The following is a 116,667-nucleotide window of genomic DNA, read 5'->3' on the forward strand; positions in this document are numbered from 1 at the left end:
TAGATGATACAGCTGGTTAACTAACAAAGGGCATCAGCAGTCCAAAATGGATGAAGCAGGTAATAAACAATGTCTTTGGAAGTGAAAACAGCCCTGCACAACGTTGTCCAGCTGTAGGCTGTCACAGTCCATCTTCTCCAAAGCTCGTATGAGCCTGTCTGATCGTCATTGCCACGTGACATGCAAAAACTGGGGCAAAGCAGTACAAATGGTTATTTAAAATACCGTCTCCCTTATGGAACCAAGCGGATTAGCCTGGTGGACTTAATCCCATTTAATGTCTCTGACGGCTGGACTCGAAGCAAAGCTGCAGGGCTGACAGGTGCTGTGCGTCTCTGTGAGCAAGCACCTCGCTTTTAGAGCAGGGGGAGAATTAATAGGACCTACAGCGGGCTTTGGTCAGTGTGAACACAGTGTCTATCCCACAGGGCTTAATTTTGTGAGTCCCTGCCCCGGAGATGACTGCCAGCCTTTCGCCCTCCGTGCTTCCCGGTAGGCGAGGCGCTGGCAGCGCAGATCCCCCCCGTGACAGGACTCGGCGGTGACCGTGACAGGGTCATCACCTGGTGCCTGAGGTCAGTGCGTTCAGCAGCCAGGCATTTATAATGACAGTGTTTCCGTGCTTGGTGCCACGTTCCTCGGCGGGCCTCGCAATGCCACAGCCGTGAGCAATGGGGCGGCTGAACGCCCCGCGGTAAGATGGCGGGGGGGGGGGGCAGGAGCAAGGGGGGGGACAAAATGGCGGGGGGCTCACCCCCCTTCAGTCGGGAGGGCAGGCAAAGCTCGTTAGAGCTCCCTGAGCAGCCATGTGCACACAGAGGGGGCGACACAGCCCTGAGGCGCTGCCCCTTCCCCTGACAGCACCGGGCAGCCCTCTCTACCCCTTGCCTGCCCGCCCTCCCTCCGCTCTGGGGGCGCAGCGGCCCCGGGAGGCGGCGCTCAGCGGGGCGAGCGCGGAGCGAGGCGGCTCTTCCGTAAACACCGCCGGCAGCGCCCATTCTGCACGGCGGGGGGGAGATCCCCGAAGGATCCCTCCCTTCTCACCCCCTGCCGCTCCTCGCCTGCCGCTCGGACCCGGGCACGGCGAGAAAACCGGCTCCGTGTTTATTCGAGAAGAGAAACACTGCCCTAAACCTCCGGGGCTGGCAGCGGCGAGCGGGCAGGACGGCGTGACACAGCCCCGCCAGAGATGGTCGCGCCCGGGGTAAGGCACTCAGCGCCCGGGCCGGCTACATAAGGGCGGGGGGGGGCGTTTAAAGCCCCGGCGAGCGCCGCGCCGGAGGAGGCCGAGCTGCGGTGAGCGGGGGGCACCGGCACCGGGACCGGCACCGCGGGGCCAGCGCGGCTCTGAGGGAGCCGCTCTGAGGGGCGGGGGGCGGGTTAGGGGGCGGTGGGCTCCGCTGCGGGCTGCCCTGAGCTGCCTTGTCCTGTCCTTGCACAGGCAGCCCCGGGGCTTCGCCGGCAGCGCGGAGCCGCGGCTCCCGTCCCCGGGTCCTTCCCCGGGGGTCCCGGCGGCCGGGGTGGCCTCAGCGGGGCAGGCAGAGCTCGGCCCCCCCTTCTCCTTCCTCCCCCCTCGGCCCGGCCCTGGAGACGCTGTTTGTTTGGCTCGGCCGCTGCCGAGGAAGAGGAGGAGGAGCCGGAGCCGGAGCCGGCCGGGGGAGGAGGAGGAGGAGGGCTCCGCGGGGCGCCCCGCCGGCAGCACGGGGAGCGGGGAAACGTCAGGCGATTTTGGGGAGATTGAGGTGTTGTTCGGCGTGTCTACGCTTAAAGTTACGTGTGAGCTCGGCCCTCGGTAACTTCTGAGAAGCTCTGAGCTGCCTGCCAAGGCGTGAGGCAGAGCGCTTTCGGTGTGTGCTGTAAAGAAAGGACGGAGGAACTCGGTGCCCTATTGTTGTAAGTAATTAGAAAAGCCCTTTCTGATTTGTACTTCTTTGATGTTCTCAGTGAATGCTCTTCCCTTTATCCTTTCTAGCTGTTGTGCAGCACGGTTAAACTGTAGATGGCGCATCCAGATGCTGCTTGTGTATTCACCTGTGTTTACTTTGTACTTTCTACCTTCTCTCTTAAACTTAGTTCAGAACATTATTGCTAAATTCTTGCAGAATACACCCATTTTCTTCCTTTACCATTCCGTTTGTGGCACGCTACTAGGAAATATACTCATCGTGGCAAGTATTGTGGTGTTTATTTGGATGTTGCATTGTTAGAACTGATTTAAAGCAAACTTTCTGAAGGCCCCTACTGGCACGTCTGCTGTCTGTGTATGTGCAGGAGCAGGTATGGTCCCAGTACATCAAAGTAGGTAACATCTTTGGAGATGCAAGGACTTGTTGTCAAAATATACTTTGCTAGAAGTGCCATATGAAGACTTAAGGTGGAAATGAAAATCCTGTATACATTAACTGCTTGGTCTTGAGTATGAGACTGATAGAAAATGGCAGTGCTGACTTGCTTCTGTGGCTGGTTCCCTACTTCTGTTAGGAGCACTCTACAAGTCTGAATATTACTAATGTGAATATTTGTTGTTTGAATTATATGGCTAAGTGAAAGGTCTTAAAATGATGTATAAATTATGAGAGATTTTTTCTTTAATCGTAGTTGATCTCTTCCATGTTCTCTTAATACCTAGACCAGAGCCTTAGACACATCTTGAAGCGCTCTTACTAGGCGAGGGATTTACAAGACCTTTTGGGCCAGTACACATCTAACAACGCTAATCACTTTTTCCCATGGACCACATGCAACATTAACTTTTTAAAGGTTAGTTATTTAAAGTATGCATAAAGAGGCTTTTTACATGATGAAAACCTGGAAACAGTGTGTTCTGGTGTTGATCCAGAAGCAATAGATGGGGGTTTAATGTATGTTTTGCAGGCTCTGTAGGGTTACTATAAGTAAGCAGTTCCGTATCAGGAACATGCAGTGTTTCTACACTTTGGTTACTCATCACGAGTAGTTTCTAGTCAGCTTTAGAGGTCTGTAACACAAATTTTACTAGAAGAAATAGCTTGATTCTTGCATAACATGAACATGAGTCATTCATAATTGTAACTTAGACAAATGCAATTTCCAAGTCAAATCTCAGAGCCTCTTAGTTTTCCAGGTTTTCTTGCAACTTGCTGTCTTGTCTAGACAACACTACTTTAAATACCTGTTTGTTTTCAATTTTGTTAAAACGTTGATTTTATCACTTCTAATAAAAGTTAAAAGAAGTATCACAGCTAAAGCTGTAAGTCTAGAACCTATGACCTCCTATACAGTGATTAAAAGTCTCTTACTGGCTTCCCCAGTAAGTTGATAAGCTGTCAGCTGTTCTTGCTGATATAAGTCTCTTGACAAAAACCAGCATAATATTGTAGCAAAAAGGCACTCAAATACATCTTCCTTCCTCCTGGGGAAGGAGGAGGGAGGAAACAAACACCTAACTGTTAATCATCTCAATTAACAGGGAAGTATTCATCAGTGGAATAACTCAACAAGTTCTAAAGGTATGTCCACCGTGAGCTGGTACTCAAGGAACCAAACATGCTAATCTGATCCTGGGAGCCAACATAAAGAAGTCTTCATCCTTATCCCCTTTTATCCACCTCTCAACCCTACAATACATTGACTCACAGCAAGTGAAACAACTTGCTGATAGAAGCATTACTGGCTGTGTCTCTTAATGAAGTCTACTACAGAATACTTTGTGGCCGTAACCAAAGATGGACAGCTACTTTTGGAATCTGGGCCAAATTCCTTTGGGAGTAGTTATGACTTGACTTCCAGTTTCTCATTTTAATATGGTCATTAACATACTACTTGCTTCCTGTGTTAGAACTATTAATCATCTCCATTGAACTATGCAGCCGTCCAAATTTTCTGTAGTTGTGGATTATCTGCCTGGGAGGCAGCTTCCTTATGCAGACAGAAGCACAATGAAGCATGATAGTTCTCATGAGGTTGTCGCATATGCTGAATGTAGTGCTAGAGGCTCAGAGTTGCTGTTTGAATTAAAACACTTCCTCCCTTGAAGGAGTATTTATTGAGTCTATGCCATTGTCAGTATGAGAGAGAGCAAAGAGACACCTAAAGCAGCAGGTCAGGCTTCCTGAGATGCCCTGCCAGAAGCTCAATATTCTGAATTATTTGCCTGTTCTTCCCTAGCAAGCTCTTTGTTTACTTCAGAGTTTGTACTTTCAGTGCAGTCTCTTTGTGGAAAGAAGCTAATTGCTAAAAATTACTTGATGGTGAAGTCACGTGGTGGGATGATGTAACACCGTGAGAAATGGAGTGCCTTTACATTTTAAGACAGAACTTCCAACGTTCTGACAGCAAGCAGCTTTGGGTTTACTGTGGGTGGTCCTTTATGTTTTAAATCTAACCAGTTTACAGAATGGTTATGTTAGAGTCAGTAAGGTATGAAACAGCAGAAAGTAGAGATGTCATTTATTAATAACTGCATGATTCTGCATGTGTAAAGCCAGATCCTTTTTGTAACACTTTTTCAGAAAGGTGACTACTTCTTCCTTGTTCACAGTATAATGGTCAGTGCCCAGCTTTGAGAATCAAAAAACATAGGAAGTGCTGCTTTTGTGAGATGTGTGTTTTGTCTTTCAGGTCTTGTTTACTGTATCAGCTAACGTGAATCACGATGCCTCTCAGCGATGACCAGAACAGTGATTCAGATTCTTCGCGCCTCTCTGAAAGCACAGCTTCTTCGAGTGACTCTGAGTATTCAAGACAGAGCTTTAACAGCGATTCTTCAAGCAAACCCAGTTCCCCAGCTTGTAAGCATATTTGAACCTTACCTGGGCTACGCAGAGACACGGAAGATGAACCTATTCTATTTCTCTTTCACGTAGCGGGTAGAACCACGGAGTCTGATTCTGTGTTTGAGTGTTAAGAGAAAGGCATGGCTTTCTCTTGGCAGTGGAGCAGTGCATCTCTTTGAGTGTAATACCACTAATAGCTGTACCTGTGAGGGCTTCCTGTGTGCTGCTTCCCTTAGCTTAAGGAGAGTGAGCCACCATGGATATCCTAGTCTTAAGCTAATCTTAACGTCGGTATCAGTCTCCCACCTCCCACTCAACCAACTATGTGTGACTTTATATGCAAAGGGTGGATTTCTTCTGTTTGGTCCATACAGTTAAAAATTAAATCTATTATAAAACTAATTTATAGGCTACACAAAGGTACATGAAGTTAATGCAATAGCTTTTATTCTTTGATTAAATACCAGGATCAAACAGAAAACGTGTTTACACAAGAGAAGGTATTTTGAATGAGCACTGATAAATAAAACCCTGCATAAAATGTGCTTAATGCTGATATCTGTAAGCGTTCTTGGATCATACACACAACTCATTTAGCATCTGTATAAGTGAAATCTTATATTAAAATCCGTATGTTAGTGGAGCTGCAATTGGCAGCTGGTTCTTTAAGCTTCCAAAGACTAATGACAGGACAATCACAAAAATCAAGTGAGAGAATTTGGGAGTTTAGAAGCTTGCGTTTTAGAAATTTACTCCTGCTTTAAAGTTTCTGTCACATCCTTGGTACATATTTGTGAAAAGGGAGTATAACTTAATGATGCATCTGCTATGGTACATAAGTGAGGGGTTCTTAAGTCAGTATCTTCAGAACCTTCTTTACAGGCAATAAAAGCATGATGTAGCCATTACCATGTGCTCAGGATTATAATGGAAATCTGGTATCTGTTACTGCCTGTGCTTTTGCTCTGGTGGGTTTTATAGAACAGTCTACAGAAAATCTGTGGAGTATAAGATCTTGTTTTAAATGAAAAAAGCCACTTCAGTTAAGATGTGAAAATATGAAACTGCTTCTCAAAATGTTATGAGGTTTACGTGGTATTACCCACCCGTGTGCACACACCCCCGATAAGCTGGGAGTTTCCTGAGTTAGTGTTTTAAGAAGATATAAAGGTCTGGTAATCCTAGCTTGTTTCTTCTAAAGTACTAGAGTCCAGTTATCAAGGAACAATATTTATTGCCTTATTACTTTCATGCAAGGCTGCTAACTTTTATTAAAGCTTTCAATTGCTTTCATCTACTATAGTGTTTTGACTTGATCATTTGTTCCTTCAGCAAGTCCTCCCAAGATGGTTACTTTTGATGAACTGATGGCAGCTGCAAGAAATCTGACAGACTTGACATTAGCTCATGAAATTGCTGTAAATGCAAATTTCTGCATAAAACATGAAGACCTTCCACAGAACAGGTAGGAACATGAATTTTGCAAAAAAATAAAGCGGGTTTGAGAAGAGAGGAGAAATGCAGGAGCACCTAAAATAAAAAGAAAACAAAAATAACAACAACCTACCCCCAAAAAACAAACAAACAAAAAAAACAAACCTGTTGCATTTCTGAATGCCTATGGATTTTTATAACAACTCTAGGAGTCAGCTCTCTTGCTCGGAACAAATTCTGTAGTCCAGCTGAGTTGATATGCTGTCTTGGAGAATATGATGCTCTGTCTTAAATATAATGTGGAAAGTAAAAGGCTAATGCCATATCAATTCCCATAGTGAAGATGAGGAGTGGTGTTCTGTTCTGTGGAAAAGATGAAATGATGGGCTTCTATGTAGCCTATAGTAGCATCTTTGTCCTATGGTGATAAGAAGGTAAAGCTCATCATAAGCTTATCTCTAATACTACCTCAGAAGAGATGCAAAAGTTCTCCAGAAATGCCCTAGTGTATATATATATTTAAAACTTCCTTGATTGCAGACATTTTTGACTTAAAAAAAACACCTCATCTTTCCTCTGGAAAACATACATGTAAAAAGACAAACAGGTTTTTAATTGTGCAAATCCCTTAAGTGATAATTGGCTATACAAAGGAATAGTTTTTAAGACTTAGCACATAACACACACAGTTAGTGAATCAGTATGTATTTGATAAGGAAAAAGGGAAGGTATGTCTAAATATGAATTGCTAGCACCATTTCCTAAAGTAATGTTTTAGGAAAGACTTCTTGGTGTAAATCATGTTTTAGGAGCTGATGATCCACAGCACAAGAAAGATAGTGTTGCAGGTCGTGACGAGTGTCAGTGAGTTGTGTTTCCCAAAAAGTCATTAGGCTAACCTAAAGTACTTTGACCAAGGATGAAAGCTATTTAGTAGTCTCTTTCTCTGTCTGTAATTGACTTATTCCACAGCTTAGTGGGCACAGTGAAACGAATTGTACATAAGGCATTTTGGGATCATTTGGAATCGGAACTGAATGAAGATCCTCCAGAATATGAACATGCTATCAAACTCTTTGAGGAAATAAAGGAGGTAACTTTTTTTTTTTTTCCTCCCCCTCCAATACTGTTTTTGCAGCTTAGGTCTGAGAGCCTCTTATTTCACTGAGGGGTCTGTTAACTTACAAAAAAGCCAACACCTTCAAGTTCCTACTTCTAAGAAGAAACTTATTCAGAACTACAGTAGCAATAGGAGTCTAAAATAGATTTGTATTAACAGTGAATATGGCTACACACATAGTAGTATGTCCAATCAGCTTTTGTTGCAGGGTGGTTAGCTGCAAATCAGCTCTTTTCTCAAAGCTTTGCACCTCTACTAGTTTGGCTACATTCTGAGTTCAGTGCGTGACCAGGAGTATAAATGTGATTGTACCTGCCCAAATAGATTCTCTCGTGATCAGTGCAAGAAGGAACATAAAAATCTTCAATCCTCTCACAATACTTAGTCTTCCAAAAATGGGGAAGCTGCCCTGTAGAGCGAGCATTTACTAACTTAAGATTTTTGAAAGAGTCTGAACCAGAAAGCATGTCAGCAGACTTCAAGCGTTTTTGCAGAACTGTACTGTGATCCTTTTAATATGGCTTTTTCCTGCTGCTTTAGATGATGTCCAGTCTTAATATATCTTGTTAGTCAGCTAAATACACTTGAAATTAATATTTTAGCATGCTAAGTGCTTTGATTTTATTGATAAGCTTTTCATTTTTTCCCCCTACTTTAGATTCTTCTTTCTTTCCTGACTCCTGGAGCAAACAGGATTCAAAATCAAATTTGTGAAGTTCTAGATACGGATCTTATAAGACAGCAGGCAGAACACAATGCTGTTGATATTCATGGGCTAGCTAACTATATCATCAATACTATGGGGAAGTTATGTGCTCCAATTAGAGACAACGATATAAAACAGTTAAAAGCAACTGACAATATCGTAGAATTGCTGAGGTTGGTATTTAGCTGTTTTTATACGGGGGGCGGGGGGGAAATCTCTAACCTGATAGAGCGTACTGGGCAGTGGAAGAAGGGGGGAAAAAGTCCTAGTCTTCAGTGATGGCAATCTGCATAATACCAGTTTTCAAAGTAGAAGCAGAAGCATTACAGCTGGGGGAGCGGTGCTATGGCATTCTGCGACTGGAATATTACGTTTACCTTAATGAAATGGGTAGAACACCTAGATTAAAACTATGAAATCTGAATAGTTAAGCCACTGAACAACAACAAAAAGCACTCTTACAATAACATACATTTCTGAGACAGCTGGTTTGGTCTTCTTCATCCTTACAAAATTAAAAGGGCATATTCTTACTGTTCCTCCTTGAACTGCTTATTGCATGCATCCTTTGGGTATCTTGGTAAATAAGTAACGTTGTCTGCTACACTGATACCAATGAAGGAGGCTCCTTCTAGAACTGGGCTTACAGTGCTAATGCATATACTGTTTAAAATATATAGTCTATTCTAATTACCTTACTTTAAACTTTCTCTCTTCAGACAAATATTCCATGTTCTGGACCTGATGAAAATGGATATGGCCAATTATACAATTCAGTGCCTTAGACCGTACCTTCAGCGTAACTTGGTGGACTATGAAAGAACAAAATTCCAGGAAATTCTCGAAGAAACACCAAGTAGGTATCATGTTGTATTTTACTTAAACCTTTACTTTTTTTTAAAAAAAAAAAAAAAAAAACTATTTAAAGACATGCTATAAAGTCTCTCAATTACAGCTACTTAGAGGAAAATTCCAATTTCTTCTTTGGAAAAGCAGAAAGTAATACAAAAAGTTCTTTGACAAGCAAGCTACCAATGGTTAATTGCTTAGTCTGTTTTTAAGCATTTTCGTCTGTTACCTGTGGCATTTTCTGCCAAATTTGTATTTGTCTAATTGATTGGTATCTAAAGAAACAACAGTGGCTCTTTTCTGCCTCCAGACAGTAGCCCTACATATTGAAAGGTGAGACTTTCTCTTTTGTAGCCAGGAAATCTGATAGTCTGAGGTAAACAAGGAAAAACAATGTGCCTGGAAGTTGGAAGGGATGGGATCAGTATCTTTTTAATAAACAAAACACAAGCTCTGAAAAGTTTCTTAAGGTCAACTTCATCCACTACTTCAGATTCCGTATACTACTGCTAAGTGGTCTTTAGGAGAATGTTTTGGGGGGGGGGGGGGAAGTAAGCTTACTGACATCTGAAGCAGAGGCTTCTAAAATGGGAACCCTGAGCTACTGATAAAGTCTGCAGTGTTCACATATGCAGGCTGTCAAAGAACTCTTTAAAAACTTTCATTCATTGTTGATATACTTTCTTTCACCTCTTCTTTCCAGCCTTGTGCCCCAACAAATAAATGGCCTCCCTGAAAGAGGAAAAAGTGGTTTGGGGTCTTGGACTTAATTTTTGTTTCCTCCTACAAAATCTTGGTTGAAATCTAACAATTTATTGTTGGGTTTATGCAAACTAGCTAGAATATTAAGGTGATCAGTGGATGGTCAGTGAAAAGTGAAGGAGAAATTGACTTCTATGAAGGCCTAGCATCAACTCTGATTAATTTTTAGAAATACTTTAATCTTATTTATGTATATGTAACTCTTCCTCAAGCTACTGCTTATTTTGATGGAAGCATGCAATAAATCTGCTGATTTGCAATGCATAGGTGCTCTGGATCTCACAACGGAATGGATAAAGGAATCAATAGAAGATGAATTGTCATCCATTTCTGATGAATCTTCATCATCCTCTGGTGCTGATCATAGTTCTAAATCAAATATTAGTCCTACACTGGTGCTAAACAATGGCTACTTGAAACTGTTACAATGGGATTACCACAAAACAATTCCAGAGGTAAGAAGTATGTTTCAGTGTCTTAAGAGTTCTAGCTATAAGAAAATATTCCTGCAGTATAATAATCCTGATATTAATGACAATAAATGAATATTCTCTTGCAGTTCTTAATCTTCTGAATAGTAAACTAGGAAATTGGAGAGTATATGCTAGTCTCATTTTCTGGACTATGAGATAGATAAGTCATCAACTAGAAAAGTTTAGGGTGCTTTCTCTCTGTTTAGTCATAGCTCACCAGCTCTGCCCTAAGAGCAGTCTGAGCCATGGCCAAAGGCTGGGCCTTGTACTGACAGCACTTGGTTTGCTTTCTTTTTGAGGGAACTGTCTGTGGTGTCTTGGTTTTCCTCACAGCAGAAACAGGGATTGGTGGGATCAAGCTGTGAATCGTCCTTACGCTCAATCATTTAAAAACATGAAGCTCTCCCTACGGTAGATACTCACCATTTCTCAATGCATATAAACTACTGCTTCAAGAATCATTGAGTTTTCCCTCCTGCTACCGATTACTGACCTCTGCTGCTTTAAATAAAGTCAGCTTGAAATTGGCTGTCAGTCAGGGTTAAAATTATCAACTGTAGTGAACATCTTAGCTATAGTTAGTGGCTTGGCAGAGAACTTGGAAGCTATGTAGGGATGCTCTTAGCACGCCCTTTGAGTGGAAGAAAGGGACACTACCTTTCTTTTACCTTCCTTTCAACAATTTTGAATAAGAGCTATATACAGATATCCTCTGGATCTAGGTTGTCACATTGTCACAGTATGAAATTACTACAAACAGCTGGATGTTAATTCCCTGCTTCTCAGTGTGTGTGGGGGGTGGGATTTGATAGAATGAGCTCATTCTATAACCTTAAAAAGGAAACAAAAAAACCCACAAAACCAGATCTTGCTGTGGGAATTGCATTTTTGGAATGATCAGCTGGCTTTTTAGTTTGTAGTAGGTTATAGGTGGCTTGCGGAAATTGCTCTGATGGTTAAACTGGTTTGTCATGCACAGCTGTTCATCACTACCCATCAGTTGCAGATTATGGCATTTTTCAAAGGACAGCTGAATCCAGAAGACTATTTTGTCTGTAACTCTGATCACTTCCATGTCCCCTGGATTCCCCAAGCATCTGACATTGTGGGCTGAACTGTTGGCCACAAATTGTTGTCAGTGAGGAAAAATAAAAAGCAGTTTCTTCAGTGTTCTCTGAACTGGAGGCATTACTTTTCTTCCCTACCACAGACTGACTTCTGGTACTCATAATGTCACTTTATGCAGTACTTCATATTCAGAACACTTTGGCTGCTGTTTCTTCTGACTTTGTATGTTTGTTAATTGAAGATGTTAATGTTTCATGACTAAATCCTGTCTCTTTCCTCCATATTCCTAAACCGGTATTATTGTTCTGCTTCTAGACTCTAATAACAGATGAAGTTCGTCTTCAAGAGTTGAGAGAAAAGCTGAATCAGTTAAAAATAATAGCTTGTGTTTGCCTCATAACAAACAATATGGTGGGTGCAGCAATTGTAGATGTGCCGGATTTTGCTGACCAACTGAAAAGGGTCTCCGTTCCTCTTCTTGAAGGCATGAGCAAGAAGTAAGGCCTTGTTTATCACTCCTCGTATTTGTTAACAGGAAATAACCAAGTGGATCTGAGAACTCCTGGGAACAGTTCAAATGTCATAGCCACTGCTTGTTGATAATAGATACAGATGAAAATTTAGTGCCATCTGAAGCCCTGTACAATGGAAGTACACTGCACTTGACACATTTTCAAAGTTGTTTTTTAATGAAGTCTTAGTCTTGATGGTGTAACTTTTGCAGACTTTGGAGCCTAGCCCTAAAGTTCACTTGTATAGTCTTGATAACACAAGCTATGAGTACGTGCTGGGAGCCAAGTGGCTAGTGAGCAGCCCTGCAGAAAAGGATCTGGGGTGCTGGTCAACAGCAGGCTCAATGTGAGCCAGCAGCGTGCCTTTGCAACCAAAAGGGCAACTGCATTTTAGGGTGCATTAAACACAGTACAGCCAGCCAGTCACAGGAGGTGATTCTCTTCCACAATATATTTCGCATTGGTGCAGCTTCACCTTGGATATTTTGTGCAGTTCTGGACTCTACAATATAAAAAGGATGTTAAGGTACTTGAAAGCATCCAGATGAGGGCAACAAGGCTGGTAAGGGAGCTGGAAGGCATGTCCTATAAGGAGAAGAAACTGAGGACACTTGGGTTGGTTAGTCTGGAGAAAAGGAGGCTGAGAGGTGATCTTACTGCTCTACCACTCCCAAGGAAGGGAAATCACAGAAATGTCTAGGTTGGAAGAGACCTCAAGATCATCAAGTCCAACCTCTGACCTAACACTAACAAGTCCTCTACTGAACCATATCCCTAAGCTCTACATCTAAATGTCTTTTAAAGACTTCCAGGGATGGTGACTCCACCACTTCCCTGGGCAGCCCGTTCCAATGTCTCACAACCCTCTCACTAAAGATGTTTTTCCTAATATCCAACCTAAATCACCCCTGGCACAACTTTAGCCTGTTCACCCTCATCTTGTCACCAGGCACATGGGAGAACAGACCAACCCTCACCTCACTCCAGCCTCCTGTAAGGTACCCGTAGTAGAGTGTGATAAGGTCGCCCCTGAGCCTCCTTTTCTCCAGGCTGAACAAGCCCAGCTCCCTCAGCCTCTCCTCATAGGACTTGTTCTCCAGACCCCTCACCAGCTTCGTCACCCTTCTCTGGACTCTGTGCTGATCTGTTCTCTCTGGTAACCAATGACAGAATAAATAAGAATGGTACAAAGCTGCATCAAGAGAGGTTCAGACTAGGTAAAAAGGAAAACTTTCTTTACTGTGAGGGTGATCATATGCTGTAACAGGAGTTGGTTGATTACTTGTGCCTGTCAGTATTCAAGAAGTGTTTGGGTAATGCCTTTAATATACTCTAACTTTTGGTTAGTCCTGAAGTGGTCATCCATTTAGGCTCAATGATCTTTATAGATCCATTCCAACTGGACTGTTCTAATACCTGAGAGGCTGTGGCAGTACATCCACCAAGTCATTTTTGCCAGTTCCTTCAAACTTACTCTAGGTAGTTTAAGCTATCTGTCTGCTGCTAATACTACTGCAACTTGCACTACAAGCAAGTCTCATGGGGGTCTTAGTGTTTCAAATGAAGTTATTTTACTTTTTTCCTCATGAAATGTTATGAATTTGGCTCTGGATAATATGTAAGCATAAGGTCAAAGTGAATTGGTGTCATCGCTGCACACTTAAAATGACTTTTCCCACTTGAATCCCAATTAGTATCCTTATCTTACAGGCAAAGATTTCTCATGTATCTGTAGAAGTACACATCTGCAAGATCAAATGACAACTTCATCTATACTCTCAGCCTGCTCTCCGCAGTGAAAACAAAAGGAAAAAGGAGTAGTGAATTCACCTGAAACTGCTACGGAAGCCATAAAAGTTTCTTTTCTTTTCTTTCTTTCTTCCAGAACTTTTGATTTGAAGGAAGCTCTGAATGCTATTGGTGTCCAGATTTGCAGCAAAGTGAATGGGTCTCTATCTGAAAGAGGTCTTCCTACTCTCAATGCAGAAACGCAGAATAATTTAATGGGTCAAATTGCTAGTATTGTTGAAGAGAATAATCCTGTCTGTTCCTTGATCGGTTAGTAAGAACACATAATTATCTTACTGTATGTGTCTGTATAAGCTGCTAAGTTTAAAACTTACCTCCAGTGATCTCAACCAGCTTTCTAATTATGCTTAAAAGCCACTTTCTTACAGCAGTAAAATACTGTGTCAAAAGAGTAAAGAAATATTGTTTACTGGGGGGCTATGCTGTTGGTATGCTGCGGAGCATGGTTAGTTGTAGCTAGAAAGTTTGTGTCCTTGCAAACAAGCTTAGAGATACTAGATTTCTGGAGGGGAATATAGAAAATGTGTGATACTCATCTCTCTTCTGTCAGTTTGGGTTTAAACCTGAGTGTTTTCCTTTTTTACCTGAAAGGAAGTGGACTTGCTAACTTGTTGAACAGGTCTGCCTTGCAGGAGTCAGCTGTCAAAAACTTTCAGTGTTTCACTCTGCAAGATGGGCTTGGGAAAGGGAGAGGATAGTTATCTAGATTGTTGGATTTCTTGTGCTGAGTTACAGGGTGCTTGTGAAGTGAGTATGGTTTCATCTTGCATTTACGTTTGTTCTGAGCATGCTTTATATTATGTTTCAGATAAACGGATCCAGTTATTCATGAAAAGCTTGCTTGCTCTTCCAAGTTTCCAGAAGTGTATGCCTGCTGTGCCAGGAGGCCTTTCTGTGATTCAGACAGAGATGGAATTTGTTGGATCTCAGTATGCAAGCATTGTAAACTTTAATAAACAAGTGTATGGACCATTCTATGCAAACATACTTAGGAAACTACTTTTTCCTGAGGCACCAATAGGGAAAACAGAAACAGAAGCACCTACCAATTGAAAAATCTATTTCTGTACCCCTTTCTCTTACCTTCAGTTTTCATAATAGAGACATGGTGATCTGACTCCCCAGCTTGAAGAGACCGCTCCAGTGACTGGTAATGAAACATTTTATAAAATGCGGATAGTTTCTGAAATCCACTGGAAAGAAACTAATTTCAACTACATTATATATATATTTTAGACTAAGCCTGCTTAATGGATTGTGCCACTTGTAATAGTGAAATACTACCTTTTAAAGGCAAGCATTTATTACGATTTGCAGTGGGAAAGAGCTGGCGAAATACTTTTTTGCCACCATTAAACCATAATGTTTTTAAAAAATATATATATTTACATATAGCAATGCAATTATGAGATGACAAATTTGTAGATAAAATGTACTATGCTTATGTTGTATTTTTTTAGAGCAAAGTCTAATAAAACTATCATTCTGAAAAGAATTTGAAGAAAAAAGGTTCATATTAGGCCAACTTCTGGTACTCCTGCAATTACTGGAACTAGAACTTAGCCTATGTTACATTAAGGAATGCCAGTATTATAAGCTGTTTTGAGAATAGCAGTTACAGAAGAAGCATTCACTGTTTTAAATAAGAACATTCAATACTTGTCAACTGTAATGGTGAGTTTAAAGATAAACACTTAAGCATAATGTTGGCCATGGGGTTGGGGTGGGGAAGCAAATGTCTGTATATAATATTTATCTAGTGGAGGTCATACAGATCTTAAGTCTAACCTCTAATTTGTGTATATACTGATCTTTGATCTTAATGGGTATTAAGAATTTTTAACTTAGGGCATTCTGACCTTTATTCTCAAAAGCATATTATCATTGGGAGTGATCTTAGAGTACAGCAGAACAATTTCACCTTCTGCTTTCTGTATTCTGTTGGTTGAGGGCCTAAGTTTTTCAAAATGTATTCTGGATATTCTTGTGTCTGCAAAGCAGAAACACAAATTACTCATCATTCTTGAAAATATGATTATATTTATTCTCACTGGGTCTGTGTGAGAAGTACTTCTGGCTTTTGTGCCAAAATTTGTGCAGATTATACTCCAATACTTTGTTCCCGTTTAAGACAAGAATCTTGCATACAGAAGTTGAGTAGGTTTAAAATGGAGAGATATGGGATTAAGTTTCTAAGTTTACAAATTATATTTTGCATATTTCAGATTATTGGTAATAGATACTGCTGGAATACTTAGTATAGACATGTTCTTGTCTATGAAATTGAATCATAATGTACTTGAAAATGATCATTTAATATATAATGGTCCTTTTAAAATGTTATATATAAAATCATGTGATACAAGTTAAATAGCTTGTTTTTAACATTTTATATTAGTCTATTTTTATTGATACAAAACTTGCCCATAGAAGTTCAATGTGCCACACAAATTGTGTACATACACTTAGTAATGTATATCATGTCTATCATAAAGGTCTAAAAAAAAAAAAGGGCATTACCAGCACTGTGGTTTTGTAGTCCATTTTTACAGATTTGTGTACTTTTTTTAGTAAGGGAAATGACTTCTAGTCAGTTGTTCCTCAGTGTCCAAGGACCTTGGCCACAGGTACATGATATGAAAACTTTCTTCAAAATGCCTTGTTAGAAAATAAATTGCTCTAGTGCACTTCTGTTCTATCCCTTGTAAAAACATCGCACAAAATGAAGCAGAGTATGTATTTTGAAGGGAACATTTCCTGAAGCCTGAAAAACCTGAGAAAGGAACTCTTAGAACATAGTAATTGTGCCACTAGGTAAAACAGGTTTGTTCAACTTCATATGAAAATTTGAAATGCAATTCAAAATCAGTAGGAGGAGAATGCTTTTTCCAAAGCAATGGGAGATTACGTCTTAGTGATTTGCTACATCTTTAGAAATAACATCTTGGGAAGAAACTACTTTGAGCTTCAACCAAAACAGGGTCTTAGGAACATTGGAAGAACGCATCTAACGTGACTATGACCATTCTATCATAATACATGCATTGCATTACATGCATTGTTTAATTTTGGGGCATTTTATAGCATGGCCTATGTTTCAAGTGCTTGTTCAATGTATCTTAATTTTTATTTAATGTTTCAAACATGGACATTGCATCTGTTTAAAGTCATGTTTTGCATGCTGTTTATGCTACTGTGGCTGAAATGCACTTGCCTCCACTCTGAAGTTGTCCTTGTGAAACAAGATGCCATTCTGTAGCAGCTTACTTTGTCAAAATGCGAATATTTGAAGTTTTGTATGCATTGTTTGTGATACCCTTGTCCTGAAATGTCATTTATGCAAATTGTTTCTTAAATGTAATGGATTATTTTAAATGCTGAAGATAAAGGACTGCACTAATATGTCGTGGCTCATCTCTTTTTCTGTAACTCTTCAATTACATCAGCAGCTTTAATCTAATTGCACAAATAACTAACTAGTTGTTCCACTAAACCTGGCTCTTTGACAAAGTTCATCTACATCCTCTATCTCTATTCACTCATAGCTATGCCCATGTCCCTGGGCAGCCCATTCCTGTGCCTCACAACCCTTTCAGTGAAGAAGTTCTTCCTAACATCTAACCTAAACCTCCCCTGGCGCAACGTAAGCCCATTCCCCCTCGTCCTGTCACCAGGCACGTGGGAGAACAGGCCAACCCCCACCTCGCTACAGCCTCCCTTGAGGTACCTAAAAAGAGCGATAAGGTCACCCCTGAGCCTCCTCTTCTCCAGGCTGAACAAGCCCAGCTCCCTCAGCCGCTCCTCGTAGGACTTGTTCTCCAGGCCCCTCACCAGCTTCGTCGCCCTTCTCTGCACCCGCTCAAGCACCTCGATGTCCTTCTTGTAGCGAGGGGCCCAAAACTGAACACAGCACTTGAGGAGCAGCCTCACCAGAGCGGAGTACAGGGGGACGATCACTCCCCTAGCCCTGCTGGCCACACTGTTTCTAATGCAAGCCAGGATGCTCTTGGCCTTCTTGGCCACCTGAGCACACTGCTGGCTCATATTCAGCCAACTATCCACCATCACTCCCAGGTCCTTCTCTGCCAGGCAGCTTTCCAACCACTCAGCCATCTTCAAACTTCCAGATCTAGAGGAACGCTCTGGCTGCAGCCTAAAAGCCAGGTGTACGGAAGCTCCCCCAAGCCAGCCAGTCTTCTCCATGTGACCTGCCAGAAAACAGCTGTCCTGGTTTCAGCTAGGATAGAGTTAATTTTCCTCCTAGGAGCTGGTAGGGTGCTATGTTGTGGATTAAGATGAACACGCTGATGTTTTAATTGTTGCAGAGCAGTGCTTACACCAAGCCAAGGATGTCTCAGCTTCTTGCTCTGTCCTGCCAGTGGGCAGGCTGGGGGTGCAGCAGGAGCTGGGAGGGGACAGACCCAGGACAGGTGACCCAAACTGGCCAAAGGGGCATTCGGTACCGTATGGGGTCATGCTGAGCAATATATAGGGGTGCCTAGCCGGGATGGGGATCCGGCTGCTCGGGGTTAGGCTGAGCTTTGGTCAGCGGGTGGTGAGCAATTGCACTATGCATCACTTATTCTGCACACATTAGTAGTAGCAGTACTATTCTCATTATTATTATTTTTTTTTCCTGTCTTAATAAACTGCCTCTGTCTCAACCCACAGGCTTCATTTTCCTATTCTCTCCCCCATCCCAGAGAAGGAGGGGGGAGGGGGAGCAAACGGCTGTGTGGTGCTTAGCTGCCGGCTGGGGGAAACCACGACACCAGCAGTGTAGTCATGTAACCAAATTAAAACCAAAACTTTCAGCCCGGTCCTTGACCTGAATAGGGAGTGAGGATCTGGATTCTGGCATTTATATGTGATAGTTTATATGCAGCCAAAGTAAATACTGCAGTCAGAGGTCATGGCGCTAGATTTTGAAAAGTCCTGCATAAAGAAGAGATCTCAGAAAAGCAAATTTAAACAACATTAATGTCAAGAAAAGTCTTTCTGATTGCTATATTCTTTATCTGTCGTGACTAGACACATGAAAATCTATGACGGCAAGTTTGCCTTTTAGGTCATTTTCTTTTTTCTTTTATTTATTTCTTTTATTTACATGTATTTATCTTAACAGGCTCTGTACTAATTTTCCTCACAGAATGACTAGCTAGCAGAAATATGACCCTTATGTGCCTTTTGTAATTAATTCATTAGGGCAACTCTAACCACTAAGCCCCTTGTCAGGTGATTTCTATTAGCGATAAGGAGCAATTGAACCTAAAACATTGAAGCCAGGTAGATGAGCCTATTCCACAAGGTCTCTTGGCTCCACACATGTGAAGTGAAATCTGCCAGGTGGGGATCGTTTGACCTTTGCTATGCAGGAAGCATGAGGAGTTATGGCAAGAATTGCCACTGCAGAGGAGTTTGAGGTTCAGGTTACTTAAGGTGCTTTTCTACAGTCAGGGTGGAATGAACTCAATGTTCCCAAGTAGGCTGCTTTTTCTTCATGTTTTCTATCATCTCTGTGAAACAGTTTTGGAGACTCTATGAGCTAGTTACATCGGTGGTGACTTCTCAGAACAGGAAAACCCTGTTGGTGCTACTTTCAGTGAATTATCGGTGACTCAAGTTCAGAAGATGGCAGGTAAGTGTTGCTGGGTTTTACAGTTGTTCTGTGTTGGTGACCTTGAGGACTTCCTTCACTTTCTCTGTTTTCAGTGAAGTTACTTACATGGATTCTCAGCTGGTCCCCAAAATATTCTGGGACAGATCCACTTTCCTGGTAGACTCCCAGGTTCTTCCTTGCTGCTTCTAGTCTTGTGTTTAAAGCCATACAATACTGCATATTTATTATTACGATTTTTTGCAGAGGCAGAATATGATATAGAAGAGGATTGATGTCCTGGAATATCTCATAATCAACCAAGAACCAGCTTTATGTCAATGACTACTGTCTACTCAATATAAAATCACTACTTTTTGTGAGCATATATAAATTCTTTTCATTTTTAAAAATAAATACATAGATTTTAGTCTGTATTAGGAGATTTGGGGGCAGTTTTACATATTCTTAATAAGTAGCAGATTGAAAGAGGGAAGATATGAGAAGTGGCAGTTATCTTTAGTATGTAGAAAGACAGCTTCAGAACTAAGAACAACAAACTCTAGGACAAAATAGAAATGTTCCAGAGTACGTTATTCATTCTGAATGACAAACTAACGTTGATAGACTGCAGAAGATCCATTATTTAAATCCAAAGAAATGCATAGTCTCCTTTTTTTTCCCTAACAGCTGTATCTTGTAGTCAATGGAGATTAAGTACTTTCCTAAGTTAAGGGTCACCTGTGTCAAAATCCTTTTAAGCTGGCTCTCAGTTTAATCAAATTGTTTCTTGTTCTTGTGTTATTAGAAAGGGCAAATAAGTCCCAGATATCCCAACTGTTTCTTACCCCTTATTTAGCATAACCCAATAGTTTCCCTTTTTGTTCAACTCTTACAGGTCTGTTCTGAAATCCACAGAGGTGATGAGAGTCTTTATAAGACTGCAGTGGTTTTTGGCTCAAACCTTAAGCAGCTTTTTGAGTACAATACTGACGTATATGTGAATGTTTTCCTCTCCAGTGTCCAAGTTGGAGTGCAACATTTTTCATCGTGCTCTCAGATCGGGATTCTGATTCTAACAATGGTTCCTAGTGCAAATTTCCAGAGAAGAGGGAAGCAAACCAGTCCTGACTGCTTTGAATGAGATGGAGAGAGCAAACAAATGTAAATGAAGAAGATAAACCTGTAGGAAAGTTTTCAGATAATTGCCACTGTCCAAAAGCTTGAAAGTGGTTGAATCCTTGAAAGCTCATTACTGAAAACTCCGGCTGCATCACTGAATTTGAAGGAGTAAGATAGACTTGTACCATCGCAGAGCCTCAGTCGCTGTTTAAATGGGCACTGTCTTTAACTTCACAAGAATGAAAAAGAAAAGGTCATCTTTCTACCTTGTCAGCTACTGGCAGACCTAGAGAAAGAAAAAACAAGAGTTGTTAACATCACGATGTAATGGTTTTTTAGGACATCTCACCAAATGTGGAATATTGAGTAGTAACCAGACAACAAATGAAAGGGAAGACGAAAGAGTAGAAGGTACTTGCATGGCCTTAATTTACGTGGCAATTGACAACAACCACAATCTGCAATGATTTCTAAGTGCCTTACACCATTGACCCTGGAGGCACAAAACCGGGATTGCCTTATTAGCTAAGGGGAGTGCAATCCCTCTCAAAACACGAGAGTCTGGGGTACGCAACTGAGTACTGAAAATCTTAACCCTAGGATGTTCACGTACCAGAAAGAAAACTCACATTTAGCACTAAACAACTATCTTTAGAGACAGGCTGGGAAGCGGTTCTTTTCAACCCAGGGTCCATTTCAGCATCTTCAAAGCTAAAGAAATGGTTGACTGCTCTGTTGAATTGTGTTCCAGGCAGAAAGACTCACGTTCCTGTTAACATAAAGAGCTTAATACCTTGCTTCTGTCCTAAAGATGAGTTTTGGATTCAAACGTACCCCCTCCAAGATGAACAACTACCTGAACTTTGTGGGGTTTATATTCTGCGTAAGAGATTTGTAATGTCAAGCTTCACAGCTTCTCCAGATGAAGGAAGGAGGTTACAGATGCATAAAAGGGCAAGACAACAGCCAAAACTACATTGCATTGCCACAAAACTACTTTAACGTATCCCTGCAAGCACAGAAACTCCTTTGCAAACCACCACAGATTAGACATCAGGGCTAAAGAGTGTGGAAATGATTGTTTAACAACTGTATGCATACTGCCAACTTTATGAGCCAGTCAAACTGAGATGAGAGCTTGAGATCCCAACTGTGGCTTGGATATGCTGTGCACCAAAGAACTTCCTCCACAGAAGATGTCTTGTTTTGAAATTATGAATACTTTTTAACCATAAAGGGGAGAATTCTGGGACAGAGTATTCTGTCCTGGTCCCCGGTCCTGGTCCTGCGTGGCTTCCCAAACAAGCTCCTCCAATAATTCTCCAGGGACAGAGGTGAGCCTTACTGTCCCGTAGTTTCCTGGATCCTTCTTCCTGCCCTTCTTGAAGATCCGAATGACACTGGCTTTCCTCCAGTCTTCAGGCACCTCACCTGTTCTCCAGGACCTTTCAAAGATGATAGAGAGTGGTTCAGCAATCATGTCTGTCAGCTCCCTTAGCACATGCGGATGCATCCCATCGGGACCCATGGGTTTGTGTGTGTTGAGCCCACTCAAACGCTCCCAAACCTCTCTCATGTCCACCGGGGGGAGCCCTCCATTTCCCAGACCCTTTGTCCTATTGCCAGGGGCGAGGAGTCCCAGCGGAGTGTCCTTGAAGCAAAGACTGAAGCAAAGAAAGCATTCAGTATCTCTGCCTTCTCAGCATCTTCCGTGACCAGGACACCCCCCTCATTCAGCAAGGGACCCACTGTATTCCTAGTCTTCCTCTTGCTGTTTACATACTTGATAAAACCCTTCTTATTATCCTTTATCTCTTTTGCAAGCCTCATCTCTAGGTGGGCTTTAGCCTTCCTCGTTGCGTCTCTGGAGGCCCTGACAACACATCTATACTCCTCCCGAGTGGACAGGCCCTTTTTCTGTATTTCATAGACCTTCCTCTTCCTTTTGATCTTATTGATGAGCTCCTTGCTCATCCACACGGGTTTCCTGCCCCCCTTCCCTGATTTCCTATTCCTCGGGATGTACTGATCCTGAGCGTGGAAGAAGTGCTGCTTAAATGTAGCCCAGCTCTCACAAGCACCCTTGCCTTCTGGCAACCTATCCCATGAGATACTCCCAAGCAGGTCCTGGAAGAGGTCAAAGCTGGCTCTTCATATAAGTCCATGGTAGCAATCCTGCTTTTAGCCTTACTTCCTTTGCCTAATTCCATCTGGAACTCCACCTTCTCATGGTCGCTGCATCCCAAGCTGCCCCCAGCCTTCACATCCCTAACAAGCCCATCCCTGTTGGTAAGAACGAGGTCCAGGAGCACCCCCTGCCTCGTCGGCTCCTCCACCACCTGCATCAGAAAATTGTCCTCAACGCATTGTAGGAACTGTTTGGACTGCTCGTCCACCTCTTAATTCACCCTCCCCCAGCTGGAGCTGGGTACACTCTAATTGCTCCCTCACATAAAGGGCAACCCCGTCCCCTCGCTTCCCCAGCCTCTCTTTCCTAAAAAGAGGACATAGCCCTCAGTGACAGCGTTCCAGTCATGCGAGCTGTCCCACCACGTCTCAGTGATCACAACGAAATCGTGGCCCCACGACCGAACACAGATCTCGAGCTCATCCTGTTTATTTCCCGTGCTCCGTGCACTGGTGTACAGGCACTTTAGGGAAGCAGCAGGTGCAGTTACCCCTGGGGGGATGCAAGAAGAAGATGCTGGCTGGGGGATCAGGAATGCTAACTTCTCTGAGGAGCCCTCAATCCTATGGTAGAGCTCAGAAGTTTTTCCCTGTCTTCAACAGTGATGGTAGTGACGACTTCCCCTAATCCTTCTCTGTCACCTTTAGCTCCCCTCCTTTTCCCCATCAAACCTAGTTTAAAGCCCTGGTAATCAGACCAGAGCGCTTGCTCCTCAACACACTTGTGCCCCAGTTGGCATCTGTCCGTAGCCCACATGCCCGGCCTCTCAAAGGACGGACCAAGATCAAAATACCCAAACCCCTGGTCCAGACACCACCCCCTCAGCCAGTCATTTACCTCTCCTGTTCTGCTCCTTCTATCTGCATCCCAGTCACCCAGCGGGAGGGCAGAGGAGAACACTACCTGCACCTACTATCTGTCGCCCTCAGAAAAGTCCCCAGCCCTGGTCCCCAGATGTTTGCGCTAGGGATGTGATTCCACAGAGCCTTCAACCCTTTCTTTAGCTTTAAAGCCACTCACTTTAGGAGTGTGGCATGTCAAGTTTCAAATAGAAGCACAAGAAAACCGTGAATGTAAAATCCATAAACACCTCTCAGGACTTCAGACTGCTTTCAAGCATACAGGAAAGCCGCCTATGAAATGCTCTACTTATTTTACTTCAAATTACTCTAATTACTCTAAATTTTCATATGCATTTTAAGATGCAAGTAAACTACAGACATATAATACCAGCAATTAATTTGAACCACCAAAATTAATAAAAGAACTCTTAAAAATACCTTGTTTTCAGAAGCCTTTATGCTAGCTAAAGAAATTTAGGACTGCAGGTATTAAATCTGAACTGAAAGTGCTGGAAGTTATTTAAAGGGTACCTGTTTGTAAATCTGGCCTTTCTGCAGTTTGTGAATTTTGTCCCAAAACACTCCCCTTTCATTCATCTTCCAAAAAGGTCTTGAACAGAGTTACACTGCTGTAAAAAGTGATGGAATTTCTAGATGAGTATTTACTGTGAAAAATGTTCACCTTTCTAAAGGAAAATGTGCCTTATAGCATCTAAATGTTTTGTGAGAGAGAAAAAGTAAAGGTCCAAAACTCCAGCTTTAGCCAAGTAAATGCAATCTATCTGGGCAGTTTACTGATCAAAACTGTAAGAGAGTTTGAGAACAACCCTTGAGAACTAAGGCAGGGAAGCAGCCTCCACAGACAGAAGGCAAAGAACAGGGACAATGGTCTGCCATTTAGAAGGAGCGAACCCAAAAAGGAATAAAAAATATTCAAAATCTTGCCCAATGCCTCACTTTGTACAAACAACTGAAGGAGGCGGCACAGGACTGGGGACTGGAAGGACAGCAAAGGGTTTTTTGATATTAAATTGACCAGTGGTCAATGGTTCTGTGTCTGGGTGGAGGCGGGTCACAAGTGGTGTCCCGCAGGGGTCGGTCTTGGGACCGGTGCTCTTCAACGTCTTTATCAACAATGTAGATGATGGAATCGAGTGCACCCCCAGTTTGCAGATGACACCAAGCTGAGCGGTACAGCCAATATGATAGAGAGAAGGGATGCCATCCAGAGGGACCTGGACAGGCTGGAAAAGTGGGCCCATGAGAACCTAATGAGGTTCAACAAGGCCAAGTGGAAGGTGTGGCACTTGGACTAGGGCAATCCCATGAATTTATATAGACCGGGCGAAGAAGAACTTAAGAACAGCCCTGTGGAGAAGGACCTGTGGGGTCCTGATGGACGAGAAGCTGGACATGAGCCAGCAGTGCACGCTTAAGCCCAGAAGGCCAACTATGTCCTGGGCTGCATTAAAAAAGGGGTGGCCAGCAAGGAGAGGGAGGTGATTGTCCTCCTCTACTCTGCTCTTTTGAGACCCCACCTGGAATATCTCTGCTCTTGTGAGACCACCAGACCTGCATGCAGGCTTGGGGCTCCCAGCACAAGAAGGACATGGAGCCCTTGGAATTGGTCCAGAGGAGGGCCACTAAGATGATCAGAGGGCTGGAGCACCTCTCCTATGCAGAAAGGTTGAGGGAGCTGGGCTTGTTTAGTTTGGAGAAGAGAAGGCTCTGGGGAGACCTCATTGCGTCCTTCCAGTACGCAATGAAGGGAGTGTATAAACCGGAGGGGCAATGCCTCTTTACATGTGTTGATAGTGATATGACAAGGGGGAATGGTTTCAAACCAAGACAGGGGAGATTTAGGTTAGAAATTAGGAGAAAGTTTTTCACTCCACACAGTTTTTCACCAAAAAAAAGTTTTTCACCAAGAAAGTTTATCACTGGGGTGGTGAGGCACTGGCCCAGGTTGCCCAGGGAGGTTGTGGATGCCCCATCCCTGGAGGCATTCCAGGCCAGGCTGGATGCGGCTCTGGGCAGCCTGCTCTAGTGGTTGGCAACCCTGCCCAGAGCAGGGGGCTTGAAACTACATGATCTTTAAGGTCCTTTTCAACCCAGGCCACTCTATGATTCTATGATAAGCTGCTGAATTAGTCTTTACTGACTAAATGCCCACCTTCGCTTATAATGTCTGATACTGGAATTCTTTGTGAAGCATGATACCGAAATGAACCTGAATGTTCAAGGAATGTACGCTTCAAATAAAAAATGTGAATCAATTAGACTAATTAGGGACAGCGTTCTCAATAGCGTCATATTGCTAAAGGTTAGCTGGCATTATTAGCGTGAATCAGTTTGATAGTTTCCATCTTCATTTAGCTATATTTAGAAATTTCTACTGCTTTTTATTTAAACTACAAGGCTGGTATAACTTTTTTTTTCCCTCTCCCCTGTTCCCAGAGTTAGCTCCTTCAATTATGAGTAACATGCTGAACCCGGATGCTATTTTTTCAAACAACGAAATGAGCCTGTCAGACATTGAAATCTATGGCTTTGATTACAACTACACCTTGGTCTTTTATTCTAAACATCTGCCCATGCTTATCTTCAATGCTGCTTGGGAGCTTCTTATTAATGAGCATCGGGTAAGCAGAAGTATTGGAACTACAATAAATTTATGGATATAGAATATAATGGGTCACTCCTAGCTGAGGGAGATATAACTCATCTGGTCATGTCTCAGTCCTAGCTTGGCTCCTTGGTAACACATTATGAACAACAGCTACGTACGAATCCCAGAAGTCCTGGTTTATTCTCAGCTACAGTATTGAGCAGAGGAGAATCTGGCAACAGTTAGGGATCAGGGTTTATATGTTTATTTATTTATTTAACATAGTGGTGGCAATAGGGTTCTGGTTTTGTTTTTTACCAGATTTTCAATTCTAGTAGTCATCCTAATAATATAAGGAGCTTGAAAGTTGTTTTCACTGTTTTATGCATTGCAGTAAGTTCAGTGACTAATTTTCATGTGGAATATTTTAGCCCAACTCTTATGAAGTCTGCGATTGTGCTGTGTGTCTGTGAGGTGCTCTGTATGATTCCAGCCGTTCAGCTGAGTTACCTAAAGGGGCAGAGCGCGCAGTGACACTGTAATCAGAGGCTGGATCCAAGAGAGATCCAAATAAGTGTTTAGCTCAGCAGTCCCCTAAGAGGGAGCATGGATTTGCTGCTTGGCTGAGCAGCATGTTTGTATTGGTGACCAGTCAACATCCAGGCAGCTTGGAGCTGGTTTGGGGACGGCAGAACTTACTGTGTGTCAGGACTCAAGGAGGGAGATAGGTGATTTTAAAGGTTATGGGGAAAATGGAAGGTTTGCAGGGAAAAGGACTGAAGAAAGTGTGGACTGGAGAAAGTAAAGGTAATTGCAGCATAGGAAGTGCATGAAAATAAAAGACAAAATCCATGGACTAGTTTAATTGACAAAATTGCTTGTATATTTTATGTAACCTAAATGTGAATGTGTGGTGTTACTCTGCATTCATGTTTTAATCCAAAGGTTAGGAGCTATATATAAACATCTGTAAATATATCTGGAAGAACAACCAAAACTTCATGGGCACTACAAGCATACACAACTTGATCCCCCTAAAATTTTGGCATGCCTTGGTATCAATTTCTGTAGAATGCATAAATGTCCTTTATAAAAGCTACTTGGTTCTTGCAGGAACCTTTACAGTAGCAGTAGGAAGACAATAATTTAAACATGGCTCAGTCTTTAGCATTTGAATGAATACAGATAGTAAGACCTATACAGTTTCTTGTTTCAATAAGAATCTCTTGAGCTGTAGTGAATGAAGCTACAATTGCTTTCTGAGACAGCTTGCTGAAACATATAATCTCTTCAAGTTTGAGGAGCATCAGGTTTTGTTAATTACCAATTTCTGGAGCTGGTTAGTAGTTTTCTTGATGTTAATGTTAGAAAAATCTTCTAGATAGCAGTGTCCCTTATGACAGTTACAGTCAGCCTGACAGATTACCAGTTTTGGTCATGGCAGTGTAAGGTATTCATCAGAAATTTTAAAATACCTTGTAGGAAGCAAGGAATTTTTGAAGGGTGTCCAAGAGAAGAAACATTAATTCAATGATAATCTCAGAGGTGGCAGCAGATATTGAATGTAAACTCTTGCTCTTGGGTTTGTGTCTTTCCTAATGTATGGGCCTTGTGCCACCTTGTCTGGATTGCTGTTTCAGTATATATCGCCCTACCAAGAGTGGTGATGGGGGGTAAGCAAACAGTGCAATTTTAATCATTATTTTGTTTGGCTTGGAAGAAAGCTTTGATTTGTGTGCCAGGATAGGCTCAATCTTCTTCTTATATGTACTGGCATGCATGCAAAAAGACAGCTTACCATCAGAATAAATTAAAATAGGAAAATCATGTATGCAGGAATTTGAAAAAGTCAAAAATAATTTTTTCTGTTCATACCTGGTTTAGCCACCTTGAGCAAGTGCAGTGCATTGTAGACTTGGATTGAACACCTTCTGGACCCTCGTTTGACATTTTCCCATGTTCCCTGGCCAAATCTACACATCCTCCCAAACTGTCTTTAGGCTTGCAGTGCTGTTCTTTGTTCAAATCAGGAGCCTCACTCATGTTCTTTGGAACCAACAGTAGGGACGGCAGCTGGCAGCAGGTCCATTTTATTTAAATACGGATGCCTGTGCTTGGTACAGGCGTGATCTGCAGCAGCTGCAGAGCAAGTCCTTTTCAGCCTAGAAACAAACTTTGTGGAAAATTTAGGATTTCTTTATTTTACGAGTAGCTAGAGCCTCCATTGTGAGGCTGCCTAATATACCTACCCTCTCCCCCCAGGCTTGTAAGGTAGCCGTGTACCTATGGAGACTTGCAGAAAAGGGGGAAGATATGCCTGAGGTGCATCAAGTTCTAAGACTGATGCAGACAGTTAATCAAAGAAGAGGACTAGATGATCTTTCAAGGTCCCTTCCAATCCCTAATATTCTGTGATTCCGAGTCTCTGAGAATGGCACCTTTACCGGAGCAATTCCTCCATCTCAGACTGTCCATTGCAGACATCCCCAAACCAAATTGAGGTGCGGGCAGGGGGAAAGGGCAGCGTTCAGCTCCCCCTGCTGACCGATGCAGGAATAAGTGCAGGCAGAGGCTTTGCAGGGTGCAAAAGTCAATTTAATACTGGGGTAATTGTGCCTGCCACCCCCAGCCCATCCCCAGGTTTGGGGCCTGGCCTGACGGCCTGCGTGGTCGCCAGACCCCGGTTTCTCCACCTGGACCCTTCACAGCCAGAGCATGTCCCCGATGTTGTCATCCTCTAGGGACCGTGGCAGTCCGTGCCCATCCTGCCCCGAGTGCCATGAAAAGCTTCGCTGAAGTTGTCGTTCCATGGCGGGGCTGCGCTCCCTGCGCCTGGGCAAGACGCTGCGGGACCGATAGCTGGAGGGGCTCCTCTGCCGCTGCTGCCGCCCCAGCCCCACATTGCACCACAGTCTTCTGTGGGGCCGGCGGGATGAGGCATTGCGCTGGGCGGGCAGCACCACGCGCACGATGGCCGCGATGGGCCCGCGGCACACTGGGCAGCTGAGTCCCTGGCATGGAGATGGTCATCCCCTGTGGTCTTCTGTCCTGGTGCCAGGCGCTTCTCAGCAGCCTGCGGTCCTCAGCACCTCCCTTGGTGGTCAGTGAGGGGACCTCGATGCCTCCTCTCATGTCGCTGGCTGGACCTCGACACGTCGCGTGCCACCAGCAGGACCACTACGGATAGAACCAGGCAGAAAATATTCTATCAGCAACTATACATTAGCTTGATAGGTTCAACCAAGGTGTCTACAGTACTGTAGCAGTAAATATTCTTAGTATGGATTACAAACATTGCTGTTAGAATGGCAAATATGCTGGTGATAGGTTATGCTTCACAAGAATACACTTAGGACAGATGAGGTACATATACGCATATACATTTGATAACATTACCGAAGGACTTTGATGGATGTGTGCAACAAAAAGGGCTTCGCGTGTGCTTCCTGCAACGCCTCCGCCTCTCGCCTTCCAGCAATGGGACCTCGAGCTCTTGAGTACCAACAGCCGGACTGGACTCAGGCGCAACGCTCAGGGCACTTATGGCCAGCCACCTTTTGTGAGGCTGTAGGGTGACAGCGACTCTGTGGTGGCATCGCAAGGGTCTCGGGGTGCCCCTGATGGCAGCACTGACAGAGGTCACCTGCCTGTGGTGAGGAAGTGCTGAGGTGAGATGGCTGCTCCACGCTGACAGGAGCAATGTCTGCCAGGCTGGGTCCAGGCCAGGAGGTTGGTCTGCAGCCTGGGAGCTGCCCCTGGGAGCCAGGGATGTCCTGGTGTTATCCCCCACATACCCAGCACTGTTAATAAAGAATACCTGCTTTCTAATTCTCCAAAATGAGTCTTGGAAAGTTACTTTGCTTTTTGCGTTGTCCCATTGATAAGGACACAAGAAGCTGAGGAACAACTTCTCACCTGGGAAGGTGGAAATGTAAATTACTTTGTTTTTGAAAAATAAATTAAGAGGTTTTATCAGTGTGGTGGTTTTACTGTGCTAGACAGGTGAACACCACCACAATCGCTCCCTCACTTCCCCTTCTCTTCTGAGGAGGGGAAGAAATAAAGGAAAGAACAACTCATGGGTTCAGATAAGGATAATTTAATTAAAGGGAAAACTAATTATTAAGGAAAGATTGTTGTACTTGAAATGTTTTTGTGAAAAAGTAGATATGAAGATGAACATACCTTGTCATTTCATGGCCGCATTCAGATTTTCAGGTCTGAAAGGAGCAGAAGCTGTCTGTATCTACACATACCACAATTGTGCCAAGCACATTAATGTTGCCTTTCAAGCAATGCACAGCAATAGCAGCTCTCTGCACCTTACTATTAAATGTCAATCAGACCCTACTTTGATTGCTAGAAACCACAAAACAGCAAGAGAAGAAAGATTTTATTGCTGGCAGCAGCAATGCTCAGCTACAACATACCTCCTGGTGTTTTCTGCATGGGGGAGTGGGAGAGAAGATGGCACTGCAGGAGAGCATCCATCGCCTCTGAGAACATCCCCAGGATGCCTCACATCAGAGCAAGGTATACGGGCCAACCCAGGGTTGACAATGCAACTATCAAGGACAGACAAGGTAATCTAATGTGTAAATATGACTGAATGAAAGCCACAGATGGAAGTCATTCCCCTAACTCTCTTCATGCCCCGACACATTCCTTCTTGATTTTCTCTAGAGACAGTAAAATAAAATTTTAGAAGGGACAGGCACCCTTACATACACACATGTTTGGGGGAGCTTTCCCCACAGTTTTGCAACAATTCCATTCCTGTTCCTTCCTTCTCCCATGTCACCCAAAAAATTAAGGTTCATAGGGAACAGAAAACAGAGTCTGAGCTTTTATTTTTGTAATAATCATTAAATATTTTTTAATCACAAAAAAAAAGTTTCCACAGTTCATTAAACTCTTCTTTTACTGACAGACTATTCTTCTCTCAGTTTTTGACAGAACAGAAAAAAAATTTCTTCTTACTTTGGTGTTCAAATGAGCTACACTTCCAAAATGAACATAACCAGACATTGCCCTTTCAACATGCTCAAAAATCTCTTGGAAGTCAGTAACATAAGATTAAAATAAATTATGCAGAGAGCACTGAGATATACAGCTCGAGTTTTTTGAAATAATTACAAAAACCCAATACATTTTTAAAAGAATAATATTCTAGCACTGAAAAATAAATAATACATTTTAAAATTCTCACTTAAATTCATATTGTAAAAATAAATCATTTTTTAAAAAAGAACATAACGCTTCCATATTTTTTTTTTCATGCAATGTTGTTTCAAGGAGTCATGCAACATAAAAAAGATTCTGCTTCAGCTGCCTGCTGTCACATAGCTTTGTACAGAAGCTTGATAGGTTTGTAAGTTGAGAGGGAGGAAAAATCACCTTGAAGGCAAATTGGGGATATTTCCATCCCCAAATTTCAGCTGACAGAACAGCCTGCATCATTGAGTTATCACAGAATCACAGAATCATTTAGGTTGGAAGAGACCTTGAAGATCACCTAGTCCAACCTCTAACGTAACACTAACCAGTCCTCCACTAAACCATATCCCTAAGCTCTACATCTAAACGTCTTTTGAAGACTTCCAGGGATGGTGACTCCACCACTTCCCTGGGCAGCCTGTTCCAATACCTAACAACCCTTTCGGTAACAAAGTTCTTCCTAACATCCAACCTAAAACTCCCCTGGCGCAACTTAAGCCCATTCCCCCTTGTCCTGTCACCAGGCACGTGGGAGAACAGGCCAACCCCCACCTCGCTACAGCCTCCCTTGAGGTACCCATAGAGAGCGATAAGGTCGCCCCTGAGCCTCCTCTTCTCCGGGCTGAACAAGCCCAGCTCCCTCCCGTGTTATTCAGAGTACCTCTGTGTTTCAGCAGGTTGTGAAGTGCTAGAGGTACAGCACGTGCACAGATACAATGGGGCTGGGGACATGCTGAAAGCCTGAAGTGTCTTGGATACATTAATTATGCCTAAGATAGCAACAACCACTCTGCCACGAATGGAGTTCTGAAACGGTTCCTTTTTGGAGCTTTTTGCAATGCCTGATTCTAACCCCTCTGAACAATTTACAATAGCACCAAGACAGAGTTATGCTGAAGAGCAATCCCCGAAGAGGCCGCGGTGTGGAAATTTGCAGATCTGTACAACCAGGTTTATTTGCCGCTTGTGCGGTAGGAAGGAGCACGTCAGAGTAAGCTTCGCTCTGGGAAGCTTGTGCTGACGAAACACCAGTTTCCCCTGACTGAAAACGGCGGATTTTACACAGAATAAAAACCACGGGGGGTGGGGGTCAAAAAAATTAAGAAACCAAACGCCTGACGGAGTTTGGACGGCTGTGAGGGCTGAGGGAACGGCGGAACCCTGCGGCCGCCCGCCGGGGCAGGAGGACGCCTTTGGCTGAGGCACCGCCGGTCCCTGCCGCTGGCATGGAGGCGCTGGCGGCCGAGCTGGGCGCCCTCAGCGCGGAGCAGGCGGCGGCCCCGGTGAACACGGTGGAGGTGAGCGGGGGACAAGCAGGGGCTGCCCGCCTCATCCCCTCATCCAGGGTACCCCCTGGGTTGGTTTTGCATCTCTGGGTTGATCCGAGGGCGGTTTCCAAAGGGATCTGGCTTTAAATAACTCCGCTGCCAAAAGCAAACCAACCCGCCATGCTAAAAAATCTTAACGGGTGTGGCCCCTCTGTGGAAAGCTGCTTTAAACTGTGTGTTTTTCTTGGTTTCAGGAAAAATGGAGACTTCTTCCAGCGTTTCTAAAGGTTAGTGCTCCACGCCCACCTCGAGGCATCCGGGCCCGGCTCTGCAGCCCCCTCTCACGGCCTCAGGTTTCACAGAGTGCCTGTCTGCTGCGTACAATTTGCAATTTTATTTTTTTCAGCTTCTGCTTCCGTCAAATTGCGGGTAAACCGGTTACAGGGATTGATTTCCTGAGGGTTTTAAGTATTACAAAGTCACAAAATCATCTAGGTTGGAGGAGACCTCGAAATCACCTAGTCCAGCCTCTGAGATAACACTAAACCCTATCACTAAGATTAGTTTGCGGAGGCATCCTTTTAGAGGTCACTGGTTTTGTGTGGCCATTCAGAATAAATGCTGTGTATGGCATAGTGCTTCCAGACATTTTGCTGTTTCACTGTATGCAGAGGTCCCATTTGTGGTCTTTCTGTAAGCTCGGTACTGACACTGGTTTGCAACCAACATCAGAGCTTGTTTGAGCTCAAAGATTAGCATTAGCTTAACGTCAGTGCTGCTCTCCTAATCTGGTATTAGGTGAAGGCACAGTTCTCTTTAAAATGCAATTGGATGTAGTAACAGGACTCAGAAACTCTTGGAAGTGAGGAGGGAAAGACAGCAGGAAATATTGTATCGTGAAGGTGGCAGGTGAAGTCTGATGTGCCTGGGTGCCTCTGAAACAGCAGCCACCTCTGCACCCCTCTCATCACTCTGCAAATTGTACACACTTCCACAAGGACAAAATTTTTTAACTTCCTTAACTTCCACTGGTACATAGTTTCTTTTTGCCCATGTATTATGTGCAATGTTTTTGTAAGTTAGCAAAACTATTATATAAAGAGTCATTCCTCCTTTGTCTTAACTCCTGGAGACTTCACTGAGCGAATGAATTTGCCATTCCAAGTTTTCCATTTCTTTCTGATAATTTCAGAGTGAACTGTTGCTTATCATGTGAACTATGTAAATGGATCTGTTTTCTGTATGAAATTCTAAGTCTTGTAACCCGCTAGTTGTCATTGCATGTTTCAAAGCATCAAGTCCTCCATGAGCATGTATGCATGTGTCTCAAGATCAGCTAGCACTCATTTTAGTTCTCTTTTGAGGCTGGATTTGGCACAGTAGTTGATGTAGTTACACCTTTTGTTTTGCAAACTCCGGTCTATTAGTAAAAGGAATGCTTCTTTTAGTATTCTGTCTAACCAAAATCTTTCTGTTTTTCTCTCATCCCAGATCATTTAAGTTATTCTAATCCCCTTTCTTTTGCTTGCTCTTTGTGACTTAAATCCTTACAATGCGCTGCATCAATTAATTTCCTGAGGAAAGGGGGGAGTGTTTATTCTGTGATACTACATCCGGGCATGTTCTCTGTCTTCCTGCCTAGAAATCAAATTCAGATTTCTTGTCAGTGTCCTGTGCTTCTGTGGCTGTTTCCTTTTGTATTGACTCACTTGACACCCCACTTCTGTCCAGTCTTATTGGCTTGCTTTCTCTTTCTTCTTTTTGGCACCCTCGCTTCCTAGGGTATAGGCAACTTCTTTCTCAAGTACTGCAATTATTTAATTAAACTACAAATAAATCAAATTATCTCAAAGTAACAGAAAACTGACAAAATATTTTAACACACAATGGCTGTAATTTGCTTATTTACTCAGTGGCTCTCATTTGTTTATTAGACCTTCAAAACGTACTGGGTGCTTGCTTTGTGCTGTCATTGCATTACTTTTGTGAGACTTTGAGAAAAAGACAGCTGTGGTGTAAACCTGGAAACATACAGTGTAGAACCAGACTGATTGCCCAGGGATCTGTTAACTGAAAGAATTCAGCAGATACCTGAAAGGACTTGTAAATGCTTATATTTTAAGTATTAACAATATATTCTTAAAGCTGATGTTATTTGCTGTGTGCATGTGTTTTCCAGGTGAAAGGACTTGTGAAGCAGCACATAGACTCATTCAACTATTTCATCAATGTAGAGGTATGTTTTCTTGGTGGGAAGGGAGTGGCTGTTACCAGTCAGAAGAAGCACAATTCCTTTCTTCCTTTTTTTGCTTTTTTTTTTTTTTTTTTTTTTTTCCAGATAAAGAAAATCATGAAAGCCAATGAAAAAGTTACAAGTGATGCTGACCCAATGTGGTACTTGAAGTAAGCATAAAAATGATTTCCATATCAGTAATAGCATGTGCGCAATTTCGTAGGTTTGTTATTGACTGTGAAAAGTTCACAGGCATCGTGTGGGTATAAATCAAGAGACTCTTTTGTATGACATACGTCTTATTTGGAGCATAGAAATGTGGAGCATTAAAGAAAAAATACATTAAGCAGATTTATTTTGGTTAACAATGCTTTATGCCACTATTTTTCTGTAATTTAGTAATTTCAGATAACAGCGGGGAGTGTCTATTTCTCTACTTGTAAAAGTAGTTTTTTCTTTTGTATGTGTAGTTTAAATTTTAACTATCAAGAACACAGTTTAAGTACAGTGGGTTACGTTGGGAAGAATCATGGCTCCTTATTAGTTAAAGCAACTTCATTTTTCAATAGATGTAGACCTGTGCTTCCTTCAGGTCACTAGGAAAATACTTAGCTCATTGCTCATTTTGAATATTTTTGCGTGTGTGTTACAGGTACCTCAATATCTATGTGGGTACTCCAGATGTGGAAGAAAGCTTCAATGTGACACGACCTGTATCGCCTCATGAGGTATTGATGTTTGCATTTTTCATTTTTTCTTTCAATTTACCTGCATGCAGCCTATTGTCAACCTGATGAATCGGTTCACATTTCAGATGTTTTTTTTCCTTGCTGTATACATTTCACGCTTGAAAGAAGGCCTTTTTTTTTTTTTTTTTTCATTTAATATATGTATACACTTAAAACTTTAGTACAGAAGACATCCTGTGCTTTGGAGAAATCCTGTAAAAATAAAAATAAAAAAAGCCATCTAGTGGTAGCCTCTTGTGCATAGCCACGTTTCTGTCTTCAGCAACCTAACTCAAATCTCATTTAAATCAATGGAAAATAAGGCCAATGACTCAGCCATCAACAGACCAATTAGATATAGTACAGAACAGCTCATGGTTCTCACAGATTTGTAGCTAACATTAAATCAGTAGATAAGAATATGGACAAAATGCAGGGGGATATAGATATAGATTTTCTATATACGAATGAAACTCTGTGCAAAGGTTGTGGCTAATGACTTATACCCAAGAATCCAGGAATTAAAACGCTTTCTTATTGTATAAATAAAGTGACTGTACAAGCAGAAGAGGGCAAAATAAATGCTTTCTGGAGTATAGTCACCCCGAATCTAGAATAGCCTACTCGTGCATCTCAGATATATTGTCACTGATGCTTATTACTAGTGCGTTGCTTATTTTATTTTTCTTTCAATGGGTTATACTCATATGAAGGCCATAGTATTTTTGTAAATATGATGTGGATTGGGTCAACCAGGGGTGCAATTGGAAAAAAACAAACAAACAACAAAAGAACAAAGACTGAGTTCTAATGAGTGTGTCATTTCATTTCTGTGTTAAAGGCTTATAAAAGTACTTTCCAGTGGCAACTAAAATGATCAGATTTTCATAAGGGTCTGAGTATTTTATCTAGTTTTAATCAAATTTGTGAGGTTCTGTGTCCTTGGTTTGCTTCAAGGTCAGATTATGTATACAGGTAGGTACCTGCCTTTGACCTTTAGGTGTTTGATGTCAGAAGTTACCTCAAGGAAGGAGATTAAAAAATGAAAAATAATTAAAAAAAAAAATAGTGGAATATTGCGCTGTTCTGTATCTGTGCCTTGTGTAGACGAAGCACACACAAGGAATCCTGAAGTCTTGTTTTGTTTTCCCCAAGTAATGCTATTGAAGCTGTCTAATTCTCCTTCTCACACAGTTCTTATGGGAGTTTTATTAACTATTCATACAGAAGAATTTAAAGTAATTAGAAATTAATATATTTTCAGTTACTGTTAAATTCAACGAAGTTGCTCAGAGCACGGTGGGACCTAGTTTCCTACAAGTCACAGCTTGAAAACTGCTGGTGCACATCGGTATTTGATTACTAGAGAAATGATTTACTTTTTCGTGTAGAGAGAAAGAGTATCCAGTTTGCAATAATTCTTGGGGCATGTTTTTCCTTACAGTTGCATCTTCAATACACAGAGCAGTCCTAATTGCCTTTTATTAATGCATAGTCAATACACTGAAAGACTAGAAACATAAATGTACTACAAGTCTGAATCCTGATAAATCTGCAGTTGTGGAACTCAGAGGTATAAAATGCTCAATGAGATCAGAGATGTCCTGCTGTGAGTTGCTCTGTTGTGTTCTGCAAATGCAGTGAACCTTGTCTTGAATGAAGATACACAATACCTTAAGGGCTAGCGACAGTCATAGAGCCAGCTTGGGGAAAGCAGACTAGAAAGATCAGAATAGTATTAGATCGAGTTTTGAGGTGTGTAGTGTCCTAGATATGCACATGCTGCTTCTCTTGTGATCTGATGAATTTGCAAATGAATCCTGGGAATCTTTGGAAAAAGTGATGCTTAGTGAGCCTTCTGTAAGTCATCTTTGGAAGCAGCAGCATCCTGTGAGATGTACTCATTCTATTAAAAGGTAGCATAGTGTCTCTTTTACTATTTTGTGTTTCCCTTCTATCAAACTTCCAATGACAGCACAACTTCCCTGCTGTTGAGAGTCTTCATATAGAAATGTCCCTGATCTGAGCAGTGCAATCAGAGCACGTGGTTACTAGAGCAGTCTTTGTGGCAGCTCTCCCAGTTAGGCCTGTTAATCCAAACTGTTCATTTAAACTACGCTCTGCAGTGCTGTCCTCTGAAGAGACAGATCCACTGGCAGCTTTTGAAACATTGTGAAAATTTCCTTTGTTTGTTTCTTTGTTTTTTAAATAAAATACTTTGTAAAGTATATTCCAGGTGCCATGAAGAGCTCAGTCTAGCTTTGCTTTGCTTGTTTTTTTCTGTGAGCACCTACCTGCAGGAGACAGTTTTAAACCGACACCTAACTATATGACTGTTTTGTTTTTAGTGTCGCCTGAGAGACATGACTTACTCTGCCCCGATTACAGTGGACATTGAATATACACGAGGTAGCCAGAGGATCATACGCAATGCATTACCCATTGGCAGGTCAGATATCAGATATCAAGCTTCTGGTGTTTGTTTTTATTTGCTGTTGTGTTGGGAAAAGCTTTTACTGCAAAATAAATGCAGACTGACCTTGCTTCCTTGCTAAGAGACAGCAGGCAAGTCTTGATGAACTATACAGATAAAATAGATGAGCTATACAGAATATGATTGTGCATTAAAAAATGAAGTTATGCCATAAAACTGATTTTAAGGGCATACCTGCAAAAAGGTTTTTTTTGCTGGTTATGTTTTTTGCTGTTTAAATCTGCTCATATCCAGTTTCCATGTAAAGTAATTTTGTTCATCTAGACCTAGTATTATGCCAGTTTCATTTCCTCAGGTGAGTATATCTTGGATGTTGTGCTTTGTGACACGGTTCGGTGGGTGATATTGGTGGTAGGGCGATGGTTGGACCAGATGATCTCTGAGGTCTTTTCCAACTGTAATGATTCTGTGATTCTGTATGCAGTGCTCTTGCTTGGCATGCAATTCAGGCTGGGTTGGAAGAGCTGTAGGTTCTTTCCTCTTTTATTTTGTTGTTGTTGTTGTTGTTTTGTTAGTTTATTTGTTTTGGTGGAATCATGATAACTTATCTGTTTTAGAAACAAACAACAGCAAAAACAGGGTAGTATCTTTCTTTAATGAAAAAGGAAAACTTCCTTTGAATGTTTAACAGTACTAACATTCTGAATTAGTGTCCTTATTGCACAAAATTTTTACAAGTCTTGTGAACTTTCTAAAAAGTTTCAGTGAAAAATATACATGTAAGAGTGGAAAGGTGTATTAGAAGCTGACTATTAATCTTTTTACTAAGAAATACAAAATTTTTGCTAGTGTAGTTATCGAATAAGCCAAACTACTAGTAAGACTGACACATAATCACACAATAAGCCAAAGAAACTTGGACATTCTCTGACTTCACCATAGGACCATAGAATAGTTCAGGTTGGAAGAGACCTCTAGAGGTCTCTGGTCCAGCTTCCTGCTCAAAACAGGGTCAGCTCTGGGATTGGACTAGGTTATTCGGGTCGTGAAGACATCCATGGATGGAGACTGCCCAACTACTTCGTGCAGCTTGTTCCATTCCTTGACTGTCCTCATGGTTTTGCTTTATATCCAGTCTGTGCATCTTTAATCTCCCCCCCCCCATTTTTTTCTTTCTTTTTATAATCTCAAGGAAAATTAATTTTTTATTTCTCGGAATATTTTTTCACCACTACATGTTGCTTCGCAAACTGTTTGCTGCAGGCTTCCATGCTAAAACACCAGAGAAATCAGAGCTACTTCCAGGGAAACTTCATGCCTAGATTATGTATTACAGAAATTATCTCTCTGCAACCAGGAGGGGCGATCACAATGTGGGAAATCATATTGATCATCGTTCTGAATTTGACTGTTCATATTTTTTTTTGTGTTTCTTGCAGAATGCCTATAATGCTGCGTAGCTCCAACTGTGTTCTTACTGGGAAAACTCCAGCAGAATTTGCAAAACTTAACGAATGTCCCCTAGATCCAGGTACATTTGTCTTCAAGTACCTTTTACCCATCTTGGCTTGCAGTGTTAAATCCTCTTCAGCAAAGGAATATACCCCATCGGTATGGGTCCTACCGCTGTGAAGTCAGTGTGGGAACTTCTCAAATTTATGCCTGTAACTAAAAAGATCAACAAGCTTTTAAAAACAATAAGAAATAGTTGACAGCATGGAATGTTTGCATTTTCAGAGCTTTCAACCACAAAAATAATACTACAGAGTTTTGAAAAAGTTGAGATGTCTGTATGGTGTTGTACAGTGATGTGTTACATGGGAGCACAGGTGGAGTTAGTTCATGGAAATGAAATAGATCAGGGAAGAGGGAAGTATAATGGTATCCACCGGAGCAGGAACCCACATTTGCTGCGTTCTGTAAAGTGAGAAAAATATTATATGATAATATTTGATACATGCAGAGGTGACGAAGGGTTATAATGAGGAAGTTCTTTGCTTTTTGTCTGTGCTGTGCATGCTTGAGATGGCAAGATACTGTGACAAGCTGTACTGGACAAGCGTTAGTAGATAGCTACAATTTAAGAGAGGAATTGAACATGGCTTACGTACAGATTCCTTAGATTGTCTTAGATACAGTGAAGGCATTTATATTACTTTTTAAAATGTATTTCAAATACATTTCTTGTTGGAGTGCTGGAGAGAGGAAGTCAGTAACTATGGAAGACTTACTCTTTGCATTTGATACCAAGTACCTGTTGATAGCAAGTGCCAGTTCTTTTTTTGATGTCTGTAAGATACATTCTTCTGGTAGGCAATATTTTATCTAATTCTTAGAAATAATAATTCTGTAACATCCTTAAATAAGTATACTTACTTTACAGTTTTTTTGTTCTGTTTAGTTCTGTTTTGCTTTTACAGCTTTTCCATTTTAGTCTGACTGAGAGATCTTTCTGGCCACTTTGACACTGTCCAAGTACTTTCCAAACAAATTCTTAGATCCCAGATACTGTGTATGAGCCCAGCAAAAGTTCTGTTTAGTCTAATGGAACGTTTTCTTAGTTATCATAAGTTGTATGCAGTTTGTTCACTCTTTTAAGAGATAATTTGCTCTCCTATTTTGTCCTCTATGTACTTGCTGTTTGCCTTGTAATAATTTGTATTCAAAGACATATTGAAAGAGGTGAGTAAGGTGCAAGACCATTGACGTGCAAATCTTTCTTTTCTATTGAATAGGTGGCTATTTCATTGTTAAAGGTGTAGAGAAGGTCATTCTTATTCAAGAGCAGTTATCCAAAAACAGAATCATTGTGGAAGCTGATAGAAAAGGCACAGTCGGTGCTTCTGTTACCAGGTACAGTAAATGCCAGCAATTACATAAGGGAGATAAAATGAAGTTTTAAAAGTTTGTTGTTGTAGCTGAAGTAGCTGTGTGGTTTTCTTCCTAAAATAGTTTAATGGCAAAAAGCTGTAAACATCCACTGGCCCCCTCTTGCTGCCATTCTTTTTTATGCTAAGACACCAATCCCCAAATCTGTTAGTAGTGTATTCCCACGAAAATCAGTGGGACTTGCTTACATGATTTAGTATTCATCCCAGACTAGGGAAAGCAAGTTCTAATTTTTAACATAACACAGCACATCTTATAATTGATGGTGTTTGGCCTCATTTTGTAGCAAGTAACATGAAGTCACTGTGGTGGAAACAGGATGTAATCTTTTGTCTGACTCTTATCAAATGGCTCTAAAAGCTTTTGAAGGCTGTTGAGAAAGAAACCAAAATCAAATGTTTTTGTACTGCACAAATTATTATAAATTATTATAAAACAGCCAGGTAGTTTAAGTTTGGCCTCTCCTCCTTGGCTGAGTTTTATTTATATCTTGCTTACCTTTTGGTTGTGTTTTCAAGCTATATGCTGGTATCATACGGTGTTTGTCAGTTTGGTGTGAGGACTAAAGGCCTCTCACATCTTCCCTAGCTGCTAAGTTTTATACAGACTCTAGGAGTGTCAGTGTAAATTTTCTGTTCTGTATAACATAATTTTTTAATTTCAGTTCCACTCATGAGAAGAAGAGCAGAACAAATATGGTTGTGAAACAAGGAAGATTTTACCTGAGGCATAACACTCTTTCTGAAGATATTCCCATTGCTATCATATTTAAGGTAACACAACTGTTGGTTTGAGGAAGACAAAAAATCCATACTGTAGTTCAAGAATGAAAATTGACAGCAGCTCTCAAAAGTTAATACGTACAAAAGGATATGGCTGAGAGAAAGAAAGATTTTTATTTTTTTTCCCCTGGGAAGTCATCTTTGTTGTACAGCAAAGAGGAGAAAAAGTGCTACAATTTTCTGTAAGGAGAGCATTGCTGTGCCAAGACACGCCTGCTACCCCCTTTCTGCTTTGTGAGATGCCTCTGCACACTGCTTGTGGTCCTGTTGCTACAGAAAATCAGGAGGGTTTTTGTTACTTTTTTTTTTTTTTTTTTTTTTTTTTTTTTTTGTGAGCTGTGTTGCAAGCTTGTGTTAAGGGTCTTCATTTCTGGTTTTGTTCTCCCTCAAACTCATGAACTGCTGCGATGCTCAATACCCCTGATATCAGATCTAGTGAAATGACATAACCATGAACTGGTTATACATGGCTGCCAGCTTTAACCATGAAGATAACAGCTTTTGGGGAAGCCTTACAATTCTTTGGCCTAGTCCTAAATCCACCTAAATAAGGTGGCTCGGGGCACTAAAATGCTTCCCACTGGATCCGCCAACCAGAAGTAACTTCTGTAGCCCCCTTACTGTCTTCACTGTATTGCTTTATAGCAAATTGTAGGTGGAGTGACCATCGCTAGAGGAAATAAATTGCCAGGAGAGGGCAGCAGTTGCTCACAGCATCCAACCTGTTCGTGCCAGCACTGCTGATGTGCTGGAGTTGGCAGCTACAGACTTTTCTGTATTAGCACATCTCTTCAGACGAGCGAGAGTTGTAAGAATCAATTTTCTTGTAGGAAGTGTTTGGGTTTGGTACTAGAAAAAGCTCAATAATCGAATTTAGACTTGAGAAGTAAATGTCTGTTAGCTCTGATTACACTGATCTCTTCAAGTAGTTGGAGATCACTCATTTTTAGTGACCAGTGTTAAAGGAGGTTGAGAAATAATTTGTGGGCAGCAATGCACATAAAAGTGTCAGAATTAAATTCACAACTTTTCTATTACAGGAAAGTGTTAATGTAGCTCTTAATCCATTTGCTCAAGTACCAAACAGCTGGATTCCACCTTCACTAACAGACTTTTATTACATTTTGTCACCCCCTGCTGGTGTAGATAAATACCTGCCCACAGAAAAGTAACTGCTTAGGGTTATTAAGTCTGAGGAGGTTGTGGGAATGCTTTTTTTTTTTTTTAGCAGCATTGTACTGACCATTTGATCATGTTCCAACAATGAGTGCTGTAGTTATCCACCTGCCTTTATATATCTTTAAAATTCTAGATGAATGTTACATAGTTTTTCAATTTATTTATTAAATAAGGGGTTAGAGTTGTTGGAAATTCTCAGCAATAGTACTTTTCAAAGATTTATATTGACTTTGTTCAGTAGAGGATTAGTTGCACCCCTTTTAGCAATTCTGAATGTCCCATTCTTGACCAGCACTTACTGTCTTTGCGAGTGGTCATTTTCCTTACCTTTTCTTTTAATGGCGTGTGAGATTGAGGCATATTCTGTCCACTTTTGGTGAGTCTCCAGCTGGAAACTAATAACCCCAGGTAGTCTTTCCAGTGAATTCTTCTGGAGTAACTCCCTGCAGGGCCTCAAGGGGAGGTGCCGAGGTGAGACTCCCCAAATGGGGGCGGACCCCCTGCCCTGTCCCCGTCGGGCAGAGGGAGGGGATCTGGGAGCTGAGGAGGAATGGAAACAGGTCCCTGCTCGACATCGCAGGCGATGCTCTCCCCTTCCGGCCCCACCTTCCCAGGTGCCCTTACACAACAGGTTTGAGGCCCTAGAGATTGAGAGGCCGGTGTGTGAGGAAGAGGTAGCAAATGTTCCCAGGAGGATGCCTGGAGCGAGGAGGTCGACTCCGCGCCTCAGGACTGCCTCCACCAAAAAAGACAGGAGGGTTATTGTTGTTGGTGACTCGATTCTTAGGGGAACAGAGGGCCCTATTTGTCGGCCGGACCCTACCCGTAGGGAAGTCTGCTGTCTCCCTGGAGCCAGGGTCAGGGACGTTGCCAGGAAGCTTCCTAACCTGGTACGCCCCTCTGACTATTACCCCCTTTTGATAGTCCAGGCGGGCAGTGATAACATCGAAGAGAGAAGCCTCAAGGCTATCAAAAGGGACTTTAGGGGGCTGGGTCGGTTAGTGGATGGAGCGGGAGTGCAGGTGGTGTTTTCGTCCATCCCTATGGTGGCAGGGAGGAGTTCAGAGAGGACACGGAAAGCCCACCTGTTAAACACGTGGCTCCGGGGCTGGTGCCAACGCAGAAATCTTGGGTTTTTTGATCATGGGGCACTTTACTCAGCACCTGGCCTGATGGCCGCAGACGGGTCCCTATCTTTTAGGGGAAAAAGGATCCTGGGCCAGGAACTGGCAGGGCTCATTGAGAGGGCTTTAAACTAGGTAGGAAGGGGGATGGGGCTGAGGCTAGGATTGTTGGGGCTGTGCCAGGGGGAACAATGGCAAGGCCGGAGGATAAGGCAATGGCCCAGCTGAAGTGCATCTACACCAATGCACGCAGCATGGGTAACAAACAGGAGGAGCTGGAAGCCATCGTGCGGCAGGCAGGCTACGACTTGGTTGCCATCACGGAGACGTGGTGGGACCAGTCTCATGACTGGAGTGCTGCAATGCCTGGCTATAAGCTCTATAGAAGGGACAGGCAGCATAGAAGGGGTGGTGGTGTGGCTCTCTATATTAGAGAGTCTTTCGAGGCTGTAGAACTCGAGGTTGGGAATGACAAGGTCGAGTCCCTTTGGGTTAGGATCGGCAGGGACAACAAGGCTAGTGTCCTGGTCGGGGTCTGCTATAGACCGCCGAACCAGGATGAGGAGACGGATGAGGAATTCTACAGGCAGCTGACAGAGGTTGCAAAATCATCAGCTCTTGTACTCGTGGGGGACTTCAACTTCCCTGACATATCCTGGAAGCACAACACAGCCCTGAGAAAGCAGTCTAGGAGGTTTCTGGAGAGCGTGGAAGATAGCTTCCTGACGCAGCTGGTTAGTGAGCCTACCAGGGGAGGTGCCCCGCTAGACCTTCTCTTCACAAACAGAGAAGGACTGGTGGAGGACGTGATCGTCGGGAGCTGTCTAGGGCAGAGTGACCACGCAATGGTGGAGTTCACTATTCTTGGCGAGGCCAGGAAGGGGACCAGTAAAACCGCTGTATTGGACTTTCGGAGGGCTGACTTTGAGCTGCTCAGGACACTGGTTGGTGGAGTCCCTTGGGAGGCGGTTCTGAAGGGCAGAGGGGTCCAGGAAGGCTGGGCGATCTTCAAGAGGGAAGTCTTCATGGCGCAGGAACGGTCTGTACCCACGTGCCCAAAGACGAGCTGGCGGGGAAGAAGACCGGCCTGGCTCAACAGAGAATTGTGGCTTGATCTTAGGAGGAAAAAGAGGGTTTATAAGCTTTGGAAAAGTGGGCAGGCCACTAAGGAGGACTTTAAAGAAGTAGCGAGGCTGTGCAGGGACAAAATTAGGAAGGCCAAAGCTCATCTGGAGCTCAATCTGGCTACTGCCGTTAAAGATAACAAAAAATGTTTCTATAAATACATCAACACAAAAAGGAGGACTAAGGAGAATCTCCATCCTTTACTGGATGCGGGGGGAAACTTAGTTACAAGAGATGAGGAAAAGGCGGAGGTGCTCAATGCCTTCTTTGCCTCAGTCTTTAGCGGCAATACCGGATGTTCTCTGGATACCCAGTACCCTGAGCTGGTGGAAGGGGATGGGGAACAGGATGTGGCCCTCATTATCCATGAAGAACTGTTTGGTGACCTGCTACGGCACTTAGATGTGCACAAGTCGATGGGGCCGGATGGGATCCACCCAAGGGTACTGAGGGAACTGGCAGAGGAGCTGGCCAAGCCACTGTCCATCATTTATCAACAGTCCTGGCTATCGGGGGAGGTCCCAATCGACTGGCGGCTAGCAAACGTGACGCCCATCTACAAGAAGGGCCGGAGGGCAGACCCAGGAAACTACAGGCCTGTCAGTTTGACCTCAGTGCCAGGAAAGCTCATGGAGCAGATCCTCCTGAGAGTCATCATGCAGCACTTGAAGGGGAAGCAGGCGATCAGGCCCAGTCAGCATGGCTTTATGAAAGGCAGGTCATGCTTGACAAACCTGATCTCCTTCTATGACAGAGTGACGCGCTGGGTGGATGAGGGAAAGGCTGTGGATGTGGTCTACCTTGACTTCAGCAAGGCTTTTGACACCGTCTCCCACAGCATTCTCCTCAAGAAACTGGCTGCTCTTGGCTTGGACTGGCGCACGCTTCGTTGGGTTAGAAACTGGCTGGATAGCCGGGCCCAAAGAGTCGTGGTGAATGGAGCCAAGTCCAGTTGGAGGCCAGTCACTAGTGGCGTCCCCCAGGGCTCGGTGCTGGGGCCGGTCCTCTTTAATATCTTCATCGATGATCTGGACGAGGGCATCGAGTGCACCCTCAGTAAGTTCGCAGATGACACCAAGTTAGGTGCGTGTGTCGATCTGCTTGAGGGTAGGAAAGCTCTGCAGGAGGATCTGGATAGGCTGCACCGATGGGCTGAGGTCAACTGCATGAAGTTTAACAAGGCCAAGTGCCGGGTCCTGCACCTGGGGCGCAATAACCCCAAGCAGAGCTACAGGCTGGGAGAGGAATGGTTGGAGAGCTGCCAGGCAGAGAAGGACCTGGGAGTGATGGTGGATAGTCGGCTAAATATGAGCCAGCAGTGTGCTCAGGTGGCCAAGAAGGCCAACGGCATCCTGGCTTGTATTAGGAACAGCGTGACCAGCAGGGCTAGGGAGGTGATCGTCCCCCTGTACTCAGCTCTGGTGAGGCCGCACCTCGAGTACTGTGTTCAGTTTTGGGCCCCTCGCTACAAGAAGGACATGGAGGTGCTTGAGCGGGTGCAGAGAAGGGCGACGAAGCTGGTGAGGGGCCTGGAGAACAAGTCCTACGAGGAGCGGCTGAGGGAGCTGGGCTTGTTCAGCCTGGAGAAGAGGAGGCTCAGGGGTGACCTTATCGCTCTTTTTAGGTACCTCAAGGGAGGCTGTAGCGAGGTGGGGGTTGGCCTGTTCTCCCACGTGCCTGGTGACAGGACGAGGGGGAATGGGCTTAAGTTGAGCCAGGGGAGTTTTAGGTTAGATGTTAGGAAGAACTTCTTTACAGAAAGGGTTGTGAGGCATTGGAACAGGCTGCCCAGGGAAGTGGTGGAGTCACCATCCCTGGAAGTCTTCAAAAGACGCTTAGATGTAAAGCTTAGGGATATGGTTTAGTGGAGGGCTGTTAGCGTTAGGTTGGAGGTTGGACTCGATGACCTTGAGGTCTCTTCCAACCTAGAAAATTCTGTGATTCTGTGATTCTTGGGCAGGCGCTGGCTTCTGACCTTCCTTTCTTGGGCACTGCTGTAAAGTGGATATCGCATTGTTGTATTTAACTAGCAGAAGTCAAGTTACAAAGGCTGTAGGCCTGAAACTGGAGAATTTCTTACCTAAGGATCCCTGAGTAGCCTCAGCTCTCTCATGCAGCATTAGTATGCCTAAAAGATTTTTTTGGAGAAGAAAGAAGAATAATTCCTTTCTGCAGAGACCCAGGCCTTGGGCATGGAGCTTGGATCTTCCTTGTTACTTGTGTTCTTCCTGTCATGTAGACGTGGGATCAGTCTACATTTGGCGTGTCGGGGCCAAAGTTAAGTTGTACAGACAGTTCTAGGCCTGAAGTTTTGCCTTTGCATCCTTAACTTTTACTGTACTAACTGCTTATGTAATTTCAGATTAAAAATAAGATGAGAAAATGATGGCAAAAACATACTGCTCTGGATAACCTAAGAGAATTTTTAATAATTAGTAGAGGATGGCTATCCAGTGCATGGGCTAGTGAGAAGGAGACAGTTTTTTGTCAGGGACAACTGAGAGTCAGTAGGAGAAAAGTGGGCAATTTTGGATTCTCTTTCTAGCTGCAGTGGCTTTCCACGACCTGGTGTCATTGCAAATGATTTAAGATACAGATCTGTTCCAGAATATCACTGCAGTTTTATAGGAAAGCAAGCAAGTATTGGGGATCTGTGGAGATTTTAAGGCTACTGCAACTGTAAAGTGGAGGTAATAACATCCCTTAAACATTTTCATCTTAAAAGCAAGGGCTGTGAAGTAGAGAGCATTCCAAATACCACCCACTGAGAGAGCTGAGGCCTAAAACTCAGAAAGTACTTATTTTAACTAGAATCTAAGATCACTTTCATATTTCAGGTATGACTCATGGACACATGTTGGCTACATTTTAGGGGAAGACCTGAACTTATGTTGTTCTTTACCCTTTCTTTTCTTTCATGAGGAGGAAGGGAATAGTACTGTGGATCTAAAGGTCCCTTGACCTGAATAGATAGGGGAACTAGACTGTGTAGGGTCACCCTAACAGGGACACCTGCCTTGCAGCTCATCCTTATCAGTAGTCCCTTCTAAACTGCAAGCCTGAATGCAAAGCTGTTCTCCTGCTTTGCTTTTCTGCCATCCAGACCTGTAAGGATCTTTGGGACTGGCATATTTGAAGATACAACAGATAGCTGTGCTGACCACATGTAGGTTGTGACTTTATGAAGTTTAACGCATTGACCACAGCTAAATGAAATATGAGAGGCTACAAAAGGCATGTTCCTGGGACTGTTCAAGGACAGACTTGAAGTGTCTGCTCTTCAGATGTGGGGGAGTTAGTCCTCGTTGCTGTGCTAGTTTAAACATTTTTCCCCGGACTTTTTACTTGAAAGGTACAGAGGAGTTTGTGCAGCGCTTTACATTAATATGTAAATGCAGGTTTTGGTTTGAGGTAGTGGCTTGAAGCAGACAGTTCTGCCCCCAGAATATGTACTTGTCAAGATTTTTAAAGGGCTCTGAACTCCTTGTAGTGGGAGGCATTAGACAAAAGTAACGTGCTTCCTGCATACTGTGTAAGTCTGCTTTATTAGTTAATATACACGTGCAACCAGAACAATATTTAGGATGTCTCTTGGGGTTGCAAGTCAGCTGCGAACCTTTGTTTTACCTGTGTAAGTGTCAGTTGTGCACACAGGACCGTGTGAGCTGTGCATAGTGTGTATTTTTGCCTATGTCAGGCTTTGAGCTACACATGCTTTACGTGGGGGAACTCAGTTTTAGATGGTAACGAGCATTAAAGGAGATGTGAAATACTGAGTAGTCCTTAAGGATGTTCCTGTTTTGAGAAACATCAGGGTTACAGGTGAGATCGTTCTGCTGTTTTTGCAGGGAGCTCCCTATGTTTTAGGGAATTAGAGCTGTTTGAAGGTAAGGACTCTTTTTGGTTGGGGTATTTGATCTTGTTTTGGTATGCTCCTGGGGGCTGAGGTAAATGAAGGTTGCGTGCTGCACCAGGACTAGTTGAAGAAGGAAGAGAATTACACATAGCCTAAGGGGGACTTCAAAGTTGAATTTTATACCTCAGTTACTGGGTAAATTATCTTCAGTTTGTGGGGACTGTAAGGAGCTGCTCTAGGACCTGTGGCAAAAGATGCAAACAGCAAGTTAAGCTTCATTTAAAATAAATAAATAAATAAATAAGTATTATTCTTGGAACTGTTAAGATGCAGTTTTAGAAGAACAGCTGAGTGGTGGTCTTGCTGACCCACAGAATTAGGGGTTCCCATGGCTGCAGTTTCATAGCTCGTATCTTTTGAATTATGAAAGCTCCAGAGCAATTCTGTCTGTGATGTCAACCTTGAACTTCCCTGACATCTTTTTAATCCAGTCATCTGCCTGTCTCCATTCTGTAATTTAGCCTGATGGGCTGCAGAACTACATTCTGGGGAAGTGCCATGGAAACGCCTAGACATCATCATTAAGGCACAAGCTGGGGGAGGAAGAGCAAGGCTCACACTCTCTCACACACACTTTATCACATCTTCATGTGCGTGTGTGTATGCACACACGTGTGCACATGCATCACACACACACACTGCCACACACGTGCACGTTGGGCAACAGGAGCCTCCCCAGTCCTAGGAAGCAGTTGACCCCAGTTGGAGCACTTTATCCCACTTGAACTCGGGATAATATGAGTCTTGTTAATGTTTGTTGTGACTTGTCCCATGTCCATCAGCTAACAGCTTCCCAACCATGCTCTTCATGAGCCTGCTGCTGTCTCCTTTCTAATCCTTTCAGTGCTCCTGCTAAGTTATCCCTTTGCAACGTGTTCTTCCTCTCTGCCTCCTCCCCTCCACCCCCCATAAAACTATCCCTTTGCAACGTTGCCTTCCAATCAAAAACAAAACAAGAGAACTTGTCTCTAGCTTTGTTTTAATGTTAATTCTCTTCCCACCAGCTTTGTCCTGGAACTGGATCAGCAGCACTCTAAGCACGGGACCAACTTCTGCTTTGCATGTCCTTGGTGTTTCTGTAACACAAACAACAACCCAGGAACATCGTGTTACAATGATGTTATAGGCTAATTCTGGAGTGTTGTTTTTCCGGGGGTGGGAGGGGATTTTCGTTTGTTGGTTTATTTTAATTTTATTTTATTTTGTACAAGTGCAACGTTAGGGCTAAATTTCCTGAAAAAAAGGAAGCATTAAGATTACAAATCTGTCTGATCCCAGCATGTGTCATTTGCTTGTGTTAATGCTGCAGGTAGGTGTATTTGTGTGTGCAGTTCTGCCTGTGGTGGTTGAGAATACATAAAGGAATATATGGATTTACTTGTAGGCTACTCTGTCAACTTCTTCTTTAGTTACTTGGCCAAGTTTTTAGTCATTACTCATCAATTAGTTTTCCCCCAGTTTGCATTTATCTGACAATACAACATACAGTGTTTGGTGGCAGATCCCAGCCTTTCCCCTCACAAATTTTGAATTCTCACATGAGTTTGCTGCTGTGAACCTTAACTAGAAAATCCACGCTGGTATAACAGTGTGTCCTATCTAAATCTTTTTGTTGTCAGACTTTTAATCAGAGAATTCATCAAGTTGTAAGAAATCATCAACCCTTTTTAGTTCACCGTGGCTTTCTGTTTTCAAACGGACAAAAGAATGTAATGACACTGCAGGATGATTTTATTCTGTTATTCCCCCTGCTTGTTTTGTTCACTTTTTGCATGACTGTTATGGAATGGTTGCCATCTTAAAATTAATCTGGTGGCAAGAAATAGGGTGATAGCTCATGAACTTGCATGTGATGTTCTTAAACTGGTTTGCTGGTCAGCTCTTAAGTCCCAAGGGTGTAGAAAATGACTATGGTAAGGCTTTCATGTATTTCATTTTTGTATGCTTCTGTATGAGTCTGGCTCACAAGTCGTAATGGATTTTGTTAACTTCTCTACTGACTTTTTTGTTTTTTAACTACTGTGTGACCTTATTTGAAAGGGTGAGGAAGCGTAATAACATTTGAAAAACAGAATCCGAACTACCGTAATATCACACGGTTCTGAAAAGTACCTTGAGATCAGCAGTATGACTGCTGAGTGGGAATGAGCTATGATGAAACACTCCTACCTGGTGAAGTAGCTCTGTCATGATTTGGCAGTCAAATCTGCCCGAGATGATGGAGTTGTGATCTGTGCTTTACCCAGAAACTGGAATGTCCTCACACGGCTACAGGTGTGTGCTACTTTTGCACTGCTTTTAATTTCTGATAAACCACGAGGTGAGGAGACAGAGTTTGAAGTTAAAGGAACTTTAACCAACCACATCTTGTTGAAAAAGAAAGAAGAAGGGAGAAAAAAAAAGGAAAAAGCTGGATACTTCACAATTAGGGCAACAGTTTTGCAGAGGGATGGCATTAGCTAGGCGCTAAGCAAAATAACACCCAATGAAGGCAGTAAGAAGGAAAGGTATTCATGCATTTTTGAGGAAAATGTAACTTTTTGGGATGCTGCCAGTTTCTAATGAGAACCAGAACGCCAGGGTCCACGTAGGCCATTATTTACAATGGTCTTTGTGGCAGGCAGTTTGAAGAATAATATGAACACAAACGTAACTTCCTCACAAACTTCTGAGAAACATATTATAACTCAAACAGAAGAGGTTTAGTGAGATTATTCCGTTTCTTGATATGGCAGAACTCCAGCCAAATGTGTGAAAGGGGGAGCTTTAGCACCATCTGGAATCCACAAAGGCCTTCACTGCTGGCTGCCACCTTGAAACACTTACTGGTAGAGAGATTTCTCTAAACCTGTTAAGCGCTTCCTTAGTTTATTAAGCTTTTTCTGCAGTATAAAGTCTAACAAGGTGTCCAAGGATCAGTGAAATAATAGAATGGCTTTCAAGTGGAATTGTGAAGTCATCTTCTAAATGCAAAGAGCTGCAAAAGAGGTAAATTGTAAAAAATTCTCCAACAGAACGTGCTGTATCATAGACAATTGAGTGTGCAAAATTGCTTGTGGTAAGAGACCATGTGTAATATTTTAAGTTAATTCACCTTTATTGTAGGTTCTGACTTGCTTTTGGTTGTAACACACGTAGGGTTGTTATTACCTGGTATTTATTTTTCTGAAGAAAACCACAGAATTTAACTCCTGTCAGTGGAAAAAAAAAAAAGACATTATCCAAAGTGTGTGTGTGTGTTCCTGCTGCTTATCAAGATTTCCATATCGGGTTCTTCCATAGCTAGAATATGTGCTGCCAGTGCCAGATGGCACGGTTTCTGAGAGAAGAACTAGCTCTTGCTTAGTAGTAATGCAGACAAACAATACCAAATTAGCATAAGCAAATGTCAGTGAGTTAACATAAAGCCTGTGCTGTTTCTGTCTATTCTTCTTTTCCTAGGCCATGGGTGTTGAAAGTGACCAAGAGATTGTACAGATGATTGGCACAGAGGAACATGTGATGGCTGCATTTGCTCCTAGTCTGGAAGAATGCCAAAAAGCTCAGATTTTTACACAGATGCAGGTGCGTCTTTTCACATAGCCAGAAGCCATAAAAGCTGAAGATGATGGTATTGACCACTTTGCTCTGTCAGCAGTCCACATACAAATTGTGTTTCAAGGTGTTTTGTTTATTTGTTTGTTTGTTTGTTGGGAGCGGAGGAGGGCAGTATTTTAAGCTGAGGGTTTTAAGGGAGGCAGGTCCTGGCAAAAGTTAGGCTTTGCTCTATACTGCCTAACTGAAAAGAAACAAAGTCAAGAAACACTTTGTTTTCAGGAGCCCAGGGTTATGTTTTAATGTATGTGACAAGCAGTGACATCCACAAGATTAGGGTTTTTTTGTTGAGGATAATTGCCACTTTTTAATAAATTACATACCCGCGTTTCATAGAAGCCCCCTTGATGTGGACGTGACTATTTCATTGTGAGTAGATGTTCTCCTCCAGTTCTAATGTCTTGTAGTTTAACAGCCACCATTCGTCCTGCTAAAAAACTGGCCAGAATTCTTTTCAGCTCATGTACTTTTTTAATTTGCCAGCACACAGTTCATTTTACTGGCTTCATTTCCATTGTATATACATATATTGTATATACATATTAATTTGCTTAAAGAAGATTTTGAAGATAGGTCTGATACTTGCTGTTTCATTGTAAAAACTATCAAAGCTTTCCACTTGTAATGTTGAGCATTGTTAAAGTGAGTGTCTTTCAAGTTTGCATCTTTGGGGACTTTTCCAGCTTTAAGGTAGCATGAAGGCCTTACAAATTCAGGGTCAGAAGAGTAAAATAGTGAAGCTGGAGGAACATACAGAAATACGAGACATCAGGAAAGTAGAAAAACAGAAATGCAGAAGTTACTCTGTGTAAGAAACACTAGATGAAATTAAAAGAAATTGAGTTGGTGAAGAAGGTTACAAAGAGATGGAAAGGGTAGTCTGTCACATAGTGGAGAGGGGTAATTCTTTGGCATAGGGGGCATGGCTTCATTTCCAGACAGGAACTTCCCTGTGTGGTCCTGGATTGTTTTTTAACTAGTCTGGCTTTAAATTCTGCAGATTCCTTCCCTTTCTTGGAAAACTAGTTAAGACTAAGAATCCATTAATGATTATAAGGTACTCTTGGAGACAGATGTGGACACTACACAGTAACATTTGTGCCTACCTTGTGTCTCACTGTCTAATACTTGGATGAAACTCAGCAAGTACACAAAAAAAAAAAAAGGAGATGAGAAGTCAAATGAAATAAACTAGATGTCTTTGGGATTTACGTAGTCCTTTTTCTTATATATCTGCAATGTCCATTTAGTATTATAGAAATCATAATCTCTCACTGCTTCCAATTCCAAATGTTACCAACACAAATAACATTGTATATTTTATCATAACCAATTGTGTCATTTTTTTTCTTTTCATTAGCATTACTTACATAATTTGTGTTTTGGTATTTGCTTGAGGTTTGTATCATCTGTGGCTCCTGAGATTGTGCTGATTGATTGAGGAATGCATGTAGATCTCTTTATGTATATTTTTATAGGTTACAATTCTGATATTAACTCAAGTTAGTTGTCCTGTTTGACAGGCATTGAAGTATATTGGAAACAAAGTACGAAGGCAAAGGATGTGGGGAGGCCCAAAGAAAACAAAGATGGAAGAAGCACGAGAGCTGCTAGCATCAACTATTCTGACCCATGTTCTTGTATGTAATGTTTTCTTTAGCTGGAGTAAAGTTGTGTGGTTCTTTTTAGAGTTGCAACAATTTCTCTTGCTACTTTGTCCTGTTGATGTCTCTGAATGCTACTGTATCTGAAATCTTCCTGTGCAAAAAGTCATGAGACTTAAGATGCTTTTGGAGTCCATTGGGTAGAGAGATTCTGCTTGGTCTGTGTTTAACCACTGTCACTGTCTTGCCCACTTTAGAACACAGCAGTGTAGGAGCAACTTTGGTGCTAGCTGGGATTAGATAAAAAAAAAAAAAAAAACAAACCTGCAAGATTGTAAAAATGTAAACATCTCTACTTAAGGAAAATTTGAAGGTTTTGTTTGGTGGTGGTGGTGTGGGTTTTTTGTTTGTTTTTTGAAAGGTGATGGCCAGAAATTGCATCAGTTTCAATGGCATCAGTCCTTTAAGAAGGAAAACAGGAACTGATGGTCTTGCAAGCAGTGATCAGAATGCAATAATGATATGTTGTAAACGAATCTCTCTCTCATCTTCCTCACAAGAGAATGTTCCTATAGTATAAGAACTTAAGTTTTGTCCTAGTAAGTGTTGGGAATAAGAGAGGTGAACTTCTGGAAAGTGTGGTTTCATTATAAGGTTAAGTACAAATTTGGTTTCTGTGGTCAACATCTGAAATAAGGCAGTTGGATGTCTTGGTAGGTAGTTGCAAGTCTTTAATTGGTAGATATGCAGCAATTTGAAAATGAGCAGAAAAAGACGGTCCTTATCACAAGGTGAAGCAGGCTTTGATAGTCTGTGAGAAACTGTTCTGCATTGAAAAGTCAACACAATTTTTATGGTGTGAGCTTTGTTGGCATGGATAAAATGTCTTTGCTGTGTAGCTGAGATAATGTAAATCATTCTCAAACTAAAGAGGAACATTTGGACTGAGTCAAAAGTAATCCTGGTGTCTATGAAATGTTGCACCATTGAACTATCTATCATTGTGTGTAATTTCTTTAGCTAGGCAGTATCAGCTGTTAGTTCAGGACCTTATCCTTACATCTTTCACTTTTATTCTGATTTGCTTTCCATTTACTGCCTGTTTCACTGTCACTAACATATATTACATATATTACATTTTTAAGAAGGTGAAGTGCACAAATCCCGTTTGTAATTCCTTGATCTTCCCTTTCGATTTAAATGGGTGCCTGAGTAACAGCTAAGGAATTGATCCTGCAACATCAGTGTGTGCTTGTTTGTTTGTTTACAGGTGAAGGAATTCAACTTTCGTGCCAAGTGCATATACACAGCAGTGATGGTGCGCAGAGTAATTCTGGCTCAAGGAGAAAATAAAGTAGATGACAGAGACTACTACGGAAATAAACGTTTGGAGTTGGCAGGGCAGGTAGGTTTCTTCTTCAGAGCTAAGGTTCTTCTGGGATTTTGTTAGTAGCTGTTCTTAAAAGATGCAAATAAGGAGCATCCTCATCTTCTCAGCTGAAGAGTTTTTCCTCTCATTTTATTTTCTTTGGCTTTTCTATGTTGACTCGTAGATATGTCGATTGGGACTAACAAATTGTATCCTCACTTCCATTCTGCCTCTATACCAGATAAAAGGACAGAAAAGTAGAAATAGTGCAACAGTTCTAGTTCCATCATAACACTGGTACTGCCAAGACATCTACAGTAAGATCCATCTTCCAGTGTCCCTACGTAAGCAACAGGGTAATGAACTGGAGCTGAATAGGTGCCAAAATACTAGGCCCAGGCTGTGCCACTACAGAGAATCCAGCTTCTGTAGCAGCTCACAGAACAGTCGCTGGAGCCTTCTGTAATTTGGAGAAGCCCCTAGAATTGCTTATTTGTTGTCAACTGCCTTTCTAGCCTCTGAAGTAGCATGAATCAACAAAGTATATGGTCTGAAGCCTTACTAGACACTTCTTTTCGAGCAATAAGCTCTGTTTTGAGCCCTCAAGAGAGGAAGCACAAACACTTGATTTGTTACAGAGGCTCTTACCATCTTTTCTGGGTGCAGCTGTGTCTGCTGAAGATGTTAAAATCCCCCACTGCTTCTGTTTGTCCACCAGAAGGATGTTACAACCTTCAAGTTCTGGCAAAAATGACTAGTGGGTAAAATCTTCGGTTTACTGAGGGCAAGACTAGAAGGGGTTATCTGAATCTTTTTAAAAATAGGTAAGTTGACTGACTAGTGAAAATGCAGTGCCTGGACTTCCCTGCTTGCAGAATTTTGGCACTGGAGGTAGAAGCAGTAACAGAGGGCTGCAAGGGAGAGAATGGTTTGAGGTATCTGACTGGCATCGTTCTTTAGCAGAGAGGGTGGTGGTTTGCAGCTGTGGGCCAAACTTTATTCTCCTAAAGCAGGAGTTGGTGAAGAAACAGCTTGTTTACCCTGGCATGGATGTTTCCTAACCATAGGGGTTATGTGACTAATAGATTTAGATAAGAATTGGATCAGTGCAGTATTCTAATTTGACAAAAATTTTAATATGTAATGGATTTATATCTGTTCTTTTATTCTTTCTGTTGTGCTGTTGCAGTAGATCAGTATGACTGTAATCAATGTAGTTAGTGCTCTGCCATCGTATTGTCCTTATTTAACTGGATTGAGAAACGGTTGGGTTTTCCTAATAATTTAGAGGCAGAAAATACAGCAGGTAAAAAGTTTTCGTACAAGCTGTACAAAAAAGGCTTCTGCGCACAAATGTTAACAGATGAAGTCATTTTAAATTAACTGGGGAGGGGGGTTAAATGTAGAGGATCATCATAACAAAGGCAGTGCATATTTTTTCTACATCAAGGAGAACTGTGCAGGGGGGGGTTGTAACGCTTGATTAAGAGGAGTTCTGGATCCCTTGTGATATTTTAAAGGCTCATTTCAAGCTGAACACTTGAATTCCTCTCTGCCATGTTATCAGTGTAATATTAATGTGATTGGATTACAGACTAAAAAGCCTAGAGATCATTTGTCAGTTTCTAAATGTTTGTGTTTAGCTAAAGTTTGTGTGATTAAAATGGGCAGTGAGGGTTTTTTTGTTTTGTTTTGTCTTAATGCCCGCGTGTTCCTGGAATAAAAATCCTGTTGATTTAAAATTCGAATAAAGAAAAAAAAAAGAAAAGATTCCCATGTGAGGAGAAAAACATAGCGGTCTAAACAATGTAAAGACATAAAAGGCATTGTGTTTATAAAGATGTGTGAAAACAATAGCTGCTAATTTCACACCCCATGGGACAAGAGAGTACGAAATGTGCTTTAGCTTTAGATAACAGAGTTGTATCCACTAGCCAAGCTGGTTTACAGAGCTTTCTCTTAGTCTTGCTGCCACTAGAGGCTTGGTAGGCCAGGTGCCAGCTGAGGTGTTAGCAAAACCTACCGATTTCAGGCTTAATCTTTTCACCTACCTTTTCTGTTTCCTTAATGTGTTCATTATTTGCTAAGCATTACTCTGTTCTTTGTCCTCATTTTTTTTTTTGTTTCTAATGCAGCTTGCTTTGTATGGGTGAGATATGGAACAGCACCAAAATCCGGCACCCTGGAAAGCAAGGGATTTCTACCCTGTGACAAAAGAATACCGCCTTGACTTCAGAGATTGCCTAATCCCAGCTGTTCTGATAATATAATTAAGGCTGCCTAATGTCTTTAATTTTGCAACCAGTTTGTGTGAAAGGGAGAATTTGGCACTCTAAAGGCTTAAACGCTAAATAGCAATCTCAAGGCGCCTAATTAGAATTCTCTGACATTAAGCTAATTGGTGAAACTGTATTTCAGCAGCTTAACTTCTTTATTAATTTTTCTTTGGATTTTCAATGAAAATCAATTGATGAGCTGTCAGAATTTTTTTTTCTTAAATATAATTTGCTCTTTAGCGATCCTGTCTTAAGCAGGCTGAAAGGCCCTGGACTAACTATGAAATCCACTGAATATTATCACTGGCATTCCATCCTTTTCCTTTAATCACTTACTCTTGACCTAAATAATGTGGTTATTGTGAGACTCTGCCTTGCCAGATAGTCAGAGCTCTTACAGACTGAGAGTCTGTGAGTGAAATTAGCAAAGTGTAACGCTTTTCAGACTGGCAAATACGAGCAAGTTCATGTACTTGGGGTGTAACTTACTTTACTAGTTCAGAGCAGAAGAAGGATGATGTGACTTTATAATCTCTACAGCACGCGGATTTAGGAGTTTTGATTGCTTGATCATAAAATTTTTAAAATAAAGCATTTTCCGGAGTGACCTCTTTGTTAAATGTCCTGCTCAGAAACCTGTTGATATTGTATTTATACCATGATTCATTTCAAAAGATTTCTTATTTAACAAGACTTTCAGACATCTTAAAACTGCATGCATCCCTTCCCTTTTCCCTCCATTTGAAATACGTCCCTCATAATCAAATTTTTTTTGAGACATCAGTGAGTTCTTCTTAATATGATGTTTCATAGAAGGTGTTTTTATTTCTGAGGAAATTCTTCCATAATGAGCTGTAACATCACAGGTGTGTTGCAGGTGACTGGATTTCTTTTGATAAGAGCAAGAGGGTATCATCTAGTAAAGGTGAGTAGGACTGAAAGGATCAGGAATGGCAAGAGGTTTCCTTCCTCTCATACCAGGTCCAAAAAAAAAAACACACTTAATCAATTTCTAGCAAAGACTTTGTGTCCTAAATGGAAAAAGGATGCCATTTCTGTCAAGAGTTAACAAACAGTGTGTTGTTATTGTTTTGTGTGGTTGGTTTACTGTTTAGAAACTGAGCAGTAAGTGTTCCCTATGTATTGTAGAGTGTTGAAGGTACTCCAGTCTTACTATCTGTTAAGGCCAGTGAGAGTTTTTTGTTGCAAATCATATGCCTGTCTTGAGTTTCCAGTGCTTTTTGGTTATTCCTAAATGCATATGTGATGCCAGTGAAAAGGGTATTTTATAATTTAGATCCTTGCTTTACAGGACCATTTGCCAAATGTTTTGGCCAGCCCAGCTGGGACATATAGGTAGAGGAAAGCAAGTGAAAACTCGTGGCCCATCCCATTGATAGAATAGTGTGTGGTTTGCTTTCTTTGCTTCCAGAAGGGAAAGAAATGTTACAACTATGTTTAATGGAGGCTGTTATAATTCAGTTTAATTCTGTACGTACAGAAATTAAACTGTACAACTGACTCCAGGAAGTCTTAGCTTGTGATGGCTGAAAATTTAACTTGTTCAGCCTCCCGGTGCCGTGTACGCTGGGAGCTACCATTTCTGGCATTTGGTAGCTGCTGCATTTTCAGTCCTTCTGACATTTGGAGCTGCTGTAAAATCAAGTCCCTTGACAGGATTGCCAGGTTTTAGAATTTACACTGCTCACTAATCATTGTGAACACTTAAAATGTGTCATGCAATGTTGTTTTAAGTATTTTGGAAAACTGTTAGTGTCTGCAAGGAGAGGTTGAACAAGCAAAAAAGGTCAGGCTGGAAACTTTATGAGCATTTTTCTTCTACGGAGATTTTAAGAACTAGAAGTAATTAGTATGCATATAGAGGAAATAATTGGCTTAAATTTTAGCAATTCTGAAGAGTTGTATTGCTGTTTTATTCCAATTCACTTGTGTTAGGTAGCTTCATTGTTTAATTTTTTTATTTTTTTGGGAGAGAAGTGAAAGAGCAGTGCACTTTTCAGATAGTACTACTTGTGGAAAAAGATGACAGGTGTAGAATCAAGTGGGCAGTCTGACTGTCTGATTAGTTTTTCATAGATTCTGGTTTTCAGAAGTAGGAGGATAAAAGTGTATCTGAGTGATGAAGCTGCCTACAAAACCTGAGGTACGTCTTTCCAGCTGTTGAGAGCAGAGGTTGTTTCTGAACCCTTAAAAAGTCTCCAGCTCTGCTTGTCCAGGAGTTATGGTAACTGCTCACCTGTGTTTCACTCTGGTCGTGCAAACTGTGCAGTGCCTCCAAACTTTGTCCTGCTGAGTTGCTTCCTGTAACAGCCCATGACAGTTGCGTGGGTATCTGCCTTGTCCATTTTAAGGAGCTCCTGGGAAAGGGCACTTTAAAAGGCCTTTTTTCCTTTTAGTAATAGGATATCTCAAAGTGACTCTTCATTTGTTGCTTTACTGCAATTATTGCATCTAATGTTAGAACAAAAGCTGGTCTTGCCTCCAAATCCTGTGTGCAATACAGGATTGTGCATTTAGGATATTAAATATTTAAAAGACGTTGTCACTTTGCTTTCTGCTATAAAATAAATTCTCTATTATTGTGCTTCATTTTAATAAGCAAAAATCTTGTGATAAAAATATAAAGTGAGAATCAGACAGGATACTTTTAACTGATCAGAATTATAAAGGTAGACATATTAAAACATCTGTTTTGTTCCCCCAGTTTCCAAGACCTGGAGAAATAACGTTTGACCCTTAACGCAATTGTTTTGTGTTTCCAGCTTCTTTCTCTTCTGTTTGAAGATTTGTTCAAGAAATTTAACTCTGAACTGAAAAAGATTGCTGACCAGGTGATCCCCAAGCAACGTGCAGCTCAGTTTGATGTAGTGAAGCACATGCGTCAAGACCAGATCACTAATGGCATGGTAAATGCCATCTCCACAGTAAGTATTTTTTACTGTGTGATGAAATGGTGTAAATTTTATTCTCATGACTCTACTGTCTTTAGTAAAATCTAACGTTCTTTATACTGCAAAACCCTCTCATGGGCAGGGCTTTTGGAATTTACTGAAGAATCATTAATCATCAAACTGCTTTTTATTTTACCATTTATTTCAAAGTGGAGTTTGAAGTGTTTGTCTTGGAGTGGTAAAAATGAGCAAATTTCAAACAGTGATTGTGTTTGTATTTATCCAACTTGCTGTCTTGTACATTCTGCTTTATTATGTGGCTCATGGTATTTTTTATTACCTGGATTAAGGTAGGGTCAAGCTGTATTGGATATCCAAAAGGTGATTGAAAAACAGCAGGAAAACATCATGGAGGGAAGACAATTGCCAAAAAAAAAAAAAAAAAAAGCTGAATTTTGAGCTCTTTGAAGGGTGATGGTTTTTCTAATCATATGAAGTAGCTAGTATGAGTAAATTTAGTGTGAGCAAGTTTGTATTGTAGGAATTAGTACTTTTCTGTTATGTCAACACTAATGATAGAAAACTAACAGGGAAAATTACTAGATACTGTGTTTTTGCAAAAAGATTGGAGTTAAGTCATAATATTTGTCTTGGTTAAATTTCTGTACGTCCACCTACTGAAGTGGATATTTTCATCCATGTCAGTGGACAAGAACAAATTATAATTACTAACTTGGTCTCTTACCTCGCACATCTGCAAGAGTAATTTGTGAGACGTCTCCTGAAATGTAGCTACTAGCTTTTAAATAACTTTGAAATGCATGAATATGTAAGAAATTAGATTAGTCTAAGTATTTTAGTAGCTGGTAGACATTGTGCAACTTAGTTCTTAATCTTTGGAACTCTTGAGAGGGCTTTTCTGCTTAGCATGAAACTGAGTTGTTTTTTTTTTTTTCATTTCTTGCAAACAAAATTAACTTCACAAATTGCATCCAAAACAACCAACAGTCTGTTACGTACAAATCCCAGTGTTAAAGCTTATCACTATTTAATTTTACAAGTGCCCCAAATGTAGTTAAATCTCTACAGTGCACATAACCAAAACAATTGACAGATTTGTTTCTCTAAATGCTGGTACTTTCTTCTAGCTGGTGCCAGTTTTTCCATTTGGACTGACAGAGATAAATCTGCAAACTATTCAGTACATATTGTAAAGTCTTCCTTCTTCCACTATCTTACGACTTTTTTTTTTTTTTGCTGCTACATAAGCAGTTAAACACCATCTGCTCTTAACCATTGAAAATAATTTCTCAGGAACAATGCCCAGTGCATACTATTCAAGAGATTAAGCAAATACCATAAAAATCATTCCTGGAAAGAAACATCTTCAGTCTCACCAGAATGCTTCAATGATAGTCTCAAAGAGCATGAAATAACTCAGCAGACTCAGAATTACACCAGTAGCATGTGGAAGAATTCATAACATCACTAAATCCACCGTTCACTGGTGTTCAGTGGTGCTTACTATAGTTTCTCTGCAGAGTCATCCAATGCCATTGAGGGAGCAAATTTCAGCTCACAGGAGTTTTCAGTAGGAAGTACTCTACCAGGGATGGTTTACAGCAGCTCTGGCCCAGTTTTGTTTTGGCCAGCTTTGTAGGAGTCAGTCAGTCAGTCATTTCGAAAGCATAAGTAAATTTTCACATTGTTTCTTCAGTCAGGGTTTTTACCTCCCTTTTTCCCTTTCTGTCCCACCTTTGAGATTTCACAGTTATTTGGTCAGTGAGCAACAAGAAACTACGTGCAAGTATAGGTTACAGATGCAGTCATTTCTAGCATGAGGAGAACCTACAGATTTATTGCATTCTTCCATATATACTGACAACTCTCAGTCCTTTAAGAATGAAATGGCTGGTGAGTCAGAAGGGTGAGCAAGTGGGCAGGTTTCTTTTGACTTTTTTGCTCTTGGGTGTTGTCTCTTTCCTCTTTCTGTAAGAAGGAGAAAAGGGAAGTTTTCCAGACTATTTAATAGTCTCTCCAGCGTAAGCAAGTAGCAGAATCACTGGAATGGTAGTGGCCTCTAAGTGTTTATCACAAGATGGGATTGTGTTGTTAATGCATTACTAAAAAAAAACAAGCAAAAGGATTTCAGTGCAGTAGGGCAAGGAAGCTCCAAATTCCTTGTTAGCATTGGTGGACTGAGTTTATCAAAAAGGTTTTGGGAATTAACAGGTGGCAATCCTAAAGAAAGTGTTACATTCTAGATCTTCGCTGCCTTTGGACTGACCAGTGGCATGTTGACTGGGGCAAATAGTAGTAATTGGGACAACAGCATGCTGTATCTACATGTCTCAGGTACTGGGAACTGTATATGCATTAGATGTCAGGAAAACAAGAAATGTAGCACCAAAATCTAACAATTCTGCAGAATTGTTAGCTTAGGTTGCAGTGAAATGATGGATATTGGTGGAGATGATCTGCTTGCCATGGAAACATAATTGTGTCCTAGAGCATTCTCTGGACTTCTCTGCTCTAATTAAAACCACAAGCAACACTAGCCTTGACAGTCCTGAAACATGAACTGTTGATGTATTCAAAGATCTTGCATTTTGTGGTTGGTATAATCCTACTGGAGAAGCTGGACAGACCTAAAAACTCCACACTTCTTCCATGACAGGACGCATGAATGAGTTTTTCTGTAGAATTTTAAGCTAAAAGTTAAGAAAATACACACGGATTTGTCAGATTTCTTCACTATAAACATCTGTGTTTCCTAACAAATTTGCTAAATTTGAGTATTGATTTACCTGTGAAGGACACATGATGAACAGTTTTTGTGCTTGAAAGTGTTGTAGCACGTGTATCCTCTCCTCTGAAAGAGCAATTCTTTGGTTTCAACTTTAGTAAGTAAGTATGCCATATCCAGAAGTTTGTGTGCAGATAGGTAATTAGAAAGTTGTTTTATATAACTGGGCAACATTGGCTGTGCAAAGCTCCCCTGCTATCATTGTCTAAATACTGGAAAAAAGACGTGTAGTGTCGAGACAGGGATAAGCTGTAATAACTAGTTTGAAATGTTCATTTTGCTCTACAGGGAAATTGGTCTCTAAAGAGATTCAAAATGGACCGCCAAGGCGTGACGCAAGTACTGTCCCGCTTGTCTTATATATCTGCTCTGGGCATGATGACCAGAATCTCTTCTCAGTTTGAAAAGACGAGGAAAGTGAGCGGCCCTCGATCACTGCAGCCATCTCAGTGGGGGATGCTCTGCCCATCTGACACTCCTGAAGGAGAGGTAAGGGACTTGTATGCTGCTTTCAGTACTTCTGTCCTCCTGAGGAATTTGTTTTGAAGCAACTGATCCTTCATCAGAGGAGGATTTTTTCTCAGGAGGTGTCTGGAGAGAGAACTTATCCTCAGCCTGATAACATAGCTTGTTTGTCCTCTCACATCCCATCTGTTTACATCCCAGTATTGTATTGCCTTTTTTTTTTTTTTTCCTTTTGAGTGGACTGGCTGGAAACTATTCAGAATGGCTATGTGAGGATGATATAAGGCCTCCTATTTTTTGCAGTAGAGCTACTTGTTGTCTTTTGATCAGGACAGAAAGGGAGGAATCTTAAACTCTTATCCCTTTATTCTATAATGAATATACTATTTTGAAGTTGCAGTGTCAACCTGCAATTTTTCTGGAAATGTGTATTAATATTACAGAAACTGCTTTAGCTTAAGAAAGTAAAGCACCTTTAGGTACTTTTACTTTAAAGAGATCATGCAGCTATTTCAACCAAATGTTTAATGATGGCAGGTTTTGTTTTGTCTTTTGCTAGTTAGAATGTCCTGTGGAAGCTCTGAACTTTCTCAAATAGATCTGTAATTAATGTGAGCTAGTCTCTTAAAGCAGCTGAAATGAAATTTCACTGTTTGAGATACTTTGATATTTTTCATTTCACATTTGGCAAATTGATAAATAGACTGATTTTGTATTTTTATTTAAGTCTGTGCAAAAATATAGAGTTAAAATTACATAAAAATAATAAAAGAAGTTCTGATGTCTTGAGTCAAAACAATCAGTTTTGGTAACTACAATTTGTTAGCCTAACTTTTGTCCTGAAGATGGATTATTAGTACTTTTAGTTATGTTTTATCTTGGAGAATCACACACTATGATTGTATATTGTAAGCATCCCAGTTTTCTCATGCTGCTGAATCTATTTCCTTGATTTTCTTTGTAAATAATGCAATATTTATGCTTCTAAGTAACTGTTGCTTTGAAGAGATAAATATAAAGCTATATATGTTTGGATAAAATAAAATCTACTACTAAATCATCTGTATTTTTTATTAGTTTGTAAATGCTAAAACATTACATTTCTGTGTGATACAGAAAATACTTCCGTAACTTTCAGTGCAGCTATTTTGTTTCATTTCTTTCACTTTATACTTTGACTTTTTTCTGTTGCTTATAACCACAGTTTTTGAAGAAAAAGATATTTGATGTATTAATACTTTTACTTTGGAACAAAATGAATAAAAGGTGGATTTCTTTTATTTTAGGCTTGTGGTTTGGTCAAAAACCTTGCCCTCATGACTCACATTACTACAGACATGGAAGACGGACCGATTATTAAATTAGCCAGTAATCTTGGAGTTGAAGATGTCAACTTGCTCTGCGGTGAAGAGCTTTCATATCCAAATGTGTTCCTTGTTTTCCTTAATGGTATGTAACTCTTCAGCAGTCTGACTCTGATTTATTGCTGATTGAAAGTTAGGCTTCAGAAACCCTCCAACAATTTTTTGGAGCGTGGTCAACCACAGATGCTGTTTTCCCTGTGAAGGTAGCTTCATCTGCAAATATTTTGATAGAGCTGGGCAGAGTAAGGCCAGATGATAGCACGTAGCTGTGTGAAGATATCCTTAACGCTCTGACTGCAGATGTGTGCAGCTGGGAAATTGAAGCTTTTTTGAATTTCAGTACTGTTTTTAACTAGACTTCCATGAATAGGTAGGAAAAAAATGTACATACCATTACAGGTTTGTTTGTTTGTTTTCCAGTCATTCACCAAGTTGGCTCTTCATAAGGTATACTTTTAAAAGAGCATAATGCTTCTAAACTGGTAATAACTTCAGTTTGTAAGTTTAGAGCTTCATTCACAAAATATATTTCATTTGATTTCAGTCTGTGTATATTTTTGTATCTGTTCATGAAACTGTGTTTAAAACCAGAAAGTCAACGTAATTGTTTGCAACATTTAGCAGTGCTGATCACTTTAAGGGACAACTTGCCTTGCTTTGTGAATGACTAGAAAACATTAGACTTTGGAAAACAAGCTGCACCACTTGTCTTTGTTAGAGGAATGGTTTGGCATATGTGCTTTGCATCTGCACGCTTATGTTCCTTTTTAACTGATCTGTCAGTGTTTCTAAATCAGCAGTTACTGTAATATCAGATTTCAAAATAGTGATATTTTAAAAACTACAACTGTGATTTTAAAATAGTCTTTTGCCAACAGCATCCAATTCCAGGGACTCGTATTTAGTGTTTGTCACCGTGAATAAGATCTCCATTTACCTTTGAATTAAAGAGCAATTATTCTTCAATCCTGCCTTCTTCCAGTAACATGAAAGCAATGTTTGACCAAACTGCATTCCTTTGCTCTGCTTTTCTGTAGCAGTATGGTAAAGATAAGGTTCAGTGAAACCACATGTACTCTTTCTGTTTCATTTTATGGTCTGAAGGGAAGTGCAGAGCAGAAGTATTGGATTCTTCCTTCACAAGCTCCGTTTGTAGTATGAAGCAAGATCAGTTACGTACCCAAATGTAGATGATCTAGTACTAAATGAGGCAAAACTGCTCAATCTACCAGTTTGTTGTTTTAATTCTAGAAAACTCCAGTCATGTGGATGTGACTTGTTTCAGATTTGAGCATATGACCTAAAAGGACAGAAAATTTTTAAAGTACAAATTCTTTAAACTATAAAGACCTTTGTATTGTCTTAGAAACTCTATAAACTATTGAGCTTTGTCTCTCTCTCTCTAAAGAGTTCTGTTTAATATGGCACTGCACTTAGTTGTATTTTATATGTTAAGATGACCGTGGTCAGGTGACTCTTTAAAAATGAACTTTACTCTATTTTGTTCATCATGCATCAGAATACTTGAGTATTTTAAATAGGATATATTAAAAAGTGACCTGCTATGATAGTAATAGTTCGTTGAGCTAAGTTCCTTAGGGAGAAATTCTGGTGCTCTTGTGAGTGTTCACATATATCAAAAATATCACATCTTTCTAAAATTTCTGACAAAGCAGCATGGCAGTTCTTGGTCAGTTCTTGGAAAATTTGGATCCATTCATAGTACAGCTGGACATCCAGGCTTCAGAAATGTTTACTTGTACACTAACTGGTAAATAGGCGTATGAGCAAAAACACATCTGAAGAAAGCTGGATGAAGCACACCGTTTGATTTCTGAAGCTATTTGGAGGCAAACAGGTAGCTGACCTGTGAAGCTTAGACACATTTTTATGTTTAGTGAGATTTAAAAAAAAAAAAAAAAAAAGAGTAATTCTTATCTAAAGGGTGAATTTTATGACAATACTTAACTATTTGCAAGAAGTAGTAACTACTACTGTGCATGCTAGACATGATCAGAATTTATAAGTAGAGTTTTGGATATGCAAAGAATGGACCATGAATTTTTTCTCTTTCTGAATAGGTAACATCCTTGGTGTCATACGTGATCATCAAAAACTGGTCAACACGTTTCGAATAATGCGTCGAGCAGGTTATATCAATGAGTTTGTTTCCATCTCTACAAATCTTTCTGACAGATGTGTGTACATTTCCTCTGATGGAGGGAGGTTGTGCAGGTAAACATCTCATCAGAACTATGAATTGAACTTTCTATGAATACTGTTTTAGGAACTGTAAATATGCTGGGCTAAGGCGTTCACAAGTAGAGATTTAAATGCACAATCTGTTTTCAGATTCTGTCAGACTTAAGCATTTGTTTTCTCCTTAAGTAACTCTCATTCAAAGTACACTGGTCAGTGAAATACACTATGTAGCAAGTCAATGTAAAAAAAAAAAAAAAAGTCCAAATAAATTAGTTTAGTCTTTACAAAGAAGTTAGAACAAAATGTTGCTTCCAACTTCTTTAAAAAATAAAAATTAAAAAAAAATGGGGGGGGGGGAGGGAGGAAGAAGGGTAAATCAGCACAATTGGTAACTGCAGTAATGTCCCATGTCCTTGGAGTTTTTTGTTTGTTGTTTTTTACACTTCTGTAAGATATCACCCTAGAGAAGTGAGAAACAAGCAGCCACTTTGTGTGTGATATCACATTGTGGAGTGAGAAGCTACTCTTTGCCTTTCAGGGCCTTTACTTCTGGCACAAAGCTTCCTCGTGCATGTACCTGCTTGCTGTAGTAACAAGGAGTCTATCACAGTTTTAGTTTACTTCATTGCTTACCCTTAACTAGGCAAGTTATTCAACATATTTATAGGGCATTCCACCTTAATTCATTAATTGCAATTCAGAGCATACTGAAGGCTGTTTGACGTACACTGCAGGCCCCAAAATAGTACATGTACAAACCATCAGTTAATCATACCTGGTCAAGACATCCAGTGGTAGGATCATAATTCAGTAGTACAGAAATCAGTTTTCCAGTCAGCTAATACCAGCTGTTGTGCAAGTTTGGAGATGCAGCAAGTCCGGAGTCTTTTGTTTTTGTTTTTTTTTTTGAGAGAGAGAGAGAAGTGAAATCACATATATTTCCAGGAGTTTACCAAGTTGCTTTGTGACGCCCCCCACCCTGCAATTGTTCAGTTCCCCTATTAACCATTTAAAAGTGCTCATTAGTCTTCAAACAGTTATTTAGACTTCAGAGTGGACTCCACAAGTATCTTGTAGCTATTGCTGCTCTTTATAAGAGCAACTTGTCCAAATAGCAACAGCCCTTGACGTTTCATTCTTGCATGCCATCCTTTGTGTCAGTGTTTCCTTGTGGTAAGGAAGCCTTCAGAGGTCCATGTGCTGTTGAAATTTATGGATTCATCTAATGCAGCCTGTAGTAAATGTCTAAACCCTATATCGTGTAAGTAACAGCAAAATACATTCCTGCATGTGGGCATTTAGGCACAAACTGTTCACTCTGTGTGTGAATTTCCTGAAATATCCGTAGAACTTAATGCTCTTCTTAGCTTTGTAGCATGAGAAGGCTTAAGCCTTTTAAAGTCATCAACAAAATGTGTAGGAGCCTTTTAAAGTCATCAACAAAATGTGTAGGTGAAACTTAGAAGATGTTAGTTTAAAGATTTAGAGAAGAAAAGCAACTTCCTCCTCAAAATTGAAATCAGAATTTTTCTTTTATGCTTTTTGTTACTTGAAAGACAATAGATCAGTTCATGATATCTGTATATCAAAACAAGGTTTGAATAATTAATTAAAGTTATGTGGAGGAATCATTTAAAGGTGGATAAATTTTAAAAGTGGTTTATAAAATGTGTGATATGTAGGCAGTGCTCTTACTGTAAGTATAAATTAAGGTACCCAAGTACTTGCTATCAGAATCCCATTTTCCCTTTTTTTTTTTTTTCTTTTTAATTGTAGACCCTACATAATTGTAAAGAAGCAAAAACCTGCAGTAACAAACAAGCATATGGAAGAACTGGCTCAAGGTTACAGGTACGCAATTCAAACAGACCGTTTCATCTTCACATCTGTTTGTAAATACTATGTGGAAATTATTCAGCCAGGCAGTCATTTCATATTTTTGGTTAGCTATGTAGAGGAGAAGTCCACTCTTTTATACTTTTATACATAGAAGTTATACATATAAATCAGTGTATCAGAGATTTTCCGTTCGAAGTTGAATAAAGTCTAGTCTTGCTGTTTTTTTTTAGTGCTATGAAATTTGGTGATGATGTGGAATATACACGTATCTCACAGCCTCACCTTTCCACAAATACAAGTCCCAAGGAGGTTCCCATCCTTCTCATAATTGAAAGTCAAATACTTTAAAGGAATATCAACTTGACCACTCTAAACCAGATGTGTTTAGAATTAGTTCTGAATCTGCTTGAAAATTCTTAGTTTGTATATTCAAATAACAACACTATATTTGCACAAATGCATTTTAATTTAGCTTTTGTAAAAATGTCACAAAAACTTGCTGGATTACACTTAGTTGCCTGGCTTTGTGGTGATCATAGGTACATAAAGGATATTTTACTTTGTTGTTCAATTAAGTATCATCAGCCAGTCAATCTATGTGAAACAGTGAATTGATAAGGAGATTAATTAAAAAATACAACTTTCTTTAAATATGAAAAATGCACAGAATCTTTCATATAAGTGTGTTTCTTTAGTTCACATTCTACATATGACATTCCTTCAATATATGTATTTTGTAGTTCAGTTTTTGCAGAAACATAAGAAAAGACCGCCCTTTCACTGTAATTTTTTAATTTAACTATAGGAATTTTGAAGACTTTTTGCATGAAGGCCTTGTTGAATATTTGGATGTGAATGAAGAAAATGATTGTAACATTGCACTCTATGAACATACAATTAATAAGTAAGTATGCGTTCAGACTAAACACTGGTACAGGAAAAACCTTCAGGGGGCAACTTTTCAAAACACCAGTGTATTAATAATGTCACTATTTTCACACCTACGCTTGACTCCCTTGCTAATGATTGAAGCTATGCCAGATAAAAGATAAAGAAATCTGTTTACACACATCCTAAATTATCCACAGGAGAGTTACAAAAAGTGGTTCGCGTTTTATTTTCAGGGGAAATGTCTTTCTGCTTCTGACTCTCAATAATAAGAAATACTTAAAGGTGTATCATTTGCTTCTCTGGATGTGGCTTTTTTGTTTTTCTTGTATTCGTGGGGCTGCTCATCGTAAGTAATTTTATACATTTTAAATTTAGAGGGAAATGATTTCCTCTTTTAAATTACGTTCTTAGGATGTCATGATTGTCCTTTGCAAAAATTCTCTCTTGATGTATAGGGATCCTAGACTACAAACTTACATTAAATGCCTGAGTTGTTGTAATGAGACCTTCCCTTTGACTTTTGAACGTGTGATAGGCCTTGATAAAAATGTCTGTATCATTCTGTGTATTCTTCACCACCTGTTAAACTCATTCCCAGCATGTATTTTTCATTTAGGAAGATTCCCGGATTTTTCTGGTTTGTGCATATATGAAGGAGCTGGTGTTCTGGTGTTCCCTCTAGCTTCTGACTGTGATTAAAGATTCCATGCTAAAGGAAGGATATTGAAGTCCTCCTATCTCCCTACCTTTATTTTAGTATTGCTCTGACTATATCCTGTGAACTGAAGGCTGTGTGTTAGAGGTCAGAATTTACCTCCGTAACACATTTGATAAGTAGATTTATGCAGGAAATGCATTTTCTAAATGTACTCCTGATCAAGTACTCATGGGAGCTAGTAGAAATGCATCATTGATTTTCAGTGGAGCTGGATGAGACCTTCAGTTATCTTTAACCTTTGCCAGATTAAATGAATTAACTCTGCTAATTAAGTTGACTTGTTCCTGCCCAGGCCTTGGAAGACTTTATCACTTTTGCATGCTCTTGACTGGCTTCTGTATACATGAGCAAATAGGAGCACACACAACTGCTGTCATTTGTGCCAAAATTAAGTAACTTCCATAAAGCATCAGAGCTGAAAAATTTAAGTTATTGGATACCTAATGCAGCTAGAAAGATTAATGGGAGCACATCACCTGAAATTCCTATTTACTCAGAAATAGGAGGAGGAGACAGGAGAAAATCCAGTGTGAGGAAGTGACTCCACGATACCTGCTAAAGTTTGGGAGATTCTTGTGTTGTCTGGCAACTTGCTTTGAGTTTAGCTTAAGTGCTTGTGGTTAACAGTGCCATCAGTATCTGAGCTCACACCATAGGAGCATATTGTTCCTTATGTTTCGTATTAATACTTCCTACACCTTGAGTAGCTGATTTCTGTACCCCCTTCCCCCAGCTGGTCATCTTGCATTTTAAATGGCGCAACCATGTTGGTACAACTTGTTCTGTTAATACAACTGCTACAATCCGCTATTGTGAAGTATCCCATTAACATTCCTGCTTTTGTAATGTAGGCTTCTTTTAGCTACGGTATCCTCTCTTTGCCTTTCCAATCCAATTAAGGGTTTTTTTCTTTGGAGGATTTGACTCTATTTAATGCGTTCAATTTCTTCCTAACCCATTTGTAACTCTTATTTTCAGACTCATAAGGTTGCCTTCCTTTCTTGGTTCCATTTCTGGCAGTGGCATTTTGACTTGCAGAAACTGAACTGCTCTGTAAACTTTGAAGTCCTCTCATTAGCACTGTGAAGTACATCCTAAAATAGTAGGATATAGCATCTTCTTTTGATGCAATAAGGTTGATCTCCACAGTAAAACATTTGTGTTGAATTTTACTCCATTTGAAAACGTGTATGTAATTCCATGCACTGGTACTTTCTGAAGAAATTTGGTAAATTCCCTGTCAGCACATTCTTAAGCCTCTTGGTTTATTGTTTGAGAAGTGTCAATAGTTCTGCGAAATTTTGCAGAATGGGAGACCAGTCCATGCTTCAAGATTACTACTGGCTCCTGAGACCATTTCGGAATTACTTACCTGCAATTGGGATTCTGCCATTTCTGTTTTCTTAAGGCAGGCTTCAATGAACATAGCTGCTTTTTATCAAGTGGAGAAAAACAGTGGCTCTAAGTTCAGTTACAATTAGCTTCATTTCAGAATTTCCTATTTCCTAGTTGCTTATCTTGATTTAAAAAGCAGACCTGCTCCAGCCAAGCTTTATTGTGCACTCCATCCTTAGTTATTAGTCACTCCACTTGCATCCCAGTGCACACTATGATTTAATTGTCTTTATTGAGCATGGGCTTTCTCCTCTGAAGCTCCTGCCAGGTAGAATGAATTTTGTTTTCTTATCTCTCAGTCTATTTCTTGTCCATGTCTTTTTATTTCTCATCGGTAGCGCCTTTTAACAACATAATTACTTCCAAAATATTTGCAGAGCTTTTCAAATAGTGTTTTATTATGGCATATCTCTCATGGCTTTGGATCTGGTTTGGGCACAGATGTTTTCTCTCTAACTGATACTATACATGTATAACTGACTTGGAAAACTAAGACTGTACTTTTGTTCTTTTCTAATACCTGAATCTGTCTTGCTCCTCCTCCTTCCATGTATCCTGTGGATTTCTAGATCTCTGAGATTGGTAATGATGCAGAATACTCTTGTTACACGAGATGACATTCCTTAAGGCATTTTAGGACTTAGCGTATAAACTGAAATTTTATTGTCTTGCTGAGCTCCTTCAGGTTGTTGTTACCTAGAGGCTTTTTCTCTCCCTGATGGGAAATTTGTTCTCCTTCATTTCTTTTCATGTGGAAACACTTAAAATGAAAACAAAGTATAAAGAGAAAAAAATAGGATAGTGAATCCATGGTTTGAGGTCTTAATGGCTTACATTTTCATGAGTAGAATTGAATGGAAGAATTATGAGATACTGCTAAAATAAATAAATGGTAGTTACTGTTTGTTCACAAGCCTGCTATAATTGGTGCTCTTTCTTTTAAGAGATACAACACATTTGGAGATTGAACCTTTCACGCTTCTTGGTGTCTGTGCTGGTCTGATTCCGTATCCTCACCACAACCAGTCCCCAAGGAACACCTACCAGTGTGCTATGGGGAAACAAGCAATGGGTAAGATTTTTTTAATTCTGTTTTGGAGTGTTAGATAATTTTTGATGCTATGTCGAGAAAGTAACAAAACAGAGAAATTCTTTCCTAGTTAACATAAAAGCTTTGCCAGGAAGAGAACACTTCTTAGTTTAGATGATGTAATGAAAAGTTACCTCTAAAATGCTAGAGGAAAAAAAAAAAAAAGTTTTCCTGAATGAAGACCATATCTGCAGGTCCTAATGCTTAAAATTTGGAGAAAATAGGGCACTGTAGCTTTTTTCTTGGTGGTGTTTTCTTCTTTTTTCTTGGTTGTGTTTTGTTTGTTTGTTTTATAATCGACTTTCAAATTTTCAATATAACTGGAGGATTGGCAGTGTGGTTTTCCTTTCTCTTTATATTTCAGTGTGCTATGGATTTCCAGATAAAAAGAGTAAAAAAGTGTTCTCACAATGTGAGACAGAGCGCAAAGAGAAGAGATTTTTCATTGAATAGTTGAGTAGTTGTCCTTAAAAATAAAAATAAGTTATATTGACTTTACAGAATGGCTTAACTACTTGACCACTTCCCACAGCAGCAGTTTAGGTTTTGGCCTTTTTTTCTTTGTTTTGGATGAAGAAGGCAAGTAGTAATGGCCTCTCAGCAAAATGACTAAAACAAAATTAATTTCTGATCACTTCAATCTTTTTATGATGTGGTAGCTGGTCATTTTTAAAAAAAAAAAAAAAAAAAGAAAAAAAAAAAAAAAGAAGCTTTATAAATGTGCTGTGGTGGGTAATTAACACAAAGTAAGTTCTAATCCTTCCTTTACCACATAGCTAAACTAACATTAAAGCATCAAAATCATACAGCCCGTGATCAAGCCAGAGTGAGTCCCAGCAAGGACCTGACCAGCAGTACTTCGGTTTGGACAGCTGTATTCAGACTTGTGCTGTACCTGCTGGTTTTAGGTCTTGTGCTGATGGCTGGCTTGGAAGCTGTGAGTTACAGTAGAAAAAAAAACCTACCACCTCTTTTAGGTTTACTAAATCATTTGGTTTGTGCTGTCTGTCTGAAACTGAAACACTGCACCTTTCGCAAGGCTTCTGCAGCAGAATTAACAGGAAAGTAACTGCCTTGTGCTGAACTGTCATGGTCAGCACATCAAAATAGCAGAAAATAGCAACAGATGCGTGTCCCCCCTTTAAATTAAAAAAAAAAAAGAGGGGCAATGCAATCTTTCTCCTTACAGTTCTCCCCCATCCCATTATCTTTCCCCCCACCCCCAAGTCTCTATTTTATGACTATTAGTCTCAGAAGGTTTGGTTGGTTACCACACACAGTTAAGCAGGATCAGTGTGTACAGAAAGCCAATTCAGTATCTGTGGAGTTCTTTTGTAGTTTTCTGTGTGAAGGTTTTTTTCCCGTTTTGTTTTGAGTGTCATTTGCAATTCATTGTCTGTGTTTTCTGAGGTTGGTGTATTCAGCTGCTTTGACCCTAGGTCTTGCACATTTAGCTCCTTGGATACAATCCTCTGACGTTCCTGCTGACGCTAGGAACACAAAAGCCATTGAATATCTCGAGCAATAAAAAAAGCCTTTGTTTCAGTTTGTTATGACAAAACACCTGACTCAAAGAATAAGCAGCTAGATAAAAGTATATTTGAAAAGTTGGCACATGACCTGAGTTATATTTTGCTGTGCCTCGAGTATCTTCAAGCACCTGAACCTTTTTTTTTGTAATAACTGCTATTAAAAAAAATGCCCTAAGTGGCCGTACGTATGGGCAGAAAAGTTTTTTCTCTACACCTAGAGATCAAACGCGACCTAGAAGATAATCCTGAAACAGGTTACAGATGCTTCTTTCTGAATTTTATTTATGAAAGGATGTGACACAGCGCTTCCAATGCCAAGCTTTTATGTAACTATTCACACTTCTCTCTTTCTTTTCCCACTCCAAAATTGCAGACCAGCTCCAGGTCCCACATGGCCACGTGGAAAGACTCATGTCCAAGTCCTCAGCTGTCAAAACCCAGGGGCACAGAGCAAGTCCCTGGGCTCTGGCTCAGAGAGGAGGCCCTTGTGCTACTCAGCGCTGACCCCCCTCTGACCACCTCGCAGGGCAGTGCCCACAGCTTTGGACAGGCTTGGCTTGGTTTTAGTGTTATCAAGTGTAGGGAAAGGTGTGAAAGGACGTGTAAATGAAGGGTAGCCATCAGGAATTGCCATGAGGTCTAATCCAGTATCCTTGACAAGTGTTAAGCATTAAAATATGAGTGTTTCTGTGGGATAATATTAAGTATTATTGAAAAATAGCTCTCTTTCATGGGCAGAATAGGTCATCTAGTTGGAGGACTGGAGCTATGCTTAGTTTAGTTAAACTAACTGGATTACAGTGAAATGAAATGGAAATGAAATCACTTTGTTTTGGCATAGATAATTGTCCATATTTTGCTGGATGTACAGAGACTGAAGAAAAGGTAGGGTTAGGTGGCAAATACAAGAGCAGCTGCAAGGCTCGCAGTTGAAGGCTGACACTTCAAGACAAAAGTAACTGTAGAAGCTTAAAATCTGAGAAGTATTTAAGATTAAAATACAGGAGTCTATTGTTTGAATTCCACGTGTTGCTCCAATAATGTTTAAAATGATCAATGTTGCCTGTGATTAGAGACCTAATTTTAAATGGAGCTTTTCAGTCACATTAACTTTCAGAAACGAGTCAGTTTTACATGCTGTACCTCTGTGGCTGTGAGGCGTTGTACAAGAGCCTGTAAGACATGAAAGCACCCGTTTTCCTGCCAGGAACCTGCCACATTGCACAGGCACAGGCTCATCTGGGAGAGCGGCTGTGTGGGCACACGAAGCAAGCTGTACGCTGTCATAGCCCAACTGCACGCTGCTCTTTTATCCCAAATGACATAACGCAAGTCTGAGTAAGGGAAGGAGGTTTGGGATGCTCATTTTCACTTCAGCCTCTGAAAGAGCAGGGAATATTTGAGGCAAGGCAGCAGGTGAGCAAGAATATCATTGCAGGCACGTCTGTGTTGAAGCAACTTCTCTGATATTAAAAAAATGTTGTAGGATTACATTCTTTGCTTCTGTGAAGTAGCAGAGCTCTTGGTAGACTGCTTTTCCTCGTGCTACAACCAGTTGAATGGTTAAAATTGAGTTGCGAAGATAAATGTGCCTCGAGGAGCCGAGTGCTGGAGGTGGCTGCTTTCTCACCATCGTGAAAGGCTTCGGCAGTGGGCTGGGAGCTGAAACAAACGTCAAAACAAAACTGCTTGGTGCTGGTCTTCACAGCTGGCCCTGGGTGCTTTGTGGCCAGGGCTCAGTTCTGCCTCTCGCCTTTGAAGAGCAGCGTTTGTGCTGTACAACTTGGTCCCTTTTGGGCAGCTTTTCTCTCCCCGGCAGCAGGCACAGGAGGGCTGGGGCAGAAATGAGCCAGACTTCCCCATCATCTTTTTAACTGACTTCTTAATCTCTCCGTGGTGAAACGAATATTTCGAACGCTGAATGTCCAGATCGATTAACACGTGTAATGGGAAAATCTCGGTGAGCTGAGCTGGAGCCCAACTGCAAGGCTCAGTGCAGCCTTCAAAACCGATGCTCCTTTCTCTGTTGGTTTGGGCTCATATAAAAGGATAAAATGGTAACAAGTCCATGGTGAAACTGGGGGAAATACAGAAGTGTGGCAATTCTTCTCTTGGCATATGCAATAATAGCTCTTTGGGATTGTATCTTAAGTAGATAATTTTGGTATTACATTTCACAACAAAAATTAACATGGATGTTGGAAGTAATACAACAGAACTGGATAAATGCTTCTGTTCTGGAAACTGCATCAGAATAACGCTGTCCTGTTTATGCTAAGTTGCAATAGATTGTATTTTTATATGATTGCTTTGCACTGAAGAATGATCAAACTATATGTTAGAAGGTAAAAAAAAAAAAAAAAAAGGGGTTAGGAAGTGGGGTTGAAAAAAAGGCAAGAATGCACACGTGCATCCACAATACAGCAAGTGCTGAAAAAAAAAAAAAAAAAACAAAAACAAGAAAATGATCTTTGTTGTATCCAGGTCAACCTTGTGTGTGTTATGCTTTAAACGGGGCTAATTACCAATGAAAAAAAATTGTTCTTGCTGTTGTGATAATTTTAAATGTGGGTCATTGTGAGTAGGGTTTGTTATGGTGACGTTTAATTATACTTTACTTTTGCTCGGCTCTTTGGCCGAAGCAAACAAGGGCTCCGTTCTTTCAGAGGGAACACAGAAATAAAGCTGACTTGCCAAAGTGACTTGCTTCATTTCAACACCCACACAGAGGTCTCGTCCCTACACACCAGTCCTCTGAAGAAAGCTGCTCCTTAATTTTGAATAAGCAGATTGCTTTTTTTTTTTTTTTTTAGACTGTGGTTTGTTAGACCAGACTAGATAAGGCATTATATGAGTAACCATTAAATCCTAGCAATTAGGACAAATGTTGCTGATGTATGCCATGATTTGGGGGTAATTTATTTCATTTCTGCTCTTGAATCATCTTCTAATAAGATTCTTTCCTGGTAGGATATCCGCCACTGGTCTATATGTGTACGTTTTCCATCTGATATGCTACAGCATTCAATTATAGAAAAATTACCCAAACAGTTTATTGTCTGTAATATTTGACATATTAGGGACTTCCTCAGATTGCTACAAGGGTATAAAAGCACAAGTTGTGCTAAGATGAGACACTCTAGATTTCATCCTGTCATAGCATCCCTAACCATAGCATGTATAAGCATCCTAGAGGAGGTAAATGTTGCAAGCATTTCAAAAGAGTGTGATTTCTCGTAACACCAGCGACGTGTACCTGTCTAAAACTTTTAAGATAAGCTGCACAGCAGACAGCCTGTCCTGCAAGCATGCAGGTTATACAGTCTAGGTGCAAAGGAAAAGAGTGGTGTAAAACTCTTTTTCATTTGGCAGATTTCACTTGCTGTATGGTGGGAAAAACAGTTAGCTTATCAAAGTACGGTGAAACAGTGCCTTATGCTTAGGCTAGGGGAATATCAGAAGTAAGAGGACCTTCAGGTGTTGGATCTTGTTGGGGGATGTCTGGGGGAGTCTTCAGTGTTGAATCCAGGCCCTACGATCTTGCTTCTTGTGCAATACTGCTCTGCGATGAATTTATTTCCTTCTCCAGGTCTTTAGAACTGCCTGTGATGCTGCCAGGTTTTAGATATCTGGTTTTCTAAACGTTTTATCTAAATGCAGGCAGTTGGAAATTGCACGTATGTGTATATAAAACACGAAGCTGCCCTTCCCTGAGAGCAGATTTGTGTTCAGCTGTGTTATATTCTGGCCGTGTGAAGTCTTCATTATAGTCAGGCTGCTTGACCTTTCCTTGATAATAGCCATCCTTTGAAATTGCAGGAGAAATTGGAAAGGCTTTCAAAGACTTACCTCCTAAGCACAAGTACTGCAGAATATTTAGTACTTAAAACTTTAAAACTTTAACTTTTCAGGCTATAATTTCTTAATTGCTTTGAGGCGTAGCATAGTCCTGGTACAGCAAACTCTAATAACATACGATTGCCTTAACTTTTGTTCTGCTACACAACAGTTTATGTTTCCCTGCTGGGCGTTAATTATTTTTTCCTCAGATTTCAGAAGACACTTTGGCAGTCTGATGGGACAGGGCCAAAAATTTCGGTCTCAAGCTGGGAGGTCTATACAAAGGACTGAATTCTGAACCGTAAATTTAAAATTAATTTCATGTAGAAAGACAAATATATTGTGGGTGAACTTCTACTGTAGTCTTTCTCGCAATGATGCCTCTAATTTCAGAAAGTAAATCAGTCTTGGCTGCTGCTAACTGTATGCTTTGTTCATGCTTTGTGACGATCTTAACACAGGCTGCTGTTGAACTAATTATTGCCCAGAAAAAGGAAGCATATGCTATGTGGAAGACGCAGAGCTTGATCCAGAGCTCCTCTCGAACTTAGTGGGAGTCTTTCTGTTGATTCTGATGAAATGTTGAAACAGAACACTGATTGGAACCAGAACACGATTTCACCTCTCATAAAAAGAGCAAACCCTATGATTATTAGAATTGTAACAACAATCTTCATGCTTACACAGTTATTCAGTGTCACGATTTAAAAAAATAATAATCTTATTTCCATTCAGTCATACAGAACACTACTTTGATTTCTTTCCTTGTTATTTTTGTCTTGATGCTCAGATTTTCCCTAAAAAGAAAATCTTTGTAGAAGCTTACAACAAGAAGCCACTTAGAGCTTTATTTGAATTTAATAATACAAAGTTGTTTCGCGTCAGTCCCTTGTATGAATTTTCCCCCTTTTTTCATGAAGAATTTGTATTATTAGATAAAACTCCTCAGTTTGTGGTTTGGTGCATTTGCACTTTGATACTTTTTTTAGCTAAAATATTTCTAGGAGACTCACTGATATTCAGACTGTTTTTTGTTTTTTTTTACATACAGGTACAATTGGATACAATCAAAGAAACAGGATAGATACTCTGATGTATCTTCTAGCCTATCCCCAAAAGCCCATGGTAAAAACAAAAACAATTGAACTGATAGACTTTGAGAAATTGCCTGCAGGACAGAATGCCACAGTTGCTGTCATGAGCTACAGTGGTTACGATATTGAAGATGCTCTCGTCTTAAACAAGGCCTCTTTGGACAGAGGTAAGCACCATCAATTCTTTCCTACTTCTCTGCTGTGTGCTCTACTGCGTGCTTTAATCATTTTGTTGTCTCATGGTGTTATCATACAATAAATTTTATTGCTGTTACAAACAGTGCATCTCCAATTAAGAAGTTGAATTCCAAAACTGCTCTGGGTGCTTTTGTTTGTTTTCTGCATGAATAGCGATTGTAATTCCATGGTTGCAACAGTAGGGTGAAGTTGCCAACACGTGAAAAAACTCTTGAGTATGGGTATTAAAAGAACAAATGGCTAGCTTTTGACCTCAAGTCGGAAAGGATAAATGATCCCTTTTTGAAAACGTTTAGCTTACGAAAAATACAAGGTATCGGATAAAATGTTCTGTGGTGCTTGATTTTTAGCTGGTTACCTGAGCCTTTCTTCATTACTAACAGGCGTCTCGTCATTATCATCTGTAATGAAAGCAATAGATGAAACGAGATTTCTGAAAGCGTTCAGGAAAGGAATGGAAGATGTGCTATTGTGTGCCATGGTGATCGTGATGCTCTGAGGGCACAGTAACAGCATTGCTTGTTTTCTGAGGGAAAATAATAGTATTGCCAAAAACAAAATCTTGCAGTATTTATTCAGAGAGAAGTTCAAAACCAAAAAAAAAAATCTGTGCAGTGTATTTTAAGTAAAAGTGCCTAAGCACTGACTGGAAGTAACTAAGTGAAATCCAAGCTTGTGCCGCTCTGGCCTGTGTCACTGCCTCCACAGATCTTCAGCGCTTTATGTAAATGCTGCAGGGGGTTAGAGGAGAGTTGCCTGAAAACTTTAGTGTCTCTCCCTTTCTCTCTCCCTCCCCCTAATAAAATCCCTTGAGAGAAGACGTAATGCAGTGAGATCAAATTGGTCGTAGTTTCGGGTGGCCAGAATCAGCTTCTTCCCTGACTTTATTCTCCCCCCCCATTACTCCCTTCCTCCTAGTTGCTAGGCAGCAATACTAGTATTCCTAGACATGTATCTTTGGCATTAATGTCTGCTGCATTTAATTTATGCCTCCTTTTCTGAAAACAACAACAGGCATGATTTAAAACTAAACGTTTTCTTTTCTGGTAGACTGGTAACATTTACAGGGAGAGCTGTGGTGATTGTCAGGACTTACTTGGCGTAATCTAAAGATATAGATGTACTGTATGTGGCCACAACCATCTCTCAAATGAACTAAGATAATGTAGGATCATTAGAAAGCCCTGCTTTTAGTTGCCTGGAATTCTAAATATGATTAAAAGTGTTAAGTATTGTAGCTAGTTGCTGCACCAGGAGAGAAATTTCCAGAGATGCTACTTTTCTGATCTAAACAAACCAACCCTATTTATGTCTAATTATATATATGTATATATATGTGTGTGTGTGTGTGTGTATGAATTATATGTAATTTAGACTTCTTTCAAACAACAACAACAACAAAAAGTTAGTCACGGAGTGATCATATGAAACCTTCAAGGGGCGCTTTCCTGGTAAGCTAGCCTGCGTCAACCACAAATACGAGTGAAAGTTCAGGTTTCTTAGAACCACAGAAAGGAAGAGGTGCTGATCTCATCCTGTTAAAATCTCTTCTATGGTGTGTCTCCCTGTGGACCACCGAAGATAAGAAAAATGATGTGTGCACGTGTTTGCAGACATCAGAAAGGCATCAGTTCAACCTCAGAATCGGACCATAGTCTGGTGTCCTAAAAAAGACAGCATGCACGATGTGTTGTGAGCTACTAGGTATCTTTGTACAATGCTTTGCGTGTTCAAGATGATGAATAATCTGACTATTACAAAAGATATTATATTCTGTAGCTCGGCAAGTGTTTTAGCATTCTTGCTTTGTTGTGATAACATGCTGTAAAACATTTTTGAATTCCCAGGCAGATGAGTTTGTGTTATGTTTTAGGTTTTGGAAGGTGTCTCGTATACAAGAATGCGAAGTGTACACTGAAGCGTTACACGAATCAGACGTTTGATAAAGTCATGGGTCCGATGTTGGACGCAGCTACCCGTAAACCAATCTGGCGCCACGAAATTCTAGATGCTGATGGTATCTGCTCTCCTGGTATGTCAAACTGCATGTTTAGTTGTGGCATGTACAAGATCTGAAGGAGAAATTAACATTCTGTTAGTGTGTGTTGTGCACCTCATTTTATACTTAGCGTATTATTATTTTTTTTTGAAGTAGACAACATTTGAATAGAAAATTATAGAAAAATAATAGAAAATTTAAAAATGCTACTTTCTGAAAGCAGCATGACGCCAGTCTTTTGTGGTGTTGTTGCTGTATGAACTTAGTGATTTCCTTACAATATTTAATAATATAACATGACTTACTTCCTGGACATGTTCCGTGCAGTTTGTCTTCTAGAATAATTTATTTTAAAGCCTAGAGTGTATTTCTAACATAGGTGGCCAGATATATTTAAATGGTGTTTTCTTTCCTGTCTGTTGTAGGAGAAAAAGTAGAAAACAAGCAAGTCCTTGTGAACAAGTCTATGCCAACTGTGACTCAGACACCTCTGGAAGGAAGCAGTGTGCCTCAGCAGCCACAGTACAAAGACGTGCCAGTAACGTATGTTGCGTCATACCTTTATATTTGGGGAAGGTGGTGTAGAGGAAAGACAGCCCTTTACAAGGAATCGCCCTGATTGTATTTATATGGAATCATTTAGTTGTTTCCCAGGAGAAACCAAGGAAAGAGCGAAGACAGTGGAGTAGGGAGAGGAGTCACATATGGATGAACCAATGGAGAAACAGGAGAGAAGCAGGATGAGTGGGAGGGAAGAGGACCTGTGTGGTTAGTGAGGGTGTGCATCTCCTCCATATTGGCTCTCACAGAAAATGTCCAGAGCTCAGCCCTTTCTTTGCCAGGCAGGAGGCCAAAAGATGGAGGCCTTCCTATCTCAGAGACTAACGGTCAGCTCGTTTCAGCCACTTCAAGGAAATGTCCTTTTCCAAGTCACCACTGAATGGGACGGGACAGCCAATTAAGGTTTTTCCTGTTGCATCCTGAAAGATTGGGAGAAGGCTTCAGAGGTGTTAGATGAAAACTTGACATTAGATAATCATGAAGTTTTTTTCACTGTTTTGTCGTGAATGTCCTTGGCACTTTACTAAATTACCAGAGGACAAGGCAAGCAATAGGCGCCCAGATCAGAAAGTCAGAAACAGCTTCTCTGTACTTCTCTGCAATTCATAACCAATAGAAAGCTCTAGGTTTACTTGTACAAAATGCTACTAAAGACGTGAGGCATCAATATAATTGTCAAGAGAGAAAAGAAGTAGTCCTGCCTGACAAGGACGTGGATCCAGGGCTCTGAGTTTAGGCATCATAGTTACTGGAACAACAGATAATATAATCTCCTAAATAAGTTATTGAAATCTGATATACTCTCATTCTGCAATATGTAGGGGGGAAAAAAAAAAAAAAAAAAGATGCCAAAAAGCTGATACCATTTATTTATTTATTTATTTATTTATAACTTTCCTCCCAAGGTCTCTGTATATTCTACCACATAAAGTCAGGCAATTCCTGCGAAAGGACTCTCTAATCTCACCTCTTTTTGTACCCCATACTGTGTTCTGCCTGTGGTTCATTTCTTCAACTGCATGTGATATTACAGCAGGATATTATGCCTTTATTTTGTTTTTAAATTCTTTCAGTATATTCCTTAGGCTCCCTCCTTCAGCTCTAACTCTCTGGTTCCACGAAAGCTACATTTTAGCCAGAAACTTAGCAATACCTAGGTTTGTAACTTGTGTTTGGCTCATAAATGTAAAACTCACGTTCTGTTTTTTTTCATTAGCTATAAAGGTGCAACTGATTCTTATATTGAAAAAGTAATGATTTCATCAAATGCAGAGGATGCTTTCTTGATCAAAATGTTGTTGAGGCAAACTAGACGTCCAGAAATTGGGGATAAATTTAGCAGTCGTCATGGGCAGAAAGGTAAGCTACATATTTAAGAAAAATGAATACGTTGGCTATTCCTACTATATTTATCATCATGCATGTTTCTATTGATTAGTTCAGATTTGTTATGATTGACTGCAGCCATCTTGCAAACAAACTGGCCTTCGGTGAGCAGTGTTCTGTTTGTCAAGAGAAACGTAGAAGACAGTGCTTTATGTTAGGAGGAGCTCCCTGCAAGTATTCCCTGCAGCACTGTGTACCCTTGATTTACCACTGGTCCTGCTCTAGTCCCAGGCTCATGGTGGCTTTGAGCATGTTGTGTTGATTCACACCGTGTTCTTGGGGCAGAACCAGGGAACTCTATGGGCAAATATGCCCTGGGTCAGGCAGCAGAGAGTTGGTCCTTGCACAAAATCTGTATGAGGATCTGAACCAGCGCAATGAAATGGAACTGCAACAAATGTCACCAGTACACAGGCAGTATCCAGCCATACAGCTCTCTTAAATGAAGCTTAAAACTAGAATCATCTCCAGCATATTCAGTGCATGTGTGATTGGAGAGGGGTATGAAGAGTAGCTGGTTATAGAGGGACCCCAGGCGCAAGTGAGAATACACATCTAAAGTGCTCTATGCCTGCTCTTCACTTCTTTATTCACACGTAGCCTGAAGTCAAGCTTAAAGTCCTTTCTGGATTTCTGAAGCTATGTAAGTACATAAGCATCGGTGGCAATGAGGTGGCCTGGCATAACTGAAGTGGGAGACTGCACCCCTGTCATCCTCATGTCTGTAGCCTCTTGGTTCGGTGATAGGACGTCTACCTAGAGCAAACTCATCAGTTGAACAGGTTCAATGGGTATGAAAGGCAATATTTGATCAAAATGTATGCTGTTACATTGCCTCAAGTTGTTTGTATTTTCAATGAAGTACAGAACACAGGCTTTCTCAGGTACATCCAGCTCTTTCCAAGACTTTTCCAGTGGTGCAGGTATTTTCCCTTGGACACATAACTTTGATTCTTGAAACTCTCTTCTAAAAAAAATCCTGCCATTTTTTCTGCTGTTGTTAAGAAATAGAAACTCTTCTGATAAGCGCTGAAACATTTTACCTGATTATATTTTCAAGATGGCTTTTGAAGTATTTACCAATGATTGCCCAAGCAATTGGGAAACCAATACCAGTGGAAGGCTTCAAAAAAGTAAAGAAACAGTTCATTCTTGACTGGATTTTAAAGGGAAAGTCATGTTCTTGCACAACTACCGTATAGGATAGTTTCTGTAAATGAGGGGGAAGCTTGTTAGCTTAAGAGGCAAACAACGAGTTGAGCAGTTGGGATGGTTCAACTGCCCCATTCCTTCCTTCTCTTTCAGGAAGATTTCCTGTGGATTCTCTCCCAAATAATTTTTAAATCTGAGACATAATGAGGATGTGAAATACTTTTAAGCTTATGACTGCTTTTATAGCAAATTCCATTTCTTTACATATTTTGAACTTCATGTAATTGGTCCTTTCACCTTATCAGTATAAATTGCAGCTAAAGTGCTGCATTACATAAGCAATACTATGAGTACTCTGCATGACATTTTTTTCTCATTAGAATAAAAAGATAGCCTACACAAGATAGTAAAGAAGCTACTAGATTCATCATGATAAATATGTATATGCATGAAAAATGTAAGCAAATAAGATATTCTCCTAGCCTGGGCTACTGATATGCACGTATCGAAACAGTTGAACAGCATTTACATGAAACTGATTTTCACACCTCCCAGAAAGAAAAAGGGTGATCCAAAAATTGAGAACCCATTGGAGGAGAAGGGGGAAGCAGAAGTGTGACAGAAGGAAACAGAAGTGTCAGGCAGACTACAATGTGGCTTTAGGTAGCAGAGGACCTTATCACTAATTGGACATAAGGCATCTCCCAGTCTAGTGAAAGCTCATTTTAGAGGTCTGGAAGGACAGACATCTCACTGAGTACTCTTGCTGATTGTCAAATGTAGAAACTACTAATAATCACTGTAGTGGAATCTCATAGTATTTTTTGTAATGTCGGGAAAGTCACAGAATATCAATAACTTTTTTTTTTTTTTTCCCCAAAATAAAATACCTGTGGAAGTCCCATGATAATGAAAAACAACATCTCAAAGCTCCCTACAGCATTTAGGAGCACCCACAGTTTTGCTTGGCATTGTATCAGATTAGAATGGCTGATGTCCCGTGCATTTGTGCTTTGGACCTATGATGATAATAAGCCAACATCAGTTATTCGGAATCCCACATGACCCTTTCAGCTTGTTTTTTGAGGGGTAAGAGTGGGACAGTTGCAACAGTTGTGTTACATATTTTGCAGGTGTGTTTATTAGCTGTCCAGTACATCAATCTCTAACAATCTCTTGTGATCAGGGGAGAGACCTATTCAAAATTATTACATCCTTCTAGAGTACATACCTATACTGGTAGCAGACCTTTCAGTTCATTGTCTTGTCGTACATCATAAGAGTAGATGTTACAAAGAATAACAGAAAGGAGAAATGTGCTTAGGGGAGAAGATAAATATGTTAGATACCAAGAAAAATATACTGACACTGCTGGAGGTTACAGTTTTGCAACTTCAGCGTACAGTGGAGAACTGGATACTGCCATTAATGTTAGATTGCAGGCAATGATAGAACTGGACAAAAGCCATCAAAAGAAAAGGGAAAAAATAATTTGTTAGCTATTTAAAAATATAGCTAGTACCATCTTTCTCTGACACCAAATCAGTGAAGGATCAGTTGTATCTGAAGAACATAGGCAAATGTGACACAAGTCATAATACTAACAGTTTAATATTTTCTATTGAGAGAATTTTTAATTAGCCTTGAATTCTCTCATCTTCCGAATGCAGCTAATTACCACTTCAAGTTTAATTTGTGAATGTTAGCTTTAAGCCTTTCACAGAGCCATTTAAACCTATGATGAGCTTAAACTAACAAGTACCTTGATTTAGTAAGAAGGAAAGCAAGCATGTTTCTCTCCTTCCTGTGTTGTCAATCTTTTTTGTGAAGTATTTTTATTTTTTAGAAGGAACGTGTGAAGATGAGATTTGATTTCATGAAACTGATTTCATGAAATAGGATAGTTTTAAAGCAATTAAATATGTGCAAAATATAAGGTTGCACGAACCACAGTTCTCAAGTTCTTTTCATGGGCTTTTTCACCTATTCCAAATTGATTTGTATTCTAAAGGTACACTGTGTGACTGGGGCAGAAGGAAGTGGAGTAACAGAATCAGAAAGTGGCTGGGATACAACAGATTAAATCTCACAAACCAGCTTTAGCCTTTTGTTACTGAAGAGCCTTTCGCTAAATATGCATGTAGATTTTGAAGGCCTCTGTAATAATTTAGATCTATGCCACTGCATCTGTATTTGCTACCTTCTTTGTGCCCTCTCCCGTGTCAACACCGTATCAGCAAGGGTCACCACTTCCTGGCCTGTCCACTGCACCCTCTTTTCATGCAAGTCCATGTTTTAAGTACACTTCTTCCAAACTGCCTCTAAAGCCTTCAGTTCAAGACCTGTCGACAAAGCACGTGGTGAGGAGGAAAGTTAGGCCATCGCATTGTGTCCTGAGATTCACCAGCAGATGTTTTGCTCTATCTCAATATTCATCTTCAACCAGAATGCTGCAGTAAGATCTCTGGGCTTGGGACTGTGCCTTTAGTCTATAAAGCCCTTAAGCTTCTAATGTCTCAGGAACCAACATATACCTACCAGAGAGGATGTATCTTAAGCTGGTCTTTGTTTTAACTATATTGCATCATATATTTTCTAGAAGGATAAAGAAACTTTTTTGGTTTGTTATTTTGTTTTTTTAATCTCGTATTCATCAAGTAAATTCACTTTTCAAAGCACAGAAGGCTAAAGGATTGCTAAGCCAAAGAAGCCTCATCTGAGTTCCATACAAACTAAATTATTATATTTCCAGATTTCCTCTTGCTTTGCTACAAGTCACAATGAGGAAAAAGTTGGGCTCCTTTGATGTGAAAAAAAGCAATATATCACTTCTCTGAAAGAACATTTCTCAGTCTCTCATGTGAAAAAGGATTAACACCTCCAACAAAGGTCCTGTAGATCACAGAACTAAGCAGCAATACTGAACAGTATTCCTGAGGAGTGGAAAAACTGTATTTAAGCAAGAGATTGTTTGAACTGGCAAACAGAAGCTTTTTAATAGCTGAAGATCTAAGATAAAGGATTAAACCTTTCTGAAGTATCTGCACTTAAACAACTCTAAAGACAAGGAAGCGAGTTTAAATTCATGAAAGATGGCCTTTGTTTTCCTAAATGAACCACGTTCTCTAGTGTCAAAACAAAATCCATTCACAGCATTGTCAACGCCATAAACTTCGTTACAATACCGTTTCTCTACCAAAGTCTGATCTCACTTTCTATAATTTTTTGCTAGTTTGAGCATCTGCCTCCTGCTTGCCTGAATTTATAGTTGAGAACAACTTTGTCCTTTCCGTGGCACTTGTACAGTGCACGTAAGCAGAGCATGTAAACTAAGATGTTCGTTTTAAATTGTTACTTGTGTCATTCTCCCACCTTCCAAGTCAGCCCTGCTGCTTTATCTCTAGTAAAACATCGGTGGGTTTGTAGGCATTAAATGGTTGAAGCGATATGAAAAAGAATTTGCTGTTATTGACTGCAGGAATGCGAGATGATTAGTATTGATTAGGCAGCAGGAAAGGTAGGAATTTCTCACCGTATTTTCATCTTCAAAAGTTGAATATGAGGAAATGAGATGCCAGAATGTCATTAAAACTTCTCTTACAGATTTTCCATTTATTTTTAACAAAACTGCTGCTCAGTGTGCTGTCTTAAGAAGAAGATGACAGCTTTTTTTTTTTTTTTATCTCAAGCAGCAAACAGGTAACCTTCTGACCTTTTCAGTAAATCCTCAACTGAACCTCTGAAATTAGGGTGATTTAGCATTTTATGGCACAGAATAAAAATCTCTAATTCTGTTTCCAAATAGTGTATCCTGAACACACATTTTATTAAGCTCTTGACTCATTCAGCCATGTGTATTTTGTAAAGTTCCTATGGTTATTGTTTTACAATAGCTGCTTCCAGAAGCATTGTAAGGGTTTCAATTAATCAGCTCTTTGTGTGCTTCAGACTATGCAAATTTATCACATCAGACCATTCAGCAGCTCATGGGAAAGCAGTGTACAAACTGTATTGTCTTCTAGCACCTCCTCTCATTTAGAGTGATGTTTTTAATAAGAAAACTAATCAAGTTTACTTATGCATTATTTATCTGTTAATTTTAATTCTGTTCTTTACCTCTTATGTCAAATGGGATGTAGCAAGTGATATGATAGATCAGTGAATGATTCAATATTGAACAAAGCTTATGTGATGCAGCACTTTTTTCTTCTGAAGTTGTTTTATGCTTACTTAGCCAACGCAGCATGCAATTAGAGAGTTTCGAAGCAGATCTACGTTTTTTGTTTAACCTTATTAATATTCGACAATCAGCTCGTTACTTGCCCGCAGTACAGGGTGCTGCACCTCTTCTTCATCGGGTGATGCCGGCTTATTTCTCAGGAGTATTTCCAAATTCTGCCGACTCTGGTAAATCCAAAACAGACACCTTTGAGTTAGTTTTCACTCTTTTACCGCTCTATCATTAGAATAAACAAACAGGGACGTTTGGTAATGTGCTGCTTTTTGTCTTGCTGATAGGAACCCGTATTACTGCTGCTTCTATTCACTTGGTCTCCTTTGCTCTCTAATGTCCCTCCTGCTGGTAGTAATTAGTTTTCTATATTAGCTTGTTTTGACTTATTTGATTATTTTTTTTCATTTGGCATGTGTGCGTATAGAAGGCATCTTACCATAGCTGGTGAAAAACTTTCCCATAGTGTTGTTTTCTCCCTGCCCCCTCCCCGCCGCCCCCCGGCCCCCTCCGTGCTGTTTTACAAGTCTGTCTGGGGTCGTGTTTGTCAGCAAACCGTAAAGGCAACCGTATAAAGGGCACGCATTCTGGAAACGTGAATTTCTCCTGATTAGGGAAAGAAACTCTTAAAGGACCAAAGTGAAGGGGTGAGGGGACCCTGGTGTTCCTTTAGGGCCTCGTGGAGGTGCGCGGGTGTTGAGGTGCTGGTGCAGATAGCCGTGAGGACAGAGCCATCGTGCCTGGTCAGAGGGCTGGCACTAACTGGCTGCCATTCAATAGCAGCGAAAAAACACTGCCCATGTCTGTTTGATACTTGCATTTTAAAGCATTGTGGACATCTAATTTAAGTTTATTCTAATTTAAACTGTTATCCTTGCAATGAACTGCCATGTTTATTGAACCATGGCTTTGCGGGTTATTTTTTTTTGATAGAGAGAGCTGTCTTAAAAGAATTTGCCAGCACTGTCACTGATGTTCCCTCTAAGGTGACATTATGAAATTGATATACGGTGTCTTTTTTTCTAAATTCCATTTGTTCTTCAATTGAGAAGGAATGAGAGGTAGCAAGCTGCTGGATATTTACTTAGTCCACACAAAAAAAAAAAAAGTGTCTTTGCATTTTGTTTTATCTAGAAAAGTAATTGCAGCCTTTTCTGGTTGTCAATGTTTGATTTTGGTCCTCAACAAAAACTTCAGAGTGTATGGCTGAGAGCGGATTCTGGCCCATCATCATGCAGCATTTAGTCTACAGCCGTATTGCTGAATTCTGGGTGCAGCACGTAAAAACGTGTGCAGGGGGAGGAGAAGAAATGCAACCAAATTATTTTGTATGTCTTGTGTGAAAGCTGGGGAACAATTTTTATATGGTATCTAAGTGGGTAACAATCAGCAAATCTTGAAAACCTGTAGGAAGAGCCACAGAGCAGCAAAGTTTCCTACTAGTTTGTGTCCTGCTTATGAATATTATATGGGGAATATTGGGCAGCTCAGTGAAATGCAGTTCATACTTGCACAAGGCAACATTTGGAACTGGAGGCTGTCTTAAATCCTGCCTCTTCTTTTCTCCTTTACTGTTTTATTGGCCAGTTCCAAGTGATGATTCCACTTATAACGGATTAATTCACTTGATCACTTTTTTTTGCAGCTGCTCAGCAATGCAGAACCGGCAGGCTGGCCTTTTACTGCCCTGCTGCAAACCCTGGCTCAACAATCGGGGATGAAAAAGAGTGGCAAATTCGGGAGCTTCCAGAGCAGACTCGCAAGCATGAGCTAATCTCTGAAGAGCTTCTGAAGGAAAGTGACTGCAAAAGGAAATCAAGTTTACACTTTGAAGCGAGTTGCAGTTACTTGCTTTTAGAAGTCATGTTGTGTGCAGGAAGGGTGTCCGGCTTTTTAAGTAGCTCTCTATGAGAAAGTTTCTTTCTTAAAATATGGAGGAGAGGAATCTGCTCTCTGTCCCGTTCCCTAAATACAGATGGACGTGCTGTATAGATCTCTGTTACCTAAATTCAGCACCTTCTTAAAATACAGAAGCTTAGAATTGAGGTTTTACAGCTTTCTCGTTTTTTCTTTCTTTTTTTTTTCTTGCTAAAATAGAAACTTATAAATGGCCTCGCAAGCTTCACATTGCTGGGTTCTGTCTAAATATTTTGTTTTTAACTTCTAAGCTCATTATGCTGTCTTTGTGTTAACTTGTATTAAAATCTGTCAGCTATGACTGGTCTCATAACCACAGTCAGCGGACCAGAATAAGTTAATTATTTACTTGTGTCACTAGTGCTCTTCATCTAATGAAATGCACAGCTGTGTTAGATCTGCAGTTGGGTGTGTAGGTCCCATTGTTATACAAGTCAGCGGAGGGTAGAAGCCGCTATGATGGAGAGCCCTCAGTTCTTTCTGCTGTTCTGCCTTTCTGTGTCGATTTCATGGATCTTTTATCATTCACTTTCACACAAAACAAACAACACAGTGGCTGTCTGCTATGGGAACCGGCTTGGCATATAAAAGGTTTTCAGAGCCTAAAGTAATTTTAAGTTAGCTAAGATTTAATTTTTGGCTTACAGGTGCCCTGAAGTCCAGATGCATCCTAATGCTTTCTTAGAAGTAAATTGGAATAAGGCACAATATACATGCCATAATATCTACATAACAAAGTATTTATGCATATAATTTTAGGATTAAAAAAAAAACTGTGCACACAGGAGATGGTGTTTTTTTTTCTCTCATTTTCAGCAAACGATTGCTGCTTGGTGGGGAGGGATAAAAGGATGTTATTGATTTATCATAATGGAACAATGAAAATTAATTTCAATAGGTTCAAAAACTAAATATGACCCCCACGCCCAGACACTCCGCTCCTTTTTTTTTTTTTTTTTTTTTTTTTTCTCCTACCCCCTTCCCCCATGCTTACCATTCTCATTCTATTAACTACTGTCCCGTACACCTATCCCTGTCTTGCTTGGACAGTGGAAGAGGAGCTCCCTCCTGAGCAGACGCCGATATCCCCCTGTGAAGTGGCTGCTCGGGGGATGCCTTTTTAGGGATGTAACCCGCACCCTCAGTCATCCAGGAGCCCCCTCCGCTCCAAGGCTGTTCCGCTCCAAGGCTGTTCCCAAAACGTGCTCTGGCAGTTGCAGCAGGCTGATCTCAAATAGCTTGCAGGCTTTTTCAGTTCCGAGGGCTTCTGGAAGAAATTGTCCAGCTGAAACAGTAGCTGTGCTTCAAAGGAGCGCAGGCTTAAGCAGCTGCATTTTAGCACCTGAATTTGTGTGTTAGATCTCTCGGTCATTTCGAGCTGCAGTATTTTAATCTGCAGAATTCACGGTTGTAAGGGGGAGAAAGGAAAATTTCACCATGTATGATAGACTATTTGAAACAAGTTTTTGTGCTTCTGTTTAACGTGGCACAAGTAGCTTTAGAGTTTGGCTTTTTGTTTGTTTGTTTTGCTTCCAGTAATCTGGTGAGACTGAAAAAAACTTCTTGATTTTTTTTCCAAAAGGTACAATTTCTGTTCATTGACTGACAAAACACAAGCAGTCTGAGGAGTGGACTGTACTTGGTAATTTATTGAGAGCAGTCTTTGCTCAGCAAATGAATGTTACCTGAAAAAACGTCCTTTTGTTCTCAGTTTTAGTATTTTCTCCTAATCTCCCCTCAGTTGCTGTCAAAACCTGACTTCGTTTGTTTTTATTAAGTATTAATAAAGAGATTAAGAATTAACAAAGAGTACGTTAAAGAGATTCTGAATTGATGATAGAGTAAACAGAGACCTGTTTTCTTTCTTTTTCCCCACCCCCAAGAAATTACAGTATCAGCTCTAAAAACTGCGTCTCCTTTGAGATATTCCAGACTGATTGGTCAAAAGTTTCTGGTTGCCTCTGAAAACTGTATCTAAAGCTTTCTTCCCTAATTTGCTAGCTCACAAATCACTGGGAGCATTATGTAAGGGTATGCTAATTTCGCCAGTCCTGTCACAAGGGCTCTCTTCTAGCCTGCAGGTTGCGAGCACTGGTCATGGTAATGAATCTGGGTAAAAAGTGATCCATGAGAAAGAGAGGAGGAGGAAAACACTAAAGAAAAATCTGGTGATGAGCGTCAGCCCTGCTGGTGGTTTGCTGTTTGTGAATTGAAACGTTCTCTCTTCTGCAGGGGTGTGCGGACTGATTGTTCCTCAGGAGGACATGCCGTTCTGCGATACAGGGATCTGTCCAGATATCATAATGAACCCTCACGGCTTCCCATCGCGTATGACGGTTAGTGGCTGTGTCGTGATTCAGGAGGCAGTGTTCCCCAAAAAAGAAAGTGAAGTGGATTAGCCAGAAGAAGCAAAAAATTTGAACCACGCGGTCACACTGAGAATATTCTGCAGTCACCGTGCCACGTGCTTGCTCTCTTATGAGTAGTCAGCCATCTGTTTGGCATATTTTGAAACATCCTGCTGTAAAAAAGTAGGGATGTGGGCTGTTTTGTGCATCATCCTCATTTTGTTCAGCATCGAGCTAATAGAAAAGCAACCAGGTACCTCAGTTGCACCTTTTCCCTTTGAAAATTTCTTGCTCTCCTTCCCAGTTGGCTATGCTCGCTAGGCCAGCTGGGGGCAGACTGGGAGGGGAAGAGTGGAGAGGAGTCTCAGTCATAGTTCCCGACCTATATAACTCCTTACACTACACATGCCTCCCTGGAATTCATGCAAGGCTCGTACCTGTGATGCCGAGCTGTGCTAGATAAATTACAGCCTGGCCTTTTATATGGGACCTCCATGATCACTTGGTACAGCCTCTGGTCTTTTTGTCTTTGTTAGCTTCTTCTGTTTCCCCTGCTGCTCTCTAGCGTGTTAACCTCTGCGGCTGTCTCCCAGTGCAGAAGGCCACGTTGGACCCTGCTCACTTTTCAGACAAGTGGAAAAAATGGGGCTGCCTGACTCTAGACCTTCAAGGGATCCCACACTGTCTGTTTTTCACCCCTTCACACAGGCATAGTTCCTGACCTCCTTGGGTTTCTTCCACTCTTTGAATTGTGTGCAGTAACCCAGGTTGCCATCTCAGACTCTTTGTCTGGCTAACCAATGCTGTGACTGACCCAGAGATGTTCTGGCCAGTACTGGAGAGCCCGCTGTTAACTCTGCTTTTCCTTGCACAGGTAGGAAAGTTAATTGAACTCCTGGCTGGAAAGGCTGGGGTGCTCGATGGCAGGTTTCACTATGGAACAGCTTTTGGAGGCAGTAAAGTTAAGGATGTGTGTGAAGATCTTATTCGCCATGGTTATAACTACCTAGGGAAGGACTACGTAACATCTGGTATCACCGGGTAAGAATCTGCTGCATAGATTTAGATGTTTCAGGGGAGTGGGGAAATCCTGTTGAGGCACATCTGAAAAAGCTGCTTATGTCTCGGAGCTCAGGAACTTTCTGTTATTGACAAACCGCTCTGTGAGATGGAGGCAAGAGGCTGAAGAATGGGGCACTTCTTTTTTCTTAAAAGCGTTCTGTGGTTCCACACTGTAAGAATTATTAGTATTTGCATGGCTCTAACGTGAATGGCCATTGTAGTAGACATGAAAATCTCCCAACTTCTTCTGCATGACAAGAAAAGTAAAATCAAGGTTTTCCTTCTGAGAGATTGAAAGAAATTTCAAGTTTTGTTGGCAGCAATTCTCATATCTGCTCGGAATCAGATTAGCATTTTCATATTGTCTTTAATAGTACTGTAAAATATGGATTTGGAAGCAGGTGTCTGTTCCTTGGGAATATTCTGTGTGTGCTCTTTTTTCTTTTTTTTTTTCCCTCTTTCGATTCCACAATGATTCAGTCTGGCATAATACTCTAATCTGCAAACTTCCTGCTGTGCTGATCAGACCAGCTTCTGAGACACAGAGTTCAAAGAACGTAAGATAGTTTAGGAACAGGAAAAGGCCATATGGCTCCACATGCCTGCCCCTCCAAAATGCATCTTAATCCTACCTTCCTGCTATTTTTATTATTCTCCCAGTCTCCTTCTTCTCAAGGAGTAAGTTTTGCTCTCTGTTGTAAGTTGTTGGGTTTTCTGTTGTTTTGTTTTATTTTAGTTTTTCCTACCAACTTATTCCATATGTTTGCCTTTTGTTTCAGACAGATTTTATTCACTTTACCCACTCCATATTCCATAAATTCTTTATGACATATTGCAGCATTTGAAATGTTTTATTGTTAATATATTGTGAACATTTTTAAACAAATCTGTCTAATCTTGTTTCCTGGGGGAGAATAAAATCTTGCTGTAAAAATCCCTTGCCCCGAACTTTAGCTATGTACTACTTTATTTAGAGATTTGCTTTAGATACTTGTATTCTTCCAGGAAAATTTCACCTACTTCATTTATTTTTTATGAAATTTGAAGGCAAATATGCGTGGAAGTTCCAAATATGTGTGCAAATTCCAAATGTCTAATTATATTTTGTTATTTGTCTAGGTGGGCATCTTTTGGAATAGCACTGCATCGTGTCAGTAATGCCTGAATGGGAAGTTGTCTCCTGCTTGTTTTTACATTGCACATACATGTATATTTCTAAAAATAAATCCGTGGCAGTGCCGAGTTTCTCTGTTAAATCTAGTTGTTCTTAGGGAGTGCTGAAGGTGGTAGCTGGGAAGTGACTGAGTGCTTTCAGCTGTTGCTTTCTGATCTTCAGATGCTGATGCTGCTCTTACGGTTGGGATGACAGAAGTCTTTAGCCATTAATCCAGCTCACAGAAATGAGTAACACCCTCTGTGCTGCTTACAGATGTTCCCAAGTTGACACAAGTGCTTAAAGGCAGTTCTGAAGAGTCCTTTTACCCTGCTCATCTCAGTCCCCAGTGCCAGCCTGGGCACTCTTGTCTCTCTCTTAGGGTAAATGTGTGCTAACTGTGAATGTTATCTTCTTTTGTGTTCTTTTTTTTTCTTTTTTTATTCCTTCAGGGAGCCCTTGGAAGCATATATCTATTTTGGCCCCGTGTATTACCAGAAACTAAAGCACATGGTGTTGGATAAAATGCACGCAAGAGCTCGAGGACCCAGAGCAGTGCTCACCAGGTATGGTTACAGGCGAAGTGGGGAATTCTTAGCCTACAGTCAGAAGCGTGCCCAGCTGACTGATGGGAGTAAAACAAAGTTTCTTTACCTCCTGTTACTTAAAAAAAAAAATGCTATTACCTGTTAATACCTTGTGACAGAGTAAAAGTTCTCACAGCTGTCTGTGGTAGAAGGTTGTTTTGAATAGCCAGTCTGCTCATTGTGGTACAAAACTGACTTGGCTTCTCCAACTCCTGTTACCAGTTGGTAAAAAATACTGTCTGCTGATTCACAGAGCACGTTCTGGCCCTGTCCTGTCAGATTGTTCATATCATAGGTATTTCAGGAGGACTTTCTTTTCTTTTAACAGCTGTACTTTTACAAAATCGGGTATGAGTAGAAGGAAGAAATTAGTTTTACTATTTCAACATCCTTCAGTAGTGAGCAGTTTAATACCGATGAAGCCCATACCTCTACCTGTCAAGGCAAAGCATTGGCCCTAGTGCAGCCCAAACAGGCATTAGCATAACGTGTGTCCCTGGTACACTGCACTTTGCCTTGCAAAGCTTCCATTTAAAACTTAATTTAGAGTTGTGTGTGTTGGTCCGCAATTCTAATATAATACTGTGAAGAAGAAAAGCACTTTCACACTAATAAATTGCAAAATTTACAGAGACGCCAACAATAAATCTGCATTTTTATTTGCCCAGTTTAAACATATCCTCAGTTCCTTTGGAGTCGTGATGATTGCACTAAGCCTGAACTTGGTTTTCTCTCTAACAAAAAGGTTGATGACCACGTCGATGTCCTCTTGTGTAAATTTTGAGGTCAAGCAGATGTACTCTGGGTAATACATAACATAAGCCCCTGGAGGTGGGCTTACTCTGTCTGCAGCTTTGGGGAATTTGAAGCATCCTGCTTACATTGGTGTAACTTACCATTTCTCTTAAAGGCAGGCCAGCTTTTTGGCTCTTTAGCTCTAAGGCTGCCTGCACTCATGTTCTAAATTGCTCACATTCCTGGCTCACAAGAAATAGTTCAGTGGCACAGTCTTTGCTTTGAGGAGGCTTCTAGTGGATGGCTTCGTTCACCTCTCTCCATCACAGTAGGGCTATTGGCTAAATCTTGCCAGAAAGCTAATTGCCAGGCAGTCTGGAATATTCTAGCTAAGACTATTCTAAATTTCCTTTGCCAATCTTTCTGGTCCGTCATGTACACCAAGTACACATACCTCACCAGTTCCATGGCGGTACTCTTCTTTTTGAGTTGTAAATCGTGTAAATTTATGATCAGTCCCTTTTGTACTGTGTTTGAGATGTAAGCACAAAGTCATGTCTGTCCTGCTTTAAGGCTTCCCTGTAACAAGCATGATTTACAGCCTTTTCTTTAATTCTTAATTTATTTTTTATGCCTCTTGGTGCCCAGATGCAGTTCTCTTACCCTGCTTGCCTTCACACCACGCCAGCAAGTCAGTCTTCTTAACAGGCGTAGCTTCCACCTGATGTGTTATTAGAGAGTGGAGATGCAGCTCTCTGCTGTAGCTGATAAAGAAGTATCTTTCTTGATTTTTGTTGTGTATTTCCTATGCCTGTAGGCTCTCCAACCTCATGCTTCCTCTGGGACAAAGTCACACAATCACAGAATGGTTGAGCTTGGAAGGGACCGCCAGAGATCATCTCTGCTATCACACACTTCCCACAGAAGTAAAACCAATGATTGAAATGGGAAAGAAGTCACAAAAAGCTTTTAATTCTTGTCTAAACTTTCCACCAACCACATTAATAAGAGCAGGTATAGCACAACCATCATTCCCCTATCGCAGCTGCTTGCCAATATAAACCTAAGTGACATTCCTAACGACAGGGCTGTCTGCCCCATTTTCTGTCCTTAGATGCTTTAGTCATGGTATTGGCCCTTCCTCTGAAAATAAAAACTCACCGTCTCAGCTAACAGTGCACACAGTTGTTTTATTGGAGCCCCTAGCTGACTCAAATCCCTTGATCAGCTTTCATATTGTGGCCCCAGCTTCTCAGCTGTTTAAAGATACTGACTTTAAATGAAACCTAAATCCCAAGTCAAGGTAATACTTGCATGTAAAGATGAAGGTGGTGTGCTATGATTTTCCCCCACCCCTTGCTTTCTTAGAATTCTTTGTTCGAGTCAGTAGCATCGTACTATGTAGCTAAAGCTCTTTATTTGACTTTGAGGAAAGCTAGTGGATGTCCAATTTATACTGCCTCTTGACTAGTCTTTTAGGAATTTTCTTTTTTCTCCTCAACTAATTAAACTTTTGTTATTGCCATCGCCTCTGCTGAGAGAGTCTGCTCTGCCAGCTTTCATATTCACTATTGTTTTATCATCCATTCCACTTCCTGGAGAGTAGATTGCCTCTAACGTTGTTTTTGTTTGGTTGGGTTGTTTTTATTTTTGCTTTTAAAAGTAGTCCTGCAACATTTTCCAACATGGAATTTGGCAGTCGTTGTCTTGAAATGCATTTCATTACATATTGAGTGTAGCTTAACTGCCAGCAGAGCTGTATTTTCTGTCTGGAATAAGGCAGAAGACCTGAGTTCCTTGAACATCACTCATTCTGAATATTGCTCTGATTAAAACAAGACTTAGTGGAATTGCAGCACTCTGTCAACACAGTCAAAAAATGCCAAGATGCTGCCCTCTGAATTGGTGTTTGCTAAATGAAATGCAAGGCTTAATTTTTTCCCATGTGTAGTTAAAAGTGAATTTAAAACTTAGTTCTGTATATGGCAATGGCCAGTCCTTCAAAATCACTTTACCAGATAAACTGCTTTCAATTTTCTGATCAATATAAGCCTTCTCCAGGCATAGTTGTCTTGATGGACGTTGTCAGAGCTGCCATTGTCAGCAGCATGTCCTTTGAACTTACCAGATAAGCCAGTTCCTGTTGTGCTGTGAGGCAGTGATGTGGTCCTACTGATCGGGGTTCCTCTGCGGGGCTGTGGGAGCGCGTGGTATTCCCTCCTCTTTTTGGGCAGTGTTTTTCTAGGTAGTATCCCACTTCTGGACATCAGCCTCTCTGACAATTACCATGTTTGATTTTCTACAACAAGCACAAGGGAGTTCTGCTGAGACCTACAAGGCGTGCTCTTCTTATTCATGGGGGCAGACTACATTTCCCTCCACTGGCCAACGAAACAAGGAAGAGGGCCATAAAGCTGAACCCACTGCTCTTCCACAACATACAGAATTAGCACCAATAAATCCTTAATGTGCTTAAAAACACTGAAGTTAATTGTTTTATGGTTTTTCTAAATGGAACGGTTAAATACTATGAAGACCAATTCACCTGATTTTTTTTATTATTATTTATTTAAGGAATCAGTTCATTTTACTTAGGATTTTGTAGTTTTAGGATCTTTTTATTTTTTTTTAATATGAAAAATACCTTTTTTTATGATATTCCCAGTCTTATCTTCAAGAGTCCGCTTTGTCTTCAGAATGTTATATTCAGAATAAAGAATGGAAGCAGTTGCCCAGGGCAACAGCTGCAGTGTACATGTGTAGAGGGGAAGGGGAAACACAACTGCTTTACAAATACTGTTTTAACATTTTAAACAACCTTTGGTGTGAGGAATTTTCAAACGTGAGTGGGAAGAAAAGTCCAATAGACTTATGGAACCCAAGATGGACTCTTTTCAAAGGCCCAATCTCAATATTGGAATTTTGGGTACTTTAGAAAACTACTTTTGGGGGAGGTTTTTTTTTTTTTGAGATAATTTTGACATTGAGTCATTGAGTGGGACTTAAACACTTCAAGAACTTAAGATTCAAGTTGGATTTTTTGTTTGCGTGTGTGTGTTTTAATGGGATTTCAGCTGCCCTAAAAATCTTCACCCTGTATCTGTTGGAAGACCCCATAGCATTATCAACTCTTAAAGGGCTGGAATCAAGACCCTATAGTTTCTCGAGAGGTTTTATCATCCCTTAATTGGATTGTGACTTTATTGGAGGGGTCACATTTATAAAGCTCTGTTGGCATTTTATCCTGTGGAACAGCACCTGATGAAAATTTTGATGGTATGTGTGTAACTCTTACTGTAGAAGTCAGCTGGCAGGAGAAACTCAGACACTCTTAACACTGCAGCAAATGTCTGTGCCTTTGGACACCTCGACTGCTTTTAAAGTCTGCCTCTGAACACTTCCCAAGAGAAAACTGCATTCACCACAGGGTTAGTCCTTTAAAACAGCATCTAAACAGCGATGCTGCCATCACCCGAGTGGGGAGGTGGGGGTTAGGGAGTTTAATCAGGATGTAAACAACTTCTATCCAGTCACCCAGCAGTGGGGAAAAATGGAAGGTTACATCCATGAAAAGGATGATTTGAATTACAAGCAGATTAGTTTTAAAGTTCCACTGTGGTCAGAGGAAAGGAAACTACTTCCCCTAAAAAACAAATACAACTGGCATCTTTGGAAGATCAGTTGGGACTGGTAATTAGCTTTTTGTTGTTGTTGTTGTTACAAAGAATTGTTAGATGTTGCAGGCTTTTATGAATCTTATTCTCTGAGTTTGCAGTATGTTGGAAAAAACTTATTTTCAGTATCTGTGTTATGTTTAACAAATTTGGTAGATTGTAGTAACATAAATTGTATATACTCCAAAAGTTATGGTCCAGATCTGTTATTGTATATTTTGTATGATTTGCACTGGTCCAACTACTAGGAACAGCACACGAATGTTGGGTTTCGCTGACTGGTGAAGCCTCTTATGATTGCCAATAACAATTTTAATTCTGTATCTTTGCTGTCATGTTTCAGGGGACATACTAAGATGGAAGTATTTAATAAAATATATGCAATATATTAGTGCTTCAAGAATTTTAGATTGTTTTTGCTTCATAGTACACACTAATATTTGCAGCCTACATACTACTGCATTGTGCTGGCATGTGAGAGTAGCACTAATGCTGGACTAAATTTCAGTGTGACAAACAAACATTGAAAGTTCTGACCATGTCCAACCAAAAAATAAAAAAAAAGTTGGCTTAAACTGACAACATTGCTAAATAAGAGTTTACCTTGCCTTTTTATCGAAAAATTTTCAGTGTCTATTTACGTTGATTCATTAAAACTTCCCTCTAGCACCACAAGGATGAGAAGGCTTTCCAGACAAGAAATGTGACTTTGCTTTGTGTTGAGGAACTAGAGAACCAAGAACCTATACAACATGGAAATTAGCTTGTTACCTATCAGACATGACAAAAAGAAAGTAGTGAAGTGTTAATTCCAAAAACAAACAAGCAAATATAGGGTTTTAATATTGAGTTAGTAATATGCACCCTGCAGAAGGGAGTAGTTGATCACGCTAACTAATTGTTTGCTGCTTAGTTTTGGTACACTCTCCACGATTAAAAATGGCCTTATTTTACAATTTAGTCTTGCTTAGCTGTAGTTCAACTTAAACATTAAACATTCAACAGCTTGTTGATTCATTCATTAGCTGCTGAATACTGTTTCATTTAGATAGCTACAAAATATAGCGAATGATTAATCAAAAAAGAGCAACAAATCTGAATCCAGGTACATGGTTGTCAGATCCCGTTGTCTTCTTGGATACTGTTCAGTCTCAAGTTTTTGCTTGCTCAGCTGCATCCCGTGTCGTGGAGCATTGTGGCCTGACACTGTCACAGAACGATGACGTATTGGCAGTGCAGGAGCAAAGATGAATCACTTCAATCTGAGTAACATCTGTGAGATCAACATCTCTAGTTTGTACAACGTTGTTTGTTGATACTATATTGCTCCTACAGTTTGAAGACAGGTATTCCTAGAGTGACAGAATGTGTATTCTGAATACTTACCGCGTTTTTCAAATATTTCTTTCAAAGGCAACCCACTGAAGGTCGATCCCGTGATGGTGGTTTACGTCTGGGAGAGATGGAACGGGATTGTTTGATAGGTTATGGAGCCAGCATGCTCTTACTGGAGAGACTGATGATTTCAAGTGATGCCTTCGAAGTGGATGTTTGTGGGCAATGTGGCCTGCTGGGATACTCTGGCTGGTAAGTTGTCTAACTGCAGTGCCCTTTTTAAATCATGGTGTCCATTCCTCGCTTCATGCATATGTCGTGCTTCATGTGTGTTCACACTTTCAAGAAAGCCCTCAACACACCTCTCTGTACCAGAACTTTGCCCTTGGTGATAGCACTTCGTGCTTTTAAAGTGCTCACAGACACTGGTTAACAACCTCGTGCATCTTTCATCCAAACTAATGTCAAAATGCAAAACGGTATTTGGAGAATCGATGACAGGAAACAGTTCTTTTTTCTGGTCTGATTGAATTTAGGACAAAAGTGAGCTCATTGTCAATGGGATAGGGGTCTCTCTTGTTGTGGAGCACTGGTATTCTCTTCAACAGCCATCTGTGCTTGCGGGGAAGGTTACCTTCACTCTGTTTGCTGCCCTCCTTCCCACCTCTGCAGCAGATTAACAAACCCCTGGAGCAGATTGCTGGTGCTGCTTGTAGTTAGTACTCCCTAACCTGCGCCCAGCAGGGTGAGTTGTGTCCATCTGAACTGCCCCAGTCACCGTGGTGATTTTGCAGGGCCCAGTCAAGTAGCTCTGGTGCCAACTGCTCCACCAGCAGTTCAGAGGGGGTGTAACCTCTGCAAAATGAAGTGTTGAACTGCTGGGACACGTAACCTTCTTGGCATTGCCCAGCTGTGCCAGTGGTAAGAGAAGCCCAGACCTGAATTGAAGTGGGGCAAGCTCTGTGAAAGCAGGTAACCAGGAGTCCCGTGACAAAGGGAGGAAAATAACAGCCTGTGTTCAAGTTACTTCAGTATTTATGTTGGGGGAAGAAGAGGGAAACTAATTTCTAAATACCAGAGTAACATTATGGGAAACTTGCAGCATCTTGGATATCAATATCAGTTAGGGGAGGCAGGATACTGGGCTTTATTTGCTTTGGTTCTTGGAGAGTGATTTTTTTTTTTTTGCTGTGATATAATGAAGTAGGCAAGTAAGAAGGTATGTTTTGAGTTTATAGATGTAGAAGTGACAACTATCCTTTCTTGCCTTGGTCAAATCTTTCTTCTAAAGTGTTTCTGGCCAGAAAGCACCATGCTTGTTTGCTTACGGAGTAGAAGTGCAGGCAGAGGTAAGCAAACGTGAAATCCAGAGGAGAAACAAAGCCTACTCTGTACATGGTTGGCAATATTTAGTTGGATAATATCCTTCTGGTTTTTGTGCAAGAAATATTTTTAGACACTTGTTTTTCTTCAGTGTGTCCACACTGTGTAACAAGTGAGCCCTCTTTCTGATCCAGGACTTTTAGAGCTACTGCAGCAGCACAAGAAGCAGTTGAGGGAAGTTGAAGGGTGTGCTGTAAGTCAAACAAATGGCCACTTCTGTGTGCAGCACTGCCTTAAAAAAACTGTCATGCAAATGTAGCTCAGTTTTTCTTACAAGATCTTGGCTTTTAGAGCAGGCCTTGAAGATTTTCAGAGACCAGATGAAATGAAGGCACCTTGAAGAAAATTGGGAATTTAAACAGAAATAGAGTTACATTTTATTTTTAAGGTATTGTTAGTCAAAGTATTTCCTGTTTTGAAGTTTGTAACAAAGTTTAATAACTTCTTAAGATAACAGTGGAATAAACTGCTCTCTCAGAGTGAGATATTCTTGCAATCTAGGTCTGATGTGTGAGAGTAAATCAATAAAAGATAGGTTCTGCTAAGTGGTACACCAAACCTGCCAGTAGCCAAAGCAAGGGGCCCTATAATGAGCATCACAGTAGAAACCAAGTCATTAAGGGAAACTCAGGACTTCCAAAATGGCCTTTTCAGTGATTCTGCCATTAATAAGACATTGCTGTGAGAAACCTTGTAGAAATGTATTGTTTGGTGGCTAGCTTAAGGGCACTTGTCTTCAGGAAGATAAGCCCTTCCTCCCAGACAATGAGTAGCAGCTGGGTATGTTTTTTTTCTGCAGGACAGTAACAACACATCAGTGATGGAGCCTGAGCAGGGGAAGGGGCTGTTGTTGCCGTGCCAGAATTTGACCCCATAAGGATACAGCAGAGCCCTGCTGTGACAATACCAGTTTATTGTAAATCCTTCCAGCTTTGCTGTGGTACAGAGTGCTCAGGGGCAGGACTTCACCAAGTGATATAAGCAGAATTTTGTCTTTTTTTTGATGATGGAAAGTTATTCTTATCTCTAGAGTCTGAACACTTTAAAATCTACATGTAGGAAATATTTATTTATGGTCCAGACTCAGCTTTGTCACTGTTGCTTTTTCCTGTCCAGTGTAGTATCAATTCTAGGACCAAATGGTCTTCCAGTTGCATCAGCTTCTGTGTTCTCTGTTTGACAGTAACTCCTGGGTTGTGCACATTGTACCTTGTAACCTTTCTGGGTGATCCCTGTCCAAGTACAAAGCAGGCCCAGAAGGGTCAAGCTTCAAGACTTAGTGCAGTAAGTAGTTTCTGCTCCTCAGTTCTTAGCAGCTGTAATTATAAAGTAGACTTCTTATAAACAGAAAAGTTGCAATCATCAAGCTTCCAGGGCTTGCAAGGTTTCCTTGATTGAGTGCAATTGTTTTACTGTTACCATCAAAACTGGCTTCTGTTGAGGTCACTTTTACCCTCCATAAAAACATAGCTATCACTCTAAATTTGGACTAAGGTAATAGTTACAGAGCTGTAATTGAGGTCTGTTCTGATTTAAAGGCATTCCTCCCGTTGTAACAGTCTAGAGGACAGGCATGTCCCAGGGAAACACCTGGCTCGGCCTGCTAACCTCTCACTGTCTGTAGTCAGGCCTAGGCAAAGCCAAACCAGTTACTGGGAGCAAGCGAAGCTTCGTTCCCGATCGTGAACTGGAGAAACGCAATTAAGGCTTCTGCACCATTGGTTGTGAAAGTTTACTTGTTTTTAAAAGAAAAAAATGAAATACGCCAAGTGTGGAGCACGTGGAGGTCAGGGCAGGCAGTTTTCCTAGAAAATGAGCCGCTCTTGGACGTGGTCTTTAAGTACGCCCATGAAAGAGAAGTAGTGGAGCCTGGGAGAAGGAGCTGTGGGAGACTAACAGTGAGTCTTGTAACCAAGAACCGTGTTTAACATGAACCAGCTTTCTTGGACCTGGCCATGCTGGCTTTGACAGGCTCCAGGTCAAGTTCTCTGGTAACAAACAAGTGAGTAAGCACTGGCTTTATTGTAGATGTTGATTCTTAGCGTCATTCTGTTCCACAGAAGCATGTAGGAATTTTGCTAATGCTGCCGTAATTGGAACTTTAGACTGTCATGACTTCATGCCAGGAATATAAATAATGAAACATACGAGCAGAAGAGCTTTGCCAGACCATTAGGGAAGTGCAGAGTCACTGTGTTCCCAAATGCCTGGCTTTCCCAACTCTCCGCAGCCAGAAGGTGGATATACAAGGGAATGAGGAAACAGGGAGGGAGGGGAAACTGATATTTAGATGAAAGATATTTTATTTCCTTTGCGTGTACATGGAATAAGAAATCAAATAATTGAAGGATCTGTTAACATCAATGAACTTGAGCCCCAGTGCTGGAAAGATGGCTGAGTGTCTGGCCTGTCTATTCCTGATATGGTCAAAGTTGTATCTGCGTGACAGAACAAAAGAGAAAAAACTCTTCCCCGGAATTTTAAGATCATTATCTGAGTAAAGAGTGCAAAGAACACATGTTAAAGCCATTCTAGTGGTTTTCTATCTCAACAAAAGCTCCTTGGCTCTTCATGGAGATGGACATAAGGAGAGAGACAGCCCATTTCTGAGTTGGCAGTATGAATTGCTTTTACAGTGAAACTGAGTAAGGAGTTCCAAAAAAAAAAAAAAAAAAATGTGACCACTAAACATGACCTTCCTTTCTTCCTGTCTCTTTTTTTTTTCTTTTTGAGAGTTGTATACAAGATGGAAACTGGACCATTAATCATATTCTCAGGAATACTTTGTTCTGTCCACCTCCTTTCCCTCATTACACAATGCTGAAATTTTTGTTGGCAGTTGTGTGAGTGGTGAAGTAGAAGTGAGTCCTGTAGGATACAAAGCACTATGATTCTCCTCCAAGAAAAGTACAGGTTTAACATAAAGCCCTTATTCGCCTCAGTCAGATTATTTAAGGGCCTAAAGTTCATGGAATCATAGAACAGTTTGGGTTGGAAGGGACCCTAAACACCATCTGGTTCCAACCCCCCTGCCATAGGCAGGGATGCCATCCATGAGATCAGGTTGCTCAAGTGGATGATGATCCAACCTGGCCTTGAACACCTCCAGGGATGGGGCATCCACAGCTTCTCTGGGCAGCCTGTGCCAGTGCCTCACCGCCCTCTGAGTGAAGAATTGCCTCTTAACCTCTAACCTAAATCTCCCCTCTTTTAGTTTAACACCATTCCTCCTTGTCCTGTTGTTACCTGCCTGAGCAAAGGGTCGCTCTCCATGTTCTTTATAAGCCCCCTTTAAGTATTGAAAAGCTGCAGTGAGGTCACCCTGGAGCCTTCTCTTCTTCAGGCTGAACATTACGCCAGCTCTCTCAGCCTTTCTCCATAGGAGAGGTGCTCCAGCCTTCTGATCAACTTCGTGGCCCTCCTCTGGACCCTCTTGAACAGCTCCATATCCTCCTTGTGCTTTCACATTGTGACTCAATAAGTGCTAACACGTGTCTCAAGCACTCGGCTCCTTCTAGGACTGATCCCAGTGTCTAAATGTAGGTGGACAAAGAAAATTGTGGACATTGGCTACTGGTCTTTTCTGTAGACCTTCAATTATGCACAAACTCTGACTTTCTGTTTGTTTGTTTCCATAGGTGCCACTACTGCAAGTCGTCATGTCACGTGTCTTCTCTGCGGATACCTTATGCCTGTAAACTCTTATTCCAAGAACTGCAGTCAATGAATATCATACCTAGGCTAAAACTAGCTAAGTACAATGAATAAACAAGAAAAAGATGGAAAAAAAATACTTCACATAAATTGAAATTCAGCATATACAACTGGAAGATTTTTTGGTGAACAGGAATAACGATAAAACCTGAGTGGGCAGAAGGTGGTGGAAGACAGTTGTAGGAAATCTTTCTTGTGTATTCTACCTGTTTTAAGATGACAGGGGACACTCTGTCAGTACAATGTGCTGGGAGCGGTTCTGAAAGCCTTGGTTAGTCTGAGTGAACAGAAAACATGGGAACGGTGGAATAAGGCACCGATCCAGCACAGCATGTGTATCCCTTTCTAAGATGTAACACCATGCTTAGTTTTTGGAAAATGGTTTGTTGGACCAGGGCACGAGCTGGCCTAAATGCACATCTTATTCAGAGAGGTTAAAAATATGTTTTCCAGACCAGTGGAATATGAAAGGCTAATAAATGTTTTAAATAATAGTGCCTGAGTGCCTGGGTTTGTGTTGATGGTTGTGTGAGGAAGGTAACGCCGCCTTATAATGTCTAAAACGCTTTGCTATTCCTAGTGCATTTTGTTAAAGCATTAAGTTGGGAGTACTGTCAGGCTTCGAGAAACGAAAGAACATTTCTTAGAGAACTTGAGATTTGTCATTCTGAGCAGGATTTCAGCTGAACTTTTCTTGATGAGATCTAAGGGCTGAAGCTAAAGCTGGGGATGAACCAAGAGTTCACTTCGAACAACCCTAACCTCCCTTAAGCCCCTACTTGGCAAAGCACAGGGTTAACTTAAGTACAGGAGCAGTCCCACTGACCCCAGGATGAAGTGTGTGCCTGTTCAGGTGCTTCAGCAAAATGCAGCACTCCGGATCAAAGAGGGGGCAGAACACTGCTTGTGTTCTGAAGGTGCTGAGATGCTCTTTGCCTCCTCATCCAGCTGCTGCTGTGTGTGCTGATGCTGAAGCTGCTGTTGCAGTCACGTTGCTGCTGTTCTCTTAGCTGGCTAAGAAGCACAGATGAACATCAGCCTGAAAGGTTTGCTTTCTAAGCTGCTGACAGAATGCTTAAACCAGTAGCTTTGTGTATTGGCTCACAAACCGAATCTGAAAGGGTAGATTTTACTCTCCATTTTTTCTCAGCAAGACAAAAGACAACACAGCACATTGGACTGGAAAAGCTCTTGAAGAACCTCTACCAGGCTCTGAACAGCTCGGGGTTATTTACAGGGAGAGATAACAGAATGATACCCACCCAGAACTGCCCTTCGCAAACTACTGGAGGAAGAGGTTAACCAAAAGCCCTGACCAAATTACCAAACTGCTCTGCTCCCTGAGATTCCCAAACTGAGGCTTGGGTGCACCACCAGAGGGAGTGAGCCTCACAGGCTTCAGCCTACTGGGGGGGGAAGTTTTGACCTGGACCAAGGAAACTACTCTGAGGATGAGGTGTTCTTGCTAGCTCATACGTGGTGTCCTCGGTTAGATGGTGTGAGCGAGAGGGCATTAAAGAATGAGCAGCATGCACAGCTACACCTGCAGAAATTTAAGCAGAGACAGAGAGGAGGAGCAGAGGAGCATGGCCACGTGTAACCCTGTTGAGAGACCAGGTCTATTTGCAGCCCTGAAGGAGGTAACCCCACAGATGTTTTATCTCAGGCTGGTGAAAGCAGCTTGGGGATAGTTTGGGGGTAGTTTTTGTGAGGGTGGAGGGAATCCTCTGTGGTACCTGAAGTTTAGAAAGAAAGGGGCAGCTTTAGCAGTGGTGGGTCCAGGAGAACTTAGAAACAAGACATGCCTGGGGGTGAGTGAGGGGCACTCACTAAGAATTGTTGTGGTGATACCTGGATTAGTTTCACGTACACGTTATCGCTGTCTTACGTAAGCCTGTGAATACACAGGAGGCTTATGTGTGTGCAGGTTTGAGCTGAAATTCCCATTTTTTACTTCTTGCCTCTCTTGAAGAGGCTGTCTGCGTCCCTTCACAAGACACTTGCAAGTAACCTCTTGGCAGTGGAATAAGCATTACAAAACCGGCAGCAAAAACCGAACAAACAGCTACGGATTCCTGGAATATGGTGATCAAAGTGGCGATTCAAGGAAGGAATCCTACTGCAGCCAGGAAAAGCTGCGACGCAGGGACTAATGGAGTAAAATCCATCCTCAGAACCCCACAGCTGTCACACTGCTTTCCTCTGGTGAGCCTCATCTTTGCAATCCTTTCAACTATCTTCCTAGCCACCCTCCCCTCCCCCCTTTTTATACAGTGAATGCCTTCACAAAGAGGTCTCATGCCAGCTCGGGGCTGTACTGCCGTCACTAGACTTCCCCAGATCTACCCTGCCATGAAAGAGAGATTAGCTGAAAGGGAGAGAGTATTCTGAAAAATTTAACTAAATCCTGAGGTGTTAGCGCAAGGAGCTGGGGGTGGCAAACCACCATCAAGTTTTTGTTCCATTGCAACTTCTTTACCTTGCTGGTTAGTGCCCAGGAGAGGCTTTCTACCAAAAGTGCTGTTCGACATGAAGATCCCAGCTGAAATGTGGAATACAATCCCCTTTCTCAGATAAGCCTGAGGTGTGTGCTGCTGCTGGAAGAGGTATCTAACTCCAAGTTACCTTTCACTTTGCAGATAAAGAATCCAATGGCATTAAATGGTAGAAGTAGTTTCAGGCCTAAAAATCAGTAATCAAGTCAATTATTTCACTGCAAAACGCGGATTTAATTAAAAGCCTTCAAACGCCACCCATGTCTGGCTGTACTGCTCTTCGCGAGAAGCAGAATCGAGCCAGGGCTGGGCTGCAAGAACGCAATGGGGCAGAACAAAACCCAGGTCTTTTAGCCATTTCTGGAGCTGCGGGGAAGGTTGATCACTTGTTCAGGAGAACAGCCTCACGTAGTCATTTACATTTAAAAGCTTTCGCCTTTTTTTTTTTTTTCTTTTTTAAGGTAAATGTTTCCAAACATGGAAACAAGAAAACTATAAAGAAAAATGAAACCAGACTGGCCCGTTTGGGGATTCAAAGAGGTTATAATATGAAATATGGGCATAGTGGGATTTAATAATTTTAAGATGTAGAAAATAAAAGGGCTACTACTAAGCACCATTTGTTTTGTTTTTAATGTCCCTATCTCGTTAAGAGTTTTGCTTACAAAGAAGCTGCAGTGTGCAGCAAAGAGGGCTTTGAATTCCTTGGACTCCCTAGTTAGGTGCTACTTAAAAAAGGAGGAAAACTAATGAAGAATGTGGACCCAAAATGATGAGAAATTACCGTTATGTCATTTCTCAGGGTTGCTTGCTCATAAATAGCAGATATCTGTGGCTTCTAGCAATATGGGAGTAAGTCACAGTTAATCCTCAGTCTTTCTAGGCTTTTATGTCACTGTTCAGTGATAACAAGGGGCAAGCAAGTAGTGCCATACCTCTGAAAAGTGGCTGGCACACCTGTAGAGTCTGATTGTAAATCCAAATGCCATCCTGCAGCTGCAGAAGCAGACCAGAAGGGCTCAAAGCTTACCTGTGCTTCCTCTGTGCTGAAGCTTTTAAGGACTAGGCTGGCGCTAGCACAAGCCAGCCCAAGCCACGAAACAACCTACCTGAGCTCACAGCCCTCGCGCAGTGTCCCCCAGGAGCTGTGTCCCCACACCAGCAGCTCTGGGCCGTGGCACGGAGCTGGCCCCACACTGCTGAGGGGCCCCTCCAGCCTCTCTTGGAGCCGAGGATTGTTTTACAGCCCGCTGCTGCTTCAGCGGGGCCACGGGGCACTTGATGAATTCCCTCCTCCGAAGAGGACGTGACTTGCCCAGGGCCACAGAAAGACTGTGCCAGAACTGGGATCAGGACTCTGCAGTCCCCAGGTGCCAGACACGTGCTTGCCTTAAAACTGAGCACTTCATCAAACCGTAAAACCCAGCCAGATGGTGATTCTTTGCTATTATCTGGACCAGTGCTGGGAGGCTTAATGTGTGCAAGGCACAGCGAAGATCTGGATTCCAGTTTCTGTGTCTAAGGCTCAGAAGCCCAGAAAATGGATCCAGGTTTTAGACCTAAGTGCTGCTAGAAGCTTGAGCGTGTTTGAACCCAAGTTCTGACTTTGGTCCATCTTTCTCTTGAAAGGTGTCCACCTCAGCCTGAACCTGCCAGTTTCAGTGGGGAATTTCATTCTTTGGGAAGAGGTAGAGGGGCACGGGACTCAGGACTGGCTACTTTGTCAACCTTACTCTGGCCTGTGTCCATGGACCTGGTAGAACTCCACTTTTTGGAGTAGCAAAGACTGCTGGAATCAGCCAGTGGGACAGTTTTGCCTCTCAGCAGTCATTGAAGATCTCACCGTGTGGACTCGGGAGACGAGCACAACCTCTTTGTGATAGACACATATGAGTGTACATCCCTAGGAACACCAGGACTCTTAAACTCTCTCCAAACCCAGGTCAGAGCCAACACAGAGATTTTTTGCAGCTGGGATTTTTATATGGCTTCATTCCTGTCTCTAAGAAGTCAACAGTGAAGATTCCTGCTGGCTGAGAATGGCTTGGGTTGGGAGGGACCTTAGAGATCATCTAGTAACTCACACGGCCACCCTGCGAGTGGATTGGGGTCTCAGTTCCATCTTCAGAATAATCCTTCCGGGCTCTTGAGCAGATCATTGCTCTTTGCATCTTGCTGGTGGGGAAAAAAAAAAAAAAAAAAAAAAAACAAAACAGCTCTATATTTCTCCTAATTACAGTTTCTCCTTTATTCATTTATTTCCCGAGGCAGATACCTCTGAAGTGTTTGCAATGACCAACTCTTTTTTTCTAACAGCTTCATTTTGCATGTCTTTGTCCCCTCCTCACAGTCAGTACATAAACAGAATGTTAGGTCCAAATTGAAAGCACCTCCCCGCTGCTAACAGCAGCAGCGACTTTGTCTTTTATTGCCATCAGTTTTGGGGAGCTGCTTTACCTACGCATCTGGAGTGTGGTAGTCACTGCCCACTCAGACTTAGCAAACAGCAAAACATTACGGGCAGAAAAATAACTCAAAAACTAAGAAGAAAGTAAATTAACGTGCTGAACAGTAAAGTCCTAGTTTCTTGCAAAAACTGTTTTCTAAGAATGGAAATAGTTTTACCTTTAACTCAGAGTGAATTGAAAACTGAACTCTGCATTCAAGCCTCGCCCAGCCAGTCCCAGGCAGGCACTGAAGGTAATGCTGCGTGCTCCAGGCGGATCAAAAGAAACTCATTATCAGCCAGTCATCTAAGAGGATATGACAGCTTCACATCCAGTCTTTCGGCAGTCTGGAATGGTTCTTTTCCGTGTCTGTTGTCTATAATAGCTTTTAGGGCTGGCTCTTCTTCCAACACACAGTACAAATCCTCTGGTAACTAGTACCAGCCACACACAACAAAAGCCAGCTAAATCTGGTGTAAGCTCAGGAATCGATGACTCCTTGCCCTTTTCTCATACTGAAGTCAGCAAGAGACTCCCATGCCGAGTCTTCTGGGCAGCAGCCCCAGATTCTGGGATTCTGGGCTCCTACGGCCACAGATACTGCATGGACCTGTGGGACCAGCTGTGTGAATTCCCTTCCTCCAGGCAGGTTGAAGCTGACTAGCATGAGCAAGAGGTTTTCCCTGGTCCCTTCTGGCAACACTGGCACCACAGTTCTTCACAACGCTGAGAACTGGAGCCGAGCAAAATTCCTTTCACAGGCATTCATAAAATATCACTTCAGGTTGCCCAACACGCATCTTTGACAAAACTTGGCTTCAGACGTCTCTAGAGTTACGTCAAGCCAGCTGCAATTAATGTTACTTTTCTTTCAGGCTAAGAAGAAGGTACCCCCTACCCGGTGCATGTGCAGTCCATCATTTGCATGCCTCAGCCCCTCTGCTCGTTTTCTCCCAGATACCTGCATATGTGCCTGCCCTAGCCACTTTCTCTCGGTGCTTGTGTCAATTCAAGCCTTTTGAAGGAATCAGTGCACATGTTTACCTAGGCAGCCTTTTGATCTTCTCCTTCTTCCAGTTCCTGCAGCTGTCAGCATCACGCTCCCAAGCACATACACGGAGTTGATTCCAGAAGTCTTCTGTCAGCTTTCTCCATATCCTGTCCTTCACCTATGTGTACAGCTTCCTAAGGGGCGTTAATATATGTAAAGTAAAGTTAGCATTTCCTGTGCTGATAATAAAGGTAAGTGGGAAAGGGAAGCCAGTACCAAAAAAAAAAAAAAAAAAAAAAAATCCTTCTCTTTTTTCTTCCATGGTATTTGCTCGGTAAGTGGAGAAAGAAGAAACGGAGTAATAGAACTGGGAAAGAGGGCAGCCAGAAGTGTTTGTTCATTCTGAGACAGAGGCTGCAGGCTTAGGCAAGTAAGAAAATATGGAACCGCTCACAGACTGCAGCCTCTGCTAAAATAATGAATAGTCTCACTATGCATGTGGCTGCTGCCAGCAATCCTACAGTCTGCTGAGATACTTGGGATCCAAAAAGATCCCCTGAGCCATCAACCCCAGATCCCTGGTATTGCAGATGACCACATTATATGACTCTTTTCACAAGCCACTCACACACATTACTAAAATTAATGTAGGTTCTCATCCCTGCTAAGCCAAGAGAAAACTTCTGTAGAACTTCAGCCTACTGTTAATAAATGTTTATACCCTTTTGTTCCCATTCCAACAGTGTTGTTTTGTTGAAATAGCTCTTACTCCTTGGTATTTACCCCCAAAATATTTGTTAGATTCTGAAACTTATGTTTAGAGTCTAGTACCAGTTTAGGAAGCTTATGGCAAAGCAAATTTGTGTGGCACAATCAACTGCAGAATGGATAACAGTCATGGAAACCTGTTTTTGAAATAGTTCAAATTATCTGGGCTATAAGTTGCTGTGAACTGTCTTATCTCCACTCTGTGTCTGCTTTGCGAAACCAGCAGCCTCTAGGAAAGGCTTTCTGTTCCCTTGATGACCCTGTCCTTCTCTCCAAGTACCTGCACAAGTTCATATTTGTCTTTCTTGAACAAAGGTGTTCCTTGCACAATAGCATCAGAGCCTCTCTCCCCTTTAAATACCTCATCTGATGCAGCATAGTGTTATCCTGTTTATTTTATGGTTTGTAGATGGTCTGCGTAGACAAGAATCTGGAGTGAAAATTCCCCATTGTATAGTTTTTGCATCCTTGCCAAGACCTGCCCTTTACTCTGTATCAAATCAAATCCTGCAGCTGACATTTTTGAAAGAAAGGCTAGTGCCATGCAGTCGTTCCATCTGTAAACTTCCAACTTGCTGCACATTAACTTAACCAGATTTTCACAGGAGGAGATGCCCCGCACTTTCAGAAGAATGATCTCCTTTATTAAGAGTCATGTGGGATATCCAGAAGCACAAGATGCTTTTATAAAAATGTAAGCGAAACCCAAACAAGTAACAATGAGCCGTGGAAGGATACCAGAGTGATCTGACACACCGAGGAGGGGATTAGGAGAGCGGGAAGATGCCAGCATTGACATATTCCACAAGAACGTGAGGATAGGCACTAATCTGGAGAAGCGGGGTGTAAGCAGATTGCAACAAGCACCCCTGCTCTGACGGAAGCGCTGCTGATGGTGCTGCCCATGCACCGCCCCATATAGACCCCACATAACTTTGCGTTGTTAAAGAACTGACCAAGCCTCCAGCCTGTGCAAAATCCCAGTTGAATCCTATCCTCACCGCCCTAGAAGGAGCATATCACTGTGTTCACGTATCCTATAGTGTGATTTTACTGATCAGAGGGACAACAGCCACGCAGAAGCCGCTCCTTGAAGCTTGGAGCAGATAGAGCAGACCCCACCAGCACCACCATAGGTGTCCCCCACCTGCTGCCAACTCTTCTGGCAGCTGGTAACCTCTCCATAGGCTGCTCCCCACAGCACTGTTGGAGCTTTCTGTATTTTACAGCTAACACCGATTTCTAAATCCTTTCAGGGACGACCCCATACTCAAGGCCTACACCACCCCTGAGGTGTCCCCACAGCAGGTTTGGGCCCTGCGCCTCACAGGCTCCCCTCAGGGAACGAAGCGAGAGGAAAACACCAGTAACAAAAACAGTTTAGAAATGGGGTTGGAGGCTTAGAAACGGGGGGGTGGGCGCTGGAATGACCTTGGCTTGGCAGCTGCAGCCAAAACCAACCTCAGCGCCCTCCCCGGGGCCTGGCACCCTCCCTGACAGGGCTGCCCCTGACAGGGCGCTAATGGCGGTGGGCAGGCAGGGGCAGGCCAAGGGGGTCTGAAGGGCCCTGGGCCATGTCCCCACAGTGTGTCTCCACACCATATCCCCACAGTGTGTCCCTACACCGTGTCCCCATGCTTGTCCCCCCACACCGTGTCCTGGCTGGGTGCTGCCAGCCCTGCTGGCCCTGCCCGCCTCAGGGTGTGAGGGCACCGCGACCCGCCAGGCTTCCTGCTCGGCAGCCTCGCCGCTTGTTTTGCTGTGGGTTTTTTCTTCTTCTTCTTCTTTTTTTTTTTTTTTTTTTTTTTTCCCTGAGGGGGGGCAGTCTGGGTGTTGGGAGGGGAGAGGGGGAGAAGAGTGGAAAACGTTGGCTCTGTCCATGGTCAAAGTAATTCAGCTATAATCCCCCTTTCTCTTCCTCTCCTGGAGCCCTATTCATATTCTAATCACAGCTTTTCCTTCCCTAAACCAGCCACTTTTATCGCAGCCCCAGCTTTGCACTTTTACTTCCACTTCCAGCACATACAACCGCACGCAGAATAAGCAACTTTTCCCAGCCTAGCTCCTGCCCCCCCCCCCCTCCCTCCGCGACGCCCTGACCCTAAAACCGGCATCCTCGGGTTAGGGTCCGTTAGGATCCATTGGGGTTTGTTAGGGGCTGTTAGGGTCCATTAGGGTTTGTTAGGGGCTGTTAGGGTCCCCCCTGCTCCCCCAAGACACGAAGCTCCCTGGGCAGCCAGCCCCGGGGCCAGGCACCGGCACCGGGCACTGCCAGCTTCTCCCCTCACACCCCCCTCTCTGCTCCTTCCCTACCCACACACGTCGCCCCTTTTTTTGTTATTTATTTTATTTCTTTCCTTCTTTCCCGATAAACTACGCTCGCAGGACGTTTGGGAAGCTGTGCGGCTCTAACGCCATGTGCCCGCGCAGGAGGAGGAGGAGGAGGAGGAAGAAGAGGAGGAGGAGGAAGAAGGAGGAGGAGGAGGAAGAAGGAGGAGGAGGAGGAGGAGGAGGAGGAGGAAGGAGGAGGAGGAGGAGGAGGACGGCCGCGGCCCCAAGGAGCGCAGCCCCGCGCCTCCTGCCCGTTTGAAGATCTAAGCCAATTTTGATCCGGGGCTGTAATGAGCCAAAGGCGTTGGGTGGGGGCCGGGGGGGAAGGGAGGAGTGGAAAGGCCGCTGGAACTTTAAATAAGAAAAACGTTTCTAATGCTCTAATAGAAGAGGGAAGTCGAAGTGTTGGGATTGCGTAGATCTAAGGCCCCCCTTTTTGGAGGAAAGCTTTTCTTATTCAAAACAGCATCA

The 116,667-nt window shown here is 41.4% G+C and overlaps 2 protein-coding genes across 12 annotated transcripts; both read left to right on the plus strand.

Annotated features, from left to right (window-relative positions):
- Nucleotides 1-1,001: 1,001 nt before the first annotated feature.
- TCP11L2 (t-complex 11 like 2) lies at nt 1,002-16,889 on the plus strand. Of its 11 annotated transcripts, none has more exons than XM_084535574.1 (12): nt 1,213-1,296; nt 2,630-2,760; nt 3,449-3,488; nt 4,600-4,769; nt 6,087-6,219; nt 7,161-7,281; nt 7,967-8,187; nt 8,734-8,870; nt 9,893-10,080; nt 11,482-11,663; nt 13,564-13,736; nt 14,296-16,889. In XM_084535574.1, exons 4-12 carry the CDS (start codon nt 4,634-4,636, stop codon nt 14,538-14,540), a joined length of 1,536 nt encoding a protein of 511 aa, XP_084391700.1. In that variant the 5' UTR covers nt 1,213-1,296; nt 2,630-2,760; nt 3,449-3,488; nt 4,600-4,633; the 3' UTR covers nt 14,541-16,889. The 11 variants fall into 11 exon arrangements, with proteins under 11 accessions (XP_084391699.1, XP_084391703.1, XP_084391698.1 ...); XM_084535578.1 differs by lacking the exon at nt 1,213-1,296 and adding an exon at nt 1,412-1,893 and having other exon boundaries at nt 7,166-7,281; XM_084535571.1 differs by lacking the exon at nt 1,213-1,296 and adding an exon at nt 1,414-1,893.
- Nucleotides 16,890-32,225: 15,336 nt separating this feature from the next.
- Nucleotides 32,226-107,280, plus strand: POLR3B (RNA polymerase III subunit B). The gene is made up of 28 exons (XM_084497979.1): nt 32,226-32,358; nt 32,583-32,615; nt 34,508-34,564; nt 34,667-34,731; nt 35,214-35,289; nt 37,638-37,738; nt 39,163-39,254; nt 40,459-40,576; nt 41,277-41,385; nt 52,180-52,302; nt 53,856-53,972; nt 55,207-55,341; nt 60,365-60,526; nt 63,588-63,788; nt 65,051-65,213; nt 67,210-67,363; nt 69,107-69,181; nt 69,975-70,073; nt 73,118-73,245; nt 79,687-79,896; nt 81,801-81,959; nt 82,352-82,469; nt 83,704-83,846; nt 93,406-93,509; nt 94,396-94,562; nt 96,189-96,302; nt 102,146-102,319; nt 107,089-107,280. Exons 1-28 carry the CDS (start codon nt 32,287-32,289, stop codon nt 107,216-107,218), a joined length of 3,399 nt encoding a protein of 1,132 aa, XP_084354105.1. The 5' UTR covers nt 32,226-32,286; the 3' UTR covers nt 107,219-107,280.
- Nucleotides 107,281-116,667: the final 9,387 nt, after the last annotated feature.

The sequence above is a fragment of the Aythya ferina genome (genome assembly GCF_964211825.1).
Source record: "Aythya ferina genome assembly, chromosome: 1".
NCBI lineage: Eukaryota > Metazoa > Chordata > Aves > Anseriformes > Anatidae > Aythya > Aythya ferina.

What these genes read in the sequence shown, in the direction of transcription:
- TCP11L2 (XM_084535573.1), top strand. Translation starts at nt 4,634, where the DNA reads ATGCCTCTCAGCGATGACCAGAACAGTGATTCAGATTCTTCGCGCCTC. An exon ending in AATATCGTAGAATTGCTGAG is followed by an intron (nt 8,188 to 8,733) that starts GTTGGTATTTAG and finishes TTCTCTCTTCAG; the next exon opens with ACAAATATTCCATGTTCTGG. An exon ending in AATTCTCGAAGAAACACCAA is followed by an intron (nt 8,871 to 9,892) that starts GTAGGTATCATG and finishes TGCAATGCATAG; the next exon opens with GTGCTCTGGATCTCACAACG.
- POLR3B (XM_084497979.1), top strand. Translation starts at nt 32,287, where the DNA reads ATGGAGGCGCTGGCGGCCGAGCTGGGCGCCCTCAGCGCGGAGCAGGCG. An exon ending in CGAATGTCCCCTAGATCCAG is followed by an intron (nt 39,255 to 40,458) that starts GTACATTTGTCT and finishes TCTATTGAATAG; the next exon opens with GTGGCTATTTCATTGTTAAA. An exon ending in GTTTGGAGTTGGCAGGGCAG is followed by an intron (nt 55,342 to 60,364) that starts GTAGGTTTCTTC and finishes TTGTGTTTCCAG; the next exon opens with CTTCTTTCTCTTCTGTTTGA.